Source organism: Camelina sativa, chromosome 18 (assembly GCF_030686135.1).
Source record: "Camelina sativa cultivar CO46 ecotype springtype chromosome 18, ASM3068613v1".
NCBI lineage: Eukaryota > Viridiplantae > Streptophyta > Magnoliopsida > Brassicales > Brassicaceae > Camelina > Camelina sativa.
This window is the reverse complement of record NC_141897.1, coordinates 11805243-11922615: the sequence shown is the minus strand read 5'-3', so window position 1 is coordinate 11922615 and position 117373 is coordinate 11805243. Positions and strand designations below refer to the sequence as shown.

Sequence of the window (117373 nt, the reverse complement as noted above, 5' to 3'; positions counted from 1 at the left end):
TTGAGTTTACTTCTAGGAAAATTACGTAAGATTGTGAGATGGTTTTGATCTAATTCTATAATTATTTTATTTGATTCAGAATTATTATTTCAAACGTTATGGTATTTTTGAATTACATAAAATTTAAAAGTTTTCATATTAGACATTTCAGAATATATTATGAACACAATCAGTTATGTTTTGATTTGAAATAATACCATGGTTTTTTACACTGCCTTATATCTACCCATTACTTTCCTCTGTTTTCATTTTTGTTTATATTACTTCTCATTTTTAACTTATTATTTTGAAACACTTTCGAATTTATGATCATGAATATTTGATTTCAATTGCTTCTTTCCCTTAAAGGCTCAAACATTCTATAAAGCTTGGTTTTCTAAAAACAACTTATTACCATACAAACACATCTCTTTCAGACTATTGTGAAAACATATTTTTTGGTCAAACGCTATTGTAAAAACTAAAACACTTAATTTCTATTCTATCATCGATTCAATCTCCAACAGACAACAAAACACCGATAACAATAGTATCGTTGTTCGGATCATCAGTTTTTGGGAAGTTCCTAACTTTAGAAGAAATATTATCTTACTAAGTCTTGAAATTGTTTTCTAAAAATGCAAATTATCTTTACTATTGTTCATCTTTGGATGATTTATGCAATCATTTTAAAACATTTATAAAAGAAAATAAATAATTGCATGTGTATTTGATTTTAAAAGAATTTTAATATTTAATGATATAATTAGATACAATTAAAATAGATAATGATTTGATTAAGTTTTTAAAAATGACACATGCGTCAGATTCTTAGAGTAAGAATTGAAAGACGCCGTACTATATTATATCATCTAATAACAAAGTAAGGTTTTTTTTTGGCAAGCTCTAAAAGGTTGTCATTTGATGCTTTCTTCTTTCACAAGAGTCATTTTGTTTCTTTAAAGTTTTAGTGTAACAAATTTATTCAATTGAGTTTACATAATAAAAATTTCTCTTAACAAATAATTTGATGATTAAATACTTTAAAGATATAAGATTATAATATATATATATATAATTAGATAATGATATAATTATATATTATATAATATACTTTATAAGTATATATAATATACTTTATATCATCTTATAATAAAGTAAAGCTATATAATGATATAATTAGATACAATTAAAATAGATAATGATTTGATTAAGTTTGATGCTCTCTTCTTTCACAAGAGTCATTTTGTTTCTTTAAATTTTTAGTGTATCAAATTTATTCAATTGAGTTTACATAATAAAAATTTCTCTTAACAAATAATTTGATGATTAAATACTTTAAAGATATAAGATTATAATATATATATATATATGGGTTGTATAGGATAATGTCGAGTAATAAATGGCTGTTTTATTTCCACAACTTAATATAAATAATTCACATGATCTTGATATTACATTATTTATTTCATTTTCAATCCATTTAAAATAAACTAAAGTCTATTTTAATAAAAAAAAGTTCTAAATAACTAAATGAGAATTGAATATATTTAAACAACAGAAATTTTTAGTTATAAATTCACAATAATGTATTTTATAAACCTGACACATTTTTATTCACTTTTCTATTCCATCTCATCAAACCAATATTTTGTACTAACTCTTATTTTTGTAACTTTCATAGTATTTATAGTAATGCAATCAATAATTAATAATAACATTTAGAAATATTACATATATAAAAAAATATATTAATATGTAATGATTGCATATCTATAACTCTCACATAGTTTATGTGACTCCTATAACAATGAAATACTCCCTCCGTTTTGATTTAGTTGTCGTTTTAGGTGGTTTTTCAATAAAAAATGTTTGGTGAATATTTCATTTTACCCCTGCTGTTTTAATATTTTGACCAATAAAAATTGATATAAAAATTAGTGTATTTATTACCCAATTAAATAATAATTTTTCATATGCTTTTAACTACAATTTTTATTATAAATAAAAAGATATACATTTTACTAACTCTCATATCTCAAATCTCACATAATATTTTTACTTAACTAATATTGTCTTAACTAACAATCATTACTCAGTAAACAAATAAAAACAAATAATTTCTACAATCACAAAAAAATCCAAAAACAATATAAATTAAATCCGTGCCTAGCACGGAGTGACTGCTAGTATAATAATATAAATAAGTGGATTCCTCTTGTATTCTCTGTAACGCTCCAATGGAGACCTGCAATCATTTATTTTTTCTTTGTAGTACTTCCAATCATGTGTGGAAAAAGCTGGTGGGGCGGCTTCTGCAAACCTCCTACACGGCGTAATATAGTGAAATTCTTTTACTTCTCACTGATTCAGCGCTATCTGCTACGCTCCAATTCATTCTGAAATTTGTCTTCCATGCCACAGTCCATACCATTTGGCGTGAACGTAACCGAAGAAGCCATGGTGACCTCCCCATCTCTCCGGAGACCCTCATCAAAACGGTTGACCGGACTGTTAGGAATAAGCTACTCTCACTGCAGCTGCATGGGTTGAAGAAATTTTACATTCATTCAAAAGAAAAAAGAAAAAATATGAATAAGTGTATAACCTCTTAAACAACCTTGATATGTGTACGCAATCTTTTAAATATCCTATAAACCGACTTTTTTTGAGAAAGAGAGCGCAAAAGCTTTGATAACTCCACAAGGAATGTTGGATCCACTCAACCCTATATCAGAAGAACTCAGTCCTTGAAAGTCACATAGTAGGATAAATATCTTTTTTCTCTCAGGCATTCTTTTCGAGATAGGTCTTTTTCCCCTTTTTCCTTGTCTTCCCTGAGCCGGTGGCGGCCACCGCCGGCGACTCTCTTCTCTCATGGCCAAGAAAAAGCGTAAGCACCCTCCTCCGCCTCCTTCGAAGCCGACCTCTTCGGTTTCTCCTCTAAACCTCGGTGACCCGGTTCATCCTGTAGCTGCATCGATCCCAGATCTGAAAGTGGACAAAGAACCCTCTTCGTCTCAGGTTCCGTCGAACCCCCTCCCCTCGGAGCCAACCCCTCCATTAACCTGGGCGAAGCGCACGAATGGCGGATCTTTTTCCCTTAAGAAATGTTGCTCTCCTTTCCTACTGGATTCAGGTGAGCTCTGTGTGAAAATTCCATTAAGGTCATCGAAGACAGTAAGCCGCTCTGGAAGAGCTTTATTGTAGGCCAATTCTACCGCAAAGCCCCATCTTTTGGTAAGATTTGTGCAATTGTGAACCTAATTTGGAGCAAATGGCATCATGACGTCACTGTCACGAAGCTCGACACCCCGAACACCTTCCTCTTCAAGATTCCTAACGTCACAACGAGACATTGGGTCCTTAAAGAAGGTATTTGGTCTATTGATGGATCGATAATGTTTGTAGCTGAGTGGACTCCAGGTACTCAGCCGTCGAAACCATCCCTCAAGACAGCCACGGTATGGATTGAGTTAAGAAATGTTCCGTACGAATTCTATTGTCCTCCTGCCCTTAGTAGAATTGCAAGTTTAGTTGGCCATCCAATATGCCTACACAAAGATACAGAGCAAATGACAAACTTTGAGGTGGCGAAGGTCTTTACGGAAATCGATTTACACAAGCCACTACCTGAGTACGTCTGCGCTCAATTTGAATCGAGTGAAACAAGAAGAGTGTCAGTGTCCTGCCCTCACCTGCCACCAGTGTGTCCGATTTGTGGAGAAGCTGGTCACACATCTAAGCATTGTACAAATGTACCACCTCTATGTCAATCCTGCAAAAAAGCAAACAACTCAGAGGCTATATGCCCTTGGAAAAGAGGTAAAGACAAAGTAGGAGTTCATACCGTAGAGGAGATCCCGTTAGTCCCTGTTGTAGATAAGGCAAATACGAACACCAAACAATGGGTGAAAAGAGACACGTCGGTACCTTCTCCCTCACTCTCTCAGGCAATGAATCCCAATCCCTATGAGGTAGCGGACTCCCCCTCACACTCTCAGGTGCTGACTCCCACTCACAATGAGGAGTATCCTCGCCTAGTGAAAATCCCCCCAGTCACTACAGTAGCAAGCGTGGACCCGAAGAAGGTGAATCCTACAACCAATGGGATAGACCCTATACTCTCTCCAGTCACAGAAGAAAACAAGGAAAAACCTCCAGAAGAGGATCCATGGGGTTTCATAAGAGTTCTCTCTAAAAGTGAGAAGAAGAAAATTAGAGCCAAACTCAAGAAGGGCTCTATTCAAGCGGGAAGGTTTTCCTTCCGCCACTAGTTCCTTACCAATACCAATTTTTTGTAATGCTGATGTTTTGTTGGAATATTCGAGGGATTAATGATCCTGATAAGCAGCAACGTTTTAGATCGTGGTGCCAGCAACAACAGCTAATTTTGGGCTGTCTTTTGGAGACTCATGTCCTGGAGTATAATGCGCAAAATGTCCTAAAAAGGATCCTCCCAGGATGGAGTCTAATCTCAAATTATGAACACTCCCATATAGGGAGAATTTGGGTTGTTAGTAGTAAAGCTGTGAAGGTGATGCCGTATGTGAAGTCTAGACAGCACATCACTTGTGGCATCTCATGGCTTGAGAAGGGGATAAACTTCACAGCTTCTTTTGTTTATGGAGCAAATCTGAGGCATGATAGAGTAGCACTCTGGAATGATCTCATGGAGATGGCGGAGAACACGCCATTACGAAGCTCTCCTTGGCTGGTTCTAGGAGATTTTAACCAAACTCTCTTACCTGTAGAACATTCACGGAGGGTAGACTTTGATGTGTACTCAGGAGGATGTAGAGAGTTACAAAGCTGTATGGACACTTGTGGTTTGATGGATCTGCCAGCGCATGGTCCGTTATTCACCTGGTGGAACAACCAACAGAGTACCCCAGTAGCAGAAAAGCTAGATCCAATGCTCGGAAATGTGCAGTGGCTTGATGAATTCACACTCCATAGCTACCTTCGAGGAACCCCTTTTCTCAGACCATGCTTCCTGCTGTATTCGGTTTCAGGATAGGGGTCCTAGAGTAATCAGACCCTTCAGGTTTAACCACCACTTAATGCAGCATGAGAATTTCCTCCAGATAGTTCAGGAGAGCTGGTCATCACTTAGCACCTCTGGATCCCAAATGTTGGAAATAAACAAGAAACTTAAACTCCTGAAGGGTAAATTGCGAGAGTTGAACAGAACAGCTTTCTCAGGCATTGAAAATAGAGTTCGGATAGCCCTAGTGGATCTCAAGGCGGCTCGAGCAGTAGTGTTCACAGCCCCAACTCCAGAGGCGGCAGTTGAGGAAAGACTAGCTTACCTAACCTGGCAGAAACTGGCTCAAGCTGAAGCGACTTTCCTCCATGAAAAATCAGGACTAAAGTGGATCACAAATGGTGATGAGAACACAAGCTTATTCCATAAGAGCGTTGTAGTAAATCAGGCTTACAATGAGATCAAGAGGATGCGGCTTCATAATGGGGAGGTAATCACCGACACACAAGATATAAAAAATGCTTGTGTGGATTATTATGCCTCCCTATTTGGTTACTCAAGCCCCACCCCGTGCTTAAAAGGCTGCATTCAGTCAATCCACCCCTTTAGATGCAACTCGGTCCAAAGAGCAAGTTTGGAAAAACCTTTCACTCAGGCAGAAATCAAGGCAGAATTCTTTGCTCTCTCGAGCAACAAAGCCCTTGATCCAGACGGGTACATGGGTGAGTTCTTTAGACACTGCTGGCCAATTGTTGGGGTAGACGTTACTGCTGCAATACAATATTTCTTTACTCATGGCAAAATGGAACCAAGTTGGAACTCTACAGCGGTTACTATGATTGCCAAGGTTACAAATGCAGAAATTGTCTCCGAGTATAGACCTATTTCATGCCTCAATGTGCTGTATAAAGTAATTTCAAAATTACTAGCGAGGCGGTTGCACAATCTCTTACCAGAGATGATTCAGGAAAACCAAACCGCTTTCATCAAAGACAGACAGATAGTGGAGAACGTGCTACTCGCTTCTGAACTCGTCCAAGGCTATAACAACGCCAAAATCTCCAAGCGAGGTATGCTGAAGATTGATCTGAGGAAAGCATTTGACTCTATTGAGTGGAGTTTCATTCTGGACATTCTTATAGTGACAAACTTTCCACCTAAATACATTATTTGGATCAGTCAATGCATCAAAACCACCAGGTTCTCCATCTCTGTAAATGGGGAGTTATGTGGATACTTCACGGGGAAAAAAGGTTTCAGGCAAGGAGATCCCCTCTCACCGTACCTGTTCGTCATTGGCATGGATATATTCTTAAGATTACTTGACCTTCGATTCCAAGCTGGTAAGATAGGGTATCATCCTAGGACAAAAAATCCTGATGTTAGTCACCTTATTTTCGCGGATGATGTGATGGTGAACAATCCTCGCTTCATGCCATTGTGAATCTGCTTGACTACTTCTCCAGGATTTCAGGTCTGGTTTTAAACAGAAACAAGACTGAGATGTTTCTCGCGGGTACTTTGCCATCGGACCAGTTCCGGTTAAGTCTGCTATATGGTTTCTCTTTAGGAACTCTACCAGTCCGTTATATGGGGCTTCCACTACTGCCAAACCCCCTCTCAAGAGCAGATTGTGAACCTCTGATACAGAAAGTTCGACAAAAGCTTCAATCTTGGAAAAACAAGCATCTATCATATGCAGTCAGGCTCCAGCTCCTGTCATCTGTTATTCAAAACCTTATTGCATACTGGTGTGCTGCTTTCATTCTCCCTGCCAAGTGCATCAAAGACATTGAAAAGATCTGCCGAAAGTTTCTATGGTCTGGTGCTGCCGAAATACCAAAACAGACTAAAGTTAGCTGGAAACAAGTGTGCACCCCTAAAGAAGAAGGCAATTTAGGATTCAAGGACCTCAAAACCTGGAACAAGATCTTTGGACTAAAGCTTATCTGGTACTTGTTCTCTTCCACTGGTTCTCTCTGGGTTGCTTGGTGTCGGAAAAACAAGCTGAGACGGAGGTGTTTTTGGAGACTCTCAAATACCAGTAAGGGTTCCTCCATGTGGAAACAGATGTTAAAACTTCGGGATCTAGCAAAACCTTTCTTCTCATGCTGTGTTGGTGATGGCAAGTCATGTTCTTTCTGGTTTGACAAATGGACTCCTTTCGGAGATCTGTTCTCTTTCCTGGGACCTAACGACCATCAAAGATTGGGTCTTCCTCTAGACTCGACAGTGGCAAATGCTCGAACAACAACTGGATGGATCTTTAGGGGTGCCAACAGCCCAAACGCAGAGTTACTCCTTCTCCATCTCGCAGAGCTTGAACTTAAAGCTAATGCAAAAGATACTTACCTCTGGGCCAGAATGAACGGAGACCCTCAAGACCGTTTCAGTTTTACGGACACCTGGAAAATTTGCAGGACAACACCAACGGAAGTACCCTGGCACAAACAAGTTTGGCTTTCAGGAGCTATCCCCAAATACTCTTTCATTATGTGGTTGTGTTGTCTTGATAGATTGCCCACACTAGCGAGACTAAGAACTTGGGGGGTTGTGGAAGATGATACTTGTGCTCTCTGTGAGATATACCACGAAACAAGAGATCACCTTTTCTTGAGATGTCAATTTGCTTATGATCTTTGGAGGTGGTGTCTATCCAAGATGGGGCTCCACTTCAGCGGTTTCCATACCTGGGAAAGGTTCCTCCTCTGGCTGTAGACTCCATCAACTAACTGTAAACTAGACACATTGAAGCTAATCGTAGCCCAAGTAGTAGTCTATACCCTATGGGATGAGCACAACGCACGGTTGTACACAAACACCCGTACCCCGGTCGAGGGTCTATTCCATCTCTTCGACAGAAGGATCAGGAACACCTGCCTAGCCTGGAATCACAAGCAGAAGCTCCAAGGTCTACTGGAGATCTGGTTCCGAAGTTACTCTTCTCCCTCTCTTTAACTCCTTCTGTTTAAATGTATTATGTTTATGTACCGGTTATGTTCATCCCGGAGTCCGTTGTTGCTGAGGCACCATGTAATCTAAACTAATCGGAAGTATAAAATCAGAAATTTTATTAAAAAAAAGAACTCAGCCCTTCTGGTTTCCTCATCTTTGGCTTCGAGGTAAGACCTCACAATCTCAGCTCCATCGTCTTGACATAACACTTATCTCCAAAGCATCTTTAAAGGGAAAACTTGATATTATCATGACGAGAAGGTAATTTGATAACTCGATTTTTTTTTTCAAGTGCTACTCGAATCCATTCTTAATGATTTATGAAAACGATTTTGTGTGTTTATTTGTTATCGAGTTCAAAAATATCTCTTTAGATCGATAACAAATAAACACACAATATTTCACTTGAATTATTAACAATAAATTCAAGTAGCATAATTGAAAAATTTTCAAGGTTATCAGACTAGATAATATCAATTGCCATTTAAAGATGCTTTGAAAACAAGTGTTTTATCGAAACGCTGTGTGACAACCCGTCCCGTGGACCCCACTAGCCTCACTGCTAGCCGCTCTAACAGACCCCAAGCTGGCCCTGCAGGGCATCAATCCTAACCCATCATTGTGGATATCCCAATCCACCAATAGGTTATTCGTGCGCCAGACGTTCCTCAAACCCTGGTCCCCACCCTTTAACAACCTTCCCACAGGACAATCTGTCACCAATTGATCACCAATAACCCAGGTTCGAGGAACGCCTGGCGCACCAATAACCTACTGGTGGATTGGGATATCCACAGTGATGGGTTAGGATCGTTGCCCTGCAAGGCCAGCTTGGGGTCAGTTGGGACGGCTAGCAGTGAGGCTAGTGGGCTAGCAGTGAGGCTAGTGGGGTCTACGGGACGAGTTGTCACATAACAAAGCAATTCCATTAAACCAATAATGCAATAACCAAGTTCCAACATCCTACAATGTTCTATCAACTCAACACTAGCAACCTAACAATAGCTAGACCACAACCATTCAAGCCTCTAGAACATCCTCCTCCTCATCGCTCTGATTCCACGATCACACTTTGCCTTTACCCTGCACCACAAACACATATTGAGATGCATGAGTATTATTATAAACACTCAGTAAGGCTATCCTACCATCTACTGGGCTATACACACAAGCAACTAAGATTCCAATGTTTAACAAACAACAAGAAAACACAACAAACTAGGAATCACGAATCACACAAGTTGGTCTCGACCGACACTAGATAGGTGTCGATCGACACCTCCGTGCCACCGTCAACACGGCCCGCACATCCTCCGACCGGACTGAATACCGTCAGCCAAGGTTTCCCGTGCAATTGTCGCAACAGCCCGCACACCTTCGACTGAACCCCGAGGTCTCCCCCTACCCAATATACTCACATCCAAGACATTATTTGCTCACAACTCAGTGCTTCCCCCGTCCGTGGTTGCAACCAACAAATCATGCCGGCTCGCTATCAGGCCAACCGCCCTAAGCTAAGGCATCCAGGAAGTCACTCACACACACTCCCCCCGCTCTCGGGTCGTAACCCTCGAGACATACCGGCTCACTGCCAGGCCACCGCCTACAGCTACGGTATCTAGGGAGTCGCTCACACCCGCTCCCCTCGCTCTCAGGTCGCAACCCTCGAGACATATCGGCTCACTGCCGAGCCGCGGCTCACAGCTACGGTATCCAGGGAGTCTTAAAAATGCTGCTCTTGGGTTGTCACCCTAAAGCGCGCTCTCGGATCGTCATCCGAAGCAACATACCACTCCCACTCTCTCGCCACAAAGTCCATCGAGCTATCGGTATCACATGAGTTGGGCCCACACAGCCTTGAGCAAACAAGTCTGATGCCATCGAGTATCTCCCGACTAGATCTACCTAATCACTTTCCACAAAAATTCCCCTTTTTAGAAACTTTCTAACTCTGGAAACCAATTTTTTGTGGAAACTTTCTATTTATGGAAACTTCCAAAAATAGAAACCCAAGCTTTTTTTTTTCCCATGACAACAAAGTCAAACATAAAGAAAAATACTCATCTTATTAATCTCAAAAATGTCATAATCGTTACAACCTCAACGAAAATACATAAGAAAAATAAGATACCACAATCCAAGCCATCAACCCGCATCCCGAGCACCACCTCATCTTGGTACTTAGTCGCACAACCAACAACCCCTAACGACCAAGTATCAAGAGAGATGGGCTGGAATACTCCGTACCCGCTCCAGCCACGGACTACCGCTTGGACCCCAAGTCATCCTCTAGCCCAGCTGCACCCTCAACCAGCTCTGCTCGCGTAGCATAGCTCATCACTCTGCACCGAATCCTCAGATCATCCCGCAGAGCCAACAAGAACCTCCGAACCTGAGCCGACTCTGGATCCCAAGCCCGACCTGCATACCCCACAAGCCAACTGAACTCAGCATCCAGCTCCCGCATTGTACGGTCCCCCTGAATCAACCCCAAGAACTGTGCCTCCAAGCGATCAAGAGCCTCCTGTGGAAAATACTTGGAGTTAAACTCCCTCAAAAAATCCACCCAAGTCATATCCCGCTGCACCCTCCGTGCTGTCACCGACCTCCACCACACACGTGCATCACCTGACAAGTAGACCACTGACAAATCCACCCTAAAATGGTCGGCACACCGAAGCGACAGGAAAAGATCCTCCATCCACTCCCTCCACTCATCCGCTACACTCGGATCCGTACCTCCCGAGAAAGACCCCGCTCCCACTCGCTGCAGCTGCACCATCATCTGCACATACTGAGCTTCCACTATCTTGGCCCCCGGCTGCACATATGCCTGCAAACCCGCCACAGGCTGCACTGCTGGAACCTGCCCACCTACCACTGGCGGCACTACTGGAACCTGCCCACCAACCATTGGCGGCACTACTAGAACCTGCCCACCAACCATTGGCGGCACTACTGGAACCTGTCCACCAACCACTGGCGGCACCGCTGCTGGAAGTCGCCCCAAAACCTACGTTAGCAAGCCCATCAAAACATCATCCCTTCATGGATCACCCTCCGTTGCAATCCCCAAACCCGGGGCAATACCGTGACCGACACCGGGCCCATCCGCCCTGCCGTCACCCAAACCAGCCTGGTCTCCAGACACACTAAGATGAACCTGTGACTCCGCTACCTCCTCACTGGCCATGCTCTGGATCACACTCTCACTGGCCTCGGGAACCTGACCTCGTCCCCGACCACGACCACGACCACGTCCACGACCACGACCACGACCACGCCCGCGACCAACAGCAACCTCACCTCTAACCATCTGTATCACCAAGAACAGAAGGCTAAACAACAAAAAATTCTAATAACACAAGAACACAACTCACCGTGGAATCACAAAGCAGGGTCGAAGAGGATGTTCTAGGACCTCATGCCACACACAATTGACTAAATCACATAATCAACTCTAGGATGAAATCCCAAACATCAACAGCAAAAGCACAGTGAACCCTAGACCTAGAACCGTCAGGGCTATGATACCAAAATGAAACAACCGTTCCCGTTTTTTTTTTTATAATAATATTAAATCACATAGCAACAATCTACAACAGCGGATAACAAAACAATTCCATTAAACTAATAATGCTATAACCAAGTTCCAACATCTTACAATGTTGTATCAACTCAACACTAGCAACCTAACAATAGCTAGACCACAACCATTCAAGCCTCTAGAACATCCTCCTCCTCATCGCCCTGATTCCACGATCACACTTTGCCTTTACCTGCACCACAAACACATATTGATATGCATGAGTATTATTATAAACACTCAGTGAGGCCATCCTCCCATCTACTGGACTATACACACAAGCAACTAAGATTCCAATGTTTAACAAACAACAAGAAAACACAACAAACCAGGAATCACGAATCACACAAGTTGGTGTCGACCGACACCAGATAGGTGTCGATCGACACTGGCCCAAACATGGTGTCAACCGACACCCACTTGGTGTCGATCGACACCGACCCCGCAGACACGTTCTGCTCGAAGCCGATCGTCGAATCTCCGTTCCTAATCATCTCCAATCCATCCCAAACTCCCCCAAATGCTTTAGGAACCTAAGGAAACATGAAACCAACCAAACCACGCAAGCAAAACACCACAAATAGACAAAGAACAGCCAAACAAAAGAGATCTCAGGCTTAGATCAGCCATGGTCAAGCACTCACCTCTTTTACAGGAAGATTTGAATGAGAAACGGTGGAACCAACACCTTAGGAAGCTTCTCCTTCGTTCCCAACAACAACTCTCTCTTCTACAGCTACAGATCGCCAAAAACCACCAAGAACAAGCCAAAATCTCTCAAGAACACTCTCAAACGTTTTCTCTCTTCTTTCTTTCTTTTCTCACTCAACGGCGAAAACAACTTCTAAAACCCTTAATTTGTCGTTTCTCCTCTTACATACTCGGTTTAGGTAACTAAACCAAACCAAACCAACCAAAATCGCGAATTAAAAACAAATATGACGAACCCAGAATTAGTGGTGTCGATCGACACACTCCTGGTGTCGGTTGACACTCACTCTAAAAATACAGAAACTGGTTCGCGGATGTTACACGCTGGAAAAATATATGCCGTGAAACGAGAAACATCTCTTTAAATGAGGCCAAAATCGTGCAAACTTACCTTAATGCCGATGATGAAGAAACTAAAAGGGCTGAGTTTGTTTGATATACAGATGATTGGGTTTCCAACTTTGTCGGTGGAGTTATCAAAACTTTCGAGCTCTCTTTCTCTATGTGTGTTATGTTTTAAGTTTGTAGATGTGTAATGTTATATAGTGATAAAAGGGGTGCAAGATATTATTTCTTTTTTTATTGATTGACATTTAAAAAGTATTTTAGTCGCCGGATCAACAAATCAATCGTGGTCAACATATTAATGATGTAAATTATATTTATAGATAGATATATATGATTTCATTCTATAAATATCCTATCATTCTAAATTGTAATTATATAAACGCAAACAAATTTCATTCTACTTTTTAAAAAATTGTTTAAATGGGAACGACTAGTTAAAATCAAATTTAACTATGTTTGTGTACAAATTAATACAACTTTTCAAAGTAAATAAATAAATTATAGACGACCTTTAATACTGAAAAAAACTTTAAATTAGGAAAAAAGTAGAAAGATATACACACCTTAGGAAGTCACGATGAAGAATCACAATGCTATTTTTAACATTTACATACACTATTTTTTTTTTTTTTACTTTTAACCTAATTTTGAGTATAAACTCTATAATTTTAAATCTTACCGTTTGAAAATATGTTATTGAACTAAATATTATTATATATTAGATTTATAACCCACGCGTTATGCGGGACTATATTTTTTGTTATTAATGCGAACCGTTGAATATAATTATAATTATCCAATATTAAAAATAAAAATCTATATAGATGTTAAATTTATTTTATTAAGAGATATATATATTATCTATTTCATTTAACATTTTTTTCACAATCAATTATTTCTTTATTTCCCTGTATACACGTTTGTCATCTCTTGCAACTACTCTATTTTCATATTCTATTCTCCCTTATAATATATATATATATATATAATTTTTTTTTTTGTCAACAACAGATCAGCTCAAACGAGCCAATTGGGTTGGAAATTGTTTACAAACAGAACATGATGCGGAGATGTACGCGCTTGGCGTGCCAAAGAATCCGCACTTACATTAGCATTTCTTGAAACTAAAGATAAAGAGAATGAAGAAAATTCCTCCCTATCAATCATGATGTCGTCGAGATACGCCGAGAACGCTGGCCAGTCGGAAGGAGAAGACACCATCTTCACCAAATCTGAACCGTCTGTGTAGAACGCCACCTCTCTGAGATCATGGCCGATCATGCATTGCATCGCCCAAAGGAACGCTTCAACTTCAGCATGTAAAGGAGACAAACTTCGCCTAAAATTTTTGGCGCCCAACAACGGCCATGGAGTCTAGAGCGAGGTACAGCACCATCCAAACCTGACGGGCCGGAGGACACCTGATTTAACTGTATATAACCCTGTTTTCGTGAAGTGCCAACCGAAGGGATCATCCTTCTGGTTACTACCCAAAGGTATAGCCCCTATCAAATCAACGTCCAGTGGATCAAAATGCTCATTAAGCATATCCATACGCCAAGTATTTGTCTGTCGATCAATTAACTGATTCATTTGAAGAGAAAGGTCCTTTACCAGGCCCTTACTTAAAGCTGGTCTCGGGAATTGAGCTGGTACCCAAGGGTCAGACCATACAGAAATGGTGTCCCCGGAGCCAACCCGTTTAATAAGTCCTTTATTAACCAGAGAGCGAGCTGAACAAATACTCCTCCAGCCATAGGAGGGAGAGTATGACCTAATCGGATCCATAGGATGCGTATTCCTATAATATCTACTTTTAAAAACCCTGGCAAACAGTGAGTCCGGAACATCAATCAGACGCCACAATTGCTTAGCCAGTAACGCTGAGTTAAAGTCATCCACATTTCTAAATCCAAGTCCACCCAATTGTTTGCTAACACACAATTTCTCCCATGCTAGCCAATGCATGCCCCCCGACTGTCCATTAGTGCTCCACCAAAAATTTGCAACTGCACTGGTAAGTTTGGATGTAATTGTTTTCGGTAACCGAAAACATGACATCACAAACGTGGGAACAGCAGTTGCAACAGATTTGATCATCACCTCCCTTCCTCCTTTGGAAAGAAAATTTGCTGTCCAACCATTTGTCCGACTCTGAAACCGTTCTCGGACGAAAGAGAAAACCTTGGTTTTAGCCCCACCCAAACTTTCAGGTAATCCTAGGTATGACCCCATACCACCCAAAGTTGGGATCCCGAGAACATCCTGCAACTCTGCCTTTGTCTGGTCATCAATCTTATGACCAAACTGGACCGAGGACTTTGAAAAATTTATTTGTTGTCCCGAAACAGATTCATACTGATGCAAGATATCTAGAATAACCCGGCATTGATCTCTGTCCGCCTTACAGAAAAAATAGACTATCATCAGCAAACAACAAATGCGATATTGGCGGGCATTTGTTCGCCACCTTTATCCCTGTAATAAACTTATTCCTCTCTGCTTTCTGTATATTTGCAATTAGAACCTCTGTACATAAAATGAACAAATAAGGGGATAAAGGATCACCCTGTCGTAATCCTCTCTGCGGGACTGATGTTCATATATTTTACCTTGTTTTCCCTTAGTTTATTCACAACTTTTGCATCTTTTGCTATCCATTTAGGCCATTATTGTGTAGCTTTAGGACTAATCATGCATTAGAGTGTAGTTGCATTGCATTTGCATATTTTCATGCATAAACAGGTGATTTTGGAGCTTAAGGAGCATGAAAGCAATGCTGAGGAGAAGTGAAGCTGTCCTGAGGAGAAAACAAGAGAGTTAAGGCTGTAGAATCAAGGTCCGGAGTCCAACTCGACCGCACCACTCGACCACCACTCGACCGTGTGCTGAGGAGGACTCGACAGAGTGGAGAATGCCCGAGAGAAGCCAGCTCGACCAGCCACTCGACCGAGCACTGGTCGAGTTGACCGAGCCGTTGAACACTTTGACTTTTTGTATTTTTAGGGCTTCCACCTCACCTCCTATATAAGGCCCTTGTACTTGCAGCCACAAAAGTGTCCAGCTTTTTAGAGAGTCTAAAACCTAGTTTTTACCTTTTTTAGATATTATTCCTTTTGCACTTTTATTTTATTTTTAGATCTTGTACTTGTTTGAGAGAGAAAGACTAGATTCTTATATTTTGTTTGTTTCATAACTTTCAAAGTATTAAGATTTCGAGTTTTATTCCTTCATCAATATTGTAGATCTCTGTTTCATCTCTCTAATGATGCAAGTTTCATTATTTTCTGGGTTTTTGACATATTTCACCATGTGTTCTTGTGAGTAGTTTGTTTAGGACCTTGAGGATGGGTTAGGCTGGGTTGATCTTGTGGTTTGTTTGATTTGGTCAAGCTTGATTGTTGTAGATCTCTTCTAGGCTAGATGATCTTAATGCTGATCCTATATCTGAGAGGGTAGGGTTTGATTTCAAGCATCTTAGCATCACACCAATGTCTAAGGAGCATAGATAAGGCTAGATCTAGAGCTTACCATTAGGCTTGCTAAGAGATTAGGAGTCTTGTTTGGTTTGAGATGTATTGCTTAATGCCTGCTTGTGTAGATTCTTTTCTTTGTGAGAACAAGTCTAGAATTGCATAGGTTTGATTGTTTCTTGCCATGAGAGTGGATTAAACATGTATTAGAGTAGTATGTCTAGAGATCAGCTCAATGTTTGCTTGAGATCTGTTGACCAAGTTAGATAACCACAATGATTAGCTCAGCCCATGAATCCCTCCTCAAGGCCTTCTTTGTTTATTGAAATCCTAGTCTAAATATCATTGCTTGTTTGTTGTTTGATTGGTTTTAGCTTTGCTATGTTTTTCTTGTGTTGCTCTGTTTTCACGTTTAAGTCTAGCTCGACCACCCACTCGACCTACACTCGGTCGAGTGCTGCTCGAGTTCATCCCCAGAACTTGTGTTTTTGATTTGTGATTGTCTTGTTTCATTCCTGTTTCATTTCCATTGCATTCACGTAGTCTCCTGTTCATTACTTGTCTTGCATTAGTCCATTAGCATAGTTTCTATCTTTGTTCTAGTTTCATTTTAGCTTCAAGTTGTTTGTTCTGTTTGCATTTAGTATCATGTTCTAGTTGTTTTTACTTTCTGCATTTCATATCTCATTTTAGGATTGTTAGTGACAAACAATCTTTACAATTGGCTTGACTTAGACTCATATGCACATCTTAATTGTTCACAATCACTCAGATAGGATTGACACCTCTTATACTGCAACTGCATAAGGGGAATTAAAACACCCTGACTTCTATTCATTCCATACATCACCATTCCATACACCATTCATTCATACACCACAAAGAAAGTCAGTTTCAGGGACTATCAAACCATTTGGCTGTCCATTGATTAAAACTTTATACTCAACCGAGGAGACACAAAACATTATCCATGAGACCCAAGACTCTGCAAAACCCATTTTCTGCAACAAAGCTGCCACAAAATCCCACTCAACCCTATCATATGCCTTACTCATGTCCGTTTTTATGGCCATAAATTTCCCTATACATGACGGATTTGTACGTAAACCATGAAACATCTCTTGAGCAATAAGGATATTGTCTGAGATCAACCTACCTGGAACAAAAGCTGATTGAGTTTCAGAGATAAGACCAGGTAAAACCTTCTTAAGCCGCTGACACAATATCTTAGAAATAATCTTATAACCAACGGTACACAAACTAATCAGACGTAGTTCTGCCATACGAGTTGGCTTGGCCACCTTTGGAATAAGACAAATATGAGTGCGATTGAGATCCTTATCAAGGACTCCCTCCACAAAAAACAGATTAACCAAACCAACAAGGTCCTTCTTAACGATACTCCATGCTTTTTGGTAAAACAAAGCTGTCATCCCGTCTGGACCAGGGGCTTTATCCGGGTGCATCATAAACATAGCCGACTTGACTTCAGCCTCCGTTGCTGGGCCGGTGAGCTGCTCATTCTCCTCTGCCGTAATCACCGAATTAACCTCCCTTAGGGCCTCCTCAAAATTATCCGGATTTGTGGAGGTAAATAATTCATCAAAATACGATACCGCAGTATTACAAATATCCACATCCTCGGTCGACCAGATGTCATCCTTAGAGAACAAACCAGTGATCCGATTACGAGGTCTGCGCTGCTTTGTTAAGGCATGAAAATATGCGGAATTTTTGTCCCCTAGCCGCATCCAATTATTCCGACTCTTCTGATACCAATATATCTCCTCATCCCCATACGCCTGGCGTAAACGATTTTGTAACTCCGAAATTTGAGATGGGGGTATTGAGTCATCAGCCAACGCCACCTCTAATTTTCGTTTCAAATCCTCAATGAGTTCCCTACCAAATGGGACTTGGGATTTGCGCCACTGAGAGATCGCCTTTCAACAATTCACAATTTTCTGCACAACATTACCTGATTCCTGGTCCACACCCCCGCCCCAGCCCCAGCCCGAAGAGATTGCATCCATCAGTCCCGCCTTACCAATCCAACGACGATCAAACATAAAGCTCCGCTTTCCACGCGGTTTTTTGGCCCCAATATTAACCACTAGAGGCTTATGATCATATGCTATCATTGACAAATACTCAATCACAGTGTCCGGGAACAAATCATGCCAATCCTCATTCCCTAAGGCCCGATCCAGCCGACAACGAATAGGCTTTCTATCACGCCAACCCCTCCAGGACAAACAATCACCAAGATAAGGGAACTCCAAAAATCCACAATCCTGAATCATTCCGTTGAAAGAAAGAAAGGATGAAGGATGCCGTAACTTCCCACCCCGCTTTTCATGGTTCCCTATTAGCTCATTAAAATCACCCACCACGAACCAAGGTGTGGACCGAGTAGAACTAATTCTTAAAAGACGTTCCCACACCAAATCTCTATTCTTGGGGACTGGATCACCATAAATTAATTATCCTTCCTTTGAAAACCGCTTCAATGTCAATTAATCGGTTAGACTCAAATAAAATTGTAACCTGAAAGACATCCTGATTATAAAAAAGAGCCATACCACCACTACAACCAATAGGATCAATTGTCTTAAATTCTTATATACAAAATGACCAACAAACTTTTCCAAAACACAGGTAGGTTGTTTGGTTTCCATGAGGAATAAAAAATCAGGCCTATGTTTCATCCATAAATCCCGAAGATTACCAATTGTGGCCTTGTTACCCAGGCCTTGACAATTCCAACTCACAATATTCATGTAACAAAAATGAAGTTGTGGGAATTAAAAACCCCAAGGTCACCTCCTCCCACCCTCGAGGAGATGAAAAAAACAAAAGTCATACCATGCCAAAATAGAACCAACACGTAATTAAACCATCGTCACCAGAAAGCTTTACCAAACCAGTTTCTTAACATACGTAAGTGATCAAAACCCTTTAGTATCGAGTAAAATAAGAGCAGGCCCAATAGAAGCCCAACACTCGATTCCCATCGCAATACCGTAACCCATTATAGAAAGAAACAATGATTGTCCAGAAAGTTAAGTAAGAAATTAGAGAAGAAGATACACCAACATAAGGGCCAACAAGGATATATTATTACTTGTAGAACAAGGATACATCGGGTACAACCCAAAAAAGCAGAAATCAAAAGCACAATGAAATCCAAAAACAAGTGACTAAAGCCATACGGAACACCCGTTGGTAACTTATTCCAGAGAAACAAAATATGAAAAACCAAAAAGAATAGAACCAGATAACTAGCGTCATCGTCACCTTGTCTCCCGATACTTACTAAACACATCAATCAGCCGCTGAGTTTGGAGGCTTCCCTCCTTGGTGAGAACCGAGTTTCCCATTCAGTCCAACACCCTTTGCGACAACCTTCTTTCGCGGAGATGATAAGGAAAATAGATTCCTCTTCTTGGTGCTAGCACTTGAAAGAGCCCCTTTTGCTTGACCACTTTGGCTCGTGGAGGTTGCACTATTCCTTCCGCTTTTACACCCTGTAACTTATACTCAGAGGCCCCCTCCACAACATCACTAACCGTGCCATCAACCGCTTGATCAGAATGAACCACCTCATCCGCACTCTCCTCCACCTGCGTATCCGTCAGGAGTGTTTCATCCCGGGGACTGCCCTCTATCGCCACACCTTCCTCCTCCATGATAGTATCCATAAAACCCAAAGTAGTGTCTTCCCTGGTGAGAAACGCTGGACCCAGCAAGTCATTAAGATCAGCAGAGAACAACTCCTCTTGCTGCGTCAGTTCCATGGATCCTGAAACTAGAACACTCAGTTCACCATCACTGGGGAATAAATTTGTACACACCCTCTTATCAGCACCCTGTGCAAGACCCGACACTGGCACCACTGGTGGATCACCCGTAGCCACAGCCTCCTCCAAATTTGGCCCCAAGAAATCATCAAACATCTTCTTCTCTTCAGCAGTAAAGTTGAGCCCCACATCACCTGGACTTGACCATCCCTTGAAATGGGGACCTGAGAGGTTGGAACGGAAGGAGGAACCACATACGTATTCTTCTTCACGAACCTCTCATCGGCATGAGAACCCCATTTATTCTTTCTCCACTTACCACCGAAACCCTGAGCAGGCCGATGATTAACCGCCTGAGAACCAGCACCATGCCCATTCCTATTAGCAGGACCTTGGTGAAGCACCCCTGAACTATCACCACTCAACCCTGACCCAGCGCCTGCAGATGCACCATTCACCATTGCACCCTTATAGCTCTGGAGCTTGTCCTCAGACCATGGTTCAGAGCCATCCTCCAACCTCTGTTTCCCTTTATCACCAAAAAGGGGACAACGAGATACATCATGACAAAGACTATAGCATTTCCGACAGTATCCAAATAAACGCTCATATCGCAGTGATATTTTCGTCTCTTCACCACTGTGAAACTCGATCGTAGCATCAAAGATTAAAGGCTTGAAACCATCCAACAAGATCTTCACCCGACCATTGTCCAAATCAACTTCCTCCACCTCTCCCAAGTCAGCACCAATAGTGCGGAAGGTCTCATCTGCCCAAAAATGCAGAGGAACTCCCATCACACGAACCCAGAACTTGATGACGTAAGGATACCTCAGATCCACCACTGGCTCCCATCTGACCAAAGAAAGCATCCAATGGTCAAAATGATAGGGCTCCATCTTCAACACCTCCGAAATATCAGACTCTTGCTCAAAGTCAAACTAAAACCGTCCCAACCCCAGATCAGCCCCAACGACCCTCTCCTCCATCTTCCATATCCTCGACAGCATAAACAACAACGCCTTCATATCTTGCATCACTGGGTTCATACATCTACCAATCAAGGTTTTAGCATAACCCTCAATCAAAGCCGTATTGTCGAACTGTGGGACCTTAATCTTCAGCATACCCCCTGACCCCGCAACATTCCCTTTAAACAGAGCACTCTGAGTCATGACTCGCTTTGCTAAACACAGCCGAAACAAACCCCCGATCGAAAAGAAAAAACAGCCCCGACAACTCACCAAAGAAAAGCAAAGAAAACTAAGGAGACAAGCTTGTTTAAGCAGTATAGAATGAGGAAGATAGATAGACCGCACAGAGAATTTATAGTCAATCCCGGAGGACCAAACCACCTTGTCACAGAAGATCTCCAACCCGCAAGAACCGCGACCGAGATCCTCAGAATCACGTCCCTGAATTAACGCGGCTGAAAAGTCACATACCAAACCTAAAGGACCCAGAGAAATCCCGAACCATAAGCTTTGCCTCCCTGGATCAAAGCCCTCTCACTCCAATCCCACATAAACCATACCGATCCGACAATCCCGAGATTACCGCCAGAAGAGAACAAGACAAAATGGGAATTAACAACCCATATCTCCTGCTCGAATCCTCCCCGTGAACCGAATAAGGAAACTAAACCCATAGATCTGAAGATCCTCAATAACAAAGATCAAACCCTCATAAGACTCCATCTCAGATCTAGAAGATCATGGACCCGCAAATCAGAACCCACCAGAAAGGATCTCAAGTCGAAATCCTCCCTCATAATATATTGATTATGAAGACATATTATAACTATTATTCATCTTTTTCATCTTCTAATACTTTTTTTAATGATCGAGTGATCATTACTTACTAATGTAGACATAAAGAAATCTTAGAGAATATACTCACCCTTTACCGCAAAATTTTTGTGACAGTATTGTACTACAATTAAATTTTGCTATAATTGAAAATAATAATATACACCGACTTTTAATCGATAACATAAATTTATAATTTAACACAAAGAATTGAATAATATCTTGATTTAAAAAATATTTAAAATTTTGTGTTTGATTTATAAAGAAAAACTCTGATTTTCTTTAGTCTAATAATTGTAACTCTTGGAAGTAATTGCTGTTCCATTAAGTATATGATAGTTTTATTTTTCCCTTATTTCTATTATTTTACAAATATTTACACAATTATTATATTATGATAGAAATATCTAATTTTATATTTATATAATATCTATTCATATTTTACCTTGATATTTTTTTGGTTGTATTTTTTTCATTTTGTTTTTAGTTTATAATTTATTTTAAATTCTTGTTTTTAATAATAATTAAAATATTACAAAAATGAGTGAATTAATTGATGCATTAATTTTAGTTTTTATGTCTTTTAATGATGTGGATTAATTAGTTAAAATAGAAAATAAAAAGTGACGAGGTGGAGGAAGGAGAAGAGAGAAAAACCAACTTTATATATATAGATTAGTATTTGGCTAGCGCTACGCGTGGGAGTTAGATTAGGGTGTGATATGTGCCTTTTTGGTGAATATTTTTTATGTGTTTTGTTAATTTCTCTTTATATCTATTTTTCAACTTCTTTTGTTTGTTTTTGTTATTTTTTATGGTGATTTTGGCTTTCTTTCAGCTTTTTGTATTAAGTATATTGTAGTCAGTAGTTTTACATTTTTATTTTAAATTAGTTATATTTCTTTATAATTTTGTTTTGCTTTTCAGTTATTTAAATTGCATATGTGTAGATTTTTGTGCATTGTTTTGTTTTCGTCATCCGTTGGATTGATTGTTTTTCTGCATTTTTTCTATACGTGGTTGTAATTCCTTGTTTTTTTTTTAAGAATACGTATTTAACGAAATTTGTGACAAATGTTTGTCAATGCTTTTGTGTAATTTTTAGTAAGGTTTTAAATTTACTTACATTCGGGTGCTTATTGTTTTTTTGTATTACATTGATTGGGCCCAAATATCCGTTTAGGCCTTTAAAGATAGTGGTCTATTCGATGTATTTGTCCTTTAGGGAAATAGCCTGTGTCTTGTAACTGTGTTTTTTCTTCTTTGTCATATATCGCTTGTTGAACGGAATGGTGTGTATCAATATTTCGATCTACTAGATAGTAGAAGGCTGGTAAATCTTATTTTGATGGGCGTACTTTGTTTTGAAGCATCTATTGTATCGATACAGAAAACTTAAATTTTATTCGCGTCTTTGGGGTGTTTTCGTCTTGGCTTCGCATCGTTGGTGGGTAATCGGTTCTCCCCTGGTTAGTTCGTTGAACATCTGTGTTAATTGGTTCTCTCATGTGTACTTTGATTCTCTAATTAATTAATCGACTCTTTTAAGAAGGTAGTTGTAATTTTAGTTTCATTAGGACCATCTCTGTATTTGCCTGGATTTACGGTGTTTTCTATTTTGCTCTATTTGAAATTTCTCATTTTTTGTTGGTTTACGTTTGCATATGTATTGATTCTGAAATAGTACTGGTTGTTTGATAGCTTGGGGAGCTTTTGTTTTGGCTCGAGTTCATTTACAAACATTGATGTTATATGGCGAATTAAATGTACTAATCTTATTTGAGCGTCTCTTTTGTGTTTTACCAGTGTCTACATCTCTTACCTTTTTTCTGTTTGGTGATAGATAGTGTCAACCGGTGCCAAATTAGTTTTATTCAGTTTTAGTTTCGAACACGTTCTGCTTTACAATCTCAAGGAGAAAGTCCCAGACGAAGACTACATTTGTAACCTTGAAGAAACTGAGATGGTCAGACCCGGGGAACACATTACCATCCTCACTTACTCGCGGATGAGGTACCATGTGATGCAGGGAGGAAACACTCTGGTGAGAAAAAGGGTATGACCCTGAGGTTATCGACATCAGGTCGCTGAAACCATTCAACCTTCACACAATCGGAAACTCAGTAAAGAAAACACGCCTGGTTTTGATCATGGAGGAGTGTATTAGAACCGGTGGGATTGGCGCAAGTCTTACAGCTGCCATTAACAAAAAAATTTCATGACTATTTAGATGCTCCGGTGATGTCTTTGTCTTTTCAGGATGTTCCGACACCTTACGCTGGTACACTGGAGGAGTGGACCGTGGTTCAACCAGCTCAGATCGTGACCGCTGTTAAGCAGCTTTGCCAGTTAATTCATACTAATCCGGTGAACCAATATGTATCATTTACATCTCCATTTTCTTTCTTTTTACTTTAGCTTGTTAAAGAATTTGTCCAAGTGGAAATTGGTTTTATCTCCTTTGTTGTGTATTGGAATATTTTTTTTGTAACTTAGAGAATGTTTTGTTTGTTAATTTACCTCCCACATCGTAATCTCCTAACGTCCACTCCTTTTTACTCTGAGTTTCAGCTTCAAGAGCTTATGATTGTTGAACGTTTGCCTTAGGGAGATTATATAAATTGTGAAATCAGCTTAAAGGTTCCCTTACATGCTCGGTATCAGGTAAAATGATCACTTGATCTTTTCTCAAGTCTTGTTTTGATTTATTTCAATAAGATTGGATCTTTATTTCTCTATCATCCATCTCCAGCCTCTTGACGACCGTGGATACTCTAGAGTGGAGTTTGGAGAGCCAGACTTGTTCTTTTTCTCGAGCCATGTACAAACCACCGACATGAACAAAGAAGATGTTTGGTTTTGTCGATTGGCAGATCAAAGACTGAACCCAGCTCTATTTTCTGGGATATCCCTGCAGGATTTAGGGATCATACAGAGTATGTTTCCGCCTTGACATTCGCAGCAACGGTTTTGTCTGCAATTTCAATTCTTGTGGCATCGGTTTTGAGCTCAAAGGTTGAATCTTGTAAAAAAATCAAAGTAGTCATAATAACTCAGTTTTTTTTGGTTTCAGACTTCTTTGTGACAGTCATTTGAGTCAATTGTTTTGTTTCCTCTCAGCACAGATGAGGGAATTTAAACTAATCCAAAAACATGACCTCGCATGATCATTCTGATTTATCAAACCGGATAATTCATGAGAAACACAGACTTTCTCTCAACTCCAGCAAAAAGTTTGCACAACAAAAAATCCAAACACAGAGACACTCTATTACATGAACCAATGAACCCACATGCCACCAACAAACCGAACCGAAGCAAATCACACTACAAAGCCAACTTCTATGTATTGTCTTCAAAATATGTTATATATACCAAGTAGTTCCACTCATTGACACTTTTAAGATCGATGAAATCACCCAAATGACTTGTTCTTGGTTTTGAAATCAAGCTGCGAGTACGATGATCACAAACAGGAGTACAATGCCAAATATCACCAAGAGGCTCTTGGCAAGAGCAAGCATGTCTGCGTGTAAACAAGATCAAGACATAAGAGCGTGGCCTAATCTATCCGAAAGGTTTCCTAAACGCCATTCATTCACTGTATTGCCTGAAAAGTTTGAGAGTTTTATCAGAGATGAGTTTGACCTTTGTGTCTTCGCGGCTTGCGGCAGCTGAGTTTTGCCTTTTGAAGTTGCAGCATGGGAGTTATCGATATCATCTGCAAAAATTAAATAAAAAAGAAAGTGAGTTTTATAACTGTAGATTTGATAAGGACATGCTCATATTGAGTTTATTAGATTTTACATATCATGACTCCTTGATCGTTAACCAAAACCGCAAGATCTTTGAAGATTTCATTAACCTCGCCAACTTGATTATGGATTTCTTGTATTCCTTGCTCTCGTTCTTCAATCACTTCTTCATTGAATGCAATCTCGTTGTCTAACAACACAAGTTCCTGCCTGCACCACAACTTTTTGAGATGTCACAACATAAGTCACATCTCAAACAATGGAGAGAGAGATGTGTCAAAGATCTGTTCTTTTTTACAGTACCACATACCTTTTAGACTCCTGAAGTTGTGCCCGCTGTCTTGGGGCCTTATCTACCTCACTGACCGTGTAACTATATACCAAACCAACCAAGACAACTATGGAACATCATTATCAAAACCAGACAAACAATTCACAAAAATGAATGCTTTTGATCTCTAATCATTGATTCAGAGTATAAAAAACGACATAAACAACAACAATGGTGTTACCTAGGGGTAAGAGCGGATTGAGGAACAAAAGGGGCATAGGTGGTTTCTCTTTCAGCAGCCGTTTGTTGAGCTTTCTGAAACTCTTTTAAAACAGCTTGAAAGTCCTTTGCAAGCTTAGCATCTGCAATCTTCTTACTTGGCTACACACACAAAACACCTCTCAATCATCAAAGAGACGAAGACAAATATATTGACAAAACTCGGGATTTCTCTTCATCTTTTAGTAAGGAGAAATCAAAGAGACGAAGACAAATATATGAAGCATGAAATTGGAGAAGAAGACATTATATAGATACACAAATTAAAGATAGCGTAGTGGGTCTTCAATTGAAAGAGCGAGCATTGAAGGGGATGAATTACAGTAAGAGAAAGACGTTACAATGGAGATTGAAGAGAGCGAAGACAGCGAAAGGGTGTGGAAGATGAGAAGGGCAGGGACGCTTCAGGTCCTCAGCGCCGTCGTCAGTTGTGGAGTATTATCGTCGAGAGGAGTCGCCGGCCAAAAAAACAGGACTTAGTCGATAATGTCACAAAATTGAGATAACGAATTGGGCTTTCATACAAATGTCTCAGTTCGAAAATATGGGCTTCTTTCACGAAATGGGCTTACGAAATAAAGTGGTATGCTGAGGTGAGGTGGCAGCACGAGGAGTGAGGAAACTATACTTTATATATATAGACTAGCAATTGACCCGCGAATTAGATTAAGGTGTATTCCGGGTTTTTTGTGTATATTATTTTTTTGCTACGTAGATTCATCTTTACGTCTGTTTTTGTATTTGATTTGGGTGGTTATCTTGTTTTGTTGAATATTTTCAAGCATATCGCTGTTTATTTTTAAAAAATTGAGATAATCTTGTGTGTTTTTAATGTTTTTTTTTAAATTATCATGAGAAGTTAATATTGTGTAGTTAAAGTTGTTGTTTGGCAGTAGTTGTTAGTTTTGATTAATTTATTATTATTTGTCATTTTGTGGTTGGATTGTTATTTGGTTTTATATGTGGTTTTGGGTTAGAGTTTTTAATATTTTCATATGTATTTAGTAAACTGTGGGAGTAGTTTTTTTGTCAATGTTTTAGTGTTTGGAGTGAAAAAAGTTGTGGATTTTATTAAGAAAAGTAAATAAAATCAATAACTTACATTTCTTTTTTTGGGGCTATTTTTCTTTGTTTCAGCCGTTGGCCCAATTTCTCTGTAAGGCTTATAATGTGTTGGTCTATTGGGTCATTATTTGTATGTTATTGAGTTGGGAATGAATTTGTTCTTTTTCAAAATTCGATGTCCTCGTGAACGGATAGGAGAAGAGCAATGTTTGCGATCTAGAGGACAGTATGAGTATTGAACCTATTTCTTTGATGCTCGTAATCGTTTTTTCAGTCATCCCTTTCATATATCCATTATCTTTTTTTTTGGGTTTGCGTATTTGGTTGATTTCCTGCTCGCTTCGCATCTGTAGGAGATATTTGGTTATCCCCCTGTTGATTTCGTTAAACGTAAATGTGAATTTGTGTTCAAATTTTTTTATGAAAATGTGTTGTGTTTCTTAGATTTCCTAATAAGTTGTGAGTGTTTTTTGTGTTCTTAGTTGTATTTTTTTCCGTTTTTCCTCTGAGTGATTTTTTCGATTCGATGTGAGTTGTGTTTGGGAAAAATTAATTTTCTTAGCTGTTATTTTATACAGTGCAGGTTGTTTTTTGTTGGCTCAGTTTTCATTTTCATATAATTTAGTTCTACGATTATCGATTGTGGCACTCATATTTCTGAATCTCTTTAGTTTACTAAAGGTGTGTGCATCTCTTACCTTCTTTGTCTTTGGAGATTGTTTTGTGAAGTGCTGCCAAATAATGTTAATTGGTTTCTAGTTGTGTTTCCCTGATCCTCTGAAAGTGTTGTTTGTGTTGCCTTGCTTTGATTTGGTTATTCTTTTTGATTTTGTATAGCCCAGTTTTTCTATGATGTAGTTGTCCCTGAAGGTAAAGACCTCTTTGCATATATCTATGTCTTGTTGGTCGTAATACTTGAAGACTTTTTTCTTGAGATGGATTGTAGGAAGTTTTTTCAACATATTTTGATCTTCTATGTTCTGATTTTGATGTGATGGTAAGTGGCGGACTTAATTTTTTTTTTATATATCTTTTGTTTACTTGCTATACTTTTAGGTTTGTTCCTTGTTTCTCTTGTTTTAATTCTTTTGGAGGCGTCGCTATTGTTTAAGAAGGAGAAAATCATAGATTTCTATTTCGAATTGTGGAATTCATTTAAGGTTGATAACATTGGTAAACCATATTGTTGTTCCTTAAGCTAAATGAAAAAGACAAACTTGAGCATTTGTTTGTAGTAGTAGCAGTGTGCGCATCTATTTTCCATGTCATTGACGGTGCAGTAAATAGTTGGTCTGATTGTTGCCAATGTAGTGTAGTAGCATTGTAGGCTTTGTACATTGACTCTGTGTAATGCCTTTTTGATATCTTTCCACCATTGGTCACCCTTTGTTTTGTTTTGTTTCCAGCCTAGCTTGTCAAGCCAAATTTTTCCTTCCGCTGCGTCACCCCTGCACAACTTCACAATTCCGTAAAGGTACATACAATTCTCATAACTACCTTCTGCCGCCTTCTTCAAGTGTTCCTGCCCTGTTTTTGTGTTGTTCTTTTGAAAATACTCTTGGATCCTTTTGATATAGTGAGCCTCAACATTTCCACTTGTAATGCATTTTTCCATGAGGTCTTGGTATCTCGTTAATGCTGCTAGTGGATTCATCGCCAGGGGCCTTAGGTTGATATTCTTGTAGACTCGGTGATCTTGGGCTGCCTTGGCTAGATGTGGTGATGCTTGCATAACATGTCTCACGGTTGTGCATGAAATCTTAGCAACTTGAGAGATTATATCTCCGAGGACGTCGTTTGGTAGTTATTCAAGGGAATAGTGTGTGTTTCGCAGCATTTTTTGCAAGTTGTGTGTGATTTTTAGGTTAAGACTTTTTCCTACTGTTATTTATAGGCTGGACGATATTCCGCGTTACACGCGAATTAATTTTTAAAATTTATAAGACAATGCTAAAGTGTTAATAAATTTTTCTGTAGCTGTTTTATTTTGTAGATTTTTTTTTCTGAACAATATCAAATGTAGTTTGAATATTTTCTTTTACTTTTGTTAATGATATTAGTTAGTTGAGTTTCTGAATTGTTAATCTTGATGTCTATATTCATTCTAGATGTTAGTAAGAAAATATTATTTATAAGCTTATATACAGAGTGAAGATATTTTTTTTCATGATAAGAAATGGCAGCAAATTCATGTTTTATTTTCTTTGGATAGTACTGTGAATGAATTAAAAGTATAAGTAACATAAATCATTATGATGAAATTTTAAAGTATGAAATCTTAACTTTGTACAATAAAACTATAATTTGTCGGCCTGAAATGCTATTATCTATCCTTCATGACAACAATTAGTCAGTAATACATGTTTTCATGCGATAATTTATAGCTAAGCGTGTTTGTTACTTGTCAATCATTTTCCATCAAAGTAAAAGTTGATTTGATTTTGTATCTAGAACTGGTAGAGCACACAAAAGATTATGCGGCAGAATTCATGTCAATCACTTAAGCTTTTCCACTTACTATATGCAATGGATTATGGACATATACACACCCATATACATACCCATTTGCATTATTTGCATTGGAGGTGCAACAATATATGCGAAAACATAACTTTGGCCTCTACTTTAACTGGTTTTTCCGACCAAACTACTAACAGAAATTACAACACTTTCATTCTCTCCACTTTTGCACTAACGCACCACCTCCTCATATTCTTCGTCTTTTTATGTGACAAACGAATTGATCATCATCAGCATAGACATCATGGTGTTGTATTTCCTCCTGTCAATGCATCTTCAGGCACTACAAGAAAATAATTTTATTAAGACGAAATATTTAGTCACAATTAAAATTATTTAGTCACAATATAAACATTGTTACGCATTTGTGACGTTTTTTGAATGGTTGCAATACAATGGTCACAAATTTTTATTTGTAACAAAAACGTCACAAGAGTTGCAACGAATATATTAGTAACCATTTTAGGATTCTTGAGAAATATGTATAGTGAGGATATACTATGTTCAATGTAGTACGTATATATGTTCTAATCATGCAATAGCAGGAAGTTTATAAAATATCTAATATACAAAAGTGTAAGTTCCATACCTTTGACAAAAATAAAAATTTAAAACTGATCAGATTTGTATTTAATTGCCATGACTGTCTTACAAATTATATCAGAGTATTGAATAAGAGAATGTCTATTAGCCTAACCATAATTTGAGGCAGTTACGTTGTGGAAGCTTAGCATTTATAACTTTCAAACTCTTTCGCAATGACGTTTTTTTTTCTTAACTTCCTAAATGAAAAACGCAAACAAAAGTACAAAAAATAATCAAATCATGATATGTAGTTCAATTATTTTAACCCCATGAAGCACATTATTAATAAGAGTACATACGAACAGTTAAATAAACACAAAATAGTTTGACCAGCGAAGGAAAAAGTGTTTGATCGGCATAGGAAAAGCCCAACAAAATCACTCTTCCTAATGTAAGTCGTACCAATGATTTAGCAATTGGAGGAGTCTTCGTATGTATGTCTCTGGATTTTTCTCCTCATCCAAATCTTTTCACCTGCAAGAAATCAACAAATTTACTACATATAAAAAGGTTTAGATAAGCAACATAAGTTATTATAGATTGGACATATTCCAGCGTCAGACTATATCCATATCAAACGAAGATAATACTAAACTTTAATATAAGTTCTCCAAATACAAAATTTATTATAAGTTCTTAAGAAAGACCAGCTACCTAGCGTTTTTGGCTGCGTAAGTGATTGATAAACCAAACTGAAACCATCAGTCAAGGTTTTTAAATCTGGGAAAAAAAGATCAGAAAATGAATCACCAATCGGAGGAAGCAAAAGAAATACGGAGTGGATGTTTTTTTTTGGTTAGACACTTACATTCCGGAATGAGTTGCACTTCCCCGAACAATATGTCATTATCACCAGGATTTGAAACGTTTAAGCCCTAATCCTAATTAACGTCCATGAGACCAGTTTCATCTCTGGAACTTGCACATACCCGAGAAAACAATGAAATAAGAAAGGGTGAAACCCTCAGATAGGATGTGAAGCGATTGGAAGTAGAAGAAGGGACGTTTCGTTTTTAAATGTGAAGAAGGAGGTGAGGTCGAACCTCCCTCGAAATCCTACATATATATATAGTCATAGAAAGCAACCTAAAATCTAACTGACGTGTCATATTAGGAGTCTCAAATAATTAGGGGTTTCAAAGAAATTTGGTCCAAAAAGCAATAGAAAATGGTTAGTGGGTAGTTTATAAAATTTGGTATCATTAAATAGAAGGAGTAGCTGAGGTAGCAGCACCAGGAATGAGAAAAGTGAACTTTATATATATAGACAACTAAAAATATCTATATAGATTTAATAGAAAATTAAATAATAGTTCAAAACAATGATAATGTAATATGGACCTAATTGGTTACGGCTATACCTTTATTTTATTATTGGGGCTCTATAATTTTGGTTGTACCGTTTGAAAACGAAAGCATGATTGGTAAATGTTAAGTATTATACTTTAGATTAATATTATTAGAAATTGTATTAAAAATAGAATAGTATTAAGAAGATATAAAAAATTCTATGATTTTAATATCTGCACTATAAAAAATATATGTATTATAATAACTATCTTATTATATAAAGTTTGGTTTTCAAAGTTAGTAACTCACCAGATCGTGACACGTGTTAATTTTAACGATCAGAGATCAAAGTTAAAAACTCACCAAATCGTGACATATGTCAGTTTTAACGATTAAATATCCAAGTTAGTAACTCATTAGATCATGACACATGTCAATTTTAATGATTAGAAATCACATTTTTAAAGCTTGGTAAAACGATGTATAAGATAATTGTAATCTTATATTAAAAAAACTTTGTTAAATCTTAAAAGGAAAAGGATTGTAAATACACCCCTCTATATAAGCAAATAGACGATGACATATTTTTCACCAAACAAAATATTTCGACTAGCTTTGTTTTTCTTGGTAAAAATTTTGTCTTTGTTTTTATTAACCTTTTGTTTGACACATCGTAGTTCTTGAACAAGTCTCGAATGTAATTTGTTTGTTGTCTAATCGATGCAACTATATAAATAGATTCCTAGATATTACCATGTGTTTTTGTCGTCTTTTCTTTGAATTTTGTTTAGTTTCTCAATTTTATAATGCATACTACATAATCTTTGACTTTTAAGTGTTAACAAAGTTTTTTATGTATAATAACTAAGGTATTTGAGATTAACAAATTTTTCACGGTGTTATTATTATTTTTATTAATTTGCAGGGCAGGTAGCATAAAAAAAGATAAATACACAAATGCAATATAATAACATTGATTAAATAACACTTGATCAAATAAACAGAAAGCGTTCTTATCGTCGAGCGATAGTACATCTTACAAGAAAGTGGGAAGCAAGAAATTTAAAAATTAAACAATGAGCTCACTGAAATAAATTTTCTCATAAAATAGAAAAAGAATTAAGGAAAATATACAGAAAATTATTAATCCTAAAAAATGTAAATACTCACTTCATATTATTCATCTAACAAAAGAATTTATTCAAAAATATTGCTTTCAACTTTGTTCTATTAGCCAAACTTTTTTAATGGGAAGACAAATTTTCCTTATTTTTTTTCTTTTTCAGTTTGGAACAGGTAAGATTAATATGTTGACCCAAAAAATAGAAGATTAATATATGCATCTTCTTTTTCTAATACTGTATTTTAAAATTTATTGTAGTAGTTTTAGATTGTTTTATTTAATTTATATTTTCATCTTTGAATTATTTGAAATTCATATATTATTGTGCTTATAATTTTCTATTATTTCATTAATTATGTAACATCAATTTTCTTCTAATTTCTCAACTTTGATTGTTTGGTCATAGACCATTTTTTTGTGCAAACATAGTTGTTATGATTTGTTCAATCTCAAAATGAGATAAAGAGGAGAAGGTCATCAACCTAATGGTTGGATAAAATAGCCTAATCAAACACAAGCCTACAACAAACATAGATAGATTGGAAAAACATAAATTGTTTTTGATAGATCCATAGGAGTTTGGAGACAGAGGCTATATGATGGTGTGTCAAAGAAACTTCCATGAATACATTAAGATAATTTAACATTAGTTACTATTAAAAGATTTTATGACGTTGGAAAAGGGTCTTTAGTTTTATTGGTTGCTGGAGCAAGCCACTTTGAGATAGCTAAAAGACGTGAAGATGTTCTCTCCACATAGGAGGAGGGAATAGCCAAGGTTCTCTCTATGGTGGAGGAGGTTGGACGCAAAGTTATCTCCCCAAGGGTGGAAGGTGGGAAAGGTTAGACGCAAGGTTATCTACCTAACGGAGGAAGACAGAGAGAATGTTTTCTCTATGGTGGAGGAGGTTGGACGCAAGATTCTATCCATAAGGGAGGACAGAACAAGGTTCTCTCTATGGTTTGTCATACACTATTGTGATGTAATTTGTTTTTTATTCAAAATGTTTTTTGTGCCAACAGTTTTAGTGATTAAAGAAACTATGCAAAAGTAAAAGTAAAGTGACATGTAATAGTTGGCTTAATTTGTTCATATAGACATTTTCTAGGTGGTGGTAAATAATATATTTGTAATATACAATATACCTAGGTGTAAAAACTACACTTTTAATGGTAACATATATAAAAGATTTGTATATGGATTGTATTGATTATTGTATTATAGCAAAAAAAAATTTGTAAATAATGTACAATAAGTTTTAATATATTTTTTTCAAATTTAATTTTATTTACAAAACTTTAAACTTGCACATTGTTTATGTGTATATATATATATATATATATCATCTTTAAAAATGATATATACATATTTACATGTTGAGATTTCCACATATATATATATATATATATAAATGTAACACATCATTTACTATAAATGTAATACATATTTTTGTCATCAAAACTTTTTTGACATATAGATAATAATGTTACACAATTCAAGACTTTGCATATTGATTTTAAAGTGGAGCCCATTGATATTTATTATTACAATTAAGTCTATTTTCTTCACTATATATACAAGTACCTTTGTATGATTAAATATTGAATGTAAACACTCTCTCTCTAGGCCTGGGCAAAATACCCAGATCCGAAGATCCGATCCGAACCCGACCCAAAAAACCTGATCCGAACCCATATCCAAAATTGTAAAATACTCGAACGGTTCTAAATATCTAAATCCAAAAACCCAAACTCGAACCCGATCCGAACCGAAATCCGAACGGGTATCCGAATATACCCATATTTTTAATATATAGTAGTAATATATTAGTAATATTTATAATTTTTAATAATATAAGTGTCCAAAATATTCAGATTTTTAGATATTTTTGATAATTTGAAGTATTTAAACTGTTTATTAGTAAATTTGGGTAAAAAATACTCTAAATTTTCAAATGTATTGCGTATTATTGAATAATTTTGACTAAATTAGATACTAAAATTTTGAGTTTTGTGAACTTCGGGTAAACCGAAATCGAACCCAAAATACCCGAACCGAACCCGATCCAAACCCGAAGTCTAGAAATACCCGAACGGGTCCTATACCTCTAAAATACCCGATCCGAACCCGAACGGGTACCCGAATGTCCAGGTCTATCTCTCCCTATGTCTTCTCTCTCCCTCCTTTAGTTTATCATATTCACTTTCATCTTCTTTTTAAGACTCAAAATTTATTTACAATACAAAATATTAAATTAAAACACGTTATCAGCAAAATCAGTCTATCAAATTCACGATCACTCTACCAAGATGACATATATTATTATCAGAGCGCGGCTCTGCCACCCAATGACCTTTAAATGCATAATATTCATTTACTGCTTTAATTTGCTTCTAGTATTGATGACTTTAGTTACTGCTTTAACTTATTTATTGCTTTTAGTTACTCTTTAACTTATTGCTTTAACATGGATGATTAAAAGTCATCATATTTTATTTATACTTCTAATTTACTGATTTAACATGGATGATTCAAATCACCATAATTTAGTTACCTTAACACCCAACTGCTACCTTTCAGTGGCCCCATGTCCACTCTCGGCCCTTGGGCACACCTCGCTTAATGCGCTCACGTCCTCTCACTAGACCCGTGAGCTCATCCATATTCGATGGTCGATTTGCTAGGTCCGAGAGATTTTAAAGACTTGTTTATCATCTCTACAAATCACCAAATGATCTTTCTAATAAAAGAAATAATCACAAAAAAATGTATTGATTAATGGAAAATCTGTTTAATTCATGGCTAATCCACAATTCAATTGGGAAATAATCAAAATGTATTTAAGAATCTTTGACTTACTTTTTTGGGATCAAATCTTACTTATACTGTAATATCAAATCTTGGTAAAAATCACAAATATTTGATTTTTTTTTAAGTAACAGCATCAACGAGATCTTGTTTGAATAACATTACTAGGTTTTGATATTTCATGATTTTTGTGGTTACAAACTAAATTTGTAAAAATAAAATTTTAAAAAGTAGATTTTTTAACTTAGATCTTTATCATATTTTATTGTATTGATAATCAATGTAACAGTCATTCTATATGAGGTTTTGGACTATATTTTCTAATATATACTAGGATTTAACCCGCGGTACACCGCGGGACAATATTTTTTATTTTAAAAATTTAAAATTATATTGTATTTATTTTTTATTTTATTATTGTTTTATTAATTTAAAAAATAGAAAATTTTACAGGTATTTGATATAAGTATTCAAAGTATAGGATTTTTGTATTGTTTTCAAGGTTTTAACCCGTGTGGTATATGTATAGTCTAGTAATACATTTATCTCCTGGTACACATCTAAAAGTGTTTAAAAAAAAAACAATTCCACTTAACTCCCTATATAGGATTAATGCCAACCCATCTCACCAAAATCGAAATAATTTTTTGCGCGAAAAAAAAATCTATATAAGTTTTTTATCAAGTTTAATTATGTTAATTGTTTTACCAAATTAGCATACTTATATAGTTTATAATTTTTCCATGTCAATATATATAGTTTATGATAATTAATAGAATTTTATTTTTTTTTGGTAATTCCTCAAAAAATAAAAAATAAACCAAATTATATGGGGGTTTTCAACATATTTAATGTGATATTTTATAATTGGATTTTCGGTTTAGGAAATTTATTAATGTTAATATAATTATGGATATTGTAAACTTTTGTTATGTAAAGTCTGTTGTATATCATTTAAATTTGAGAGATTTTAGCATCCATAAAAATAGTTTTGGAGATTTAATGGGTTTAAACTTTAATGGATAGAGTTGTTTTTGGAAAAAATCGGAATGTATAGATGTTGTTAAGATTTTATGGCAATAAATGTAACAAATGTTGGTCAATTTAAGAAAATTTAGTATTTGAGTTTCTCTACAATGTTATTTATGGAATTGTTTTAGGGGTTAATGTTGTAAAAAAAAATTAAATTATTAAAACTTAAAGGGCATAAACCAAAATGTACTTCAAAAATGTTAATATAGATGTTAACTATTACGTGATAATTCATGTAAAATATGGAAAAGGATTTCATATGTACCTTCCACTGATATTTTTTTTAATGTTCATGCATCAAGGCTGATTTAGACGTTCAAATTTTTTTTCTTCTAATAGAAGTAAGATATCTTATATAATACAACTTTATTAGTTGTAAATATCTTTCTTTACCACCTATAGTCTAAACTTAAATGTTTCTCATCAAAGAAACAAATCTTTAAAGTTTGTACCCCTTTATACTTCATTACTATATAATACTGTACTTTTCCAGCCTTAAAAGAAAACACACACACAAAAAGAAGAGAAAATATGTTATAAGGACAAGAAAGGAAGTAAAGCTTGCTTACATTTCAAATGATTATCCGAGAAAAGCAAATTTTAAAAAAAGAAAGAAGGGTTTGATGAAGAAAGTAAACGAACTCACGACTCTTTGTGGTATCACTGCATGCGCGATCATTTACAGTCCATACGACACTAGTCCTGAAGTGTGGCCATCAAATTCTGATGTGCGAAGGGTAATTTCAGAATTTAAGTCACTCCCAGATATGCATCAGCATAAAAAGATGGTAGATCAAGAGGCTTTTCTCAGACAAAGGATCGCGAAAGCCACCGAGAATTTTAGGAGACAACGAACGGAAAATAGGGAGCTCGAGATGATTGAAGTCATGTTCCAATTTTTTATGGGAAACATGGGAATGTTTCCTATGAATATTTTGGATCTTAATGATTTGGGTTATATGATTGATCAATATATTAAAGATGTTAATCGCAGGTTCGAGATTTTACAAAATTCGGGTATGGAGATTGGCGAATCTTCTTCTACAGCGGTGGCAAATTCTCAAGAAAATAGTTTGATGGTGGATTTGGCTTCTACAATCACTCCAACTACTACGATTTATGAGTTGGGGTCTTCTTCCGCATCTACGATTTTTGCGGATTTGTTAAATCCTATTCAGGAACAACAATTTTGTCGCCCGATAGCTTCACATATTGGACTTTATGAGCCACCTCAAAATCTAAATTTAAGTCTGAATCATAGTCACAATCAAAACCAACAACAATGGTTTATGGAAATGATGAACCATCATGGGCAAATGAGGTGTCCTGCAGAACACATTAGCTTTCCATTCATGTAGGATAATCGCCAAAACCACAACCACGTCCACCATCAAGAAGAAGATTTAGAGTGATAGTAAAACTATATTATCGAATCCATGATAAGCAATCCATGTGGTCATACTTTAAGATTTAGAGTTTAAATGTTTAGGATTTAGGATTTAAATGCATAGCCCAATAATTTCCTTTTAACTTGAACACTTTGATCATATATATCCATGTGGTAATAGTTTGGTGGATACCCTTGGATGTTCATTCAAAAAAAAAAAACATTGATACAAACAATAGTAAAATCATATTACTGAATCCATGATAAGCAATTCATGCAGTCATAGTTTAGGATTTCGGATTTAAATGTTTAGGATTTAGGGTTTAAACGCATAGCCCAATAATTTCATTTTAACTTGAACATCTTAATCATATATATCCATGTGGTCATAGTTTGGTGGATACACTTGGATGTTCATAAAAAAAAATAAAAGTAAAAATGTTTTGATGCAAACAATAGTAAAATTCACTGAGTGGTGTTGTTCAAATATTTCTACATTTTGTAATGGACAAAACTAATTTCATCAAAGAAAAGTTCAACTAAAATTGTAACATTTCAACTAAAAAGTTAAACATTTGTTCATTAATAAGTGGATGCTTTGTTACAGCTAAACACAACATATTGTAATTGGGCATCCACTTATTAGTGAACAAATGTTCAACTAAAAATTGACAGTGTATAATATACTAATTCAGAAGAAATATAGCAATATACATCTTAAAATGCAAAAAAAAATATAATCATCATCTATTGTAAAAAAATGAACAGATAAATTTTTGATAATAACTAACTAAAATGTTACAACAAAGAAAAGAATAAAAAGAGAGATAGAAAACAAAAAAAACGTAGAGGAAAAAAAAAGAGAAAAATGACAAAAAGATTTATCTGTTGTTATTATCCACACAATGACACAATCTTCCCCAGCCGTAGGATTAGAATTATTTAGCTTAAATCCAATGGTCAAGAAACAATACAATCTCATATGTTTAGTGCACACACATATCACGATGGCAAGGGTATAATTGTCTGGAAATGAGTTTTTCCGTACAATAATCCTCACAAAAGTATACCTTATCTCAAAAGTATGTCTACTTGCAAACTTAAACTCCTAAAGTAGGTGTATGTGCTATTCTCCCTATTCAATAATAGCCAATATCCAATAATCATTATATCAAAACATAATAATATCCAAACATCATGAATCAAAGAACCCGCAATCCTAAACCATGTTCTAATGACTCAACTCTAGCAACCTAGCCAGCAAGACAACAACCAAGTGAAACACTAGAACATCCTCCTCTTCATTGCCTTGATTCCACGATCACACTTTGCCTTTACATACACCACAAACACAAATTGCTATGCATGAGTATTTTATAAACACTCAGTAAGGCAATCCTCCCATCTACTGGGTTATACACACAAACAATAGAGACATCTCTAACTATCAACCAACAAACAACAACCAAACAACAACAAACCAGGACTATGCATCGACTGACACCAACCATGCATCGACCGACACCGACTGGGGTTGCGTCGACCGACACAAGCTTGCATCGACCGACACAAGCTTGCATCGACCAACACAAGCTTGCATCGACCGACACAAGCTTGCATCGACCTACACATGGTACACTTGCATCGACCGATACTCTTACTACATTGACCGACGCAATGCTCGACATTACGTGAAATCCCTAATTGCATCAACCGACGCCTCCACATGGCATCGCCCGATGCTCCTAGGTCAATACGCACCGTCCTTGCACTCCATCGACTGACGCACATGCCGAGCATCGTATTCCCTGAAGCTTCTCGCCGGATCTTTGTCCCTACAATCAGCAAACTCGATCCCAAGCCACAAGAAAGCCTCACAAAGCTTCAAATAACATTCTAACAAGCCACACAACACATAAACACCCAGATCAGAGAATCTCTATATTAGATAAGCCATGGTCATGCACTTACCTTTGCCATAGACGATTCTGAACAACAAACAGGAATATAACGCTCCTAGGAAGCTCCTACAACGATCCCAGCTACAGATCTCTACAAAAACTTCCTCAAACTCCAAGAACTTCTCAAGAACACTCACAAAACTCCTTCTCTCTTTCTCTCTTTGCCGAAGCGGCTAAACTCGCCTAATGACGACAAAACTTGCTTTTAAACACGACCTAAGGGTTTTCCTCACCCAAAACGCAGCTTTTAACTTAAACTTGTCCGCATAAAACCGGCCTTGCATCGACCGATGCACATACTGCATAGACCGATGCATCTCCTAAACCGCGATTCCGGTTCGCGGATGTTACATATATATAGATTTTTAATCATGTTATAGAATTATAGCTTCAATTGATAATATGCCTTCTTAGATATGCTACACAAATCACATGTCAGTATTTGTAACGACTTACATATCATTTTTCTATATTTGGTGAGCATTGATTTTGTTTTTTAGATGGATTATTTTTTCAAAATTATTTTCCATAGCACTTTTCCCAAAAAAAAGTGTGACCCTTACAATGTATTCATTTTAGATCAAAACTTTTAAGTTGAGTTGAGTAATTAGTCTTTTATTGTAGTATATATTTCTTAGAAACTAAAATTTCCCTTCAATTTTATTTTTTTGTTTAGAATTTTATAAATACAATTACATAAATTTTTTTTTTACTCCACCATGCATTAACATCTTACTTCCATTCTAAACTTATTAACCCATTCTAAATTTCGCAATTTGTTCATTTTTTGGCTAAAGTTCGATAAATAAAATACTAAAACAAATTCAAAGTATTATTTTACTATTTATAAATATTCATTTATATTACTTAATTCATTTTTATATAGTTATAATTTTATTATTTACTAAAAAAAATTTATATTATTTTTTTACTATTTTAAAACTTAATTAGTTTTACTTAATTTGTTTTTTATTTATTTTTATCTATTATTAATTATAAGCCATGTTTTAAAAATTGCTAGGCGCTAGTCGGGCGGTGGATGAGGGCCTAGTAATTAGTTGATTAATCGGGGATTATATGAAGATTAATCAGGTACTAGTTTTAGGGTATTTTAAATATTTTTTATAATAAATATTAACATTATACGTTTTAGTGGTTATATATTTCCTTTGCGAGTGAATTAGTAAAACTCGGCACAGCACAGTCGGTATAGTATCCTGTTAGTAAGGTTGTGTTACATGGGTTCGACTCTTACTGACTCCATTTTTCCGTTTTTCGACATTTGATTAATAAAGGGCAAAAATGTCATTTCCAGATCATCTTCTTCCTACGATGTTTTGTTAAGCTGCATTCCTAGTTTATGGCCGCCAGTGACTTAATAACTTGTTTTTCATGGATGTTTTCTCCAGTTCAACCGTTAATAACTCCATTTTTTCCTTTTTTCGACATTTGGTTAATAAAGGGCAAAAATGTCATTTCCAGATCATCTTCTTTCCACGATGTTTTGTTAACCTGCATTCCTAGTTTATGGCCGCCAGTGACTTAGTAACTTTTTTTTCATCGATTTTTTCTCCAGTTCAACCGTTTTTGATGACCAAATATTAGATCTAACATCTATCATCCTATTTTCAGCAAAAAATCGATTTTTTTCCAATGTTCCGATTTAATAACCGATTATGATTAAACGGTGTCTCGGCAGGCTCGGCGGCCGCGTTTTAAAATAGGGGATTATAAGTAATAAATATGCAATAAATGAATTTAAAAATAGTAATTTTAATGCAAAAAATATATATAGCATTGCTTAGGTGGATGTTGATGTGGAGAAAGAAGAAGAGATAAAATTTAACTTTATTCATATATATATATATATATATATATATATATATATGTAATAAGAGCCTATATAAAGAATTAAAAATTACATTTATGATATATAGTGGGAATTTTGTAATAATTTAAGAATTTAAATTTAAATCACCAGTAACCACCATTTAATTAGGGGGATATATGAAATATGGACAAAGTTATATATATATATATATATATATATATTGCTAATTTGTATGAAAAGTGCCAAAAAAAAATTTGTTTATATTTTTTTGTCGCCTTCATATGAATTTATGTTTTCCTTTCTATTTGTCTTTAACTATTAGGGCATTTTAAAAAATACCTTTTTTTATGTAACTTTTCAAAAATACCCTTTCATGTTGTATATTTTTAAAAATACCCATTTTCAATGTATAAAATGACTAAATTATAAACCCTAAACCCTAAATACTAAACCTTACCCCCTTAAAACTATATACTGAATGTAAAATAGAGAATCCAAACCTAAAAATAATCTGAAATTTAATTTAACATATTGTAATTGTGTAAAAAAGGATAAAAATGAAAATGTTCAACAAAATAGGTATTTTTGAAAAGGGTTATCTCAAAAATGCTATTTCTAACAAATTCTCTTAACTAACTATCTCATGTTGCTTATCAGTTTGGAGATTTTGTTATCTTCTTTTACTTCTTCAGAAGATTTTTTGTCGGGTAATATATTCCTTACGTGATGTGAGAAGGTAACACTGGTTGCACATTCTCGAGTTCGATAGCCTTTTTTATATATGTTTGACTCCACAAAAATTTCATTTGACATAGTATGTATGGCTTCAATGTGGTAGTTGTTTTAAGGGAATTTCATTACAAATGCCATTTTCAAAACAAAAATTGTGGAAAATGCCACTTTCAAATTTCTTTCTCTAAAATGTCATTTTCCAATTCTATGCTACATATAAAAAAGACAAACATACCCCCTGAAATAAAGAAACAGTAAAAAAGGGTGTTAACTCTATGCCATTAATGATGAACGCTTTTTTCCATTAAATCATTGATTCTTAATATATTACAATTAAAGTTTTGATTGCTTTTGGAAATAAATTTTGATTGACATTAGTTTCTTAGAAACATGTTGTTCATCACTCCGCAGACAAGTAAATGTGGTAGACAAATACTTTGATTATTGTATTTGGTCCATCGGGTCTTCATATTTGCAATATAGACACTTTTTTGGTTAGCAATGGACACATAGTCGTACCAAACTGATATGGTCCACTCAAGAGAATGAAGGACATAATAGTGGTGGACAAAAATCTTGGTTGTTCGATCTGGTCCACCAGATTTGCAGACCAACAATGTAGGCACTTTTTTGTGAACGATGGACACAAATAGCCAGACCAAACAGATATGGCCAACTTAAGAGAACGAAGGACATAATAGTGGTGGACAAAAACCTTGGTTGTTGGATCTGCTCCACCAGATCTGCTAACATGCAATGTGGACAAGTTTTTTTGTTAGCAATGGACACAAAACGCCAGACAAAACGGATCTGGTCTACTCAAGAGAACAAAGAACTTAACAGTGGTGGATAAAAACTTGGTCGGCTGGATCTAGTCCACCTAATCTGCAAACATGCAATGTGGACAATTATTTGTTAGCAATGGATACGAAACGCCAATCCAAACCAAATAAGGTCAACTCAAGAGAAAAAATGACATAATAATGGTGGACAAAAAATTGGTCGACTGGATCTGGTAAGAAGATGAGAGCAGAAAGTTCACCAAAAATTCAACCTTTCAGAGTTATGTCCACCGACTTGTTGGGATTCATGAGAAATGGACAACAAACTAGAGTTAGTCAATTGTTGATATGGAGATAATACACAAGCTAAGCGATGGACAAATTATTGCCCTCTAGAACTGGTCCATCAATTAAAAGCACTCTAATGATAGCAAACGAATCTCATACCCAGCTTTAGAAGGAAGCATCTCTGACGACGACGAGAGCATCTCATGTTACAGATGAAGAGATTTCTCATATACAACGGGTGAAATTGGATCTAATTCAAAGCTTAATCGGAGTAAATTATGGAAAAAAACTATCTAGATGAATTTGGGATGGAGAGACTCACCAAAAAAAATTGGAATATAAAAAAAAAAAGAGTTGGAGAGAATGACGAAGATTAAAAGAGATAAAGGGTTGTTGAAAAAGATTTTGTTTGGAGAGAGAGATTGAAAAAATAAAATAATCATATTGTTGTTTAGATTTTAGAGGACAGTATAGTCTTTTTAGTTTGTCTCTATGGCACCCAGGAAAAGGAATTAATGAAAATGGCATATCCCAAAAGAATGTGCACTGTTCATGGCACTCTTAATAAATTTCTCTTGTTTTAACAACATAGCTCAATAAATCTTCTATTATGACTCCACTAGAAAGACTTATTGAGATAGAGCTAGTACATTGTTTTTTTAAGGAACAAAAAATATATAAAGAAACGAAAAATTTACCAATAATGCCATAAATAGTGTAAATTCTTGTCTTCAAGGCCATTTTCCGAAACTCTTTTTCTTGGGTGCTAAATCTTCAATTTAAAAACTTGATTATTCCCTTACAGTTAAATTATAAAAAAAGTTAAGTTGATCTAAAGAGAGACGTAAAGTCTATCCCTCGATTAAAGCCACTATTTTTTTTTGCTCTGAGACCATTTCTCTTTCCACTTGATTTTTCATCTTTTGAAACACAATTTTTTCTATCTCTCCCTGCAACTATCTTCCTTCATCTATTTAAAATGGAGAAACAACCCACAACTTTTGTCTAATTAGGTTGTCCCCGCTGCAGACGAACAACGCAATATTCTCACTCTGGTGATATTCGTCTTGTTCAAGACATGTTCATGTAGTCTAGGTATATTGTCTTCATTTATTTTTGTGTTTTTTCCTTCGTTTTTCTTATCTAAACTCATAACTTCATTTTTCCAACTGACAAATTTTCTGAATATCTATTCAGGTTTTACTCTATTGACTCGCTAGTTGTCTATCGCTTAACCAGATTATGATAGATTATTTATTTGTCTATTGTTGTCATTTCCGATGGATTATTTAATTATGTTACTTGTTGTCCATTTGTGCAGACATGGACATCCTTATTCCTCAATGAATCGACCAGAGGATGACACCAACATTGAAGACCAAAACATGTATTATTCTTGATGGACCAAATCCACCAGATATTATCGTGGTGGACAACATTTACTTTATAATTAGGTTGTCCATCGTATTATTCTTGATGTTTTTTATCCTTTTGTCTATTTGTCTCCAAATTGGTTTAATATTTTTTTTTCTATTTTGATGGACAATTCAATCGTGTTTTGGTGTCCTTCTAAATATCATGTAATATACTTTGTCTATATTCAGCTTTTGTTTATTTGTTTTGATGTAGTGAATTGATGGACTGAAATATGATAGACATTGAAATGTCCTCAAACTATATAATTAACAAAGATAGACAAGATCATGTTGTACAATATAGACTGACAAAAAAAATATATTGTCTATGTCCTCGATTTCGTCCATCCTTATCCTTTTGCTCTATCATTTTTTTTAATTCATAATAATAATTTTGTTTTTTTCTTGTTTCAACACAAACTCACCCTACCAAACACATACAGCAGAAAACGTCACATCCTTTCCTATAACATTTAAATCTCCTGTTGCTTTCATGAGGGGCATTTTGGTCATTAACTCCTATGACATAACATGTGAAAGTGGCATTTATGAAAATTTTAGTTTCCAATGTGGCAGTTTAGACTAAATTCCCTAAAGAAAAAACTAATACGTAGTGTCGTCTAATGATTTATAAAGATTTTTGTGAGAAAAGATCAGAAATTTAGGGTCTTGTATGGAAACTGGTAACTGGTAAACTGGTAAACCAAATGTGAATGACTAAGGAGATGTATTCAATTTAATATTTCAAGTTATTTTAGTTTTTATGAGACTTTGATGATTTTAGGGAAGTTGATATGATTTATTATAAAATTCTTTTAAATTTCACCTAGACCATGAGATTTGGATTTCTTTATTTTTAGCTAAAAAAATCATCTCAAATCTTCCAGAAGTGTTTTGAATAACAATAGATTTTAAGGTAGATTTTTAAATCATTAATTCAACAACAGTGGATTTCATTAGACTTCTTAAAATCCATGATTGAATAACATAGAATTTGTAAATTTTACACAAATCATTTAAAATGTCAAGTTTCACGTAAATAGCGAAACGAATGCTCAACGTCAATCTTGACCAACCGGTTTAATACATTTATACATACAATATGATTCTTATGATCTACCAATTTAAAGAACCTTAGCAGCTCTCTTTCTTTGTCATACTCAACATGGATTTTGATGTAATTGTCGAGAAAACATTTCGAAGAGTTGAGAAGAAACACGAACCAGTTTCAAAAGACAATCAATAAATCCCATATACTAAAAGCAAAAATGTTGCAAGAATTCATGCAACTGCAATAATACTCCATAAACTCTTTTCTTCACCACTGTTTAATGACACCAGAGAAATCTTAACATCAGCTCTTCGTTTTCCCCAAGATTTGGCTTTGGAGATGTTGGTTATCTTCTAGCAATCTATCATACTCTAGAAGCAGCTGTGCAGACTGTTTCTGAAGTGCCTCAACATGGGTTTCAGCGGTTTCAAGTTTCGTCTCTTTCTATTTCGAGTCAGTTTCTACTTTCTTAAGTCTCTCTAGAATAGATGACAAAATTTATTGAAGCTTCTTGATTTCCTTGGATGCTTTCTCCTCTTTTTCCTTCAGTTCAGTTCTTTCTTTCTAGAGCTGTTCAAGTTCTTCTTTGGATGACCCAACATTGCTTCTTAAATTGATTAGCTTTCTTAGGTAATGATGCATTCTGTTAATTATGAAGCCCAGAAAAAGTATGACTCCTACAACAATCATCATTAAGGTTCTTAGCTTCAAATGTAATTTCATTATGTACACGTTATAATGCTCAACACTTTCAAAATTGAAAAAAAAACAAATAGAGTGTTTGATAAGAGAATGCATCAACCCCAATTACCACATAATAAAATAAGGTCTGATTAGTATTCTATAAGCTATGAACTAGATAGTCATGTATTCTTGATTGTAATCCACAAATCAAGATCAGTATTCTGGTTCTAAATTTATCAACTACGAAGGCAGCTTCCCAAATCTACTAAACACTAGCATAACAGAGCCTCTATTACAACTATAGAGATATTCATACGTGTGATATGAATACACAGTCACAATGGTTCTATACAGAGTACAAACTCTAAATCACAACACAAACTTCTCTTATAAGTGCTCACACAAATTAAGCTTGCGAGTTTGTATTTTTCAGATCATCCCTCTAAATACAATAGCTAGATTATCACCACAAAATCCTGCCAAGATTTCAACTTTTTTTCAGAAACCATAGCAACAAACTAATCTAGAATCTTACAGCTAAGACAACAATCAATCAACAAAGTACTATAGTTCATTTTTTTTAAACCAAAAGAGAAACTGGCCCATTAAAGAAGCTTCAAGCAAGTGTGTTCTCCAAAGAACCTGATTCATAGGAGACATAGTGCCAAGCTTTGAACCTTTGTTCTGGATCTTGACAATGCTCATGAGATTAGAGAAGAGAATAACAGACATAGTTCCAGCTATGGTTTTCACAGTGGCAGGACCTTTATCCATCTTCATCTGGTCAAGGCATTTAATCACAAGCTCTCTCAAAGGACCAATCTTTATCAACAGTAAGAATGAAATCGCACCTTCCAAAAATAGAACCAGAAACAGTAATTGAATCATGTTCTGAAATTTTCCCCTAAAGTTTGTTCCTTTAATTAACACAATTCGTCAAGAATGTAAAACCTTAAACCCCTAATTTCTAAATCTTGTCTTCTAGTTTTTGCTACTTGGTTATGAAAATAAAACCAAAACCCAGATCAGAGAAAACAGCAAGTTATCTAAAACCCATTTGCTTTTTCAAGAACTCGGTCACTCATTCTTGATACCACCAAGAAATCATAAATTGGAGAGGACTAAGAGAAGAGTTAAAGCTAAGAAATCGAAGAAGAAGAGTGAAAAGTGAAGAGTGAAGAATGATCTGAGAAAAGTTCAGTAGAAAGCATAAAAAGTAGAAGGAGAGAGAGGGAAAGAGAAGGGGAGAGCAATGGTTGTGATTAATGGTTGTGTGCTGCTAATTATGTAAAACTTAAGGATTAAGAGTGAACTATACTCTAAAAGTCTAAACTACTGATGATTCCCTTTGTAAAAGCAACAAAAGCAATCTTGTCGTTTTTTATTTACTTTTAAGAGAGATGACGATGCAATTCGTAAGTTGCATCTCTGTTTTTCTTCATTCTTTTGTCTTGGAGAAAATTGAATAACTAATTTTTTTTTGATGAAAATTAATTATTCAAAAATTAATTGTGCAATAAGTAAGTTGCATTAATTTCTTTTTTTGATGAATTGAACAATTTTTTCTTTTGATGAAATTGATCAATGGTCTATACCCCCATGCCCACTCTTTTAAAGATTGAAGAAGAATTTTAAAAAGATTGTGGTGCATGTTGAGAAACTAAAATCGTAGATTGACTATATATATATACTAGAATTTAGACCCGCGCACGCGCAGGATTTTAATTTAATTTTTTTATCAATATAAATTGTTGAGCTCAAATATAATCATTCAAACTTTTGAGTATAAATCTATATAAACATTAAACTTACTTTACTAAGTGATATATTGTTGAAGATAATAGTTATTTGTTATATATATTTGCGTGGGATTTTATTTAAATTTTTTATCAATAAGAATCATTGAATATAAAATAATTATTTGAAGATTAAAAGATAAAACTATATAAACACTGTATTATTTTACTAACCTATATATAACATATATTGTCTAGTGTTGAAATAATGTTTTTCTGGCAAATTAACAATATATCACATGATAACAAAAAATGACGTAAGAACCTCACTGGAAAAGTAAACAATATTGTCGACAATCCTCTGACCTTTTATCCTTAGAAGAGTTCATTTCATAATCATATTCCATGAAAACATATTTTAAAAGTTCTAACGTTGAATGTCGATTGTTGACCTAATAGTAGAGACCATTTAAACATATTGATATCCCATGTTAAATGCAAATATACAAAATTTTCATGAACAGTTTTAGTATTATCTCGCTACAATGGGGTTGTCCAAGTGCATCATCTGCCATAATAGAATTTTTGACCCATAATAGAATTTTTGACCAAGTCAAAAATGTCTAAATGGGGATAAACGTTTAAACCCGACAAAGAATATCTGTTCAGTAATCCAAGTTACATATTTTTAAAAAAACCTCATATGTTATTTGCATATGTTAATTTTTTGATGCAACCGCAGCTTCGTCTTCTAAAAATACTTAGTTAACTTTACGTATGTTGTTTTTGCTAATATTTTGGGTTAAAATCATTTGATAAAATTGATGAAGTCTCGAGCTTGTTTTATATATATATATATATATATATTATCATGTTATAAAATTGTTGCTCCAATTAATAATAGAAAATTTGTTAGAAAGACATTTTTTTAGATACCTTTTTCAAAAATACTTTTTTTAAACATTTTCATTTTTGCTCTCTTTTACACAATTACAATATGTTAAATTAGTGTTTAGAATTTTTTTTTTCTTTTAGGTTTGGGTTCTGTATTTTACATTTAGGGTATACTTTTTAAGGGTAGAGTTTAGTATTTGGAGTTTAAAGTTTAGAATTTTGTCATTTTATATATTAAAAAGTGGTATTTTTGGAAATAGACACGACTAAAGGGTATTTCTGAAAAGTGATATAGAAAAAAGGGTATTTTTAAAAATTCCTTAATAATATCCCTTATGACATGTCACTACACAAATCACATTTCACTTTTTGTAACGGTTTACATATAATTTTTTTCTATATTTTCTGACCATTAATTTTGTTTTTTTAGATGGATTATCTTTCCAAATTATTTTTCATAGTTTTTCCAAAAAAAAAGTGACCATTACAATATCTTTGTTTTAGATTATAACTTTTAATTTGAGTTAAATAATTAACTTTTTTGTCATCATTGAATCGACAAAGCCAATCCCTACTACGCGGGGTAACGCAACTTAGTGGAATCGAACTCTGGTGGGTTATGTCGCAGAAGTGGTGCTGTAACCACTTGACTAAAGACGCTTCCCTAATTTTTATTTTTTTTTAAGTGAAATTTAATAATAAATATTTGTAGTATATGTTTTTTAGAAACTAATGTACCATTTCAATTTATTTTTCTGTTTAGATTTTTATAAATACAATTACATAAATTGTTTTTTATTCCACCATGCATTAAAATCTTACTTCCAATCTAAAACTCATTAACCCATTATAAACTTTGGAATATGATTATTTTTTTGTTATAATTTGAATAATAAAATTATTACTAAAACAAATTCATAATATTATTTTTAATATTTTAAAATTTTCATTTATTTTACTTAATTCATTTTTATATAGTTATTATTTTTATTATTTACTAAAAAAAATATATTATTGTTTATACTATTTTAAATTTTAATTAACTTTAGTTAATTCTTTTTTAATATTATTAATTATAAATAATAAATAAGCAATCAATGAATATTTAAAATAGTATATTTAATGAAAAAACAAAAAAAATATTGATTAGTTGAATGATGATGTGGAGGAAGGAAAAGATAGAAAAGTTAACTTTATATATATAAATATATATATAGATATACATATTTATCATCAAGATGCATTTATCTTCTCCATATGTCACTTTGAGAAACTATACAGTTAAGTTTAAAAGGATCAATGCTACATAAAATACATGTATATCCTTCAAAATACATGTAATCTAAAAGGATCAATGCTACATAAAAGCATTTTGGGTATATCTTCTCCGATTTAGATTACATGTATTTGAAGGATAAGTGAACCTTTTAAAAAAGAGCTAGATAGTCTTCTCCAGAATGAAGTGATTCGTAAACTTTCATTTTCGTTAAATTTATTTGGCACAAAGTGAGACAATAATTTTGGGATGTCTTCTTATATTTAAATTAGGCTCAAAATGAGTTAATTAGTACATTTTTTTTTTTTTTTTTGCTATGAAATCTTGTCATTTGTCTTAACTAATACATGCGATGTATCCTCTTCATCCTGCTCATGCTGTCCTTATCAATCGGCTCTCCAAATTTTTTTTTTTTTTCTTATGGTCAAAACTCAAGAGTCAATTAGGTAAATTAGATCCCAATTAACTATAATTTTTATGTGATCGGATAATACCTAGTATGCAATTATTTTATTTTTTATATATAAACAAGCATGAGGCGTGTTGTTACTCGTTCGTTGGAAGTATTCGTTAATCATTAAGGATGCAAAGGAAGACCAATCAACGCTGTAGAAGGAGTCGTCGTTCTACGCAATCACAAGAAAGACTAGTCAACGACTATGTGAATTGTCAACGCCTTTCGTGTATACACGTCTGACGTCTCTTACCTCTTTCTCAATAACCTCTCTTCGTTTCAGAGCCATTGAAGCAATTCTTCATTTCTGGCTGCTGGAGATTCAGAAATATGGCAGTAAGTCTTTTTTTGTTTATGTTGATATCTTACAACTTTTCTTCTATAATTGTTTGTTTTTATTCTACCCTCTATCTCCGAGGTTTACTCTGTGTGAATAGAGAGTTACCAAACATATTTGGAAACTTTACCTACAAATGGATTATGGATCCTATAACATTTTAAGACTTGTATAGTTTCTGCAGTATCGTCATAAGATTTTCTTATGTTTGACTCTATTGACATATTTCACATTTTTTTTTTTTCATTTTCTCGTATGAATTGCGAATTCTTATATGGTCTTCTTCTTAACATCAATATATGGTTTCGGTACGTAATGAAATTACTACGGAGTTGTCTGTTAATTCCTCAACCTTAAGGTTTATTATAGCTCTAACATTTTACTAAAAATAAAGTTTCAGGCTGAACCAACCCTTTATTTATACCGTATACTATATATGGTCCCTAACTCTCAAACATATGGTATTGTGTAATATGAGCTTTCTAAGAATGCTTTGTGTTTCTTTTTTCTTGCAAATGTTTTATTGTGGTTATAGAATCGTCCACACGTGCCCAAATTCGGAGACTGGACCGAAGATGCTCCATTCACCGTCGTGTTCGAAAAAGCGAGCAAGAGCAAGAAGAGTATGAACGTTTCTAACCCGAATGAATATCCAGAAATGAATCCAAGCCTTGCACAGAATCGAAATTCTAGGCACGACCAACCACAAAACCACAATGTAAGACCTAGGCAGGAAAGATTTAGTAGCAGAGAAGACAACGAATTCAGACCGTCTCCTGCACACAATGAAAGAAACAACAGAGTTAGAGCTCCACCCACACAAGCAGCGTACAACCATCAACCATACGGTGGAGGAGGCAGATCACTCGGAAATCCATCGGAAACAAATAGGCGGCAACCACGTGATCATGTCCCGGTGCGGCCAATACGCAATCTTAGAGGTCAAAGTAGTGAAAGGGTATGGATAGTTTCACCATTTTCTGTTACAAAAATATGTCACAATTCATAATACACTAAGCAAGTGTATTTTGTCAATTAGGTGGCAACTATTCCACCGTTTCCTGGATCGGGTTCGAACATGGAGAATCAGAGTTACACACTCATCTTTGACAAAGTGAAAGAAGATAGAAACCATGCGAGATCTTATAATGGAACCGATCATAGCACCCCGACTCAACCCATCAACGACCAACACCACCAACCATTACCTTCTACTAGTCCCAAGGTAACTATTCTTTTATTTATTTCTATATTTTCATAGGAATATCTGGACAAAATTCACTAGAATTAGAAAGTACAGCCACACATCAAAAGTAGAGATCATAAATACATATTCTCCTTTATAATATTTCCATGAAAGACTTGGTTGTAAAATTAATTTGACAAAGTCAGGGACAAACTAATTAACGTGTTATCCATTCTATCACAAAGACCAAAGAACAAGAGTCCCACGACTAAATTGCTGTAGGATTATGTCGTTAGCTTGTAAACGGAAAAGGTAGATGTCGAATATTGACGCTAGCTAAGAATATATATTCTTATGTTACCCATATTAGACTTGTAATGTTATTTTTCACATTTTCTTTGGTTAAAAACTTAGAATGATATATCATATATATAAGATGTATACTTTAATTTGTAAAAAAAGTTATATCAGGGATAACAATTATTATTACTACTAAAAACTAAAAGAATACAACATTTCTTAAGTTGTTTCTCTGCGAGATCAAGTCGAAATGTTTGGGTAAAGACTAAGTTACATGCCCTGATTCTTATCCAAAAAAGAAAGATTATGTGTTATTATTATCTTAAACATTTGTCTTAGCTAGTAATCCCTTTCTCTGCAAATAGTAAATGAAGGGGGGAAGCAGGATCATTTGTGGAATGTTTGGTAATTCAATTAGGGTCCATGTTTTTAATTTTCTGAAAACTATATGGATACCAAGGGTATTTCCATCTCTCAAAGTTCTAATATATTATTTTAAGCTCATAATAAACGAATCATCATTCAAATTGTGACTCAGCCCCGTCTTAAACAAATATGGGACCTCTGTCAAATTTTTAAAAAACCTAAAAACCTTTAATAAATTTTTTTTTTTGAAAAAATTAGACCCTTTTGCTTAAACAAAATTTTTAATATTTGGGATGGACCCATGACATTTGCCTACTCTACCATGGGGTTGACGTCAATTGTAAATTGTCATTTGCAGGGTTGTTGCTTCCCCTCATGGAGCCGAAAAGGAAGCTATTGAAGATGACTCTTTCCTTCTCTTTCGTATGCGTGGTTTCTTTTGATTTTTTTCAGTCAGTCTTATGGAGACACAAGGAAGTGGTTTTTGCTAAATGATTATGTTACTTACTCTAGCAATTTGTTTTGTTCTTACGATTCCTAGAAATCTATGTTTAGAAACATGATAGAAACTCTGTTTCCGTTTTGGAAATACGACGGAAACTTTTTTTTAGCTTACAAACTTAATAAATAAAATAATTTGAAAATATATATCCATAATACATATAAATATATAATATCAATACTGTTTTGATTCAACTATTTAATATTAATGTTTTGAATTTGTGTTATTTCAAATATTGCTTTTGATATAGGTTTTATGTTTGGTGTTTTATTATGTATATACATATATTGCCACCTAGTCTTTTACACAATTAAAATGTGTTAAATTAATTTTAAAAAAATTTAGGTTTGAATTCTCTATCTTATGTTTAAAGTATTATTTTTAGAAAATAAGGTTTAGTATTTCGAGTGTAGAATTAAGATTGAAATCCATAGTTATCACCCAAAATACTTTAAAATGCAATTGAAAATCCACATATATGCATTTAAAAACCTCATAATTTTGCATTGATCTTTAAAATCTACTAATGTTATTTGTTAATTCAAATCCAATTTGAAACTTCCTAAATAGATTTTGAGAAGAAGAATTGGAAATAAATAAAAATAAAATTGGATACTTGGATCCCAGACATGAGTGGGTGACCCGGATGAAGAATGGTTGGGTAAATTATAACCAAAAAAATATAATTTTTTTAATAATAATTATTATTATTATCGTTTTTTTTTTGGAAAAAAATAAATTTAATTATCATTAGGAGAGGCGTATGAAAATACAATTTCCGAGAGAAAGACACGAGATAAATTTTGATCCGCCTTGGCCTTTGTGTCTCCTCCTCCTCTCTCTTTCTCTCTCTCTTACAAAAAAGATTTCAAAAACCCTAAATTTCACAAAAACTGATTAGGTTCCAAAATTCTCTCCGGCGATTTTCTCAAATTTAAATTCGGCTCACGGTCAGTTTCCCAAACGTCGAATTGAATTGATCGAACAGGTTCTTCTCTTTTCACAAAAAACCTAATCTCTTTTTTTTTTTTTTTTTTTTTTGATTACGAAACGATCATCTTCGGTTTTATCGAATTAATCATTTCTTTATCCTCTTTACTTTCAATTGTGTTCTCCTCCTTCCTAGCTTCGATCAATTCACGTCAAAATTGATTTTTTTTTTTTTTTCAATTTGATTTTATCGATATTTTTTTATGGCAATTACATAAATATCTTATCAAAAGTTTGAATTTTTTTTTTTCCCTGTGAGTTTACATTTCTTAGATTATTTACGAAAATTTATTCTTTTGCGTGTAAAGATTTGAAATTTTTTGTTTAATACCTCACGGTAGTAAGCTAAGAGTTTTTTTTTTTTTTTTTTTTTTTTTTTTGGTGGAACTTATAATATAGGTACAAAGGGTTGAGTTACTTTGAGCTTGAAAGATGAATACTCAAGAGGTGAGAGTCGTACCTCGAGGAAATCGACGGAGGAAAGCTGTGATTGATCTGAATGCTGTACCTGGAGATCAAGAAGGCACTTCTGCTTCTTCTGTTAGAGCTCTTACCACCGTGCCTCCTGTGGTAGAGTCTCAGCCTGTTCCTACTCCGATTGATGTTGATGCTATTGAAGATGATGTTATTGAATCATCCGCAAGTGCTTTTGCTGAAGTATGTTCTCTTTTTTTTTTTTTTTTTTTTTGCAGTGATGAATCGGATGTGTCTGTGTTGTATAAGGTTCACTGATTTAGTTTTGTTTTTGATTTAAGGCTAAAAGCAAATCTAGAAATGCACGTCGGAGATCCTTGATGGTTGATGTAGAGTCAGGTCAGTTTTTTTCTTTATCTATTGTGATGATTGGATTTTAGTTTGTGTTTGTTTTGTGCTGTGATGGTTGAGGGAATGCTGCTTTATAATGTTTGTTCATAGCTTACCAGTTTTCTCTTACTTGGATGGGTAAATTGTAGGAGGTACAACTAGGGTGCCTGCTAACTTGAGCAACAAACGTAGAAGGATTCCTTCTAGTGAACCTATCATTGACTGTGAGCAAGCCTCTATAAATGTCGTTGAAGTCGACATGTTATCGGTAAGAGATATGTGAATATCTGAAAGCTTGTACTGTGCTGTTATGCTCCTTAGTTTTAGCTCACCACTTTTGTTTAATTGTGCAGAGACTGTCTAGATCGAAGGCTCCAGCTCCTGCTTCCCCACCTGAAGAGCCGAAATTTACTTGTCCCATCTGTATGTGCGCCTTCACAGAGGAGATGTCAACCAAGTGCGGTCACATCTTCTGCAAGGGATGTATAAAGACGGCAATATCTCGTCAGGCAAAATGCCCTACTTGCAGGAAAAAGGTTACTGCAAAAGAGCTCATTCGAGTATTCCTTCCAGCCACTAGATGAGTTATACAGCAACATCACCAACCACCACCCTGTAAGTCTAACAAAAGATTGTTTTTCATCTACGATTGTATCAGTTACTAGATCTTATTAAGTAAACGGGAATTTGGTTTCTACTCTCGCAGGTCTAATCATTTGTCAGACTATCCTCATACTCACTTCGGAACATTGAAAGGGACTTCAGTGACTTTGTGTTTTAGGATGAGAAATATTCAGTTATCAAGAAGGCCCTATCATTTGATGGATATCATTGGTAATAACTCTTTGTTTTTAGTTGCTGCTGTTATATGTAATTTAGTCGATACTATTCCCTCTTAATTGATGAAAAAGATATATGAAAGAAAAAAATATTGGATCTTAACTCAAATTCGACATACATTCTTAATTATGTTGTGTATCTCAGTTCGCTTTGCTGATAAATACATCAAGTATATGTGTGTCAGTATGAGCAGATAGTAGGAATTAGAGGGACAATTATTAGAACTCCATGCATTGAGAGTCTGAGACTAGACTACACTATGGTCGCAAAAAGATTGATTACAGAAGCTAATAGACATGGGTTTCAATCGATGCTCTATTGCTCTGCCTTATTTAATTACACCTCAAGGTCACCTTCTAGTATGCTGCACTATGCACCATCGCCTTGTCATGAAAACCCGGTGGATGCAGCTATACTGGGATCACCTGTAGTCTGAGATGCGGGCACAAGGTTCTGGTTGCTGAGGCCAGCTTTGAGAGGGAAATGACCATACCATCCTTTATGAAAGGGCCAGCCATAGTGTGGAAAACCAAACCAACCCGAGAGTGGTTATTGGCGAACCTCACTCTGGTTCTCAGGTACATACCTCCCTCCTTCAGCAACTGATAGTAGAAATGCCATCAGAAATAGTGCCAGAAGGAGCTTGGCTTGAGTGTTGGTCTTTCTCATTTTGGTTGGTGATAATACTGAGAACTGGTAGCTAGATTTATAGGCCAATCTAGTGAAGTGGTGGTGGTTTAGCTTTCCTTATTTGTGAGGGATGTTAAATGGTGTATGCATTATAGATTTTTGATCCTTTGGATTGGTTGTTCACTTGTTCTGTACAATTAAATTCCGCCATAGTCCACAGTAGTTCTAACTGATGAGTGATTAGGAATTTTAAATTGGTAGGTGTAATTGCTGAGAAACCCATTAATTACAAACATTCCAAGAACACCAAGTCACCAAGTCTCCAACCGCTGACTTTTGAATCTTCTAGTCATGGGGTGATTAGTATTGAACTGTAGTGCTGAATGGTGATCATTAAGGTTACTTCATTTCTTTCTACCGGCTGCATGATTCTGGTGACATGTCAAATATTAGAAAGATGGATATTGCCCCTTCTGGTTGGCTAATACCACTCGATACTGTTCTCTATAGCTAGGTCATCTCCAATGGTAAGTTTGTTAGCAAGTTTGTTAGAATATTTTAATTATCAAAAATACAAATGTGCTTAATAAAATTTTTGTAAAATTTATCCCTCCAATGGTAAGTTTCTTAACAAGTTTCTTACATTATATTTCAAAAAAAAAAACAGAACTTGTTTTACAAGCAAAACACCTCAGCAATCGGTACCTCATTTAGCGAGTGACAAAAAGCTTCCTCTCCCAAAGATGAGTTACCACAGTGCCATTGCGCCTGAAGCAACATGACTTACGTGAAGATGCAAGGTTTTGAAGAACAGAACACTAGTACAAGAACAGAATTGCAAGATGTTTATGTCGGCACTTAACAAGGAAAGATCTAAAAGCAGGAGGCTACACAAAGACTTAGAAGATGCTAGAAGCATTTAGAAGATAAGAGAGTTTCATGTTTACAATGGGAATTTAAACATGTGGAAAAAATATAATTTCCTAATCCACAAGAAAAATAAAATTGTCCAATTCCTATTAGAATTAGATTAGGTAGATTGCTAATTAAATAGCCAATACCTAGATCTATAAATAGGGGTAATAAGGCAAGGTTGAGCTTCAGCACAAATAAGAGAGAGTTAATCTAGCTACTAAGTTTTAGTTTTTCAGAAAAGAAAAGAGTTAAAAACTTAGAAGAGAGCGTGAGGTTTCTTTAAGAGAGTTTTGAGAGATTAGAAAATTGTTTAGAACAAACTTGTAAACAGATATTCTATTAATCAAAAGTAAATTTAAAGAAATCATTGTTACTTTATTCAGATCACAAGTTCTCACAATTTCAATTGGTATCAGAGCAACACTTGTTCGGATTACTACATGTGAGATTCTGCGGACAATATGGAGAGCTACGGAGATCTGATCAACAACAACAAAGTCATCTTGGATGATGGAAACTATGGGGTTTGGAAGTCAAGGATCAAATCCATCATAGAAGGTATTGATCGTCTTGATTGGAAGACTGTTCTTGAAAAGTGGGAGGAACCGACGATCAAGGATGAATTGGACAAGCGAATTCCTAAACCTAAGGCAGACTGGACCGATGAAGAACAAAAAAGATCAAAGTATAACTCAAGAGCATTAAGCGCCATTCATTGCAGTGTTGGGAGAAAACAGTTTGATTTAATTCAGGGTTGTGAAACCGCGAAAGAAGCATGGGATGTCCTTCAGATTCATTATGAAGGCACCACCAAAGTGCAGAGCTCAATAAAAGATATGTTAGCATCGAGATTTGAGAATCTTAGGATGGAGGATCATGAATCAATCTCAGACTTCAGTTCTAAGTTGAGTGCTCTAGCACACGAGGCCTTAACCCTAGGTAAAACTTATAAAGACCAGAAGCTAGTCAAGAAGTTCCTAAGGTGTCTTCCTTCAAAGTTCATGGGATACAAGACAACTTTAACTGTATCACATGACTTAGACAGTCTCAGTTATGGTGAAGTGGTTGGAATGCTACAAGCACTTGAGATGGAACTGAATGGAATTAAGAAACCAAAAGGGATAGCTTTAGCAGTAAGCAAAGACACAACTGATCAAGGAGAGGAGGATGTTGTAAGTCTGTTGGTACGAAGGTTTGATCGAGCCTTGAGGAGGATAGAACAAGGTCAAGATCAAAAGAAGGCCAGTTCATTTAAAAAGACAAGTGAAGATAGAAAGGCTGATATGCAGTGCCATGAATGTAAAGGATATGTACATTTCATTCGAGAGTGTCCAACAAACAAGCTACGAGATGCTAAGTGCACAATCTGCAAGGGGACTGGACATACACAAGATATGTGTATAAGGAATTCTCAAAATAAGAAATAAAAATCTATGATTAGTATTGAGGATGTATTAGACGATGATAGCAACAGCGAAGAAGAGCTCATTAATTTAGTAGCGATGGTGGGAATCATTGAATTTGAGAACGGGGAAGAGGTAACTGACTCAGACTCAGAACGAGAGGAGATTCATGACATTGTTCAGAGTTACAAAGAAGTGCGAGACACACTGATTACTCTAGGAAAGGAGAATCAAGAATTGATAAAAGAAAAACTTCGTCTTGAGACGCTGGTCATAGCCTTACAAAATGAATTGGAGGATGAGAAAAAGATTGCTAAAGATTCGCTTGAGTTGATGAGAGAAAAGTTGGTCTTATCTGCACAAGCAGACAAACTTGACGAGGAGCTGTGTAAAGAAAAGAAAAAAACTTCAGAAATGGATCAGCAGCATAGGAAGATTCATATGTTTGCAGGCACAAAGCAACTCGATAAGATCTTGAGCTATGGAAGAACTGAGAAGACGCATAGAGGACTGGGATTTACAAAAAACAGAGGAGCAAAACCACAATTAACCAAGTTTTTATCTGCTGGAACGTATCATTCTGAGAAAGAAACAACTACAAGTATTTCTAAAGAATGCTTGGGCTGTTATTTTTGTGGAAAGTTTGGGCACTACAAACGATATTGTTACAAGTTCTGAGAAAAAGTGTGTGCTTTAAAGCGTCAAGGAAGATTTTTTCGGAATAGAATTAGAAGACAAGTGTGGATAAAGAAAACTGATCTATATCAATCAGAAGTAAAAGTGGCTTCTGGATCAGGATTTAGATGTAATATGGCAATGATTACTGAGGAACAAGATGACTCAGAGCCTTGGTTCTTTGATAGTGGGTGCTCAAGACATATGACTAGAACCTAGAGTAATCTACAAAATATCAAGAAATTGAAAGGAGGTACGGTAACATTTGGAGATGGGAGTCGTGGTTTTATACAAGGCCAGGGTACAACATGTTATGCTGAGCTTCCACAACTTGTGAATGTCTATTTAGTTCAGGGGCTGAGAGCTAATTTGATAAGTATTAGTCAACTTTGTGATGAAGGATTGTCGGTGTTGTTTACAAAAGTTGATTGTAAAGCTTTGGATGAAACAGGAAATGTCAAGTTGTATGGTGTCAGATCTGGAAACAATTGCTACATGTGGGAAAAAGATTCAATCAAGTGTTACAGTGCTAAAGCAAGTATTGATATTTGGCATCAGCGACTTGGTCATATGAATACAAGAAATCTTACTACTCTTGTGAATAAAGAGATAGTTAGAGGGGTACCAAAGCTTAAAGGGGAAGACAAGATTGTGTGCGGACCATGTAATCATGGAAAACAAGTTAAGTTTCAGCACAAAAAGGTTCCAGATATTCAGTCAAAATCAGTTTTGGATCTGATTCACATGGATTTGATGGGACCAATGAAGGTTGAAAGTTTAGCAGGGAAGAAATATGTGTTTGTGCCTGTTGATGATTATTCCAGATACACCTGGGTTCGATTTATTCGTGAGAAGTCTGATACTGTTGACAGTTTCAGAATTTTAGCCTTACAATTACTTAATGAGCGAGGAGGAATCAAAAAGATAAGGAGTGATCATGGTGGAGAATTTCAAAATGAAGCTATGAAGGAGTTCTGTGATCAACATGGGATTGTACATCAGTATTCAGCACCAAGAACGCTACAATAGAACGGAGTTGTAGAAAGGAAGAATAGAACTCTTCAGGAAATGGCAAGAGCAATGATCCATGGAAATCAAGTTCCTAAGAAATTCTGGGCTGAAGCTTTAAGTATTGCATGTTACATAATTAACAGAGTATATGTACGAAGGAATACGACTAAGACAACTTATGAGTTGTGGAAAGGCAAAACACCGAATCTGAGCTACTTCCATGTTTTTGGTTGCAAATGTTATATTTTAAATGACAATGCTTATCTTGGAAAATTCGATTCCAAAAGTGATGAAGGTATGTTTCTTGGGTATGCTGAAAGCAGTAGAGTGTATAATCAGCGTACAGGTCTTATTATGGAATCGGTGAATGTTTTTTTTGATGACAAGTCAGTTTCTGTAGGAAACAATGTTGATTCAGACAGTGATATTGAACCAGTTAGTGCTATTGAAATACTTAATGACGAATCTGAAATAGATACCACCTTGTCAAAATCAGAAGGGATACAGCATGTTCATAAGAATCACTCAGCTGCCGATGTTATTGGAGACTTGAATGAACAAATGAAGACTCAGGGAGTAAAGATTGACTTTAAGAAAATGAAAAGTCATTTCACAACTCTAGAAACAGTTTTCTATGAGTGATTTGTGTCAATGATTGAACCAAATAATCATGTATAAGCTGTTCAGGATGAGTTTTGGATTATAGCTATGGAGGAAGAATTGGAACAATTTGAGCGTAATGATGTTTGGGAGCTGGTTCGTAGGCCAATTGATGTGAACATCATTGGGACTAAATGGATTTTCAAAAACAAGATTGATGAAAGTGGAGTTGTGGTACGCAAGAAGGCTAGGTTGGTAGCACAAGGATACACGCATATTGAAGGAGTGGATTTTGAAGAAACTTTTGCTCCAGTAGCAAGACTTGAGTCAATAAGGTTGTTTTTGGGAATGGCTTGTATTCTGAATTTCAAGGTATATCAAATGGATGTCAAGAGTGCATTTTTAAATGGGATTTTGCAAGAAGAAGTGTATGTTGAACAACCTAAAGGGTTTGAAGATCCAATTAGACCTGACTATGTGTACAAATTAAAGAAAGCCCTTTATGGATTGAAGCAAGCTCCAAGAGCTTGGTATGAAAGGTTAACTAGCTTTCTTATGGAGAAGAGCTATATTAGAGGAAGTGTAGATAAGACCTTGTTTATTTTAGAACAAGGAGATGATATAATGATGGTGCAAATCTATGTTGATGACATTATTTTTGGAGGTACTTCTAAGGTGTTGGTGGATCGTTTTGTGAGTAGTATGACTCAAGAATTTGAGATGAGTTTGGTTGGAGAGCTTAAATATTTTCTTGGATTACAGATTACGCAATCTGATCAAGGATTCTTTATCTCACAAAGTACTTATGCTAGAAAACTTCTTAAGAAGTTTCAGATGGATAAATGTAAAGAAGCCAAAATCCCTATGAACACTTCATTAAAACTGTCAAAGGATATTGATGGTAAGGATGTGGATGTCAAGCAGTACAGAGGGATGATATGTAGTTTATTATATCTTACTGCAAGTAGACCTGATTTGTGTTTCAGTGTGGATATGTGTGCTAGTATCAGTCGAATCCAAAAGAATCACATCTTGAAGCTGTTATGAAGTATGTGAGAGGGACTGTTGATTTTGGGGTTGGGTATTCTAAAGGTTCAAATCAGAGTTTAGTTGGATATTGTGATGTTGATTATGCAGGGAGTGTAACTGATCGGAAAAGTACTAGTGGAGGATGTTTCTTTCTGGGAAATAATCTCATTGCATGGTTGAGCAAGAAACAAAATTCAGTGTCTATGTCTACAGCTGAATCAGAATATATAGCAATGGGGAGTTGTTGTACTCAATTATTATGGATGAAACAGATGTCAGCAGATTATGGTATGGACTCAGGGGTGTTACAAGTATATTGTGATAACAAAAGTGCTATTGATATTTCTAAGAATCCAGTTCAACACTCAAGAACCAATCACATTGATGTGAGACATCATTTTATCATAAAATAGGTTGAGAGAAGGCAAGTCTTGATTGAACATGTTGATACTGAAGATCAGCTAGCAGATATGTTCACAAAAGCATTAGATTTTAATCGATTTTCAACCTTGAGAAATTGAATTGGTGTGTGTGAGATGTGAATCTTATTGGAGCTGGTCAATAACAATTACAGAAAATTCTGGGTTTAAGATTTGAGTAAATATGTGGTTTGATACAAGGTGTTATTTAAAAAAAAATCGGTTTAATTTCGGTTTAAGTTTTTGCTTGGGTTTTTGTTTTTTTTTTAAAAGAGAAAAATATGTTAGCTTTGGTTGTATCGAAAGGGAAAAGAGAAAATAAAAAAGGGGATCTTGTGTTTTTTATCATCGTGTGTATCGAAAGATTTTTTTAAAAAAGGAGAGAATGGTGAGAGCGACTCGACGAGGTTTGGTGCAAGGGAGAAAATTTTTTTGAGATGAATCGAGTTGATGGTGTTGCTCATCGACCTCATCTGGTCGACGAATTGAGTGATGAATCATCAAAGGATGAATCGGCACAAGAAATTGGTGGTGAAGAAATCACTTTGGACACTGAGGAGGTTGAGGAAATCTCTGTGCAAGATCAACTTGAGCATCGCACAATAAAACAGAGGAAGATGAAGCAAGGGTCTACGTCTAAGACTAAGCGGTCAAAATCGGCTGATTCGAGTGGCAAGAGTGTTCGTGCAAAGGGAAATTTTCGGTCTGATTTGTTTGTGACGAAAGTTGCTCAAGCAAGGTACTCAAAGTTCTTTTCATGACAGTTTACAGAAGAGAGACAATTGGATTTTACTCAACCGGATGAATTAGGGATAATGAGTAAGATTATGGATCTAGGATTGCATAACTCGGTAAAAAATCTGTCTGTGTATGTCAAAGAAGTGGTTTGCGAGTTTTATGCTAATTTGCCCAATGAGAAAGTTGGGGATGGTATTCAGGTGTTTGTGAGAGGGCATTGGTATGATTATTCACCTAAGGCTATTAATGATGCTTTAAATCTTGAATTTCTGACAAAAGATGAGAAGGAAGCTGATGCAGCAGTAGATAAGCTGAGTAATGATAAAATTGCAGAAATTTTAAGTGGTCTTGACAAGTCATCATGGAGAATTTAAAAGTCCGAAACTTACCAGGTGATGTTGGAGCTCTCATGATGTTAGCAGCTTACAATTGGGTACCATCTGTTCACAGAACCATCCTTCGGCTAAACGTGCTCAAGTAGTGTACAAGATTATTCAGGGAATCCGATTTGATCTTGGACAGCTGATTTATGATCAATTTCATTACGTTCCGGAAAAGGCAACAATCCCAGCTGTAAACAAGCCACCAAACTGAGCAAAAAAAGGACATGTCAGCTCCATCAACTAGCAAAGAACACAAACCGTTGGCGCAAGATAGTTTTTAGCTTAAAATTCACCTTATTAGCTAGACTGTAAACAAAATTTGAATTGGCGCAAGATAGTGTACAAAATGGTGGAAGTCGATTCCAATTATTTAGCATGCAAGTCGACAATCTCCAAACCTTAAAACACAACAAATTCAAGCACCAGTACAATTAATTCTACATCAGCAAACATCAGGGGTGGAAGATCGCTTGAGGTTATGAGAGAAGCGATGTTATCATGACAAGATTGACAAAGTTTCTTAGCTAAGAGTTATTTCTTAGTTTAATACACATTTTTGATTTTTTTTTTTTTTTTCCTTTTAACCCTAAGAAACTTTCTAAAAAACTGCCGTTGTAGATGCCCTAGAGAGAGGGTTGACCTTAAAGTTACAGACCCAAGTCGTCTTGTAAACAGACGCACAACTGATTGGAAGACCCCAATCCGGATTTATGGCGGTGGGGAGTTTTTTTTCCTGTTCATGCTACTTGACCTTAACGACAGTGTATTTAATGGTCCGATTTTGACCAAATTCATAGAACTCATTTTTTAGTTCGTGCTACTTACTCCATTTTATGTCAATTGAAATGCGTCGTGCAATTATTCTTCTTGCTTTTGATCGAGATCGCATCCATTCAATAGTCTATCTTGATTCATCAACGGATCGTGACTCGGTCTCAAATTAATCTTAGGGAAGCACAATCAAACGTTTTACCCTGATCATCCCAACTCCGACCAGGACTTGGCCACTTCAATAATCCCATTTAATCATGGGTAAGTCTCTAAAAGTTCAGATTTATATTGGCCAAAGATCCTCTTCGATTTAATCTTGATCATCACCCGTTGATATATAGTAGTAGCCTATGGTACACCCTGGTAAAGTCCATGGTTCATCCTGAAACTGGGTGGAGTCTGAAGAGACTTATCCAACCTTGCACCAGTATATTATGTGCTATGTGTTTAAAGGGTTCAGCGAATCTTGCCATTTCACCAAATTTCTCTTTTTGTTTTTTGCTACTTTAATGTATTCCAAGAATGAGTATTTTTTGTTTATTTACAAATAGTTGACCAACAGAGAAGTCCCGAATAAAAACACTATATGACAAGAGCGTACTAAAGAATATAAAGTTTTGTCGTCGGGGACGCAAACAGTCTTTAAGTCTGGTCAAAGAAGGATCAGTCCGTATAAAAATATTACATGTTCCCAACACGCACACGCTTTTGGTACCACACGTTCAGAATCGGATGGAAGAAAAAAAAGCCTTTGAACATATTAAAGTCTAGAAACCTTCACATGATATTAGTAGATAGTCGCATTTATAACGTCTTACAAAATAAGCCTTCCCCCTTCATACCCCGACAAATATTTTTCTTTTTTTCTAATTATAATACCCGAGAGACAACAACATATCATTCATCTTTTTTATCTACCAAGTCTGTCCTTTTACTACCGTTCCAAGAATCATTTATATCCGGTTTACCATAAAAGAGCCCAATCCGGTTTAGTATGAGTTGATGCTGGCGACGTACTCATTGCCTCTACGGTTAAAAGACCTTCCTCCTCCTCCACCTCCCCTCCTGTAATCGTAGCCATATCCATAATCTCCTCTTCCTCGCACTGCCACGTTTCTGTTTCCGTATCCATTTCCTCTGTGACCTGTTTACTCAAGCAAACAAACAAAAAAATCATCCTCCTCTTCTTTACATTACCATATCAATGTTTTGCTACCTAGACCAACTCACCTCTTGATGTGGATAGCTTCTCCTCCACAAAAGCTCTCTGTCCACCAATTCTCACAGGTGAAGCCTGCATCATTAAGATGATTTCATATATACATCAATTTAAGGTTAAGACACCTGACGCTGATATTGGTTTTCTATTATGCTAAAACAAGAATGTGAAAATTATATTACAGGTTAGAATATGTACCTCTATTGCTCTCTGAGCAGCATCTGCCTCCTCAAACTCAACAAAACCATACGGATAACCAAGTCCCTGCCAGTCATACAGTAAACTATCATTCTTTTAAGAAAAAAAACTCTATGTAAGATTAGTGTTTCATTATCCCCGGGAGAAAGCTTCCAATACTTTAAGTTAATTGGTCAATCTTACCCTTTGGCTTATAACTTGAATTCCACCATTGGTAATAGCTCCAAATTGCTTGAATTCAGCCTCAAGCATGTCAATGGTTGCATTTGCAGGAAGATGTCTCACATAAATAGATGTACCCTCAGCTACCACTAATGAAAAGACAAAAAAAAAAAAAAAGAATAAAACCATGTAATGAACAGATAAGAGAAAATAGACGAAGAAATAACTGAAAACTTGAGGTTCAGCTATTCTGTGAACTCCTACCTTCCTGATTGTGCCCATTGTCAGCAGCATCAACAAACTCAGAAACTGTATCAGATTCTATCACTTGAGAAGGATCTAAAAATGCTTGTTGTCCTTGGTCGTTGAGTATCTGGCCTGTAGAAGGATCTGAAAGCGCTTGATGTTCTTGGTCTTTCTGTATCTGCTTCGGAGACAATGAAGAGACAGCTGAAACACCAGATCTAGTCTTCGTTACCTTCAACTGTTATGAAAGTCATCAATTATCAATAGAAAACTCCAGAAGTGACATAATAAGCCCTAAAATAAGATGTAACTAGGTTGAGTATGAATCCTCTTGGGTGACTACTTACCACAGAGGCATACGATTTCTTGGGAACATTTTCGAGTCCATCATCTGGGTCATAACATTTCAGTGACTCGTCTGCAACTTTTTTGCAAGTTTTCTCAACCTCTGGAACGACTTCATTGACAATCTCAGGAGGTACTGGAACATTATCCTTAGCATTCTCATTATTCAAGGGTTTAAACACTTCCGTACAAACAGGATTCGCTGAAACACGTGCAGCTTGCTCAGAGCCCTTATTGCCTGTAGGAGCTTAAGTTTAAGAAAAGGATTGCAATATACTGTGCATTGGAAGAAGTTCAAAAAAGAAGTGATGGATAATGAGTGTAATTTTAACTTACCATTGATAAGACTAGGTCTTGTAGAGTCCTTCCCAGAAACAACTTGCTCATCTATGGCCTCTGGAACATTATTCTTAGCATCGTCATTGACAAATCTGAAGATGTCATTGAGAACAAAGAACCCATTTTCTTGCGGAGCAAGGAAGAAAGTCTGGGTGAATTTCCTCCTCAATGTCTCGTTTTGAGTGAAGTATCCAGTAACGACAAGGAGGAAACCCCCACTGTGAGACTCTTGGGTATCATAACTGGTAATCTCAGCGGAACTGAAATTTCCACAAGTCAGTGACTTAAGCTCCTCACTTATACCCTGCTCAAAGAATAAGCATCAACTGAGACCAACTTAAAGAGAATTACTTTAAACCGCATCCAGTTTCAACCAACCAATTGACACTCCAGCCCCCAACCCCATGTTTGTTTACACGAGTAAATGGACTAATCCTAACACAATGATAAAAAAAAAGAATAGTCTCATTCAACCAAACCCCAACTAAAACTACTGACAACATTTACCTCCAAGGTAAAGAAATCGCGCATAACTCCATCCTGTCCAACACGCCCAACCTTACTAATCTCTTGATAGAAGCGGTGAAGATGCTCAGGCATGTTATACATAATGTGGTAGTACTGACTGACAAACGCTTTCCCAACCTACATTTACCAAAACACAAAAAAAAAAAAAAAAAAAAAAAAAAAAAACACTTAACAACACAAAAATAGATATGAACCAAACTTGTGAAAAAGAAAGAAGAAAACCCCATAAATTGAGACATACAGTAAGTGAATCAATAACAGGTTTAGGTGCAGCAGCAGCAGCAGAAGAATCCATAGTATCTCTATCACAAACCTCCACAGCAACAAACACCTGTGGATTCATTAAACAACAACAAAACTCACAGAATCAAATCTAATCACAGAACAACCCAAAACTCCTTAAAATCACAGACTAATTTCTCAATCATTTCGTTAGACGAAACCTCACGAAACTTACACACACTTCGACATAACGAACTAAGAAACAACAACAACAAACAGCAAAATCTACTTTCACATTGCGCTTCCAACACTACGAAATTTTACTGTAGATCACACATTCGGCGAAATCGGTCACATCAACATCAACGAGAAAACGAAAATTGTCAGAGACGACGATTCACCTGAAATTAGAGTAAGAGTGAAGAAGAGAGTGAGAGAAAGAAGTTACAGTAGCGAAACAGAGCTCCGATTTTGTAGGTCTGGGGGACCTCGAGAGCAATGGCGGGACCTAGGGTTTGATCGCGAGGACGAGAGGGCCAAGTGTACGGAAAAAAAAAAAAAAAGAAAAAGGCAACGGAAGAGGACTTTGTGGGGACTTGAGGAGGCTGTTTATATAGACGGAAAGAGACTCTGGGGGGGGGGGGGGGTGTGGTGGTCATGGACTCTTTTTTTGGACCGACACGTGTCAAGATTAAGGTCTCTTGCACTTCCTTCCACTCCACTACTAACTTCAGATTATTTACTGATGAGTAAAATTTGATTATTGTAAAGATTTATAAACTTGATTAATTGGAGTAGTAGATGTTATAATATAGTGCACACGTCCGCATGTTTATTCAGAATCCGAGTATAATGTATTTTTATGTTGTTGATTCAATCATTGGTTTCATATTAAAAAAAGATGGCACACACTTGGTGGTACTCTCAACATGTGAAACGTGAATCGGAAAGTCCTTTTGAGGTCATTGATTTTTTTTTTTTTTTTTTTTTGTTTACTAGTTCTTATAAATTAAAAGAAAATATATATATATATATCTAAACTTTAAATAAATTTAGACAATCCAAAGGAAAGAAAGTATTGCCGAGGAAATAACATATTCAACCACTTCAAAATCTATGTATGGATGTAGGCATGTAGCATTTGCAGCTTTTCAAGTTCATCTTCTTTGGTGAATTTTAACACTTAAAACTCCAAATTTTATTTCGTGTTCAATTATTCGAGAAACATTGAACCTGTTATATTTATGATACACTACACTCCATGAACCTTTGTATTTACAGTTACAAAAATATATTTTTTTTACGTTTAAAAATTTGTATTTATATCTAAAAAGATTTACATTAAAAAATCCGCTAATTAACTTAAAATGTGAGTCTTTTGACTTTTCTTTTAACTTTGAAAGAAAGAAGATACATTATATTTTTCTTTTTTTATATATTATGAAAACTATTCACTTTTTTTTGGTCATTCTTCATCAAAAATATATTTTATTTATTGTGCGTTTAATATTTTGTTAATTTATGAATCATATAAGAACTAAATTTGCCATTATTACATTACGAATAGAAAGTTTGTGTGAAAAAAGCAAAAAAAAAAAAACCCAACCTTTTTCCATATTCCACTATCAGTTAAAAAAATATATATCAAGAAAACTTGAATAAAATGACTATGACAAAAATATTACAACACGAAGTAGATGAATAATAAATTTTAGCAAAATGTTTTAACTAATACACATTTGATGAATAACATAAGGTTGAAAATAAATCACAACAAGTTTTCCCCCATTTATATATGCATTGGACGACGATGTCCATATCATAATCATATATATAAAAGTAATGTTTCACTCTCTCTTTATTGGTTCATTTAGCATTTAAGTTTTTTTTAAATTAATAATTATTTTAAATTAAATAAAAATGTAATAATGTACATTAATCTATACTTTAAATCCACATTTTACTACTAAATTGTAATTGAAATTACATTAATTATGAATTGACTATTTTATTTGACCATTCATTTCATTCCAACACACTATAAATTATAATTGTAACTCCTCTAATTAAATTATATTAGGAATATAACTTTCAACCCTTGTAATCTTATAAATAATCATTCTCACATTATCATCCACCATATCTAGAATCCTAAATATTTTCTTTGTTTTGTTTATGCTCTTGCATGAGTTCAAAACTCATAGTAAGAATGTGATTATATAATTTGTACAATTTTATTTCTTTGTTTTTATGTATTTCTTCCTTTTTTCTTTGTATTCTTATTATTTTAAATTTTCAATTACATATGTATAATAAATTATTTTAGAAATGTAACTTCCATCCCTTGAAATCTTATAAATAACCATTCTCACATCATCATCCACCATATCTAATATTCTAAATATTATTTGTTTTGTTTATGTTCTTGCATGGGTTCAAAACTCATGGTAAGAGTGTGATTATATACTTTTATAGATTTCTCTTATATTTTGTTCAAATTTATTTCTTAGTTTTTAGGTATTTCTTCCTTCTTTATTTGTCTTCTTATATTTTTTATTTACAATTACATATGTATTATAAATTTTTGGTGGCTGTAAAAAACAATTATTCACTCTCTCCTTGGTCCATTTAGCATATAATTTCTAAAAAATAATATTTATTTTAATTAAGTAAAAATATAATTATGTACATTAATCTATACTTTAAATTCACACTTTACTACTAAATTGTAACTGAAATTACATAAATATGAATTGACTATTTTTTCATTCATTTTCATTCAAACACACTATAAATTATAAATGTAACTCCTCTAGTTAAATTATTTTAGAAATGTAACTTTCATCCCTTGAAATCTTATAAATAACCATTCTCACATCATCATCCACCATATCTCAAATTCTAAATATTTTCTTTGTTTTGTTTATGTTCTTGCATGGGTTGAAAACTCATAGTAAGAATGTGATTATATAATTTGTACAATTTTATTTATTTGTTTTTATGTATTTCTTCCTTCCTTCTTTGTCTTCTTATTATTTTTATTTTTCAAGTACATATGTATAATAAATTATTTTATAAATGTATCTTCCATCCCTTGAAATCCTTTTAATAACCATTCTCACATCATCATCCACCATATCTCAAATTCTAAATTTCTTTTTTTTTGTTTTGTTTATGTTATTGCATGAGTTCATAACTCATGATAAGAGTGTGATTATATATTTTGTTAGATTTATCTTATTTTGTTCAAATATTTTTTTTATGTATTTCTTCCTTCCTTCTTTGTCTGCTGATTATTTTTTAATTTTTAATTACAGATGTATAATAAAATTTTGGTGGCTGTAAAAAAAATATAGATGCAGATTCAACAATACTAAATTTCGATCAAAGCCCAATGAGGGAATGAAGCTAAAAAAATCATCTTCATTCATGTATATTTATTTTATTTTTGAAAGTATGCAATGTTTTAACAAAATAAACTATTATAATCCAATTATTAAATAAAAATTTTAACACTCTCTTACCTCCAAAAAATTTGTAATCATTATATTTAGTTCTTTTGATCCAAAATATAATTGTATAAATATCATTATAATGTTTATTTAATTCAAAATTTGTAATTTAATGATTTTCTATATAAAACACAATTTGATATTCCATTTCCAAAATTTTACTATAAAGTTTAAATCGTTAGAATTTTACCTAGCAATAAGGTGAATATAAAAAAAATTAAAAAATAAATTAATATTTGGGATGTTTTTATTGCATTTCATATGATTTTATAGAAAATATATTTAATTCTCCCTATAGAATAATTTTTGAATTTAATTATTAAATGTTTTAGGTAGATTTTGAATATCATAGTAAATTTATATTTTTATCATTAACAATAGTTCTTAAATAAGTGGTATATTTTGATATTGTATGATTTGAATTAATAAAGTGTATTATTGACATTTACAAAATTTGTTTGTTATATATGTATTTTAGGGAGAATTTTAAAAATACATCATTTTCAATCTCATTTTTCAGAAATACCATTTTAAAAAAGTTTATTAAAAAATCTTCTCATAAAATTCTAATAGTTTTATGATTATTACATTAAATAAAATGAATTAACATAACTAATATAACAAGGTGCACATATGCATGAGACAATATCTAGTCATCATACGTGATTAACTTCTATTGACTGAGAAAATCTAATTTATTTAACCTAACTATAGTTAATCTAATATTAATTCAGAATCCGAGTAGAATGTATTTTTTATATCTAAATTGTTGATTCAACCACTTCAATTCTATGTATGGATGTAGGCATGTAGCGTTTGCAGCTTTCCAAGTTTATCTTCTTTCTTGAATTTTGACATTTAAACTTCCGTGTTCAATTATTCGACAAACTTTGAACCTGTTATGATACACTACACTCCATGAAAATTTGTATTCAAAGTTACAAAATACTTTTTTTTTACGTTTAGAAATTTGTATTTTTGTATATATATATATATATATATATATATATATATATATATATAAAGGGTTACATTAAAAAATCCGCAAATTAACTTAAAACGTGACTCTTCTGATTTTTTTTTGGAAGAAAAAGATACGTTATATATTGTTTTTATTATAAAAATTATGAAACTAATCACGTTTTTGGTCAATGTTCATTAAAACATATATTTTATTTATTCTGCGCTTAATATTTTGTTAATTTATGAGTCATATAAGAACTAATTTTGTCACTAATATATCAAGAACAAAAAGTTTGTTTAAAAAAAGCAAAAAAAAAGAAATCAACCCTTTTCCATATTCCAATATCAGTTTTTTTAAAAAATATATTAACAAAAGTTGAGTAAATGATTATGACAAATATAGATATACTAAGTAGATGAATAATACAGTACATTTTAGAAAAATGTTTTAACTAATACAGTACATTTTAGAAAAATGTTTTAACTAATACACATTTGACGAATAACATAGTTAATTACATAGTAACATAGGGTTAAAAATGAATCATAAGACATTCTCCCCCATTTATGTATATATGCATTAGACGACGATGTCCATATATCATCACCAATTCATAATATGTGATTAACTTCCACTGACTAAGAAATCTCATTTATTTAACCAAGTTAATCTTTTTTTTTCTTTTCCAAAATATATAATATAAACAACTCATGAGAGAAACATAATGTATGAGATTTTCAAGACGACTTCGTATTTCTATTGGTTGCGAGTTGACTATTAAACGATGAGTCAATGTAATGACATGTTCTGCTGACTTCTGAGGAATATATATAACTATTGGGCTGAGAATGGGCTGATAATGGACCGAACATCTTAAAAATGTAAGTTTTCAAATAAAAGCAACGATTTGATAGATCATGAGACGACCACCAAACCAAAAAAAGATTTGACAGATAACAGAAAAAATGTTCAACTTATAGGCAAAAAAAAGCTTCTCCTCCTTACCAAAATCTCGACGGTCTACCGGAAAAAATGGCTGCTAATTTCTGGAATTCATCTCACTAGTAATCATTCTTTTCAACTTAACCCATCAATATTCACTTCTTCTTCTTCTTCTTCTCCTTCTAGCAACTTTTTAATTTCAATTTCTGGATTTTTTTTTTCTTTGGTTTGAACGAAGCAGTAAACAGCTTTTGGATCCAGAAGAAGTCGATGTAGTTCACGATCTTGATAAAGAACGTGGTATCTCAGTTGATGATTTCAAGCTCATCAAGTTCCATATGTCTAATCGTACGAAATCTTCTACTTTTTTCTCACTCGCAAATTAATTTGTTTGACTCTGTTAACTGGTTTGAATAATTTTTAAAAGTTGAGTTTTATATATGTCTGTTTGTTGTTTCAGATATAATGAAATTGGCTCAACACATTAAAGTGAGGCAAAGGTTGGTTTTTTGCAATTTGGGGATCCAATTTTTGCTAAATCGGAGATTTTATTTGTTTTCATTACTTTGTTTTTGGTTCAGTAGTAGTAACCTGGAATTTAATTTGAATCTTTGCGCTACTTATGTAGGGTTGTGGCTACTGCAATTACGTATATGAGGCGGGTTTATATCAGGTATGCAATGTATAATTTGTATATCTTGTGATTGTGAGGTATTCAATGAGTTAAATTCTTCTTATTTGCCAATAACTACTTGTTGTCAGTTCTTGTTTAGTATTCAAAAGCATAGGCATTTCAATGTCTCAGTTTGTTGCACCTCTGTCATCAAATTCAAACACCATAAGGTGTTCAACCTAAAGTTTTCAGTTTTAGCCACTAATATCTTCTATTGACATTGTGTTTTCTCAGAAAGAGTATGGTAGAGTTTGAGCCTCGTCTTGTGGCTCTTACTTGCTTGTACTTGGCTTCTAAAGCTGAAGAAAGCATTGTCCAGGCCAGGAATCTTGTTTTTTACATCAAAAGATTGTGTAATATCTTCTTCTACTGTGTTTTTTTTTTCTTTTTGATGTTTTCGACTTTTTTACTGTTGCTTAAATTACATGAGAATCCCCTTCAACATGCGTTTTTTTGACTTTTCGCCTACGGTTCTTATATGTCGTTGCAGATCCTGATGAGTACAAATATGAACTAAAAGATATATTAGGAATGGAGATGAAGGTCTTAGAAGCACTAGACTATTATCTGGTTGTGTTTCACCCTTACCTGTCATTATCTAAGTATGTATGCTTCACCTCTCTTAATTATCTGCTTTTCAGAATCCATACAATTTGCACATACAATCCTTACCTGTCATTGTCTGTAGTTGCCTTTAATGTTTTTGAGTTCATTATAACCAATGAAGTTTTTTGGACCAATTGTATTTTATATTCCTTGGTGAGAGTTTTGTGTGCCTTGATGGTATCTAAAACCTATATGTTTCCCTATTATGGAACTGAGAATTCATTTTAGTTAGAAGATCAACATAACTCATTCTTTTGATTTCTCAGGTATTTGCAAGATGCTGCAATAAACGATGTAAATATGAACCAGATTACATGGTAAAGTCCTTCTATATGCGAAATTTTGATTATTTCTTTAGATCTCTGACCTGAGTAAAAAACAATTAAAAAACTGAGGTTTGTTTTCGTGTTTCAGGGGAATTGTTAACGATACATATAAGATGGACCTCATACTTGTACACCCACCTTATCGCATAGCGCTAGCGTCCATATACATAGCAAGTGTCCACAGAGAGAAAGACATCACTGCATGGTTTGAAGATCTTCACGAGGACATGAACTTGGTGAGTCATTCTTCCAAGAAAAAACCCTACAAACATTTTGCATGGTTTGCTGTTTTTTTAGTAACATATAAAACCTTTACATGGGGGCAATTGGGTTGCAGGTAAAGAACATTGCCATGGAGATTCTAGACTTCTATGAAAACTACAGAACAATCACCGAGGAAAAAGTGAATTCTGCGTTCAGCAAATTGGCTTTGAAACCGTAGCAACCTAGGGGATTTACCTCCATCTCCAAGTTTTATCTCACAGAAAAAAAAGGATTATAGACTTTCACAATTGCCCATCTTAGCTTTGCGGCCAAACATGTAACATTGTTGGTTGTTAACTTGGTTACCAAACCTATTAATCTTAAAGTAAACATTATTGTTCATTGATCATCAAAATTGGTTTGTTTCACCATTTTGTGTTTCCTAATTTAAACCTAAACCTAAACCTCTCTTAGAAGCTAAAAAAAATAGGGGGAAAAAAGTAAATTGAAAAATGGTCAATTTCTCCAATAACCAAATTCAATGATTTAATTAAGAATATAGTATGTTATTTGAAAAAATTAGAAAAATAGGATTAAGGGTAGAAAGAATTACCATTTTAGTGTCTGATGATGGTGGTTGGTGATGGTGATGGCCGGCAGCCGACGACCAGAGGAGGTGATCGGAGGTCGGAGATGGCCGAAAGTGGTGCCGTCGGAGTTGGTGGTCACCGGAGTTGGCCGGAGTTGGTGGTCACCGGAGGTGGTGATCGCCGGAGTTGGCCGGAGGTGGTGGTTGCCGGAGGTAGTGAAAGAATATGATGGTGGTGGTGATGATGTTGGTAGAGATGGTGGCAAGGGTTAGGGTTGTAATTGTTATATAAAATACGCTTGATGTGGTAAGAGTAGTTAGTGGTTAAAATATAAAAAAAAATTGGTTATACACTGCAATTTCTCTTAAAAAACTAAGGTCATATTGATGATGAGAAGAAAAAAAAAAAGATTTACAAAATTGGGCAAACTAGTTTAATTATAGAGATATGGTTTTATTTTATTTTTTACTAACAAAGACACAATTTTTTGTTTTGTTTTTTTATGAATAAAAATAAATTAGGATAATACTTTGGCAATTTTCATAAATACCACTAAGATAAGTTTTTTTTCCCAAAAATACCACATAATTGAACTAAAGTTTTAATACTAAAAACTAATTCCTAAATTCTAAATACTAAACCCTACCCCTAAAAACTATACCCTAAAACTAAATGTGTCAACCCAAACTTAAAAAAACTTCAATATTCTTAAAAATCATTTTTTTGTGTTTGTGTTAATTTTGGAAAAAAATATTTTGTGGTAGTTTTGGAAAAAAAACTAAAATGCGGTATTTTTTAGTGGTATTTAAAAAAATATAACTAATACTTAGAGTAGTTTTTTTCCCTTGCTTATTAATTTACTAGGTGCTTCCCACGCAACGCGTAGGTTGTGGTGTAGTTGGCACTTTCTTGTTTTTTTTGGTCTTTTTCGTTTTCTCTTTTGTATTATTTCGTTTTAATTAGGCATATACGGGCTTCGCAGTCACTTGTATTTGTACTATATCTTTATACCATTTCGTTTAGATGTGTACAATTGTGGTGTTTATTTGTTATGAATTATGAAGATGTTGTTTTTGCTTTCGAGGATCCAATCTTATCGTTGACTGATATTGTTCCCAATACATTTATTGTGTTTTAGATTTTCTAATTAACTGCTTATGTAAACTCTTCATAAGTTGATGTTACAATAATAAGTTATTTTAAAAAATAATTATCTTTCGTGTAAGTGATTATGTTTGTATGCCCATGTTTTGGTCTAATATCAATAAGATCGTTTATGTTTTTATTTAGTTGGCTTTGAAACCATTTTTGAGTTAAGCAAATAATAGGTCGAATTATGGTGTTAATAAGTAATATAAATTCTTATGTATATATATCGTATATATGTGACTATAAGCTTAGCTAACTAAAAAATTCTGTAATATTTAAATATAATCTTGAACATATATATATATATATATATATATTTTATTTGTGGGAGGAATGTATGAAATATTGGATAGAAGTTATTTTTGAGTTTCCTTCCAAATTTGAAGTGACATAATATTTTAGTTTTCTTATATGATTTTATGAACTTCAATGTAAAGGTTTTTCAAAGTAATAAGTACACTCACAGTGATTGAATTATAAAATTTGGAGAAATATGTATTTCAATTAATCATCTGCTCTTTTAAATATATTAAATAAGTATGTTGTTGTTCCTACAAATAGGACAACATATATTATAGTTTAACTATGGAGTTAAACAATAGAAATGGAACTTGTGATTACAAGACAAAATGCTTATATATATTATGTTACACATTGATCGTTTAAAAATGAATAGGAACATCTAATTCTCAAATAAAGTTGATTTTTTTTTGTTAAAACCAACATACGTGAATTTAAATTTAACTATGCAAATTTTAAAAAATAAATATGAATTGATTAGAAAGGCCTGAAATATAAAAGAATTTTTTTATTTTTATATAAATAAAATAAAAATTGAAAACAATGTTAAATATATATAATACTTTCTAAATTAAAATATAGAATCAAACTCTTACAACATATGTGAGATAATAATCTAAATTAGATAATAGAGATGAATCTTTTAAAATAAGAACAATGTAAAACATATATCATGTAGTCTCTAAAATTATAATTTAGCATTAAAAATTTACAATGATATTTTTTTTGTTTTTTACAACCCATACATCAAAAATAAGAAAAAAAAACGAAAAATGATTTGAGGTATTGTAGAAGAGAACGAGAGAATGTGAAAATGAGATAGTAAAAGAATGTCAATATGAGAGAATGAGAGATTGGGAGAATGATTATTTATATGATAAAAAACGATGGAAGTTATGGAGTTACAATAGTAATTTATTGTGTTTGAATAAAATTGAGTGGTGTAATATGATTAAATTAAAATGGGACTACCCTGCCCATTTAGACCCTGCCCATTTAAGCCCTGCCTGTTTTGGACCGTTTATACCCTACCCGTTTATACCCTGCCCGTTTAGACCATGTACCCGTTTAGATCCTGCCCATTTATCTGGCCCGTTTAGACCCGTTTAGATGGATTTTTTTTTGATTTTTTACTTAAGATTGCTTTTTTACTAGAGATTGTAATCAGAGAACAACAAAGGAAAACAGAAACGAAAACATTATATATCAAAGAAATGAAATACGAATTCATACTTGTATGATACAACAAAACAGAACAAAACCCACTAGTACCAAACAAACCAATTAGGATCATAATAAATCAAATTCTCATCTTAAAGCCTCAAATAATACAATTCCTAAAACCCTATGACACTACTACTTCTCACTGAATCTTACGAAGAGGAAGACGAAGCCAAAACAAAACAGAACAAGACCACACTAGAAGCAACATATTCAATGCATGATAGAATCTCCTGATCTTGAACATTCTTCTGAAGTAAATGTTGTTGTGCCAATGTCATAGTTGTTCTCTATGTTACCTGTTAAAGTTAATAGTTTTATGGAAAATAGTTTTATGTAAAAGTTAAAGTTCACTTATTAAGGAAAATAATATTATGTAAAAGTTAAGAGTTTAGTTACCTTCATAATCTGCAGAACCACGTAACCAATTACGGGTCCAGAGCAAAGCTTGAACGTTCTTTGGAAGCAAACGGTTTCTGTAAGGAGTTATGACCCGAGATCCAATACTAAAGGCTGATCCAGATGCTACCGTGGTGATGGGAATACTTAGTATTTCACAAGCCAAAGAGGCTAATTCCCCAAGTCGATGCTGGTTGTCCTTCCAAAAGGACAAAACATCCAATTTTGGAAAAGACTTTCTCTCCAATCTTGGCTCTTCTAAATAGATATCCAGATGTGTCTTTGTCTTGCCTACTCCAACTCCGATGCTTTTTTCAAGCTCAAAAAGATCCTACAGAAAAGAAGCAACACAAGCAACATAAACAACAAAAGCAACATAAGCAACATAAGCAACACAAGCAACATAAACAACAAAAACAACATTCTTACATTGTCATAATCATCATCAAGTGGAGATTCATTGACCCAATCATGCGGATTTGGAGTTACAGAAATACTTGAAGAACAAGTCCTAGACTTAGCCTTATAATCTTCATAGAGCATCTCCAAATTGTCTTTAAGATTTTTGATTTTCGATGCAGAAGTAGTTGGATCAACTCTTTCATAAGCTACTTCAAGCATTTGCAGTTTCATTCTTGGGTCTAAAACAGCTCCCATTGCCAAAATAAGACTATAATCCTCCCAATACTTGGTAAACATAATCTGCATATCGTGAGCCAGTTTTGCCACATCTTCATCATCACAAGATGCAAATTTCCTCAGCAACAGTTCAATTCTCCACACTTGTGTAAAATAGACATTAGAAGTAGGATACTTAGAACCTGAAAAATGTGCCGTGATATCACTAAACGGCTTCAACAACTCACAAATTTTCTCTCCACGATTCCATTCATCATCAGAAGGCAAAGTCTTGTAGTTGCTGTCAAACCACTTCAAGCTGACAAATGCTTCCTTAAACTTCAAAGCTCTTACAAGCATCTCATATGTGGAGTTCCATCTGGTAGGAACATCTTGTGATAACCCTGCTCCACTCTTAATCTTTACTCTCTCAACACATGCAGCAAAAGCGTCTCTCCTCTTTGAAGATGCTTTAACATATATCACACTCTCTCTGATGTTGTGCAGAACATCTTTTGCTAGATCTAAACCTTTCTTCACTATCAGATTAAGAATATGGGCACAACATCTAACATGCATAAATTTCCCATCACATAATAAACCACTACCACTAATCATTTGAAGTTGACCCTTGAGAATGTTCAGCATACTATTGTTGTTTGTTGCATTATCTAAGGTAATAGAAAATACATTTTTCTCCAATCCCCATTCTTTCAAACATTCCAGAATCTTGTTAGAGATTTCTTCACCAATGTGAGGAGATTTAAGTTCACAGAATTGCAAAATCTTGCTATTCAAGTGCCAATTTTCATCAATGTAGTGGGCTGTCAAACAAATAGAACTCATAACTGTACCTCGAGCTGTCCATAAGTCTGAAGTGAAACAGACACGCGCACGCTGGTTTGCAAGTACTTCTTTCAGCTTGACCTTTTCCATCTCATACTTCCTATACACATCCGCTGCAGCAGTCTGTCTACAAATTGGTTGACACTCGGGATTGAGATACTTGTCTCTTGCTCTAACTTTCTCATACTCAGGATAGCGAAATGGCAAATCATGGTAAATTATGATCTCACTTGTCATCTCACGGTTAATCTGATGATCATATGGAGGCCTATCTTCATTCTTTGGTTTCTTTGGACACTTCTCCAAATGACGAATCAAGCTCTTAGTCCCATGTGTTTTAGTATTGATAACCAACTTGGTTCCACAGTGGATGCATTTGCCTCTTTCTTTGCCATCATCTTCAACCCCAACTGACACTATATCTTTCCACACCTTTGAAGTTAACTTTCTCTTCCGTGGAACATTTTGAGTTGCTTGAGTTGCTTGAGTTGTTGATTGAGTTTCACTTTGATCTGTTCTGTGGAGCATTTTTGTCTCTTCCTCCTCATTCCCATCAATTTCTACATCTATATCACAATCTTCTTCATTCATATCCATATAATCACTTTGAGCATTAAGCCTTGCTATCAAATGTTCAGTTTCTAAGTCCATTCTGCAAAATTAATAAAACAGATTTGTAAGTGTTTATGAGTCAACAAACAGTGAAGAAAGAACTGAGACAATAAATTGAGAACAGAGAACTAGTGGGTCGAGAACAAAGAACTAAGACAATAAATCGACTTTGAATTTGACCAGACTTGAATAAGAGAGCCCTAGACTTGACCAGACTTGAATAAGAGAACCCTAGACTTGACCAGACTTGAATAAGAGAGTCCCTAGACTCATAAACAATTTCTGAAGAGAATCTTTGATCACTTCTGAGCTTTGAAAAAACCTGAATCTTCACTTCAACATATGCCATTAAACATAATCCAAATCGACCATTAAACACAAACGTAATCTCCTCATCAAACAACTTAACACTTCAACATATTAAGAGAATTCACATTCGAGCACTCAAAGAAGTACCATTCATAATCAGATTTGTCACTCTCAGAGTCCAAGAACTTTTCAACAGCGCTCCTTCTTGGCAAGAGGTCTAAACTCTTTGTGCTACTCTTTTCAACACTGTTTGCTCCTGTACAAATCAAACAGCAAAATTAACACAAAATAAAAATCACTAAACAACTCTTAATTACTCAAAACTGAATCCAAAATCACAAAGATATGGTAACACTAACTAAGTATAAGAAGAGGTTCATCTAAAATTAAGCACTAGTACTACTCGCAGTCGCGGAAACAACAACACCAAAGCCAATTTTGATAGCCCTTTTCTTCAAACCAAGCTTAACCCTTGAAGGGTTTGGATTGTTACTCCTTAATCTCTCAAACCCATGAAACTAAGGGACGAAAAATTCGAGCTTGTTTGGTGATTTTAACAAAGTATCCATCGAATTCCCCCAAAATCGAAATTAAGAAAAACCAAACTTACCCTGTTACCCAGAAGCAGTGAGGAATGAAAGAGACAATTATCTTCGTGATTCGAGCTTTAGGCCTTTAGCTTTAGCCCCGAGCGTGATCAGAGATAGAGACGGTGATTGGAGATAGAGACGGCGAGGTCATTGTTTTTGACAAGGTCAGCTCAAACCATCGACATCGCGTTTTTCAGAAACAACAAAAACTCAGAAAAAAAAAAATTTAACGGGCTACCCATTAATTTTTTATCAGACCCGTGAAGCCCGTGAGTTTAAATGGGCTTACCCGTTTATTTGATAGTGTTAATAAACGGGTACGGACCTAAATTTTTATAATTGTACCCGTTTAGGCCCGCGGGCTCTGAGCCCGTTTTAACATCACTAAAATTAATGCATAATTTATTTTATTTTCAGTTATAATTTTATTTTAATGTGTGAGTTAAATGTATTGTGTTTATTGGTTGTTAAATATTGTTTAAAGCAATTAGAAATCAAATATAAAATAAAAAAATTAGAAAACATTAGGCCATCATTAATGGGATAACACCAAGGGTGTTCTAAGCCCAAAAAAATTATAAAAATAATGAATAGTGGCTTAGAACACTTTTTTTAGTTCTTAATGTAGAACTGATTTAAGCCCAGTTCTTATTTGACGTGGCTTCATGTGATTGGACGAGATTTTTTGGAAAAAAAAAATATTTCATTTATATAAGTAAGCAATTTAAATGTTAATTTATAAGTTTTTATAATTGTAATATGTTTAAGAATATTATATTAATTTATAAGTATACAATTGTTTTTATATAAGTAAGCAATTTAAATGTTATTTTATAAGTTTTTATAATTGTAATATATTTAAGAATATTATATTAATTTATAAGTATACAATTGCTTTTATATAAGTAAGCAATTTAAATGTTATTTTATAAGTTTTTATAATTTGTAAAATGTTTATGAATATTATATTAATTTATAAGTATACAATTGCTTTTATATAAATAAGCAATTTAAATGTTATTTTATAAGTTTTTATAATTTGTAAAATGTTTATGAATATTATATTAATTTATAAGTATACAATTGCTTTTATATAAGTAAGCAATTTAAATGTTATTTTATAAGTTTTTATAATTTGTAAAATGTTTATGAATATTATTTCACTATATCTTTATTCGAATAAAAATACCATAATTAGTTCTCCCATTTTTTTTACCTATAATCTTAACAACTGATGTAACATTATTTTCACTATATATTTAATCTAAGAACAGAAAAAAAAGTTCTCCCGTTAATGATGACCTTATATCATTATACCCCATGCTCTCTCATTATCCACCATAAAAATAAAAATAAAAACTTTGTATTTTTAAAGTTGAAGGATCGAAGAAGCAGCTATGGCTTCCAATTTCTGGACTTCGACGCATTAGTAAGTTTTCAGTCTTAATATCACAGATCGTTGTTTTGATTCGATTTTAATATGTTCCTGATTTGATTCGTGTTCTGGGTTTTTTGATTCCTACAGCAAAGAGTTAAAGGACCCAGAAGAGATTAATGTTGTTCATCCCATTGATGCTCTGAGAGGAATCTCTGTTGAAGATTTCAGACTCATCAAGCTTCATATGTCTAATTGTATGTTATTTTCCTGATTTTAATCATCTCCATGTGTTGTAATTTTGTGGCTATGTTTCCATGGATCATCAATTAAACATTCAAGGGTCTTTCTTGTTGTTCGTTTTCAGATATATCGAAATTGGCACAACACATTAAGATTAGGCAAAGGTGAAGTCTTTCGTTGTTAGTGGTAATGATATATGAAATGTGCAACGACCCTTTTGAACAATGCTGACTGATTTAGCACTTATGATTCAGAGTTATTGCAACTGCAGTAACTTATATGCGTCGTGTCTACACAAGGTATGTATGTATGGCTTTGTTCTACTTTTCTGATGATTTGATGATGACTTGAGGTTTGATCATTATTGATTTGATTGTGTACTGTTTTGTTGACAGAAAGAGTTTGACGGAGTATGAGCCTCGGCTTGTCGCACCGACCTGCTTGTATTTGGCTTGCAAAGCAGAAGAGAGTGTGGTGCACGCCAAGATTCTTGTCTTCTACATTAAAAAAAGTGTGTAATTTTCTGCTTCAAGCTTGTTTGGTTAGAAAAAATTTGTTTGAGCTTTCATTTTAGTTTCTCATGAGATTGGATGTTTCACTCTCTCTCTCGCTAGATGCTGATGAAAAGTTTAGATATGAGATTAAAGATATTCTTGAAATGGAGATGAAGATCTTGGAAGCATTGAACTTCTATCTTGTTGTATTCCACCCGTACCGATCTCTTCCTGAGTAAAGTCTTTTGCGTATCTTTGCTTTGTATCTTTTTATGTGTCGACATCAAAATATATTTTTGCAATGCATTTCCTTTTGATTATTCCTTCTTGCTTTACTTACAGGTTCTTGCAGGATTCTGGAATCAATGACACAAGTATGACCCATTTAACTTGGTATGTATAGAAAACTTTTGTCCTTTATTAAGCTTAGGGATGAAGTTTTGTTGAAATCAATAAGTCAGTTGTATATAAGTTACTAACATGTTTTGATTTGCAAGCAAAAAAAGTAAATGCTCTCTTGACTGCTTTTAGTTTTCTTTGGAAACTATAGGGGTCTTGTCAACGACACTTACAGAATGGACCTCATCCTTACACATCCGCCTTTTCTCATCACACTCGCTTGCATTTACATTGCTTCTGTACACAAAGAGAAAGACATAAGGACATGGTTTGAAGAGCTTTCCGTCGACATGAACATCGTAAGTCTTATGTTTACACCCTTACGTTTATAAACATTTTTATTGTCCTTTTAATTCTCTGACAAAATGTTGTGACTAGAAGGCATGGTCTGTTTTAATTATTCATCGGTATGTTGTGAACATGTTGGCAGGTGAAGAATATTGCAATGGAGATATTAGATTTCTATGAAAACCACAGACAGTTCACGGAAGAGAGAGTTCTCGCCGCCTTCAACAAACTCGCTATAAACCCGTAAAGTTTAGACAAGGAATCTTTCTCCACTTGTCTCTGTTTTTTGTTCCCCTGAGAAAATATAATGTTTGCCAGACGTTTTGGAAATGAGATGATTCCGTTTATTGTACATCAGTTTTGCTCATCTTGGCTCAACCATGTCTTGCCTATGCGTATACACACACAGTAGAAAAGGTGGCTAACGCTGTAAAAATATAACTCAGCCTATAATTGTTTAAGAATTATCTTTGAAAAATGTTCGAGGGTATTTTTTCAAAACCCAACCTACTGTAATGATGCAAATAAAGCTTTCAAAAGCTAACCGTGAAAATCACGAACAATGTATAACAATTGAGACCTGTCCACACGACTTTCACACGAATCCAAATAAGATGCAAAGCCAACAAAGTGAACATTAAACCATTTATTTCTACCTGCTAGTGGTTATTCTCATTATACGTCGCCACAGTTGATAAATTGAACACTAGGAACGTGCTGGACTTTGTGGTAATCTTCTCCACCTGGTATCAGTTTCTTCTTCCACTCCCTCTTCATTCCTTCAACCGTCAGTTCCTTTAACGAAGTTATGTACTTGAGTCCATCAGGAAGTGCCTGCAACTTTTTGCAATCATGCATAGTCAAAGTACGAAGACATGGCATGGAGAATTCTTCTACTGTCCACACTTCCAACTCCTCTTCTTCCGATATATCTAGAGCACATAACTGAGGGAAACCACCTTTTGAGCACACCATTTTCCTCCCAACGAAAGCCTGATGTCTTAATTCAACCGACTTCAAACGAAGCAACTTTTCTAGAATCGGCATTGGATCCTCCTCCATGCGGCAATCATGTAGATATATGTGTTCAAGGTGGGGAGGGAATCGATGTTGATCAGGAATCTTTGACATATGTACATGCAATCCTAACTCCTTTAGATGAAAAAAATCTAGAACGAACTCTCCCACTTGATGAATAAAGTCCACACTGGCATTGGGCGAAGTAAGGAAATCAAGCGTCTCGAGGCTTCGCAATTTAAGGAGAGATGACGATAGATTTTCGAAAGTACAGTTTTTGCTCAAAGTTACAGCGAGAGACCTGAGCTTGGTCATACGGAGGAGGTCTGTCACGCTACTATGTTGTGTTGGGAAAGATGACAAGTGCTCCAGGTTTACTAGATCACCTAGTTCCAACTCGGTTTTATCATGCAAAAGCACAGGTAGGGAAAGGTACCTTAACTCTAGCATCTCTTTAAAAACATTTGGTATATGAACCGGTACCCCTGCATAAACACCTAAGTTCAAGTAGAGAAGAAGCTTTAAATTACGCATAGTAGAAGGTAAATGAGATACCCCAGCTTCATATAAGCTCAAGAACCTCAAGTGGATGAGCCCTCCAATGCTAGAAGGTAACTTCCCTCCTTCAAACTTTACCCAAGAAAGATCCAACACCCTGAGCAATGGTAAACTCTGGAAGCCCGGGGCTGACTGTTTCCAATCTTCCTCGAGTCCCAAAAGTAAAAGCGATCTGACTTTTCTATTGATTTTGTGTCCCAGTATATGAAGGGCGTTACCACTATGTACGGTCAGCCTGCGAGATTTACTAGGAGACTGAGCATTAATGGTAGAGGTGGAAGTAGAGACTTTGACAATTAGTAGGAAGTTCTCTTCTTTGGCTTTAGATAAACATACTTCTCTCATCATGTCATGCATTTGACAAGTTTCAAATCTCCACCTCAAGTAGTTTGTGTCAGCTATAAGCAAATTTCTCCTTAGTAGCTCTTTTAGGTAGTCTTCTCCACTATCTCGAATGGTTGATCCATCGAAAAAGGATGTTAATATTCCTTCTGCAGCCCAGTAATTAAACAACAACCACATACGTATCTTGTAATCTTCAGGAAAATGGGCTAGGTAAAGGAAGCAATGCTTTAAACGTGTTGGCAAATCTTCATAACTCAAAGATAATATTCGGTAAACCGAACTGAGACTGTTGTCACCTAAGCACGATTTTCCTACGATTTGAGCTCCGATATTGTCATAAACTCTTTTCCACTCACGAGCTGTATGTTTATTAGCTAACAAGCCTCCCAAAACTTTAACAGCTAATGGTAGTCCCCCACAATATGTGACCATTTCCTTTCCCATAGCTTCCATTTCTTCATCAAGCCTTAATTCTACACAACATCAAACATTTCAAGATGTGAGCTGCAAAAATATATTTACTAGATTCTTGATCTTAATTTGATATTTGAAAGTGTACCAGTTTCATCTTTCGTAGAGAATACTATCCTCTCACAGAGCTTCCAACTTTCTTTGGGATTAAGGGTTCTTACTTTAAAAGCTAAACATGTTGGATCAACATGTAACCCAACACCTTCATTCCGAGAAGTAAGTAGCATCTTCCAACCTGCAAAATATTTTGTGTGCTCATCATGTTAGGGAATAAATTAAAGACATTTCTTCTATAAATTTCTTTTAACAATCACACAAGATCATCGCTCACCTCTTTTATGAGGAAACACAGCTTTTACTCGATCCCAGTCTTCTTCTTTCCATACATCATCAAGGACAACCAAATATCTAGTTGTCTCCAACAATTGAAAGAGTTTACCCTGGATTGTATATTCGTCCATCTGTAAAATATCACCATCGTGTGGCCGAAGTTCTTGAAAGATCCTCTGCCAGACATGCTTCTGCGTAAACTGTTGTGAAACGCAGACCCATGCAAATCCATCAAAATGACGTCGGACAAAGTCATGATGAAAGACTTGTCTGGCCAGAGTGGTTTTACCAATACCGCCCATCCCAGATACAGAAACCACTTGAACCTTATCATTGTCCACCAAATGACCAACCAATTCTTCAACGCTCTGCTCCACCCCGACAAGATCGCTTTCAGAACTGTTAGGAAACGTTTGCCGGATCTCCCTCTGCTCCCTTTGTCTGTCCTGAAAAGACAGCGAACGACCACCATGATCAATGATTTGTTGGATCCCAAAACTCTGCATTTCCCCAATCACCTCAGAGATCCTCTTAGTGATGCCTTTGATATCTGAAGCAACTTTGTGGCGATCCATCAAGAAGCAAACAAGTCTTCTCGCTTGCTTCTTGATCCCTTTTTCCTTTCCTCTAAGTTTGTTCAGAAGAAAGGATTCAATTATATCCTCAGCATCATAAACCATGTCTGTGACATCTTCTAAGAAGTTTCTCACCCTTTCACTTACATGTTTCTTGGCATCTGCATCTTTCAACAACGATTGTAACCTTCTCAGCTGCAGCTTTAGTCCATCAACTTGCTCATCAATTCCCTGCAATCGCTCAGATTCTCGACTCAGGAGATCCCAAAGCTTCTCAACTCCAAACGACACAACTCCTCCAGCCATAAAATACTCCCTCACAATCACCTACCACAAAACCAGCAAGAACGCCAATGGTACAAATTCTCAGAAAAAGAAAATGATCTAAATTCTCAGAAAGCGATCAATTTTGTCAAAAACAAGTTGACTCCAAGTCAACCTTGTCCAGCCTACCAATCTATTGGCTGAGAGTTTTCCACAGTAATATATCTTATGATTAACGGTCCCATATGATTAATAAATTGATCAAATAAGATCTATATATATATTATAGGGCAGAATATTAAATTAGATGCTGCACATGAAGAACTAGTATCACAACTTATCTACCAAATTGAAGAAGCTGCTGCATGATTTTCATGAATGTTAAGCTTCTTCGTGAGCTTTAGAAAGGAAAGAGGACTGTTTCTGGTATTTTTTTTCATGTTCTTCAAGCGATGACTCAGTCGTATCATTGGCCTATTGGATTCTCCAGCTCATTCACACTGATGCTTGAACTCTGCAAACATATCACATATGACATATATAGGTTGTTAACTTCAGAGGCAAAAATTTCAAGAGGGGCTACACAAAACATTACACTGCTGAAACTATTAAGAGGATTGTAATCATAACTCATAGCTGAAACAGTAAAACCTAGCGCTTGTAAAAGAAAATGTAACTTGTACCGAGCATATTTATTCACTGTATTAAATTTATCATTCCAGAGTAAAAGAAACACCCATACACCTTACTCATTCTACGTCCTCTATATTGCTTGAATATCCTGGGATAACAAAACCACGACAACTGTCCAATATTTGTAAGCAGAGCAAAACGGCAACAGATTGATCGGTCAATAAGCAATATTTCATCATAGTACATGACTACATGACCGGACACACAAATCCAAAGGGATTATAGCTTACCGTTTCAGCCGGAAGAGATAGCCTTTGAGAGATGAAAGAGCAACATGCTTATCAAAACAAAAGACTACCGCGTCACCAGTGTATCTTTGACTCAACAACTTTGGATGCAGTGATATCTAACCCACTCATATCATCATCAGTAGGGGTTCTTGGCAACAGTGCAAATACAAGAAAGAATGGTAACTTAATCGCTTTTCAGCATCAAGACCCACTCAAATGCTTTGTATGGTTGCATCATCACTCCATCAATCAACTTGCTCTGTCTTCAAAGGGAATTCTCATCAAGAAAAAAAGAACTAAACCCTTAAGCTAACACACTTCATGTGAAGTAATTTCCCTAAAGTCTCTACTAGGCATTTTATCGAGACCTTCACTGCATTGATCAGCGGAGTAAACAACACCAAAAATTTTCTCTCCCATTTTAGTACTAATACCAATCTATCTTTCACCAAATATGCTTCTGTGTGAGAAATTGAATTTCGATCATTGTACTAAGACATGGAAACAAATTGAAGTTGGTAAAATTATATCCATAAACAGGAAGTTAACCTGCTTACAAGGTTTTGAATAAAAGAGATATCTACGTGACCAAAACTAAAAATAAGAAGTTTTTTAATATCGTGAGACCGAAAAAGCACGTGCCACCACTAAGGGAACGTAGCAACTATATTGCATTAATGAGAGAGAGATTTAGGATTGAAAGAAATACTAAAATTTTACACATTACACTGTTGGGCATGGAGCTAATAAGAAAGGTTATATAATACCAAAAATCTTCAAGCTTTCGTTAGAATCGAAGAGAAGATATTCTTGGTTTTCTCAAGAATACTCGTGTACCAAATCCTGATAAACCAACGATCGCTAGGATTGAGAAACAAAGGGTTCAGTTACTTAATACCCAGAACGATTCAAAAAGAGTCTGGAATTTTTCATTCCTAGTGATCATTGCTTTAGTCAGGATTTGGTACAATAGTATTCCTGAGAAAACCAAGTCTATCTTCCAACTCAACGATTCTGATGAAAGCATAAAGATCTCTGACACTAACCTTCTTCCGTCATCACTCTGATAACACGTTTCCATGCCCAGTAACACACACAGAACCCTACTCTTTTTTTTCTTTTTTCTCTGTAATATACAAACTTAATGTTGGTGTGATGTAAGCAGAGAATCAAAATTGCGTGCAGAACCAAAGGCCACACATATCCTTGTCCATATAACACAACATGTCAAACAGCGAGTCAACAACAAAATTACCCTCTCTATGGATTTACTCTACTTACATCTTCATTCATTCTTTTTTCCCCACCCATGCAGAGCTTTGTGGGTGTTCATATTTTATGGGCATATAACATATTTAATCCCTGCTCATACACTTTGGGGAGCTATGGAGTGCTGTGTTGCTCTTCTTTAAAGAGCCATCATAGATGCTGATGCTAACATAGCAAACACTGCTGCAAAGTGGCGTGGCGTTGTGTGAGGGATACTTCTCCTCATGGGTTGTGGCGTAGGAGCATCCGAGAATATAGTCACAGCTAAAATGGAATAACATAAGGTAGAGCTACAATATCCGCAGATTCTATTCTGAAAGCTTGGTTCCAGACCTGCAAGGATTCCCCAGAATCTGTTCTCGCCTTTTTTAACTTGACACCCGACTGACCAAGTAGCCATTCTTGGTCATCTTCAACCTCCGGCAACGGCTCCCTTGTTGGTACATTGAGTATCTGATTGAGATACTTTAGGTCAGGATGAGGCGGCTTTATGGATGCTTCACCATTTTCCTTGACTTTCACTTTCATTGTTGCAGCCAAAGGGCTTGGTGGACAGACCTTTTGTTTTTCTCCAGATACAGCAAAACCGTTAATCCTAACTTCTTTGACTTGTGGCTTGCAAGTCGTTTCTTGCACCTTAGATGCAGGCATTGGAGGAGTTCGGGGTGCACCTAATGTTCTTCCATTTTCCACAGATGGTGAAGAAGTTGAGTGCCTCTGTAACTTGTGTGGCATGGTTCCATTTTCTGCACAAAAATTAAAGACTAATGTTAGAAAAACAAATAGTGAAGAACACTGTCAACGTTTCATTAGTCCAAATAACTACTACAATACCCAGAGACTAAGAAATTGAATTATCTTTTTAAGGTAAGAAAACATACCATGATTGGATAAAACTATAAGGTGCTTTAAAGTACTATTATCATACTATGGTTAATATGGCAACTACACTCCTCATTCACCAGACAGAGAATCGGATCAGGGAATAAACTCACCATACAAGAATCCATTTGTCTCATGATCCTTCCGCTTGCCAAGATTTCCCTCAGTAATAACGTTCTTGACGCTTGCCCGTGAAAGGTCAGGCGGTTTGCTATTTCTTATGTCCAGATAGTCCTTTTCCCTCTCCTCTAATCTGGGCCCTTCTATCAATTTTGGTTTCTCCTGGCGAGTTTTATTTATTGACTCTATGTTTTCCTCTTTCTTCTCTTTAATTCTGTCTTTATCTTTTGCTTCATTCTTCTTTTCCCCTTCTTGATCCCTTGGTTTATCACCCTTGGTCACACTTTGCTTGCGGTGACTCTTCTCCGCTGATTCTGTTTGCCTGGCCTGGTCTCTGTTCTCCATCGGTTTACTCATAACCTCAGTTCTTTTCTGATCTGCACCTAAGTATACTCGAGAAGTAGCATTTTTAGAACTTTTTGCCGCTGCAAAATTCTTCGGGGTATTGATTCTCTTATCTTCATCCACCCTATGGGTTATTTCCTCAACTGGGCCATTCTCAAATGCTCTTCCAGTTAATCCTAAATTTTTTGGGTTGGGATAATCAATCTTTGGTGCACTCTGACTTCCTGTTGCTTCTTCGTCATATCTGATCCTTCTTGCCAGGTCCTGTACATACTTTGACTCTCCATTGATATTATTCTGCACGGCATTTGTTACAAGTTTCTCTCTGTGCCCGGTGTTTGTCAGAACCTCTGCTTTCTTCTCCTCCAACGGTTTGCTTTTTTCTTTATCTTTCCGATCTTTATGTTTGACTTTCTTCTCCTTTCTTTCCTTCTGTTTGTCTTTGCTTCTATCTTTACTCCTTTTCTCTTTACCCTCTTTCTTTTCTTTATCCTTCTTGTGCTTCTTTTCCTTGTACTTGTCCTGAAATTCACATCCCATGAAGAAACATATAAGGCAGCAGCATATAGTTCCACTTCCACCTATAACAGTAACAGACTGTACTCTATACGTGGCAAAAGCATAAAAGACAGAATACAAAAGCATTTCAGCATAAAACTGTCATTTTCCAGAGGAGAATTACACTTGAAAGAAAAACGAAAGCTTCCAAATCCCTCAGCTATTAACAGACCAGATTATATACGGCTGCGGGCCAAAAATAGTGAAAAGGATGGATATGCATTGTTTTTCTTTTTCTTTATCCTCTAGTAGGTAAATAGTCTGATCTATCTGCCGTAAACTACTACCAGTAAATTCAAGCTCCATAACTAACTCCTAAACTCCTCAATATTCTTTCTGAGTACCATTTACTGCAGTGTCTTAATTATGGCTATTCAATCACCTACATCAATGCAAGGCACCCTCACTACTTCCCGATCCTTAAATAGTCTAATCTAATACCGGTTGTGAAAAGAGATACTAATATGGTCCTCAGGTCAAATAAGCAAACCCTTGAGAAAATAATAAATGAGATAAATATTTCGAACATCTAACACAACGAACTACATGAACAGCCCTTCACTTGGAAGCTTACAATTCCCCATTTAAATTCAATCAAAGATCCATCACCCTTAATGTGTTCTATATATAGTAGGAGACAAAGGAACATTCTCGTAAATCTGGAAAAGAAAGGTACAATTCTATAGATGACACGAGATGCATCTCTGATGATTTCTCTCACATATAAGTACCAATCGATCAGCATCAGCGATACTCTCATAAGAGATAGTCAAATCCTTCCTATCGATCGCAGTTTACATGAGAATACTCAAGGTTTAATCACCAAGCAATGAGGTTACCATAATAGCAAAAGACTAATTCTCCAGAGTCTAAGAATCACCTAATCAAATGGTTTACTAAGTATGTCTATAAGTCCTAAAAAACAACACAAAACATTCCACAATACAATGAATTCCACAAAACCCATTAGACTCCAGTCTCATGTAATCCTTGAGTTTCCTCTAAAAATTGGTTTCTAATTTCTAAAAATAACCAGAATGACAGTGATTCAAAGTAGAGTAAGTCTTAAGAGTTGACATATTAACCTTTACAAGAGGTTCTGCTTCGTCAGTTCTAATCTTCTTCTCATATCCTGGTGGAGGAAATGGGAAGCAGCGAGACATGGCACTTGTCCGTGGGAACTGTAAAGTAGTATACTTTAACCACTCTCCTACTTTTTAGCTCATTTATCCCAACACTTGACCAGATCAGAATCTATGATCCTGTACACCATTCCAGCTCAAAATTCACTTTCCGACCCGCAGTAATCAAATTCCATGTCCACAATTTCGAAATCACTTATAACTTAGCAAAATAACACTTCCGAAACCCTCTGATATGGGTCAAACTTGAATTGAATTTAAGAGTGGTACCCTCAAGATTATAACTTAGCCTGCCACAAAACCACATAACCAGAAATCAAGATCAGAAACACTTTACACAACTCCACATTAACAAACTTTTGGAATTATGAGCATCTAAAAAAAAAAAGCACCTTTAAGTTCAATTAATCAAAATCTCAACTCCGTGGCAAAGCTCGAATTGAATGTGAAGAAACCCAATTGGGCAAATAATACTAACTCCCGCATCAACAGCTCCAAATTCAATTCTCACACTCCAAGAATTGAGCTTTTCACTGATTAGGGTTGATTCCGAAAAGACGATCCAATCAAAACCCTAAAATAAATCAAATTGAACAAAAACAAAACAAAAATGTCAAGTGAAATCACAAAACTTATGCCAAAGGAACGTAAAGTCGAAGCTATGTACTAATCCTCTCCATGTGGGTTTGAAGTTAAAGAAAACCAAAAAAATTATCAGAAAACCCCAAAAATCAAAGCTTTTTAGTAATCTCTGCCCCGATCCAATTTCAAAACTCAAAAATCCAAACTTTTATCAGTAAAACAAAAACAAAAGATGTTGCTTCAGTTTCATATAAAAAAAGGTGCGATTTCGAAAAGATCTCAAGAGTGAGAAAAATATCAAATCTCTCATCTCTCTCTCTCTTCTCAATCTACATGTGTTGGCATAAGAAGTGTGTATATATATATACCTTCTCTTTCTGTGTAATAATATATCTGTAAATGTTCTTCTATGAAAGGTTTTATTTTTGAAAAAAAAAAAAAATTGAAACTTTTACGGGTTAAGTTTTGATGGGTTGGCTCTCTTTGATGTGGGAAGAAGAAAACTCTCTCTCTCTCTCTTCTTTGTGTGTTTCTCTCTCAAAACCCCAGCCAAGGAAAGAGAAACTTTGGCCAGAGAATGGTAAATTTGTATTTATAGACCAAGAGAAAGAAGATGGATACGTGTCATTCGTATACTTTATTTCTTCACATTCTCTTTACGTAAATGGCCTTTTTTGGACTATTTTCTTTATTTGGGCTTGGCCCGTTATTGACTCTGTTTGATTGATTCTTCAAGTCTTCTGATTTTGTTACAAATTTATTGTACCAATGTTTTTTTTTTTTTTTATAAAAATTTCACTTCAGAGTAATAAGAATTGTGTGATTTGTGAAGCGTTCCGTTTCTTGGAAATGTTTAAAGAGTATGTGTGAAGTTGTATATACTATATAAAATGATAATTGGTGTTATGTAAGAGAGAATAAAATGGTTTTAAGTTTTAACAGAACTAATTGTCACCGATTATTTCTTCCTTCCAATGTGATATTTTCTTTGTTCAAAACATTTTCAAGTTTTCAATCTCATCATTTGCATGTGTATATATAACATTTGGATTAAAATAAGTAGAAAAATTAAAAGTAAAACTAGGAAATTAAATAAAATTAGTACATTATTATTATTTTTATTTATTTTCTAGATTATTCTACAAATAAAATATCTTACAAAAGGTCTTCAAAGGCACATCGACAAATTGAATTGTCACAACTAAATAATTTTTTCATTTTCTCAATACAATGATATGCACATTTTTGGCAAAAAAGAATTTTCAGGTCATCAGGACAGTGTCCAACATGTTCATCTATTGGATCAATATCAGAGCTTAGTGGAGGAATGGAAGAGGGAGTTTTTTCCTCCAAAATAGATTTTGCCATAATATTTGATACACCTATAAGTAATTCAAAAGAAAATGAAATTATTAAGTTAATATTTTATTCTCGACTATAAAACATGGTATATATGTATGTATATATATGTAATAATTAAAAATAATAACTTACATGATGCAAAGAACTGCAAGAGTTAGGAAGAAAAATGTTGTCTTCATTTTCTATAGAAATTTGAAGGATTTTGTTTGCTAATCGTTTTGAGTTTTGGTTGTGATGTTTTAAAAGCAAGATAGTAATACATTTATATGTGCATTTAATTATGTTACATAGTAGTTACTAATTAATGTTTTATCAAACGTATTTTATTATAAATAAATACTAATAGTTAAAGAAACTATAAAATTTAATTTACACTTTTTGTTTCAAAGTTTTAAATACAACAATATACAATAGTGAATTTATTACTTCAGGTGATAATGAGGAAGATAAATAAATTTCGATTATAATATAATACTATAGATTAATAATCCTAAATATTATAATAAAGGTAATGTTCTATTTTTCCTTTATTACACACTTGGCATCTCAATTTATTATTATTTTCATTTTAAAAATTTATATAAATGTATTTGTGTAACTTTTTTTTCTTATTTGTGGTTTTGAATGCAATAGTTAATATTAAAACATTAATGTATTCAAATAGACATAATTACATAAATATGTTTGTGTACTGGTTTGATTTAGTTTATTTTTTTTCTTAATTGCTAATTTGCATTTGATAATATTAAATGTTTTTTAAGAATGTAACCCTCCTCAATTTAATTACAAATTGAATGGGAAATTAAAAAAAATTACAATAAACAGAATTAACATTTCAGTTTTGTTCAAAGAATATTTTGAGAGTGTAAAAATTGGACATAAAAGTGAATTCCAGTCTGACTAAATATTGAATTGGATTGAAAAAGACGCTGATCCTTCAAAATGATCCATGGGGTATATCCTCTGAGACTAAAAAAATACTTTAATAAAATATAGTACTATATTTTATGTAGACCAAAGAATATCTACATATTTCAAAATACTAATTAGTTTTGCTACCATTAATCCATTATACATTTGTTTCCCCCCTATTATATCTATTTTATATCATTATAGTTTTCTAGTTTAGATAACTCATTTAATAGATTAAGTAATTAACCTACCAAAAAAAGATTCATGCGATATGCAAATGCATGTATACATAACATTTGGGTTATAAGGGGAAAATGAAAAATAAAACCAGGAAATAAAGAGAATAGTACATTATTATAATTTGTATTGATTTTCTATATTATTCTACAAATAGAATATCTTACAAAATGTCTTCAAAGGTACAGCGACAAATTGAATTGTCACAACTAAATATATTTTTCTTTTTCTCAACACAATGATATCCACATTGCTGGCAAAAAAGAATTTGCATGTCATCAGGAGAGTGTCCAACATGTTCGTCAGTTGGATCAATATCAGAGCTTAGTGGAAGAATGGGAAAGGGAGTTTTTTCTTCTGAAATAGATTGTACCATAATATTTGATACACCTAAAAGTAATTTAAAAGAAAATGAAATTATTAAGTTAATATTTTATTCCCGACTATAAAACATGGTATATATATTTTATTTAAAGAGAATAAACTTACATGATGAAACAAGAACTGCAAGAACTAGGAAGAAAAGTGTTGTCTTCATTTGCTTTAGAATCTCAATATTTTAACCCAAAAAAAAATAATAGAAGGATTTTGTTTGCTAAATGACTTGAGTTTTGTTTGTGATTTTTTAAAAGCAAGATAGAGCACATTTTATATGTGCCTTTACTTATGTTACATAGTAGTTAATGTTTTATCAAACGTAGGTTCTTATAAATGATAGCCCAAGAAAAGATAAACTTTAATTTACTGAAACACCTTCAAACGTCAAAATTCGGCCTTCGGAATGGTCCAATGGTACAAAGACCCATTGCCTTACCAAATACTCTCTTGCGGCTTTCCGAAAAGGTATTATGGGTCGCTTGGTTCCTCACGATGTAAAAGTTACGACGTTCTGTTTGTACAATATAGTCTTACGCAACAACCAAAAAAAAAGAGGGAGTGATGCAACACGAGGACTTCCCAGGAGGTCACCCATCCTAGTACTACTCTCACCCAAGCACGCTTAACTGCGGAGTTCTGTTGGGATCTGATGCATTAGTGCTGGTATGATCGCATCCATTAGTATATACCATGCAATCGTATATATCCTTTTTCGAAAACTCAAGGGATCATTCAATGTGGGTCCCACTTGATATGTGGACTGGTTTAGTTACCTTGGACGTTCTTCCAACTTCGAAAAACAAGCGATAACCATGTCCAAACATAGTTTTGTATACGCAACTAATTGTGTCGGGATCACAAAACCCAGGATAAAATATATAGAATATATTTTAGATTGTTGTATAACTATAGTAGAAACAAGTTTATAAATAAAACGATTAATTTAAAATATAGACAAGAGGGATGATTAAAACTTACTTTATTTAAACTTGATTTAAATACAAGAGTAAAGGTACAAACTTTGAAAACAAACTTATAAAAACTAGAGAGTAGGATGTATAGGGAGTTTGTGAATGATCGCTAAAAACACTCTGCCCTCTCCTATTACCCTCACTTTCTTATTTATACAAAGTTGTATGAAGTTGCGTAAGTTGTTATAGACGTGTCCTATTTTTGACATTGCGAGAGATGAGTAATCCTTTGTTGATTGAAGTCTTTGTCTTGTTATAGTCTTGAAGTCTTCATTTCTTGGTCTTGAAGTCTTGTATTGATAGTTGAGCTGTTGCATAATTGAGTTTTTGTCTTCATCTTGTCTTGAAAATTGGAGTCTTGATGGAATCGGTGGAAGAGGTTGCTTCTTTTTTCTACAAAATTACATACTAAATATATATGTATTTATATTATAAGCACATAATATACTAAATATATATACATTACAACCATGATTTAAAAATGTTTTAAAAGATCTGTACCAACATACTTTCACGTTTTTTTTTTTTTTTTTTTTTTTTTTTTTTTTTTTTTTTTTTTTTTTTTTTCAGATAGTCTTGTTTTAGAATAGATCATCGTCTTGCGTATTGTTGTCCTGTGTTATATCATCTTCGTCGTCTGAGGAGGATATTTGCATAGCTATTGTCTTGAGGAGTTTCTTGAGTTTTTCTTTGCCTTAACTTTTCTTGGATCCGGAGGATGAAGTTGTTGATTTTGTAGGACTTGGTGGTTTGCGGGGCAAAGTTTTTGTTTGAATAGGTGGTAATGCTCGGGATACTGTAGCTATGGATTTTTTTATTTGTTGATGTGTCTGGATCCATTTCTCCAAGTTGGATAAAGAGCATCGATCGAGGTTGTATTTGTCCCACCATTTGATTCTGAATTCTCGAACTAGTGAATATGGCATCTCCGGTAAGAAGGGTAGAAGGTTGTAGTGCCAAGATAGTATCCAGGGTATTCCCATATCTATGTGGAAGGCTATCTTTGGTAGAGGGCCGATGAGTTGGTGTTTCTCGTGTTTAGTGTAGTAGGGTAGTGAAACCTTGGGTATTTGGGGAGGATATATGTCATCGGTTGGGCCAAACCAGTACCACCATTCGTAGAACCATCCTGGTATTGTCTTGGGGCAATGAAAGTCGAAGGAGAGGAACCAGGAGTGATCATAGGTTTGTAAGTAAAAGGTGTGGAGAAAGGCTTTCTGGTAATCTATGTAGGTAAATCTTGGAATATTGAACCCCGGGATGGAGAATTCTTTTGCGGTGTGCAGGTTTATGAATCCGAGATTTTGGGGATTGCATACTTTGAGGATTTTGCAGGTTGAGTAGGAAATGAGGTTTGGGTCATTTTTGTCGGTATGGTGGGTTATTTCTACTGATTTGGTGTCTACGAGAATGAATTCGTAGAATGTGCGGTTTTTGGTAAGGTTATCGGTAAGGTATTGACTTTCTTCGTAAAATATGCAGTTGGTATATTGGGTTAGGTCTTTAAGGGATATTGGTTTGGTAAATGAGGTTGTAATAAGGTGTTGGCGTTGCGGTTTAAGGAAGTAGGATGATTTTTGGTCTGTGGTTTTTTGTGAGGAGGATGGATTGGATATTTTTTGTGGTTGTGGGTTAACGGCTTTTGCATAGGATAAAGGAGGAAATTCCGCCAAGGCAGAGAATTGGTTACTAGTGGTTAATTGCTTCCCTTGTAAATGTGGTTGATTCTTGACGTAGTCTGATGCACTCATTGGTTTCTTTTGTGTTTCACTCATTTTGGTGATCTTGAGATTTTCCCTGTAAATACTCCCTTGTTAGAAAATCAGGTAAAGAATTATTTTCTCCTTTTATATATTGTATATCAAAATTAAAAACAGATAAAATAGCTTGCCATCTTGCAAATATTTGTTTAGAAACTAGGTTTTTAACATCCTTTTGTAAAATCTCTTTGGCCGATTTGCAATCGACACGTAGTAAAAACTTTTTGTTTATTAAATCATCTTGAAATTTAGAAATACAGTTTACTATAGATAAAACTTCCTTTTTAACTGTTGAGTAATTCTTTTGTGGTCCAAGCCAAACTCCTGAGTGGAAACGGACTATAGACTCTTGGGTGGACTCTGGCATTTTCTGTTTAAAGATTTCCCCGTAACCTATTTCTGATGCATCTGTCTCTACTATCATGAATGCATTGGGGTGTGGGATGACTAGACATGGTAGTGTTATAACCTTTTTCTTGATATCGTGGACTAGACTAGTATGCAGACTTGACCATGGCATGGGGTTCTTTTGTAATCTTTGAAACAATGGTTGTATAGTTTTTCGTAGATTAGGTAGAAAATCAGATATGTAGTTTAAGCAGCCTAAAAATCTTTGTAATTGTGATTTCTCTTTTGTTTCATCTGGAAATTTATTTGCAAATTCTATAGATCTAGATATAGTTATAGTACCTTGATATATGTTATGGCCTAAAAATCTTTTTTTTGTTTGAAATATATGCATCTTTTTTGCGGATACTACTAGTCCATGTTTTTTAACAATGTTCAAAAAGGTGTGTAGATGTTTAAAGTGTTGATCAAAAAGGTGTATAGATATTTAAAGTATCGATAAGATCGGTTAGTTTGTATTTTTAGCATCAGATTAAGAATAATTTAAACATGGCATCTAAGGTTAGGAAGTTGTTTAAGTCTAAGCATGCATCATCTTCTACATCTCAAAAAACAATAAATTCAAGAGAAATTATGTCAAAAATTACAACCTTTAATCAAGAAATATCAAAAGATCAACTACCGCATGTTAATCCACAAAATATATATCAAATAGGAACTTTTGATTTTAGAAATGCATATTCAATCAAAGAACATGAAAAAACTTTATCATTACAAAATGAATTTGAAGAAATTAAACTACTTTCTTCTATGGCTTTAGAAAACTATAAAAGAAAAAACTTTAATTATATTCATTTTGGTCTAATACAAATAGCAATTAAACCTTTATCTAGAACAGGGATTGATTCCCCAATACTCATTCTACCCACATTCATCTTTCTCTGAGTACAGAACTGGCCAAGCTAGCACTGAATCACAAGAAAGTGTAGAACAAATTTTAACAAAAAACCAAGGGAAAAACCTATAACTTTTCAAGCACCGATAGCTGAACCAGTTCAACAATCAGAGGTGGGATCGTCTAATTTTCCTACTTCTCCAACAGCTTCAGATTTTAAATCAATAAATGTTATCATAAAAACCTTTACAATAGACAAAGATTATCTTAGAGGAGAATTTTTATCAGATAAAAATAGAGATAAGAGAAAATGGTACTTTCAAACTTTTAACAAAGAAAAACTTACCACTTTTAGAGAAATATGGTATGACCATATGGAAAATATAGAAGTAAATATTCCATTCTTCACATGGTTTGAGACATACGCTTTAGAAAATGGCATATACTACCCATATAAAAATGAATCAATAAACACTAGTTCCACTTTATACCACACATGCGAAATGACTAACGGAGAAACACACAAATCAGTCCACCCACCTTTAAAAGACATCAAAATTCACACTCCCCAAAGACAAGTAATAGCTACACCTTTTAGAACCGGGGCAAATCGAGATGATAAAGATTCAATATATATGGATGACATTAAGATTATATATGAACAAAATAATTATCAAAGTCAAATATTACATACTATTTCACGACAAATCGATAACCTTGATAACAAACTAGAAAAAGATGAGAAAAACATAACAACAAACTATCAACCTCTGCCACCGCCCTTTAACGCAATTTCATCACCTCTCTTTAAACCATTATCTAAACCTATTAATTTCCAGAAAATGAAATTTTAAAATCAATCTCAAGTAGACTAGATAGACTAGACAAAGCTAAGGGAATAAATAATATTGATGAAGACATTCAATCTGAAACCGACATAGAAATAAATAGAATAAAAAGAAATTTCTAACCATCAAAAAAAACATATTATCCAAGACACTCACCACCCGATTTACTATTTGAATAACATCATAAATTTCCCTCAACAAACTTTTACAACGGAGAAGGTATATATGAATGGAATACAGATGGTAGATCCGAATACGAAATGATGAATTTATTTCAAAAAATGAGGATGGTAACCCTATCCTACAAAGCTAAAGGAATGTCCGACCAATAAGCATGTGTCATGCTAATCTCAGGCTTCAATGGAGCCTTAAAATTTTGGTGGGACAATACTTTAGGCATAGAAACTCAAAATAATATTATAAACCATACTGAAAATAGAAGAGTAGAAGGAGAAGATGGTTTTTATGAAGAAGAACAAGTTCAAAACGCTGTAGAAGTATTACTCCACACCATCACCATGCACTTCGTAGGAAACCCTTCTGAAGAACTATAGTAGCATTGAATACTATAATATTTTTAAATCGATAACCTACAAAAATACTATGTAGGTAACTGCTCTTCTGTCTGGTTTTGATATTTGATTTGTTTCACTTTAATATTTGATCATTCTAATTTGTCAACAGTACTAAGAAACGAACCTGCTGCAGACCTGATGATGTCGGGTGAAGTCACTTATAACCTTTTTGTGTTCAAAGACTGGAAGGTAATAAAATAGAATCTCATTTTATGCTCTCGCTCGATTGTTTAATTATGTCCTGAAAGTGTGTGATTTTTTTAGTGATAATATATGTCGAACAGTTGATGTCTGAAGTCGTTCCAATGGGAGAGGAGCTAATGCCACACAAGGAAATTGCAGTCGCTTCATCATCTTGTCCCTTGCTTCAGCAGATTTCACACAAGATTCTCAGATGACACTAATAAAGAAAACTATCGAGAAACCGAGGTTTGGTTGTACAAGAAGAAACTGTTGTAGAAGATACTCCTGACATCAAGGGTGATGGAACTCGAAGGAGATGTAAGCGGAGACTCACCTCATCTTAAGGAGTATATAGAGTAGAGAGAGACAAAGAGTTGTAACTCTTATATCTGCTTCATTTTGTGACATTAAACTCAATGTCTTCGCTACAATTGTTTTGTTCATGGTAGGTTTTAGGCTTTTAGCAGTGGCTTTGTCTTAACTCTTAAAAGAAGCCATTAAGCCTCTCTTTTGGCATTACTTTTTGTTTTATCTACTCAAGAGAGACGTTTTAAGTAAAGAGACTATGCAAAATACAAAGCAAACTGTAATTAATTCATAGTGCTAAAATCCTTAAGAAACAAAAGTTGCTATTGGATCCTAACACCAAACAGCATAAACCCTCCCTTTTTCTCCTCTGGTTTGGGTTCTTCATCTTCTAACTTTGAGCTAAAGATGTTTCCTGTCTTCATTTCTTCATCAGAACGCTCCTGAGCCGTCTTATTGACTTCCTCAGGAACCATGAAACCGTTGCCTGAAAAGTGATGAACATCGATCATCTTGAAGTGCTTGCTTTGGCCTTCTAATGTCTTGGCATTGCTCGATTACTTTGGCCTTCTAATGTCTTGGCTTTGGCCTTCTAATGTCTTGGTCGTGCAGCTTTTTAGCTTAATTACTCTGTTTTTTTTTTCTGGTCTAGATAAACAGTTCTTCACAAATAAGCGATTAATAAAAATCTATAGCAAAATATTTTAAAATCACAAAAAGTTTACTAAATTAAATCTCATAGAATCACATTTCATTCTCTAAAAATAATAAAACATAAATCTTAAACACAATCAAATCTCCTAAACATCTCCTAAATCTTACAAAATTCTAAAATATTAAAATCTTACAAAATACTTCAAAAAAACAAGTTGAATACCCCCTCGTAATGTCGCAGTTGCTTGGTGAAATTCCCATCTTGTTGTGATAGTGAGCAATCGAGTTGGTGCCTTAGGGAAGCAGATTTCAGGAGGTATCCATACAAGACAGAAGCTGTGTATACTTTACTGAGATGATTCTTATCAATCTTCATTGTTGCGCAATCGTCAGTCAAACTCGAACTGACTCTTAAACTGATGACTGCGTTACTGTGTGCTTTGATGAGTTCAACGACGTCAAAGCTATGGATTGACTCAAGTTCCCATTCTTTTGAAGGCGAGATCTCGAGTCTTCCATTGTAGACACAACTGAGAAGCTTTGGAACAAGAGGTACTCTTATCTCTGAGAATTTGTATAAGATTAACATATACATTATCTCTTCAGTCGCAGTTTGGCAATCAATTTCCTTAAGTTGAGCTATCCTTCTGAGAAACCAAGGAATCAAATCAAGGTATCAGCATCCAATAAACCCCAAATACAAACTGAAAATGAAAACAACTAAAACATGGAATCATGATTCTACATTCAACGATTCACTACTCTGTAGAATTAATTACTAAAACCAAAGAAGGTGTCCTGTTCTAGAAATCTTTGCAAAATAACAAACTCAAATCACGGTATGTAGAAACGCCAAATCATGAACCAACTGAAACATTAAATCAACCAAAGCAGGAATTTTCCAAAATCATATGATAGAAACTTAACCAAGATTATATGTGCAATCGTGATTTAACATTCAGTATTCCACTCCTCTACAAGATTAACTACTACAATCAATGAAATATGCATTTCTACAGAAAGTGCTGTCCGACTCCCACAATTAGACGATTCCATTGTGGTAACCAGAACTTTTAAATTACAAGTTGTAACCATTGATTAGCATCAATTTCTGGATTAATGACTACAATCATATAATCAAAGTTTCAAACATTTCTCAAAGAATCAAACGTTCCTACAATTAGGCAATTCCATAGTGGTAACAAACACTTGTAAACTATAGATTAGGATAATTTCAGATCAACAACTAAAATTAAAGAATCAAAGAATTATAATTATTTCTGGATTATTCAATTTCTACAGTTTCGTTTCCTATAACTAAGTGATTCCACAGTGGCAACAAGTACTTGTAATTGTGATTAAGGAAGGAGGAAGGTTAAACTAACCGGTAAAGAGAAGCATCATCGGATACAGAACTAAGGAACATACGAGATAAGGCAGCTTCCTTATCATCAACGAGCTGTGTAAGCAAATCAGTGATGGCAAAATGAAAGAGCTGCCGCTTTTTCGCTAACACGCTGCTTAGAAACCTCCCCTGAGCCGAGCGTGAAACCAGAGGCACGTCTAGGCTCGATCCCGCTCCTGAAGCCGCAACCACCACCAACGAATCGTAAAGGACTTTACGCCTCGAGGGCAGAACAACGCAATCGCAGCCGCCGAGGTTTCCTCGAGGGGAGAAAAGAGAGAGATCTGTGTTGGGAGAGAGAGGTGTTCATTGAAAGAGAAAAAGCGATTTGAGAGATTTTTGGGATTGTGAAGATTGAAGAAGAAGAAGATTCGATGGGAGCAGATTTGGATTTGGTAAAGGATTGGTATTTATTTATTTTTTCTTAATTTTTGTGTGTGTGTTAAGTGTTAAAGTTCATTACCTTTTATGTCATAAATAGAAAACCTTTTTAATTCTCATGTCATAAATAAAAAGTCTTGTTTGACAAAAAAAAACTTTAAATTAAATGGGGCTTTTATTTCATTTATTTCTTTGTGTGGTGTAGATGTGTGTGGTTGATTCTTGCTGATTTGGTAAATTTGACTAGATTATATATGCCATTAGTCAAAAAAGTAAGTAACGGGATAAATAAGTTATTCAATAGTCATAAATAACGCGCCAAATTTGAAATTACAAAATAGATTTGATTTTGAATTAAAAAAATCTCAATTATTTTTACCTTTTCAATTAGTTAAAATTATATAAAAGGATACACAAACTGATGGTGAAACATACATTTCAAGTTTTAACGGCTTCCAATCCAAATATGTTCATAACATATGAACGCATAAACCATGCAAATTTATTTACTTCTCTTCATTTTTCTTCTTCTCAAAATTCACATGTTTCTAATCCAAATATGTTCACAACATCTAGTCGTATGAACCATGCAAATATTTTTGCTCCTCCTCCTTTTTTCTCTTCTCAAAATTCACATGTCTCTTTTTCTTCTTTTACATTTAACTGTTCATGTGTGAACTATCAGACGAGACACTTTGATTTTGTTTATGGTGCCAAATATTTTCCTACCAATCCAATTGGCAATGTCCAATCTGAAACTGATTGTGTCAATCGTGTTATGGATTCCAAACCCAATATTTGGATTCCTGTATTTCTTCCTCCAACATTTCTTGGTAATCAGCGTAAAATTTTAAATCCGACACCAATTAGAGTCGTTTATCCAAACAAAGATTTTGTTGATCCTCATTATTTTGATATGTCTTCTTCATCATCAAAGTGAAACCATGTTCCTCAAGATACTCGATCTTTGAAGAAAATTCTTAGACCAATCAATATTTTTGATTCTGAGGATGATGATGATGAGTATGATGGTCGTACACACAGTATATAAAATGAAAAAATGGTTCATATACATGTCCTAAGTGCAATGGTGTGTTTGATTCTTCTCAAAAATTTGCTGCACATGTGGTATATCACTACAAGAGTGAGACGAACGAAGAAAAAGCTCGGAGACTTTGTGCTAGAAACAAAAGAAAATATCGTAAGTTCATGACGAATCTCAAAAGATCAAAACAGAACGTGGCATTGGTAGTAGTGGAATAAGCAACGTAGAATGTTTCCAACATCTTTTGATCATAAAAGAAAATTTTATTTATGATTATCTCCTTAGTATATTTTTTCCAACTTATTTGACCTAATTTTTTTTTAATTCCTTTTTATTTATTGTATTTTATCTCATTTAGTATTACTAGATATTTTCGTTGATGATATTAAGAATAACTTGCTCTTTACAATTTAAGTTTTTTTTTTAAAGTAATTTCTTAAATTTTAATAAATTATATGCATTTACAATTATGTATGTTAAGGCCCTATTATAATTTAATATTTTTATGATAACTGTTAATTAATCTGATATATTAAAGGTCAATCTTTGATAGTATAGATACTTCTAATGTTTTCTTATTTGTTTTTAATATTTTTTCATATTTAAAATTAATTATAAAATACTAGAATAGAACTCGCCTACACTCGATTTTTTTTTTTTATAATCCATTTAAATGAAAAAGTGGGAAAAAATCAGATGACATGTCAAGCAAAATTCAGAAATTAATTGATATCCTTGATAATCTTAATCTTCTGATATAATTTCAAATACTTTGGTTTGCTAATACTTTGATATAATTTGAAAATTTGGATTTTCTATTTTGAATGATTTTTTCTTTAATTGTTTATATTTTTATCTTTAATTTTTTTTTTTGACCAAGTTAGTTTCTTACCATGCATGTTCTGTACTTCTTTGCTAAATTTCTTTTGGACAAGAGCTATTTTCTGAAAATTGAAATTAGTGGACAGTTAAATAATCATAAGAACCTAAAAGAATTTATAAATGCAAGAATAATATATCTTGAATAATTCTGTTTGAAAAAACATATGATTCTAGTCTTAGCTAGTTACTTTTACCAAAAAAAAAAATACTATAATTTACAAACTAACTATACTAAACATGTATTAATTATAGGAAAAAGATGGCTAGCTACATGAAGTATAGGTGAATACATGGTCACACATACCAACTATATTATTGTATACTCAACTACACGAAGTATATGTATTACATGGTCACATGCATGAACTATATGACGCCATGTGTTCAACACCATAGACATACAATCTGGTATACTGATTGATTAATTCCGGTGAAGCCCGGTGTTGACTCCGGCGTTGACCAAAAAAATTTTCTAAAACTAAAAATTAAAAATAAGAAATTATTATATTAAATCATTTATGGTTTTTATTAATTAAAAAATGTTCTATTCAATATCTAAATATTTTTTTTATATATTTCCTAAATATATCTTAAATGTAAAATAGAGAACCCAAACCTTAAAAAAATTTCTAAAAATTAATTTAAAATATTGTAATTGTGTAAAAAAGGGTAAAAATAAAAATGTTCATATGTTAAAAGTAAATATTGTGATTTTTTTGTTGTTGTTGTTTATATGTTAATTCAATATCTAAAGATATTTTGAATCTATTTCCTAAATATATCCTAAATGTAATATAGAGAACCCAAACCTTAAAAAAATTTCTAAAAATTAATTTAACATATTGTAATTATGTAAAAGAGGGTAAAAATGAAAATGTTCATATGTTAAAAGTAAATATTGTTAATTTTTTGTTATTTATACGTTATTTTGAGTATGTAAATTTCAAAGTAAAGAGTGTATAAATTTTTTTATAACATTTACCATGCAAAATTTAGAGTAAAGAGTCATATACTCAATATTTTGCATATTAGTTTTGTAATGAAAGTAGTTGAATTTGATTTTATTGATTTTGTAGTAATTAAATAATCTGATTATGAGAGATTTATATATATATATATATATTGAAAATAATTATAAATTGTTTTATATCTTGAAAATCATTATAAATGATTTTTTATCTTGAAGATTATTATAAATGAATTTTTTTATTTTGAAAATAATTATAAATGATTTTTATTTAACTATTTACTTTAGCTTGAGAAAGAAAAAGTAATTAATTATAAGAATGAATATATTAGAGATATATAAAAAATATTTGGATATTGAATAGAAAATTTCTTTTAATCATGAAAACCCATAAATAATTTACTATAATAATTTTTTTTTAATTTAGATTTTTTTTTGTGTTGGTCAACGCCGGAGTCAACGTCGGTCATCACCGGAGTCAATTGACCGGTGTACTGAATTATGTCTATGATGTTGACCGCATAACGTCATATAGTTCATGCATGTGGCCATGTAATACATATACTTTGTGTAGTTGAGTATACAATAGTATACTTGGCATGTGTGACCATGTATTCACCAATACATCGTGTAGCTAGTCATCTTTTTTCCTTAATTATATACCCTATATTATATGTATAATGCCAATTTTTACCCCTTCATTACCCTATCTCCAGCCCTCACCACCATCCTTTCACCACCACCACCACCACTCTCCAACCACCAGCCACCGGCATCACCTCCGGCAACCACCACCGGCAACCACCTCCGGCGACCACCTTTACCTCTTTATCATTATCACCACTTGGGTTTCCAATGTACAATTTTTTAGGGTATAGTTTTACTCTACCCACCACCACCGCCGACTACTGGCCGTCACCTCCAACCACCGCTGACCCCCGGTGACTCTCGACCACCGGCGACCGCCGACACTCTAGCGATGGCCGACCTCCGGCAAGCCCCGGTCACCTCCAACCTCCAGTAACCTCTGGCGACTTCTAGCCACCTTCTCCGCCAATCTCCGGCCACCTTTTCCGGCGACCACCGGGGACATTTTCGGCGAACTCCGACAACTACCTCCGGTCGCCACCTCCAGGAACCACCTCCGACCAACTTTTCCGGCTACCTCTTTCGGCCACCGTTACTGGCCACCGCTGCCGACCAACAACCACCACTGCCCTCCACCACTTAAGAACACTAAATTGGTAATTTTACACTGCCCTCATCCTAATCTTCTATTTTTTTTTAAATATAGTGTTATTTTTTACTATTGTTTTTTTTGTTTTGGTTATTGGGCTAATTCACCCTACTTTTTATATAGAAAGAGATGTGTGGTCAATTATTGTTTAGCATAAAAACTATAGAATGAACGTGTAGGGTAACTATACAAATGAGATAACCTTATAAGTTATAAGAAATAATAATAATATATTTGATAATTTCAAAAAGAGAAGCTTTACCAATAGATTACAATTGAAGCAAATGTGATATTTTCTGAAAAAGTGTTATTTAATGAGAGAATATGATAGAACTTTTTTTTTAAGTTATATATACTCTGTTGGAGGCAAAATCACACCGATAGCAACTCGCGATGAATAAAACAGCCTTCATCTCTCCTTAATCTCTTATTTCCTTTTTTAACATTCTTTATTGCGGAAATATTTTTTGAAGATTTCACAGTTGCCCGAATTAGTGGTGCCACCACCCTTACCTTATTTTCAAGCTGTGATTGTCGCTTATTTAAAAACTATGGATGTGGTTTCACGAAGAAAAGATGGATCTAACCCAAAAATCCAATTTTTAATTACCTTTTTTCAAATTTTCATTTATTCCCTTTAAATTATAAATAACTACAATATATATTTATTTTTTTAAAGTCGTTGGTGAGAGTCAAAAAACTCCCAAAAGAGCAGGGCTATAGAGGTGAATATTTTAATTCTTTTTTAAAGATTAATAATTTATTTTATACTTTCTTGAATTATGGAAATTTATTCTTTTTAAGATTCAATCGTTTTTCTTTTAGAATGGGTAATTTTGTGGTCTTATTATGATTACATATTACAGTATTAATAATTCGTTGTAGAATTTTGTTAATTATATAAGTATATATATAATAATATATATGAAAAGGGTAAATCTTGTTTCTTTTAAAACTAGTAAATATTGTATACAAGCATGTTCGAGAGACTTCAAAAGGCTGGCTATCCTCTGAAAATGTCCAAGACCCAATACCGGATGCATCCAGAGGTATGCAACAATTCTCATTTAGTATCCACTTAAGATATTTAGTAAGTGGAGAAAAAACGAATTGATTATATGGTTGCTTTTTCACCCTTTTTCACCCATGTTAATAAAACGATCCGACGTGTTTCTTTTAAAATATAATAATTAACTATTGGTCACATACCCACTAGTCACCTAACCACAATCACACAACGGCGGAACATAAACGATACCATTAAACCAAAGAGTTGACCAATAACCAAATATCCAGTATTAATTTCATAACATTTAAACCAATAACCAATCAAATCATAAATCAAAGAACAAGCAATCTTAGACAAAATTCTAAGGACGAAACTCTAGCAACCTATAGAAGCTAGACAATAACCAATCGAGCCACTAGAACATTCTCCTCTTCATTGTCTTGATTCCACGATCACACTTTGCCTTTACTTGCACCACAAACACAAATTGAGATGCATGAGTATTTTATAAACACTCAATGAGGCAATCCTCCTATCTACTGGGCTATACACACAAGCAATAAAATCTCTTTATGCCACAAACAACAAAAAAATAAAACAAACCAAGCAATATACAAAGCATTTGCATCAACAACTGCTACTGAAGAAGGGTGTCGACCGACACAACAACTGGTGTCGACCGACACCTTGCTCGACATCCCCAAAACCCTAGCTTGTGTCGACTGACACCTCCACATGGTGTCGATCGACACTCGTCAAAGTCATCGAATCTTCCTCGCGTTGGTGTCGACCGACACCCCAACTGGTTTTGACCATCACCGATGCCGAGCATCGATTTTCTTCGACTAGAAACTCTGAATCTCGCCTCCAAACTTTTCCTAGCCGTCCCACACGAACCCAAGAACGAATCCAAGCCTCAGGAGTCATGAAAAACGCATAAAACTTACAAGAAACAATCACAAAACCCATCCAATATCACAGAAATAGAGATCTCACCTTTGCCAAACAATGAGATCTAAACCCAAACAACGATGCTAGCACCACAACAACCTTCCCACAACGTCTTTAGCCTTGGATCCACACTCTCTAGGAAGAAAACTCACTCACAGGACAAAGGATCTCCAAAAAGCTCAAGAACAACCTCTGAGAACTCTCTTTTCTTCTATTCTTTCAAAAAATGTGAAAATGGCTAAAGGGACAAAGGAAGTCTAGTTCCTCCTTTTAAACTCGAGTCTAGGGCTTCTCCTAAACCAAACACACAAACCGGAGAATTAAAATAGAACCGGTTTAACCTGTCCACATAAGGTGTCGATCGACATCACCACTAGTGTCGATCGACACCCTCACCTAATTCTTGCAATTCAGTTCGAGGGTGTTAACACCCCAACCCCCACCTCTTAGTGGGCCCTATGTCCAATCCCAGTCCATGGGCCCACCTTCCTTAATGGGCCTCACGTCCTCTCACTAGGCCCGTGAGCCCATATATATCCGACGACCAGTTTTCTACGTCTGGAAGATTTTAAAGACTTGTTACCGTTCTTACAAACCACCACATGATCTTTTCCTGTGTTTTGTCCTCACTCGCACAGTTTCGACAGCCACTTCCCGGAAGGTCATCCATCCTGAGACTACTCCAGCTCAAGCACGCTTAACTCTAGAGTTCTCTCAGGATCCTTGCCGAAAAGATAAGTGCACTTTAGTGACAATAGGTGGTCAAATCAATTCTTTTAAACCTCTCTGCATGTCCCTGTAACCGGGGTGTCACAATTCACCACCACTAATAGATCGAAACGTCCTCTTTGTGCACCAAGACCGTCACCCCTGATGGTGTGAGCCTACTCGACTCCATACTCGTCTGGGTTTGGTTCTGATATGACTTGTAATATCCCGACCGTCACCTCTTAGTGGACCCTAGGTCTAACCCCAATCCATGGGCCCACATTCCTTAATGGGCCTCACGTCCTCTCACTAGGCCCGTGAGCCCATCTCTATCCGACGGCCTGTTTGCTACGTCCGAGAGATTTTAAAGACTTGTTACCGTCCCTACAAATTACCACATGGTCTTTCTATGTGTTTTGTTCTCACTCGCACAGTTTCGACAATAACTTCCCGGAAGGTCAATCCTGAGACTACTCCAGCTCAAGAACGCTGAACTCTGGAGTTCTCTCAGGACCCTTGACTAAAAAGATAAGTGCACTTTGGTGACATGTGGCAAAATCAATTCTTTTAAACCTCTCCGAATGTTCCTGAAACCGGGACATCAACTTAATTTACATATGCCTATGATACTCTATATTCTACTCTAAAAATAGAGAAACGAACATTGTTACTCCAAATTTAGAGTAACACGGTCCATTTCCCTATTTTTAAAGTATAATTTTTTATTTATAAAGTAATCTCTAAATTATCATATTTTACCATTTTATACTTATATAAATTATTTAGTGTAACGCCCACGAACCAAAACTCTGCGTTTTGGGGGTGGGTGTCGATCGACACTCATGTGGTGTCGGTCGACACCACTTATTTCTGGTTCGACCAGATTGATTTAATTATCGATTTGGACCGGTTTGGTTTAGAAAAAACCATTGAACCGAGATATTTAAGTGGAAAAACGACCTAGGTCGTGTTTTATTTTTGTCTTGGTCGCCGTTTGTTGTTTTTGAGAGAGAAAGAGGAGAAAACAGTTTCTAAGAGTTCTTGTGAGAGTTTGTGAGATTTAAAGATATTTTTGGAGAAATCTTGCTGTGAGAGTGAAGATCCAAGGCAAGGAACATGGTGGGAAGGTTTCTGTGGTGGTAGCTTCGTCCTTTGGGCTTAGATCTCTTTGTTGGCTAAGGTGAGTGCATGACCATGGCTTATATAAGATAAGATCTCTGTTTCTGTGATATTATGTGTTGTTTGGTTGTTTGTTTTTGGTTGTTTGTGAGTTTTTCGTAGCTCCTGAGGCTTCGATTCGTTCCTAGGATTGTGTGGGACGAAGAGGAGAAGTTTGGAGGCGAGATTTGGAGGTTCTGTTCGAAGGAAATCACTGTTCGACAGTGGTGTCGGTCGACACCAATGTGGTGTCGGTCGACACTAACGAGAGGACGGCTCGGGAAATTAGCGAGTGTCGGTCGACACCATGTGGAGGTGTCGGTCGACACCGTTAGGGTTTCAGGGGTGTCGAGCAGGTGTCGGTCGACACCCAAGTGGTATCATTCGACACCATTCTAACAGTAACCGGATCGTGTCGAGTCACTTGTTCATGTTCCTGGTTTGTTTTATTGTTGTTGTTTGTGGCATGAGAGATCTTATTGCTTGTGTGTATAGCCCAGTAGATGAGAGGATTGCCTCACTGAGTATTTATCAAATACTCATGCATCTCAATTTGTGTTTGTGGTGCAGGTAAAGGCAAAGTGTGATCGTGGAATCAAGGCAATGAAGAGGAAGATGTTCTAGGGACTCGATTAGATGTTGTCTGGCATTACTAGGTTGCTAGAGTTGGGTCTTTAGAACTTATTAGGTTGTCGGTTCCTTAGTTTCCTGTTGTTTGATATTGAAATGGTTAGGATTGGTTGTTGGTTATTCTATTATGGATTAATATTGGATTATTTGTTCAGTTGGTTATTTAATTGGTATTGTTATTCCGTTGTTGTTTGTGATTACGGTTAGGTGGCTAGTGGGTATGGGACCACTAGTCATAGTTATTTATATTATTATTATTTATTATTAAAAAAAAAAACAGGTCAGGTCATTTCAGTTTGGTATCAGAGCCCTTACGGTTCTAGGTTTGGGTTCACTAGGTTTCTGTTGTGTTGTCTGGGATTGCATGTCTTGATTGATTATGTGAGTTAGTCAATTGTGTGTGGCATGTAGTCCTAGATCATCTTCTTCGAGCCTACATTGTGATTCCACGGTGAGTTTTTGTTTTTCTGTTCTATTTATTGTGTGCTTAGCCTTCTGCTCATGGTAGTGCAGATGGTTAGAGAGGATGCTGTTGCTGGTCGTGGTCGTGGACGCGGACATGGTCTTGGACATGGACGTGGTCATGGTAGGGGTAGAGTCCTAGTGGTTAGTGAGACTGTGGACCAGAGTGTGACAGTAGAGGGTGTCGGCGAGTCGCAGGGTGTCCAGGGGGATTCCATGAGTGTGGCCATAGGGGGCAGTGTTGATGCCCCAGTAGCCGGTGATGTTAGGTCCCTAGGTGCGGGTGTCCCAGTGGGTGGAGTCCTGGGTGTTGACCTTGCGGGTTTCCTGGCACAGTTGTTGGAGCGGTTGCCACCTGTGGTGGCAGAGGAGCGGCAGCCAGTGGCTGCGGATATGGGCGTCCATTCTTGTTATATCAGCATGCTGACAGAGATGGGCCGTATTGGTACCGAGCAGTTTTCGGGAGATACAGATCCTACCGCTGCGGATGCGTGGAGGAGGAGTGTGGAACGTAACTTCCATACTCTGAGGTGTCCTGAGGGATTTTTGGTGGACATTGGGGTCCACTATTTGACTGGTGATGTTCAGTTGTGGTAGAGTTCTGTGGCAGCTAGGAGAGTGTAGAGGGAGATGCTCAGATGTTTTGGAGTTCAACCGCAAGTATTTCCCTAGGGAGGCACTGGATAGGTTGGAGGTGTAGTTCCTTCAGCTAGCTCAGGGGACTCGGTCAGTGCGGGAGCTTGACTTGGAGTTCAGTCAACTTCTGAGGTATGGGGGTCAAGATATGGAGTCTGAGGAGGCTCAGATCAGGAGGTTCTTGAGGGCCCTATGTGATGACTTGAGGGTTCACTTTAGGGGGCGGAGTTATTCTTCGCGTGCAGAGCTGGTTGAGTCTGTAGCAGGAATCGAGGAGGATATCCGGGCACAGTCAGTGGCGGCTAGCCCAGTAGTCCAGCCTAGTAGGGCTCAGCATCAGGGAGGTTCTAGCAAGGGCGGTAAGCCTGCGCAGGGAACCAAAAGGAAGTGGGAGGCTAGCGAGACGTCGAGTGGTGCGAGTTTCTTCAGGTGTGGGAGCAAGGATCACAAGATTGCTAGATGTCCCAAGCGGAGTGCCCCGCGACAGCAGATCATGTGTGCTACTATTGCTGGGAGTCAGGGCACATCAAGCCCTATTGTCCGGTAGCAGTGGCGGCGTTGCAACAGGTGCAGCCGGGAGGGCAGCCGGTGGCACGGATTGAGCAGACGCCACGGGTTTACACGACTGTGGAGACTGGTGGGACCATTGCCAGGGCGATCACATGTATAATCTCTGATACTTTGTCTTTGTGAATTCTTAGTAATTCAGATTTTATGTTATCATGTGATAAAGTGTAGGTTCTCAACACATGTGGTTTTATGTAGGGACCTTGTTGGTGGGCGGGTTTAAGTCCCACGTTATGTGTTATTCTGGAGCTACTCATAGCTTCATTGCCTCGGAGTGTGCAGAGAGTGCGGGTATCGTGGAAGATCCCGGAGAGCGTACAAGAGTTGTCAGAGTTGCCAGAGGCAAATTTCTGAGGGTCATTGGTCGAGCCCAGGGGAGTTGTATGACGTTATCTTGGGGATGGACTGGTTGCATTGGCATATGGTTCATCTGGATTGTCATCGTGGTAGAGTAGAATTTGAGCGTTCAGGACAGAAGTTGGTTTATCAGGGGATTAGACTGACTTCGGGGAGTCTCGTGATCTTGGCCATTCAGGCTGGGAAGATGATCGAGATGGGCCGTGAGGCTTATTTGGTGACTATATATATGCCAGAGTCAGTGGGGAAGTCTACGGTTAGCGGTATTCAGGTTGTAGAGGAGTTTGAGGACGTGTTCCAGTCGTTGCAGGGATTACCACCTTCTCGGTCTGATCCTTTTATGATTGAACTGGAACCAGGAACGACACCGTTATCCAAGGCTCCTTACAGGATGGCTCCAACAGAGATGACAGAGCTGAAGAAGCAGCTAGAGGATTTGTTGAGCAAGGGATTCATCCGTCCTAGTGTATCATCATGGGGAGCGTCGGTGTTATTCATTAAGAAGAAGGATGGGAGTTTCCGCTTGTGCATTGATTACAGAGGTCTCAACCGGGTCACTGTGAAGAACAACTACCCTCTTCCGAGGATCGATGAGTTGTTGGATCAGTTGAGAGGTGCTACTTGGTTCTCCAAGATAGATCTGGCGTCGGGTTATCATCAGATCCCGATAGATGAGGCAGATGTGAGAAGGACTGCTTTCAGGACGAGGTATGGGCGATATGAGTTTGTGGTGATGTCGTTTGGGTTGACTAACGCACCAGCTGCGTTTATGAGATTGATGAACAGTGTGTTTTAGGAGTTTTTGGACGTGTCTGTCATCATTTTCATCAACGACATCCTGGTTTATTCTAAGAGTCCTGAAGAGCATGCAGTGCATTTGAGGGCAGTTCTAGAGAAGCTGCGGGAACAGAAGTTTTTTGCTAAGTTGAGCAAGTGTAGTTTCTCGCAGCATGAGATGGGTTTTCTGGGTCACATTGTGTCTGCAGATGGGGTTCCTGTAGATCCGGAGAAGATTCGGGCTATCAGGGATTGGCCTAGACCGTAGAATGCCACAGAGATCAGGAGTTTTCTCGGGTTGGCAGGGTATTACAGAAGATTTGTGCAGGGGTTTGCGAGCAGAGCACGACCTATGAATAAGATGACAGGGAAGGATGTTCCTTTTGTTTGGTCACAGGAGTGTGAGGAGGGCTTTGCAAGCCTGAAGGAGATGTTGACTACTGCTCCGGTGTTGGCTTTGCCTGAGCAAGGAGAACCTTATGTGGTTTATACAGATGCATCCAGAGTGGGTTTGGGATGTGTGTTAATGCAGCATGAGAAGGTGATTGCCTATGCTTCGCGGCAGTTGCGGAAGCATGAGGACAACTATCCTACCCATGATTTGGAGATGGGTGTTGTAGTCTTTCACCTGAAGATTTGGAGATCTTATCTTTATGGTGCAAAGGTGCAGGTATTTACAGATCATAAGAGCCTAAAGTATATATTC

The 117373-nt window shown here is 35.2% G+C and overlaps 15 protein-coding genes, 3 long non-coding RNA genes and 2 pseudogenes across 25 annotated transcripts; 8 read left to right on the top strand and 12 right to left on the bottom strand.

Moving 5' to 3' along the window:
• The first annotated feature begins 2856 nt into the window (after positions 1–2856).
• On the top strand, positions 2857–6410 carry LOC147922789 (uncharacterized). Its single transcript, XM_087497784.1, has 4 exons — positions 2857–3118; positions 3190–4182; positions 4311–4906; positions 4995–6410. The coding sequence occupies exons 1-4, from the start codon at positions 2857–2859 to the stop codon at positions 6408–6410; spliced, it is 3267 nt and encodes a 1088-aa protein (XP_087353910.1).
• Positions 6411–10184: 3774 nt separating this feature from the next.
• On the bottom strand, positions 10185–18342 carry LOC147922788 (uncharacterized). The gene is made up of 7 exons (XM_087497783.1): positions 18018–18342; positions 17017–17909; positions 13969–14969; positions 13692–13905; positions 10539–10754; positions 10306–10445; positions 10185–10263 (listed from the first exon to the last, which is right to left on the bottom strand). Exons 1-7 carry the CDS (start codon positions 18340–18342, stop codon positions 10185–10187), a joined length of 2868 nt encoding a protein of 955 aa, XP_087353909.1.
• A 1077-nt stretch (positions 18343–19419) lies between these two features.
• Positions 19420–21014, bottom strand: LOC147922787 (uncharacterized). The gene is made up of 3 exons (XM_087497782.1): positions 20797–21014; positions 20159–20694; positions 19420–20063 (listed from the first exon to the last, which is right to left on the bottom strand). The coding sequence occupies exons 1-3, from the start codon at positions 21012–21014 to the stop codon at positions 19420–19422; spliced, it is 1398 nt and encodes a 465-aa protein (XP_087353908.1).
• A 4175-nt stretch (positions 21015–25189) lies between these two features.
• On the bottom strand, positions 25190–28671 carry LOC104753808 (syntaxin-22-like). The gene is made up of 5 exons (XM_087497781.1): positions 28354–28671; positions 25915–26054; positions 25713–25775; positions 25455–25612; positions 25190–25368 (listed from the first exon to the last, which is right to left on the bottom strand). The coding sequence occupies exons 1-5, from the start codon at positions 28669–28671 to the stop codon at positions 25190–25192; spliced, it is 858 nt and encodes a 285-aa protein (XP_087353907.1).
• Positions 28672–36999: 8328 nt separating this feature from the next.
• Positions 37000–37718, top strand: LOC109130441 (MADS-box transcription factor family protein). The gene is given in 2 exon segments (XM_019240003.2): positions 37000–37296; positions 37620–37718. Coding segments are annotated over 2 exon segments (396 nt in total).
• A 6549-nt stretch (positions 37719–44267) lies between these two features.
• On the top strand, positions 44268–44990 carry LOC147922786 (uncharacterized). Its single transcript, XR_015588616.1, has 2 exons — positions 44268–44452; positions 44679–44990. It is a non-coding gene; the product is annotated as an uncharacterized LOC147922786 (long non-coding RNA).
• Positions 44991–45998: 1008 nt separating this feature from the next.
• On the bottom strand, positions 45999–47537 carry LOC109125197 (uncharacterized; annotated as a pseudogene).
• A 3009-nt stretch (positions 47538–50546) lies between these two features.
• On the top strand, positions 50547–53700 carry LOC104760844 (RPM1-interacting protein 4-like). 2 transcript variants are annotated; one of them, XM_010483818.3, is made up of 4 exons: positions 50547–51203; positions 51740–52162; positions 52244–52429; positions 53415–53700. In XM_010483818.3, the coding sequence occupies exons 1-4, from the start codon at positions 51198–51200 to the stop codon at positions 53454–53456; spliced, it is 657 nt and encodes a 218-aa protein (XP_010482120.2). In that variant the 5' UTR covers positions 50547–51197; the 3' UTR covers positions 53457–53700. The 2 variants fall into 2 exon arrangements, with proteins under 2 accessions (XP_010482120.2, XP_087354283.1); XM_087498157.1 differs by lacking the exon at positions 53415–53700 and adding an exon at positions 52597–52932 and having other exon boundaries at positions 51062–51203.
• Positions 53701–54310: 610 nt separating this feature from the next.
• On the top strand, positions 54311–56318 carry LOC104760843 (uncharacterized). The gene is made up of 6 exons (XM_010483817.3): positions 54311–54546; positions 54948–55205; positions 55304–55361; positions 55502–55620; positions 55706–55967; positions 56059–56318. The coding sequence occupies exons 2-5, from the start codon at positions 54981–54983 to the stop codon at positions 55934–55936; spliced, it is 633 nt and encodes a 210-aa protein (XP_010482119.1). The 5' UTR covers positions 54311–54546; positions 54948–54980; the 3' UTR covers positions 55937–55967; positions 56059–56318.
• Positions 56319–57366: 1048 nt separating this feature from the next.
• Positions 57367–64204, bottom strand: LOC147922785 (uncharacterized). Of its 2 annotated transcripts, none has more exons than XR_015588106.1 (2): positions 64002–64204; positions 57367–57590 (listed from the first exon to the last, which is right to left on the bottom strand). It is a non-coding gene; the product is annotated as an uncharacterized LOC147922785 (long non-coding RNA). The 2 variants fall into 2 exon arrangements; XR_015588107.1 differs by having other exon boundaries at positions 57367–57640; positions 64002–64117.
• Positions 64205–65532: 1328 nt separating this feature from the next.
• On the bottom strand, positions 65533–68806 carry LOC104760842 (nuclear transport factor 2-like). 2 transcript variants are annotated; one of them, XM_010483815.2, is made up of 10 exons: positions 68427–68806; positions 68045–68134; positions 67783–67920; positions 67273–67579; positions 66939–67174; positions 66610–66829; positions 66367–66494; positions 66184–66249; positions 65997–66060; positions 65533–65910 (listed from the first exon to the last, which is right to left on the bottom strand). In XM_010483815.2, exons 2-10 carry the CDS (start codon positions 68096–68098, stop codon positions 65756–65758), a joined length of 1368 nt encoding a protein of 455 aa, XP_010482117.1. In that variant the 5' UTR covers positions 68099–68134; positions 68427–68806; the 3' UTR covers positions 65533–65755. The 2 variants fall into 2 exon arrangements, with proteins under 2 accessions (XP_010482117.1, XP_010482118.1); XM_010483816.3 differs by having other exon boundaries at positions 68474–68611.
• Positions 68807–73403: 4597 nt separating this feature from the next.
• LOC104760841 (cyclin-C1-1) lies at positions 73404–75683 on the top strand. Its single transcript, XM_010483814.2, has 9 exons — positions 73404–73565; positions 73685–73791; positions 73904–73943; positions 74072–74116; positions 74351–74469; positions 74607–74718; positions 74989–75039; positions 75137–75284; positions 75386–75683. Exons 1-9 carry the CDS (start codon positions 73534–73536, stop codon positions 75488–75490), a joined length of 759 nt encoding a protein of 252 aa, XP_010482116.2. The 5' UTR covers positions 73404–73533; the 3' UTR covers positions 75491–75683.
• Positions 75684–83155: 7472 nt separating this feature from the next.
• Positions 83156–85037, top strand: LOC104760840 (cyclin-C1-2). The gene is made up of 9 exons (XM_010483813.3): positions 83156–83315; positions 83412–83518; positions 83629–83668; positions 83759–83803; positions 83900–84015; positions 84119–84233; positions 84341–84391; positions 84549–84696; positions 84828–85037. The coding sequence occupies exons 1-9, from the start codon at positions 83284–83286 to the stop codon at positions 84930–84932; spliced, it is 759 nt and encodes a 252-aa protein (XP_010482115.1). The 5' UTR covers positions 83156–83283; the 3' UTR covers positions 84933–85037.
• Positions 85038–85201: 164 nt separating this feature from the next.
• LOC104760838 (disease resistance RPP8-like protein 3) lies at positions 85202–90253 on the bottom strand. 5 transcript variants are annotated; one of them, XM_010483811.3, is made up of 5 exons: positions 89169–90253; positions 88591–88759; positions 87408–88308; positions 87165–87311; positions 85202–87078 (listed from the first exon to the last, which is right to left on the bottom strand). In XM_010483811.3, the coding sequence occupies exons 3-5, from the start codon at positions 88285–88287 to the stop codon at positions 85361–85363; spliced, it is 2745 nt and encodes a 914-aa protein (XP_010482113.1). In that variant the 5' UTR covers positions 88288–88308; positions 88591–88759; positions 89169–90253; the 3' UTR covers positions 85202–85360. The 5 variants fall into 5 exon arrangements, with proteins under 5 accessions (XP_010482113.1, XP_087353582.1, XP_087353583.1 ...); XM_087497456.1 differs by lacking the exon at positions 89169–90253 and having other exon boundaries at positions 87408–88033; positions 88129–88308; XM_087497457.1 differs by lacking the exons at positions 88591–88759; positions 89169–90253 and having other exon boundaries at positions 85202–86187; positions 86258–87078; positions 87408–88033; positions 88129–88367.
• A 90-nt stretch (positions 90254–90343) lies between these two features.
• LOC104763236 (uncharacterized) lies at positions 90344–94634 on the bottom strand. The gene is made up of 5 exons (XM_087497458.1): positions 94435–94634; positions 93877–94058; positions 93428–93774; positions 91433–92306; positions 90344–91183 (listed from the first exon to the last, which is right to left on the bottom strand). The coding sequence occupies exons 3-5, from the start codon at positions 93503–93505 to the stop codon at positions 90702–90704; spliced, it is 1434 nt and encodes a 477-aa protein (XP_087353584.1). The 5' UTR covers positions 93506–93774; positions 93877–94058; positions 94435–94634; the 3' UTR covers positions 90344–90701.
• Positions 94635–95137: 503 nt separating this feature from the next.
• Positions 95138–95708, bottom strand: LOC109130442 (uncharacterized). The gene is made up of 2 exons (XR_015588449.1): positions 95561–95708; positions 95138–95448 (listed from the first exon to the last, which is right to left on the bottom strand). It is a non-coding gene; the product is annotated as an uncharacterized LOC109130442 (long non-coding RNA).
• A 983-nt stretch (positions 95709–96691) lies between these two features.
• On the bottom strand, positions 96692–97230 carry LOC147922784 (defensin-like protein 220). Its single transcript, XM_087497559.1, has 2 exons — positions 97067–97230; positions 96692–96967 (listed from the first exon to the last, which is right to left on the bottom strand). The coding sequence occupies exons 1-2, from the start codon at positions 97113–97115 to the stop codon at positions 96741–96743; spliced, it is 276 nt and encodes a 91-aa protein (XP_087353685.1). The 5' UTR covers positions 97116–97230; the 3' UTR covers positions 96692–96740.
• A 283-nt stretch (positions 97231–97513) lies between these two features.
• LOC147922783 (5S ribosomal RNA) lies at positions 97514–97632 on the bottom strand (annotated as a pseudogene).
• A 1442-nt stretch (positions 97633–99074) lies between these two features.
• Positions 99075–102896, top strand: LOC147922782 (non-structural maintenance of chromosomes element 4 homolog A-like). The gene is made up of 4 exons (XM_087497780.1): positions 99075–99111; positions 102462–102541; positions 102637–102641; positions 102762–102896. Exons 1-4 carry the CDS (start codon positions 99075–99077, stop codon positions 102877–102879), a joined length of 240 nt encoding a protein of 79 aa, XP_087353906.1. The 3' UTR covers positions 102880–102896.
• Positions 102897–103543: 647 nt separating this feature from the next.
• Positions 103544–105206, bottom strand: LOC104763235 (UV-B-induced protein At3g17800, chloroplastic-like; the record flags this gene model as incomplete). The annotated part of the gene is made up of 2 exons (XM_087497779.1): positions 103544–104142; positions 104881–105206. Coding segments are annotated over 2 exons (771 nt in total), but the record flags the coding sequence as incomplete, so codon positions are not given.
• Between the last annotated feature and the right edge of the window lie 12167 nt (positions 105207–117373).

Bases quoted from the DNA above. Each gene is read 5' to 3' on its own strand.
- LOC147922789 (XM_087497784.1), top strand. From the start codon at position 2,857: ATGGCCAAGAAAAAGCGTAAGCACCCTCCTCCGCCTCCTTCGAAGCCG. The intron at 3,119-3,189 runs GTGAGCTCTGTG...GCTTTATTGTAG, and splicing joins TCCTTTCCTACTGGATTCAG to GCCAATTCTACCGCAAAGCC. The intron at 4,907-4,994 runs GTGCAGTGGCTT...ATTCGGTTTCAG, and splicing joins TAGATCCAATGCTCGGAAAT to GATAGGGGTCCTAGAGTAAT.
- LOC147922788 (XM_087497783.1), bottom strand. From the start codon at position 18,342: ATGATTCAGGATTGTGGATTTTTGGAGTTCCCTTATCTTGGTGATTGT. The intron at 13,906-13,968 runs GTTTGGATGGTG...CAAAAATTTTAG, and splicing joins GGTGTCCTCCGGCCCGTCAG to GCGAAGTTTGTCTCCTTTAC. The intron at 10,755-13,691 runs GTTTCAAGAAAT...GCGGGTTTGCAG, and splicing joins CTTCATTCTCTTTATCTTTA to GCATATGTGCAGCCGGGGGC.
- LOC147922787 (XM_087497782.1), bottom strand. From the start codon at position 21,014: ATGACTCAGAGTGCTCTGTTTAAAGGGAATGTTGCGGGGTCAGGGGGT. The intron at 20,695-20,796 runs GTTGGGACGGTT...TTCTTTGGTCAG, and splicing joins GTCGTTGGGGCTGATCTGGG to ATGGGAGCCAGTGGTGGATC. The intron at 20,064-20,158 runs GTAAGTGGAGAA...CCAACCTCTCAG, and splicing joins GCCTGCTCAGGGTTTCGGTG to GTCCCCATTTCAAGGGATGG.
- LOC104753808 (XM_087497781.1), bottom strand. From the start codon at position 28,671: ATGAATCCACTAGCAGCATTAACGAGATACCAAGACCTCATGGAAAAA. The intron at 26,055-28,353 runs GTACAAAGCCTA...TTGTGTGTGTAG, and splicing joins AGGCATTACACAGAGTCAAT to CCAAGTAAGAAGATTGCAGA. The intron at 25,369-25,454 runs GTAAAATCTAAT...TAATTTTTGCAG, and splicing joins CGATCAAGGAGTCATGATAT to ATGATATCGATAACTCCCAT.
- LOC104760844 (XM_010483818.3), top strand. The intron at 52,163-52,243 runs GTATGGATAGTT...TTTGTCAATTAG, and splicing joins GAGGTCAAAGTAGTGAAAGG to GTGGCAACTATTCCACCGTT. The intron at 52,430-53,414 runs GTAACTATTCTT...TGTCATTTGCAG, and splicing joins TACCTTCTACTAGTCCCAAG to GGTTGTTGCTTCCCCTCATG.
- LOC104760843 (XM_010483817.3), top strand. From the start codon at position 54,981: ATGAATACTCAAGAGGTGAGAGTCGTACCTCGAGGAAATCGACGGAGG. The intron at 55,206-55,303 runs GTATGTTCTCTT...TTTTGATTTAAG, and splicing joins CCGCAAGTGCTTTTGCTGAA to GCTAAAAGCAAATCTAGAAA. The intron at 55,362-55,501 runs GTCAGTTTTTTT...GGTAAATTGTAG, and splicing joins GATGGTTGATGTAGAGTCAG to GAGGTACAACTAGGGTGCCT.
- LOC104760842 (XM_010483815.2), bottom strand. From the start codon at position 68,098: ATGGATTCTTCTGCTGCTGCTGCTGCACCTAAACCTGTTATTGATTCA. The intron at 67,921-68,044 runs GTATGTCTCAAT...TGGTAAATGTAG, and splicing joins CTGTTATTGATTCACTTACT to GTTGGGAAAGCGTTTGTCAG. The intron at 67,580-67,782 runs GTAAATGTTGTC...TTCTTTGAGCAG, and splicing joins GCGATTTCTTTACCTTGGAG to GGTATAAGTGAGGAGCTTAA.
- LOC104760841 (XM_010483814.2), top strand. From the start codon at position 73,534: ATGGCTGCTAATTTCTGGAATTCATCTCACTA. The intron at 73,566-73,684 runs GTAATCATTCTT...TGAACGAAGCAG, and splicing joins TTCTGGAATTCATCTCACTA to TAAACAGCTTTTGGATCCAG. The intron at 73,944-74,071 runs GTTGGTTTTTTG...CTACTTATGTAG, and splicing joins CACATTAAAGTGAGGCAAAG to GGTTGTGGCTACTGCAATTA.
- LOC104760840 (XM_010483813.3), top strand. From the start codon at position 83,284: ATGGCTTCCAATTTCTGGACTTCGACGCATTA. The intron at 83,804-83,899 runs GTATGTATGTAT...TTTTGTTGACAG, and splicing joins ATGCGTCGTGTCTACACAAG to AAAGAGTTTGACGGAGTATG. The intron at 84,392-84,548 runs GTATGTATAGAA...TGGAAACTATAG, and splicing joins AGTATGACCCATTTAACTTG to GGGTCTTGTCAACGACACTT.
- LOC104760838 (XM_010483811.3), bottom strand. From the start codon at position 88,287: ATGGCTGGAGGAGTTGTGTCGTTTGGAGTTGAGAAGCTTTGGGATCTC. The intron at 87,312-87,407 runs GTGAGCGATGAT...AATATTTTGCAG, and splicing joins TGTGTTTCCTCATAAAAGAG to GTTGGAAGATGCTACTTACT. The intron at 87,079-87,164 runs GTACACTTTCAA...GATGTTGTGTAG, and splicing joins CTCTACGAAAGATGAAACTG to AATTAAGGCTTGATGAAGAA.
- LOC104763236 (XM_087497458.1), bottom strand. From the start codon at position 93,505: ATGTCTCGCTGCTTCCCATTTCCTCCACCAGGATATGAGAAGAAGATT. The intron at 92,307-93,427 runs GTTAATATGTCA...TGTGAATTTCAG, and splicing joins AAGCAGAACCTCTTGTAAAG to GACAAGTACAAGGAAAAGAA. The intron at 91,184-91,432 runs GTGAGTTTATTC...ATTTTTGTGCAG, and splicing joins GACAAATGGATTCTTGTATG to AAAATGGAACCATGCCACAC.
- LOC147922784 (XM_087497559.1), bottom strand. From the start codon at position 97,115: ATGAAGACAACACTTTTCTTCCTAGTTCTTGCAGTTCTTGTTTCATCA. The intron at 96,968-97,066 runs GTAAGTTTATTC...AATTACTTTTAG, and splicing joins TGCAGTTCTTGTTTCATCAT to GTGTATCAAATATTATGGTA.
- LOC147922782 (XM_087497780.1), top strand. From the start codon at position 99,075: ATGAAAGTCGAAGGAGAGGAACCAGGAGTGATCATAG. The intron at 99,112-102,461 runs GTTTGTAAGTAA...ATTTGTCAACAG, and splicing joins GGAACCAGGAGTGATCATAG to TACTAAGAAACGAACCTGCT.